A 144,179-nucleotide genomic window follows, 5' to 3' on the forward strand; every position below is an offset into this window, starting at 1 on the left:
TAAACAAACGAATGAAGAGTAGTCTTCATGAATTTCAATTTTGCTTCTCTTAGCAAAGACTCATTGAAATGAGTGGGAGCATTCTCTTAAACCGTTAAGAAAAGGATAAGGTTCTAAGAAGTAAAATTAGAATGGAATTGATACAAGGTAATGTTAAAAGTAAAGTTATTGAGAATAACGATACTAATCCTATCAATCCCGACCGATAAAGTTTCCATTGTCTTAATTGTTGGACGCTAGAAAGGAAACTAATCCATATTATTGAAGAATCAACAAGTTAGTTGTGGGACATCTAATGGGATCTTCTTCTTCTTTAAATGTTTATTTGATTAACATAAATTTTGCTAGTACTACTTCGTCAATATTAGAAACCAGTGGTGGTTTTCATCATTGTATTTGATACATAGGATGATTAGAATATGACGACTAGCAACAATGATGTCAAGAGATAGAGTCATTGTGTACTCAATCTAGTTTTGGGTTTTATATTTATACCTTAATTATGACTATTAAGTGAATAAACTCTAAATAAGAATATAATTTTGTTAAGATACAAAAGAGGTTTCACTTTTGTGACCCTATACACCACGATTTGATGTATGGCTAGCCCATTATCAAGGTGATTATATTCTAAACCAAACTAGAATGATATATCATGTAGATGATGCAAGACTGAAATTGGTAACCCAAGATTAAACTATAAATTCTGGAATGATGAACGCAAAGAGTTATCGAGTACTCTTGGAACCATTAGATTGTTAATCTTATGGTATATGCGTATCTTGTATTCAAAGCAAGATGTCTCGTACCTTTGGTTGAAAAGGAGATCGAGAATGTAAATCATTGATCCAAAATAGGTTGATCATTTTCTTTTATCAACGATTTAAGTTGACACTAACGTGTTCACTTAATAAGGTAAATAGAGAAATCTTTGAAGAAGTTCAAAGAGTTCCAGGAATCACGATTTAGTCGTGATGGGATTATCAAAGTGAAGATTTTGATATAAGCCAAAGGAAATGTGATATAGTATCACAAATTAATCTCTCTTGCACGCATTATGGAGTAATGTGTGGTTGGATAAAGAAATCAAATGCTATTCGATATGGTTTGGACCTTAATCAAGTTACTTTGAGTTACTTGATCCTTTTGGGGATTTTATCATATTGTCTAAATAATTTTTCCACTAAATATAAAACGATTCATATGAGATATGAAATGGTAGGGTACCATGCTTGTAAGTTTTCACAAGAAACAAATGCTCGTTTTTCCTTACAATAATCACGAGTACAACAGGATTGTGGCTCGTAAAGCTGTCTTTCTAGAATACAAGTTTATTTCTAGAAGACAGAGTGGGAGAAAATATTCAAGAGCCACAAAATAATTGTGTCAAAAATTGTATGTCGCAAGAAACCGGTCTTTCTTGGCTACATGACGTTGTTTCTTCGAAACCTAGGAGGTTGAACTCATCACTTGTTTCACTTGTTGAAGATGATGAATTCGTGTTACTTTTAGAAAGTAAAGAGCTTACAACTTACAAAGAAATTGTTTGATTCAAGTTACTTCTGGAAAGTAATGAATATATGACTTACATGAGAGTGTTTAAGTCACAACTCAATACAAGGCTTAGAGCCATGAAAATCCGATATAAATTCCAAGTGAATTATTAGATATCAAAGCTTGAATGGTGGCAAAGGGTTTTGCACTAGTTGAAATGCTTAAGTCGATTTGGATCTTCTTAGGGATTGTGTTTCATTATGAGATATATAGCGAGTGAATCTAAAACCCACGTCTTCAATTAGAAGGAATGTATTCAATACATATCTTGAGTTTTGTAGATTCTTGCAATCCTAAGATAATGTGAAACTTAAGAGAGGGTCTTAAGTAGGACATCAATGAGTTGGAATAAATGTTTTGATCATGTTATAAAACTTTTCTCGATAAGTCGAGAAGTTGTGTTTATACATGGAGTTTAGTGGGAGTTACGGTAATTTTAATTAGTCTTATATGTGGACGACATATTGATCATTGAGAATGATTTAAGAATTTTGGAGTAATATAATACATCTTGAATATCTGGTTTTATGGAGATAAATCCACATGATATTAGCGCCAAATAAGAAGTCTTATGTTGATAAGATTCTTGACTAGTTCAATCATGTTGAACATATTTGATTGATTCCATTTGCTTCCGCTGCCAAATCAATTAAATAGGAAATGATGTATAACACTTCATATACTTTGAGTATGATGAATTGTTTCAAATCGAATTTAAGTAATAGTTACCAAATAGTCATATTGATTATTCTTAAGTGCTTGAAGAAGCATTAAAGATGCAAAGTTAAGTGTTTTTGCAATTCACAAATTTGTGTAAGGACTTGCACTAATGACTGTTGAGATTGCATAAGGTTTCGGACAAAAACCGTATTCAAAACACCTAAAGAAGGTTAAGGAACCATTGTGGCTTTGTTATTTAAGAAATGGATTTGTTAGAATCGTTCTAGGCAATAAAGAACAATGAGAGATACTTACAACGGAAATTGAGTATACTTGCAATCATGAGATGTGCGAGAGGGATGGATCCCGCACACTGTGAAAACAGTGGGAGCTATTCTAAGGCTAGAGAGCTTATGTCTAGATTGGATCTAGACACGTACTCATGAAGTTTTGTAATGCAAATGTATACATTACAAAGGAAAACGAGTATGTAGTAAGGTTGAGTAAGGTACAAGAAGTTGATAAAACCTACTAACCAAAGCCTTCTCATAGGCTTAACATGATGAGTCATGTCATATGTCATTTCAATTGCATTGAGATGAACAACTACATATAAGATGAAAATGGATTACAAAAATATGAAGTAGTAATCAGGTATTGACTGTTCATATGTGATAATCACATTTGTCGTTCGAGTTTTTAAATCTAAAACTCCTTTTATAATTTGTTACATCCAAACAGGTTGTAGAGACAATATTGAACCCCGTTAAAGTGAACCCGGATTAACATAGTATTTGCTGATGTGACCATAATTAGCGCATATTTAGCCCCCGAATTAGCCTTGTTCCCATGCTTTTTAGTGCATATTTGGGTCATTTATTGTCTTTAGTTCTTTGTTTTGCATATTCTTTGAGATTTTGATCCCTTGGTAGGAAAGGAGTAAGAATCTTGCATTTTCATGGCAAAACGAGACTAAATTGATTGAATTCAATGACCAAGCATCAAGGAGAGACAAGATTAGAAGGCCTTTGTACATATTATAGTAGTTGGGCAATGACGAGAAAGGATCCTTGCATCCCCGAGGAAATCCCCAAGGATTTTATGAAGAAAAGGGAAGAAAAGAAGAAGAAACAATGTTGAGCTACAATCCGAACGGATTGTCCACAATCTGCCCGTCCTCCACAAGCACAATCCGTGCGTCTTCCTTCAAAGACGCCCGGACAGCAGCCACAGAATCCGCCTGGATTCCCCTGAAGACGCCCGTCTTCCCCTGCTACAATCCACCCGTCCCGACCCTAATACGCCCGGATTCCAGTACAGCGGAATTTCGTCTTCTCCAAGTTTCAAAGAAAGAAGCCCTTCCTTCGAAAAATACCGGCGTCTCCCTGCTCAATCTAAAAAGTGTAATTACTAGTTTAGCCCTTAGTTAACCCTAATGCATCCACCTAATTTCCACTATAAATACCCCATTAGTCTAATTAGAAGAGCATGTTCTTATTATCAATTCTTAGAGTAGTTAATATCAATCAAATCTCTCTTTAGTTTTGTAATCAACAATTAATCAAGTTTTAATACAAGTTTTATTTCCTTAATCTCTCTTTTGTTCATCCTTTATTTTGGGTAATTGAAGATTATTTGGGTTATTATTGGGAGATTGACAACCTCTCAATCAAGCATCAAGTACTTCTTTTATTCTTGCTTTATTATTGGAATCATTAGTAGGTATAATCCTCTTAATCCCTTTTTAATTATTGTTAATTACTTTCATTTGTTCATCATGTTTCATTTTGTTGGTATGATTGACAACCTTGCTAGCATGATCAACATGATAATGAGTGAGTAGTCACCTAGCTAGGGTTAATGGGTAATTAGGGAAAAACAACATGGGGAATGATTCATGCTTAAATTAATATGCTTTCATAGTTTATTTGCTTGCTTGTTTTGATCTCAACTCATGCACATGTTATGTTTGATGAAATGCGAGCCTATGAATCCTTACATTTTTTACCCATCACCTATGTTTTCAATGAGACTTGTAAGACATAAACCAACTCGAGTCTCATTAGACCATGCATGTTGTTGAGTAGGGAAGATTAAGTCGACTTGTAGGTGTTGTACAATCTAATCGATTCGGCTCCGGGACCCAAACTTTCCTAGGATTGTAAGATATAACCCAACTCAATCCATCACAACAATAATTGCTTGCTTATAATTTGAGAACATGTTTGTATGATCAATTCCCATGATTCCCCTATGACCCCATGACATCCTAGCGCTTTTATTCATTTGTTTACATCCTTCCTTTCATTGTTTACTTTACTTTATTGCTTGCTTTAGTCTAGAACACAACTACAAACCCAAACAAATTGTGACACTAGCATAAATTGATATAGATAGACTTAGAACCCAAAGCACACCGTCCCATGGATCGACCTCGACTTACCGCTAACTAGTAGTTTGTTGAGTATTATAAATGTGTTTGATTGGATGTGACTCGCCGAAACCGCATCAAAAATGGCGCCGCTGCCGGGGACGGTGTTAGCTTGATTTAGATTTTCTTATATTGTTATTAGTTGTGTCTTTCTTTGCCTTGGGGAAGTAAAACTCCTCAAGGTTTGTTCTAATTGTTTTCAAGTTGTTTGATATTTTTCATGTCTAGAAGGTCACAAGGTGATTTGTTACCTTTTGATCGTGAAATTGAAAGAACTTTGACAACCAATAGAAGATTTGCTAGAAGGAATTTGAGAGGTATTGGTGAGGTTGTAGATATTCAACCAACTATTGAGTTCATCAACCTTTTTGCAAGAGAAGGTGAGGAGAACCCAACACAAAATACCACACAAAATCAACCCACAATGCCTAAGTTTTCATCACATTCCGTACCCACCGAGGAGAACCTACCCAATGGTACTCCCACACCACAACATCTAACCGGAAATTTTATTGCCAAATCCGCCTTTATCCAATTAGTCGAAAGGAGCCAATTTGGGGGGATGCCTAGTGAAGACCCTCATTCTCATATGGAAACCTTTTGTGACTATTGTGATGCGATTTCTCAAACCGGTGTAACTCAAGACCAAATTCGATGGGTCTTATTTCCTTTTTCTCTAATTGGCACCGCGAAACAATGGTTGAAGGGCCTTGATAAGGCCACTCTCGGAATTGATTCTTGGAAGAAGTTGGCTCTAGCTTTCTACAAAAAATTCTACCCACCGGAAAAGACTAACATGCTAAGAGCTCAAATTACGGGTTTTAAGCAAAGGGATGAAGAATCTTTGTATGAAGCTTGGGAGCGGTTCAAGGGAATTTGTCGCTCATGTCCTCACCATGGACTTAGCGAATGGTTCTTGGTACAACAATTTTGGAACGGTTTATATGAAGATTCAAGGAACATTCTCAACATGGGATCAAATGGAATGTTCACCGAAGTTGATGACAATCAAACATGGAACAAAATTGAGGAAATGGCGGTCCATAACTCACAATATAGTAGACCTCGCAAGGCTACTAGAGGAGGAAAGCGCGAAGTGGACTCCGTTACTCAATTGGGTGCTCAACTTAGTGCTCACATTGACACAATCAATTTGAAGTTTGAAAAAGCTATGGCTAGACTTGAAGAAGCCTCAAAATCACCAAAGCATCATGTTAATGCCATGACGGCATCTTCATCAATCCTAAGTGGGATATGTGAGAATTGTGGAACTTTGGGACATGACCAAAGTGAATGTAGGGGAACAAATGAACAAGTGAATGCTTTCCAAGCATACAAGAGTGGTACCCCTTATTCCAACTATTACAATGAAAACACCAAATTCCATCCAAATCTCTCATACAAAAGCCAAAATGTTCAAAACCATTAAACAACATACACCCCACCTCCCATGAGAAACCAAAATCAAAGACCCTTTTACAACCAAAACCAAGGTTATCAAAATCAAAATAAATACAATCAACAAAATGACCAAGGTTTTGATGTTCAAAAAGCGGTCCTCCAAATGCAAAAGAATCAACAAGAATTTTTCACTCAAATGCAAAAAGATAGTCAAGCAAAGGAAACCACCATCAACAACATCCTAGCTCACACCAAGATGTTGGAAACCCAATTGACTCAACTAGCATCTTCAAGCTCACAAAGACAAAAGGGGCAATTACCACCTCAAAGTAATCCCCCAAGACATAAAACGGTTAGTGCCATTCACTTGAGAAGTGGTGCAAGGTATGAAGCACCGAAGAAGCAAGTTGAGGATGAAGTTGTGGAAGCTAGTGATAAGCAAGAAATTGTGCAAAACTCCAAAGATGGAGAATCATCAAAAGAAGAAATTTCAAAGAAAAATGAAGACAAGATCAAGGAGAAGGAGCCCATTGTGATTAGACTTCCTTTTCCAAGTCGTCAAGCCAAGCCCAAATTTGATGACCAACTTGGAAAGTTTATGGAAATTGTGAAGAATTTGAAAGTCTCAATTCCTTTCACGGAATTAATCAATCACGTGCCGGCCTATGCGAAATACATGAAAGACATCCTCACAAAGAAGAAGTCGATCCGGAAACTTGAGACTATCGCCTTCACTAAGGTGAGTAGTGCAATACTTCAAGGGAGTTCACCTCCAAAACTAAAGGATCCGGGAAGCTTCTCAATACCGAGTACCATTGGCGACACCACGATCAACAAAGCCTTATGTGATCTAGGGGCTAGTGTGAGTGTTATGCCGTACTCGGTGAGTAAAAGGTTGGGGATGGGAGAGCTTAAATGCACCAATATCACACTCCAAATGGCCGATAGATCGACGAAGACACCATTAGGGATATGGGAAGATGTTCCCGTACGAATTGGGAAGTTTTTCATCCCGGTGGACTTTGTCATTGTTGATATGGAGGAAGACTCCAACATTCCAATCATTCTAGGAAGACCTTTCTTACACACCGCGGGTGCGGTGATTGATGTAAAACATGGTGAGCTCACTCTAGAAGTGGGAGATGAAAGTATAACTTTTAATCTTGACAAGACTATGAGAGCTCCACGTTTGCATGAACCATGTTTCATGATTGATCATTATAGCCGGAAGGATGATAGGAAGAAGTCGGAACTCCAATGGAAGAAGAAAATTGAAGATGCTCCATTCAAAGAGCAAGTGAATTGTGACAAGGAGAGCTTGCAAAGCTCATCAAAATCAAGCAAAGAAGAAGAGGATGGCCTCATTGGCCAAGAAAAGAAATTGGGAGAGTTGTCCCCATCAAATCAAGAGATTTTCAATGATGAACTTAATGAAGTTTGTGGTCTTTGGGACGACGAATTTGAAGGGATTTTTAATCTCTACATTGGTAATGCCATCGATCAAGACCGACAACAAGGGCCAAGGTCTATTGAAGAGCTTTATCACGATAATGAACAAGCTTTTGATTATTTCTTCAAGGTGTTGAGCAACATCAACAACACCTTGGACATGCCCCCTTGACATCTCATCAAGAATGAGAGTTTGGTGGAGTCCTCCCTAAACCACCATTTGTAAATATTTCTAACTCCCTAACTCGCATTTCAATTCTTATATTGCATTTTTGTTATTTTTGGATTTTTATACTTTGATCAAGATAATTATCATGTTTGAGAGAATGAGGGAGGGACTAATGATTTCAATTGATGTGTAGTGCTTTAGCTTAGTGTGGGGATAGCAATTGCCTAGGCTATTCATGCCTTAGTAGTGCCCCCACAATGAAGAACACGAGATTTTGAAGAAGAATGGAAAGAATGACAAGGGATATGCATAGTACACGGATGGAACTGAATCCGGGTACAAAAGGGTAGAATCCGAGCGGATTCAGGAGAATCCGCCCGTCTTCAGACAATCCGGGCATATTGGGTAGAAGACGCCCGTCCAACCTGAGCTGAATTTTTAAAATTTTTGACTGTCAACGAATCCGGGCGTCCTGCATTCGAATCCGCCCGTCTTCAAAAATCCGCCCGTCTTGAAAGGAAGACGCCCGTCTTTTTGGCTGAGGAAAACAAGAAAAATCCCTGTAAAGGAATCCGCCCGTCTTCTGTAAAAGACGCCCGTCCCGTGTTTGCAAATCCGAGCGTCTTCACTGAAAGACGCCCGTCTTTAGGCGAGTTTTTCCTAACCCAGAACAGACCAAATCCGGGCGTCCCGAGCAGAAACCGCCCGTCTTGCCCCTGCAGTTCAAATTTTTCGGGTTTTATAAACCCCCTCCCACATTCATTTCTTCATTCCTTCATTTATAACACTACTCATAAAACCTCAAAACCCTCATCCTCTCCATCACAAAAACAAAATTCCTCAACAACATTCACCAAAATCAAATCAAAACATCCTTTTAACAACAAATCAATCACTCCTTTTTCAATAAAAATCAAAACCAAGCACAAAATCTTCAACCTTTGAGTCGATTTTTGAATTCATAAAGGCAAAGCCTTTCATCTTTAAATCGATTTGGGTACACTAGAAATTGAAGATTTTTCACTCTTTTCTTGGTTTATTCATCAATGGCAAGGACTAAGGGAGCAACAAAGGCAACAAAGGCAAAGGCACCAAAGGCAAAGACACTTTCATTAAGGCAAAAGAGTCTTCAAGCAAAGAAAGCATTGGCTATGGTGGTAGCAAACCCAAACTTGGAAGTGCAACAACAACAACAACCTCCCATGGGAGCAACAACATCTACTACTCCGGAAATTGATCAACTTTCGAGCTATCCGGAGGTAATTTTCATTTCCAAATCCCATAGGGACACTTTTGCCAAGTTTGCTAGGAAATCATTTCTATCCACCAAGTTTATTTGTGAAGATACCTTAGATAAGTTGGGTGTCCTTGAGCAAACTAGAGCCTTCTTCAAAGCCATGGGGTTGAAGAAATTGTTTGAATCAAAAGAATTGACATACCCCTCCCTTACCTTAGAATTTTTGAGTTCTTTGAAAGTCAACAAGGTTGAGACTATGGAGACCATCGAGTTCCATCTAGCTAATGTTAGTAGGCGCATCTCCTTTGAGGAAATGGGTGAAGTTTTGGGTCTTAGTGATGCACCGAGTTATTTTAAGAATGTTGGCAAGTATGACCCCGACCCTCTTTGGGAAGCAATTTCCGGAAGGAAATTTGAGGACTTTCATGCTAGTCGTGCTCTTTTAGTCCACCATCCGGGCATAAAAGTATGGCACAAGGTCATAGGAAACACCATCATTGCAAGAAAAGACACCAACCATTTCACCAAACTCGATTTTGTTCTTCTTGAGTCGGCTTTGAACATTGGAAGGGAACACACCAAGCCTTTCAACTCTCTAAGGCTTTTGGTGGATAGATGGCTAAACATTGATTGTGGGAAGAAAGGCACTACCGTTATTGTGAATGGAGGCCTAGTCACTATCCTAGCTAAATACTTTGATCCAAACTTCAACAAAGATAACAAGTATGAGGCGAAAGAGGGTGGTCATCTCATTGATATTAACACTATGATATACAAGTACAAGTGGGTTACCCATAACCCTCTTGACACCAAGTATGGATGGCTCACTAGTGAGGCTAGATCTTTCACTTTGCCTTCGAAGATTTGTCGATTGAGTGTCCACCGGACCAATTATCTACTTCCCCTTTCAAAAGAGGCCGAGTACATTATCCGACAACAAAAGGGTGAACTTGAAATACCCTCCTCTTCCATTGTCACACCACCCTACCCTTTCGAGTACCAAGAGTTCAAGCCCGATGGCGTTGAAGCAAGAAATGATTATTTGACTCTTCTCATGCAAGAGATGCACAAGCAAGCTTTCGAGGATCGGAAAAATGCTTACTTAGCTCAATATCTACCCCTCCTACACTTAGCTAGGCAAGGACTACTTGATCCTTCATGTCCTTTGCCTAGTTGGGCGGATAGGGAAGTCCTTTTTCCGAGTGCATCTAGGGTTCTTCCGGGTGACAATGAGGTTGTTGGTAATGAAGATGTTGATGATAACATTGATGAGGAAGCTAGTGAAGAAGGAGAAGAGGATGATGAGCAAGGTGATGAGCAAGGTGAAGAAGAAAGTGAAGAGGGAAGTGGCAATGAGACCACTTCTAATGAGGAAGATGATGATAGTGATGATATGATAGAAGATTAGCAAGTTTGGAGGCTCCTACCCTCTTGAGGTTTGCTTACTTCTTTCTTTGTTTTAATTATTTTTCTTGATCATTGTTGGAGTAGTCCTAGCACCATAGAGGACTCACACCTCGGTCCCATTGAGGTGTTCTCATTTTATTGTTCCCACCTTTCAAAATCCAAAATGACAAATTAGTTTCATGCATTGCATAGTGTGTGCATGAACTACACCCATCCTTAGGACATTAGCAATAGTGTCTAACTCGGTTTGGGGAAGTCAATGCATACACAACGGGAGGTAATCTAAATTATCCTCTCCGTCATAAACAAAAACCATGCATCATGTAGTGTAGATTAGTGTAGCTTGCATTTAGTGTAGAAATCATGCATCATGTTTGCATAATTTCCCATCATTTTGGCCATTGAGGACAATGCCCATATTAGTGTGGGGATGGGGAATTCTAACTTAACTTCTATTCAAAAATCCAAAAAAATTGAAAAATTTCGAAAAACCATAAAAATTTGAAAAATTGAAAAGCCAAAAACATGTTTATTTCTTTTGTAGTGTAGTTGATGTGAACATTATTTGCGCACATTTAGTCCCCTTATTGAGCCTATTTTGCATACTATTATAACATTCTATGGCCATTTTATCCGTCAAAACCTTCCTATTTGCTTTTCTATCGCATTTCATATGTTTTGTAGAAAAGAAGATAATAAGGCAGAAATTCCCGTCTTTCGTGCATACTCGGAAGCTACTTGACGATACTAGATGGACTAGTATGAAGAGGAAGCAAGGACTAAAGATCAATCCCACAAGAATAAAACGGAAGTGAACAAAAGGGAAGAAAAGAAGAAGTATCACTGCTGAAGAACAATCCGAGCGGATTGTCTCCAATCCGCCCGTCTCCTCACAACACAATCCGAGCGGATTTTCTTCAAAGACGCTCGGATTCCCCCTCCACAATCCGTCCGGATTCCCCTGAATCCGCTCGGATTCCAACGCCAGAATCCGCCCGTCCCGACCCTTTTCCGCCCGGATTCCAGCACAGCACGGATTGTCTTCTCCATGCTACGAAGAAAAAAGCCCTTCTCTCGGAAAATACCGGCTCCTCCTTGCTCAATCTAAAAAGTGTAATTACTAGTTTAGCCCTTAGTTAACCCTAATGCATCCACCTAACCTCCACTATAAAAACCCCATTTGTAATAATCAAATTAAGGAGTTTTGATGAGGGGATCTCTCTTAGCTAGAAAATCTATCCTTAGATTATATTAGGAGTAGTTTAGAATAGATTACTCTTTAATCTTTCCACAAATTACACATTAATCTTTCCATAATTATTGTTCAAGTTTATTATTCAAGTTTATTATTGGGTAATTGAAGATTATTGGGTTATTATTGGGAGATTGACAACCTTCCATCAATCATCAATTTCTTCTATTATTCTTTGCATTATTATTTTGGAATCTCCATAGGTATAACTCCCTTAATCCTTGTTTTAATTATTGTTAATCTTCCTTACTTGTTCATCATGTTTTACCTTGTTAATATGATTGACAACCTTGTTAGCATGTTAAACTTGATAATGAGTGAGTAGTCTCTTAGCTAGGATTAGTGGGTAATTAAGGGAAACAAACATGGGGATTGATTCATGCTTAATCTAATATGTTCACATGATTAAATTGCTTGCTTGTTGTGATGTCAACTTTATGCACTTGTTATGTTTGATGAAATGCTAAGCCTATGAATCCTTGCATTTTTACCATCTCTTATCTACTCAACTTTACTCGTAAGATATAAACCAACTCGAGTCTTGTTAGACCATGCATAGAAGTTGATTAGGGGGAAAGTAAGTCGACTTGTAGGTGTTGTACAATCTAATCGATTCGGCTCCGGGACCCAACTCTTCCTAAGAACCGTAAGATATAACCCAACTCGGTTCCTCCACAACATTAATTGCTTGCAACTTTGTAAACATGTTTGTATGATCAATACCATGAATCCCCTATGACTCCATGATATCCTAGCACTTTTAATCATTTGTTTACACCTCTTCCTTTTATTGCTTGTTTTACCTTATTGTTTGCATTAGTCTAGACACAACTACAAACCCAAACAAATCGTGACACTTGCATAAATCGAGATAGATAGACTTAGAACCCAAAGCACACCGTCCCATGGATCGACCTCGACTACCACTAACTAGTTGTATGTTGAGTATTATAAATGTGTTTGATGGATGTTTGACGACCAACTCTTGTCCTATCAAAATTGAGGACGAAAGTAGTCTAGTTTAACACCATTTGGAGGTGATTTAGTGCCATCCTCTTAGCCTTAGTAATTTGTTGAAATAGTATTTGTGAAGGATTACATGCTCTTAAATTTGTTCCTCTTTAGTGCCTCCGCCGCTTGATGAGGAAGTGGTTATTCCTTTTGTAGATGCATCCATTATTTGATTTTGTGTGCTTAATGTTTGGATGTGTCGCCATTTTGACAAGACCCACCTTGCCTTGCAAGAAGGCATCCTACCTCATGGTTGTCTTGTTGTGAGTTGAAGGGGCGGAGTGAGACCCGCTAATTGTCTCATATCGGCTATGTTATTAGGTTAGTTTAAATAATGGTCCTAGTCTTTGTCACCTCTTTACTCGAGACGAGCAAAGGTTCGGGTTGGGGATATTTGATGTGACCATAATTAGCGCATATTTAGCCCCCGAATTAGCCTTGTTCCCATGCTTTTTAGTGCATATTTGGGTCATTTATTGTCTTTAGTTCTTTGTTTTGCATATTCTTTGAGATTTTGATCCTTTGGTAGGAAAGGAGTAAGAATCTTGCATTTTCATGGCAAAACGAGACTAAATTGATTGAATTCAATGACCAAGCATCAAGGAGAGACAAGATTAGAAGGCCTTTGTACATACTATAGTAGTTGGGCAATGACGAGAAAGGATCCTTGCATCCCCGAGGAAATCCCCAAGGATTTTATGAAGAAAAGGGAAGAAAAGAAGAAGAAACAATGCTGAGCTACAATCCGAGCGGATTGTCCACAATCCGCCCGTCCTCCACAAGCACAATCTGTGCGTCTTCCTTCAAAGACGCCCGGACAGCAGCCACAGAATCCGCTCGGATTCCCCTGAAGACGCCCGTCTTCCCCTGCTACAATCCGCCCGTCCCGACCCTAATACGCCCGGATTCCAGTACAGCGGAATTTCGTCTTCTCCAAGTTTCAAAGAAAGAAGCCCTTCCTTCGAAAAATACCGGCGTCTCCCTGCTCAATCTAAAAAGTGTAATTACTAGTTTAGCCCTTAGTTAACCCTAATGCATCCAGCTAATTTCCACTATAAATACCCCATTAGTCTAATTAGAAGAGCATGTTCTTCTTATCAATTCTTAGAGTAGTTAATATCAATCAAATCTCTTTTTACTTTTGTAATCAACAATTAATCAAGTTTTAATACAAGTTTTATTTCCTTAATCTCTCTTTTGTTCATCCTTTATTTTGGGTAATTGAAGATTATTTGGGTTATTATTGGGAGATTGACAACCTCTCAATCAAGCATCAAGTACTTCTTTTATTCTTGCTTTATTATTGGAATCATTAGTAGGTATAATCCTCTTAATCCCTTTTTAATTATTGTTAATTACTTTCATTTGTTCATCATGTTTCATTTTGTTGGTATGATTGACAACCTTGCTAGCATGATCAACATGATAATGAGTGAGTAGTCACCTAGCTAGAGTTAATGGGTAATTAGGGGAAACCAACATGGGGAATGATTCATGCTTAAATTAATATGCTTTCATAGTTTATTTGCTTGCTTGTTTTGATCTCAACTCATGCACATGTTATGTTTGATGAAATGCGAGCCTATGAATCCTTGCATTTTTTACCCATCACCTATCTTTTCAATGAGACTTGTAAGAGATAAACCAACTCGAGTCTCATTAGACCATGCATGTTGTTGAGTAGGGAAGATTAAGTCGACTTGTAGGTGTTGTACAATCTAATCGATTCGGCTCCGAGACCCAAACTTTCCTAGGATTGTAAGATATAACCCAACTCAATCCATCACAACAATAATTGCTTACTTATAATTTGAGAACATGTTTGTATGATCAATTCCCATGATTCCCCTATGACCCCATGACACCCTAGTGCTTTTTATCAATTGTTTACAACCCTTTTAATTCATCTTGCTTATTTACTTTTATTGCTATTTAGTTTAGTGACCTTCTACATCAACCCAAATTGTGACACCCCTAAGACACCACTAGTTGCAATAGAAATCTCATCTCAATTCCCGTCCCTTGGGATCCGACCTTTACTTGCCTCTTTACTAATTGTAGAGTTGTTTGTGAAGTTATAAATTGTGTTTTGATAGGACGTGACCTAACGACATCACCGATACCACATCATTTGCCCATAGTCACTTGTACGAGGTGACGTCTCGAAGTGACTAGAGTGTGATGCGATTGATGGCAAGTTCATGTGCCATAGAGTCATGTGAGATGACTAGTCGATCACATAGGCAGACTGTTAGGAACACTTTGTCGGGCCTTATGACCGCTTATAGAGTTCTGGCAAATTTATATAGCCTGGTCGTGGCGAGAGCTACTATAGTATTCTAATGAGTCAATTCTTTGACTAAAGACTGTTCGCCTAAGGTGGCACAGTTTCAGATTAACTTTGATTTATGTTACTACGACCTTCGTAAATGGGGTCAAATGGGCATATTTTGGGTTATGATGGTTGTGGCTAGTCGAAGGAAATAGTGCGATAGGAATTGTCCACCCCTTGTCAGGGTTAAAACAATATCTCAGGGCCACTCGAGGAGTAATGAACTGGAAATGCGTGGCCACGCTCGGAAGGTATCTATGGTAGATAATTCCGGTCAATCAGTTATTCTCCAGATCGAGGAAACCACTCTCGATATGATCAATTGCAAGTACGACCTGAAAGACACCTTGCATTGAGTGGGAGATAGTAATAGGACAAGAGAATTGGTGACGCACACTTGTCGATGAAAAGTGGGAGATTGTTGTAATAAGTGTCCTCCGACAATAATACGATCACAACTGTTGATCATAATGATCACATGTTTAAATCTCATTTTAAGAGTACATGTGGGATGTAATGTTTTACAGTCAACTGGTCCACACATATCGGTAATGATTGGCTGACTAGAGTTCGACATTACTGTCGTGCGACGGTGGTGATCAGTTGATCCCCTTAGGTCATACCTAAAGAGTGACGCTCTTAATTGATTATTTAATTAATCGTATGTCGATACGAGTTAATTAAATTGCTTAAAATTGACGAGTGATTTTGTGAGTAAAGTTAACGTGTCTTATTATAATTTGATTAAATGAGATACGGTCTAAGTAATCGAATTGTTTTATTACTTAGATAAAATTATTGTTTACGAAACAATTGAAATTGAAATTGAATGAATAATTTATTATAAATACAAGACGTTGTAATTTATAATTTGATAAACCATTTTGGTACAAGTGATTACGAATTAGTAGTGAATTTTGTATGTGACATATTTTATTAATATGTTATTTTTAATATGTTAAAAATACATTATGGTGTAACATGTCATGTAACATGTGACACATGACAAAATTGACAAATGACAAAATAAAATGGATCTTCCATTTTATGTATATGTACCGAAAAATTGGAGGGAGTATTAGTGGATAATTTGTGTTGATTATTTTAATAAGTGAAAACACAATGATTAAGCCTAATGACTAGCCATGCATGCCTAGTCTTGTCTTGAGAAGAACACAAGACCATGCATTGGGTTCTCCTTCCCCCTCCAACCGGTTTTCTACATAGAAAAGACAAGGGCTTTTCTTTTATTATTCACTTCTTCAACAAATAATTTTCTAGTGTAAGAAAGTTGATTACTCTCTACATTTTGTGAGACATTTTAGAGAAAGAAAAACCACAAAAACTCTCTTCTCTAAACCGAAATAGAGGAGAATAAAATAAATATTTTGGGTCAATTTTATGCTAGATTAATAATATTACTAGTTCATAATATTATTAATTATTAAGAGTAACACCTTGGGTATATGCTTTTGGGAGAGATTCTAATTTGAACCTTGTTCATCCATTATAAGGAAAGCTCAAGAACTAACAAGAAGGAGATCTTGTTGGTGCCCAAATGGCCGAAAATAAGATGGTGAGAAATAGATTTTTCCATCTCCTTTTATTAAGTTTGCATGCATAAGATCTTGTCTTTATTTTATGACTAAATAAATTAATTCATATATGAATATGGAAATTAAAGAGATTAATGAATTCTAACAAGAAGTCACCCCGGAACAGGCGCAGCAATGCTGCGTCTCTTGGAAGAGGCGCAGTAGTCACTGCGTCTGTTCCTGGGTTGAGTTCTGGCTGTGAAGTCAAAACTGCGGGTTGTTTACGTTCATTGGTAGTTTTAATGATTGATTATCGATATTGGACTCGAGTAAAAGTGATTTAGCATGTTAGTTACATATGAAATTGTCATAAAAGCGATAAAACACGAGTTAAAACGGGTTAGAACGGATTAGGATTAATTATAACTAATTAGGTTAAATTATGAAGACGGAAACGAACTTGAAAGACATAATAAACTGAAAATAAACGGTAAAAAAATATACAAAAGGTGAATTCCAGAAACTTGATATGAACGAATCGAGTCTCTAAAATCCGGGTTTGAATTAATGGCGAAAACCCGCAAAGATCGATTATAAGGGATTTAAACCGTAAACAAAACGTGATATTTGTCAATAGTGAAATATTAGAATTATTATGTACGAAATAAAACAGGAAGAAAACGAGAAAAGACGAAATTAACAACGAACAAAGGAAGAAGAATAAAAGCAGGAATTGCGGCAGCCTCAGGAAGAGGCGCAACAGATGCTGCGTTTCTTCTCGACGTCTGCCCACTATGAATACGTGAAATCAGTTTAATAAAAGGGTTTTAGAAATCGGTTTTAAGCATACTTTTGACGTAAATCTTACATTAATTGGTACAAAAATAAAATACAGTAATAAAGATGGGATTTATACCCTCGGGCTTACAGGTTTGACGAAACGAGATTAACTAAGTTATCGATTTAGTGATTGCTCGATTCGAATGTATGTAGAAAGTGCCCTCGTGAGAGGATTTAGATTAAATTGATTGATGTGTAGTGGTCAAATTGGTCGGTCATGCAACGTGACTGGTACTCAGAATGATCTGAGCTTACGTGGTCGATTGATCAAGCACGTAGACGTCAAAAGCTTAGAGCACGATCTTAGAATGCAAAGGGAGAAGAGAAGGGCTGACACTCGCGTGAAAAATATGTGGGACGGAGGTCCCTATTTATACTAGAAAATATGAAGAGTTATGGAATGACTCAAACTTTGGAAACAAATCACGGAAAAATCTGAAATACGCAGAAAAGGGCTGGGGAAAAGGCGCAGCAGCTGCTGCGATCCTTCGAAGAGGCGCAGCAGGTGCTGCGTCCTTTCCCCAGAGGTTTCCTCCTGCGGAAGAAAGATTTCCGCGTTTCTTTTATGGAATTGCGGTAGATCTCAACTTCCTTATAAGATTTTCGAGATATATTTTGCCAAAAGATATAAAATTAATTTATGGAATAAAAATATCCGGAATATTCTAAGACATTCCGACTCTACATTTTAAACGATTTATTAGAAAATGAAGCGGTTTTTGACCCGGACTCCAAATGAACTCTAATTACTGTCAAAACGACTGTATCAGCGCGTAGATGACAACCAAGGGGTAGACACATGTATTTGAGCTATCACTTGACGATAAACTTACGAACTGTCATAAATCGTTCCGCGTACCAAACATGCGGCCCAATCATCACCGGGTGGCTTGCGGGAGGTTTAGAAATGAGGTATCTACAATTACACCTCTATTTTTTCATAAAACTTTCCGTTCTGTCCTTCCTTTTTCTTTGTGTTTGGATAATGTTGACTTTTGCATATATAATGATAATTGGCAACAACAACAATTAAAATATGAAATTTTTTTATATTTTTTTTACAGTTGTAAAAAAAATTCTTATACGGCATTTGAGTCATTTGGTCAAATGTACTTATTTTAGTAATATCATAAATTAAGACAACAAAGTAACTACATTGGCAGACAACAATGTGTTGATGGCGTGTGGCTGGCTGAACACGGAAATCAACTTCAACATCCCCAAAAATTGACGATTAAGAACAAAAAAAAAATTTGATTCGGCCATAATTTTGTTCTCTTGTGTCTTTTTTCAATGATTTTTTTCTCACATCGCTTGATCATGTGGTTTGCACGCAACAACCATGTGGTTTGTGTAAACCATGTGAATTGGTCGATGTCGGTTCATGTTTTTTACATAAATGGATTGATCGTGTTAAAAAAAATCTATAGCATTCAAATGTTGAGTTAAGCGATTTGAAAAAAAAAATGTTAACCAACACCCGAGCACAAAGTTATGACCATTTAAAGTTTTTTCGTTCGTAATAATCAAATATTTTTTGTTATGAGTATCATTTAATAATATACAAAAAATTCGTATATAAGTGGGTCGTGAAATGTACAAATTTAGATATAACCGATCTATTCCAATCAAATTATACACTCTGATCTAGTCTTCTGTCTTCTTTGATTAGGAGAAGTCATGAACACCGCTTCTTAGAGGTCGCCACTAGTCGGTTTAAGGTCGGTCTGTGCCAGAGTCGGTGGCCTATTCAAACCTGAATCGAGTCACTGACCCTTGAGAGTGGGGCGAGTTGGTCGAGTCAGTTCTAGATATGGGTGGCCCTGAACCATCCTTATGTGGGACAGACCTACGAGTTGGTTAAATTAGCATATCATCATATATTTTTTTAATGGAATAGCCAAAGGTGCTGATGTGGCATATATTTTTTCGTCCAAAGTTGATGTGGTACTTAAATAAAGCACAACTAAATAAGGAAAAAACAAAGACCAATTGAAACCTGCCTTTAATAAAAAATTATTACAAAATATTATATTCAATATTATGTTCAATGATCTTTAATGCGTTAAAAAATTATTACAAATATTATATTCAATCCTTATGTTCAATGATCTTTAATGCGTTATAAACGTCTCAGTTTGAAATACATTTTAGCTGAATTTATAAGACTTATAAATTACGACTACAATTGTAATTAAAAGAGGATTAACATGTGATTTTCAATATATCTTTTACGAAATTATCATTTTCTTTTCTGAAAATTGCCAAAATTATTTTAAAAAATACTATTTTTTTTTTAAATAGACGAAATTTTAGTTAGCCATAGCCTATTTCGAAAAGATTTCAACTACATTAAAATGTTACAGTACGTAAGATACAATTATTTTATGATCCATATACCATTATTCAAAGTATATTAATGGACATATATAAAGGAAAAACCGTAACGCATATAAATTACATGTCACGAAACACTTTATATTAAAAAAGACATATATATCTTATTTGGTTCTTATATATTTAAGACAAATAATGTTAATATAATAGAATATTTATAAATAGTATAAGTGAATAATCAATAAGTTGGGATAAAAGAGATTAATTAGTGAATTTGGTAAGCATTCACAATAAAAGAAAAGTTCTTAGGTGTACCCAGAATATGACGTTATCATACACTTAAACGAATAAGAAGATTATAATTTTAAACATTAACATCTATTTTCTTAATAAATGAGCGGTCTCATTGTTTAGGGCGTTCAAAAACACAGTAGACTTATACACATAAGAAACTTTGTGAGCAAAATATAAAGAATATACATAAATGACAAACTTTCTTGATGCCATGATCACTTCACTTATACCAGATAATTTTTTTATATGTCAATAAGAACAAATAAGAAATCATAATAAATGTGTATAAGATGATCGAGTACATTAAAACCATGAAAAAATAGTTAAAGCCTGACATATTGTGAGGGTCACGAACACGCTGAAAAAATAATTTCAATCTCAAAATATTAGTTTTTATGAATATTAATAATGAAATAACACTCTTTTATACTAAACTAGTTGGTTGCACCGCGCGCTTCGCGCACGGTCCCCCAAGATATTTTTATCGTTAACGTTTCACGTGCATATTAGCACATCTTTATTTGTTCCTCTATCTATACATGTTGAGTGTCGATCACAATGAAACTCTTGTCATATTGTTTGATGGTTGAATCGATTGCAAACTAAATTACAACCATTCGTAAATAATTCGTATTTAACTTTGTTGAAAGAATCAATATCCGAATATAACTACACATTTTGCTTAGATGGTTAATTGTTAGAAAATGACTTATTCCTCTTACCCTTCCCCTACGTGCCCTCTTCCTTTCCTTACCCTTACTCGTCCCTTATGCCTCCTTTTTATTCCAATTACCCGTCCCTTACGCCTAATTCTTCTCTTCTCCTCTCCCCCTTTCCTTCCTTCTTCCTCTTGTTCTTCATCTTCCCCTCCCCCTTCCCTTTCCGTGTTCTTGTCTTACTTCCTCTTACCCTACCTTCCTTCCTTGTTTAAAAACAATTAAATTATAATCAACTCTCCTATGTTAAAAAAAAACATGTAAAAATCGCCTGAAAGTTCTTGAAAAATTATGAAATACCTTAATTTGAATCATGTAAAAGGTTAACAGATTATACGTATTAGCATAGACATTAACAGTAGCATTTGCTTTCGTTTTCTCCTTCTCCTTCCCCTTCTCCTTTCCTTTCCCATTTCTTTCCTAGATGCCTCTGTCCCCCTCCTTCCTCTTCCCCTTTCCCTTCCACCCCTTCTCGTTTACATCTCCTCATTAACATCGGACTATTACTTTTATTCTCGTTCTTTACGTCTTGCCTACTACCACGGTATAGCCATAAAGTTTCTCAATAATTTAAGCCCGATACAAGCTCAGTTTGACTCATAAACACGAGAAATTAAATATCGAAAAACCTTAAGAGCTGAGCTATCCAAGCTTGTGAAATACTCTTACCACATTCTATTGTCGGATCTAGGCTCATTTGAGCCGCTCCATTTATGTTAAAGTGGTTTACAAACTGTCGAGAAGCTCAAAATCATAGCTAAAGTTCGAGGAGAATGACGTTTCCACCGAATTGTAAAATGGCTATTCGTAAACATGTATTAACAAGCTTATATTGCGAACTACAACTGTTTAATAATAGGTTGTCAATTACAACAGTTTAATAATATCTCAAAATCCTAGCTAATAGTAGTGTTGTTTGCGATGCTCATTTCTCTTTCATAAACACATCATGTTATTAAGAAACATATAAAAAATTATTCCGTATTAGTGTATCCTTGTTTGGCTTGAGTGTTTATACATGTTGACCGATTACAATGAAGCTCTTGTTGTTATATTGTTTATGATGGTTGAATCCATTGGATACAAAATTACAAACATTCATAAATAATTTGTATTTAAGTTTGTCGAGAGTGTGAATATCCGAATATACTACGCCTTTTGCTTAGATAGTTAATTGTTAAAGAAAATAATTACATGAAATACATAAGACATTAGAAACACATACACCAAACTTTGTCCAACTACACATAGATATTCTTAAAACCTTTTTTTCATAAAGTTGTTATTTATAGAATAACCTACTTTACTATAGAACTTGTTCTTCATAGAATCTTTCGGATAATACATAGCCCGCTTTACTACAAAACGGAACAATGAGCGATGCAAAAAAACATGGAGTATATTTTAGAAAACTGGAAGAACATAGGAGTATAATTCTAGAACTCGTTCTTCAGATAAGTAGACTAATGATCCTTTTTTTTAGATTTTTTTATAAAGTTTTTATTTTCATCATAATCACTTACCTCCCTATTCCTATTTCTCCTCGTAATACTCGTCCTTCTCCCCTTAATCCTTCCTACTCCTCCTCATCCTCCTTTTTCCCAACCTTCCTCTCGTTCTCCCTTCCCTCTCCTTCGTCCAACTCTTTCTCTCTCTTTTTTTCTCTCCAACATCGCCACATCCTAAACTACCTCCCCATTTTCATCCTCATGGTCCTCCACTTTCCATTTCCCTTTCCCCTTCCTCTCCCCTATAGCTTCCATTTCGCCCATCCCCCTCTTATATATCCTCCATTTTCTCTCACTCTAATTTCTCTCATATTAGTCCTTCCATTTTTCGTCGTAGTACTCCTCAATATCTTCCCCCCTCCCCCCTCCCCTTACTTCCTCTTTCCCTTTCCGCTTATCGTTCACGTTCTTTTATTTGTCTATTTTTACCTCCTCTTCTTTCCTTTAGTCTCTTTTTCGACCTCCATCCCTTTTCTCTTCCCCTCATCCGCGTTCTCCTCCTCCTACTCGTCATCCCCTTCCTGCTTCTCTTCCCCTCGTTTCTCTCCCCATCCCTCTCGTTTTCATCTTTCCATTTTTTTTCTCTTTAACGTTGCCGCCTCCTCCATTGTCACATCCTCCTCCTGTTTTTTATTCTTCCTCCCCTTTTATTTCCTTGTCTCCCCGCCTTCTCCTTGATCTCCTCCATCAGTTCCTCTTGCTTGTTCTAAGAAAGTGACATCGTGTTTAAGATTGTCTCTATTAACAGATACATTAATGAAGAGAAAGTACGAAAAATTTAATAAATTCTACTTTTTTAGCCGAGTTTTCTTATAATCTTAAAAAATTTTCATTATAATCACCTTTGTTCATATTACTGCTCTTGTCCTCCTCCCATTTCTTCTCATACTACTCGCCCTTACCCCTTCCTAGTCCTCTTCCTCTTTCTTTATTCCTCTCCCTTTCTCTATTCCTCATCTTTCTCTCTCCATTTTCTCTCCGACGTTCTCGCGTCCTAAACCACCTCCTCTCCTCTTCCCCTTTTACCTCATACTACTCATCCTTCTCCCCTTACCCCTTCCTACTCCTTCTTTTCCCCCTTCTTATCCCTCCCTCTCGTCTTCCTTTTTTTCTCTCAAATGTCGCCGCATCCTATATCGCCTCTCTCTTTCAATTTCGTGGTCCTCCTTCTTCCCTTTCTCTTTCACCTCCTCTATAACTTCCATGTCTCTCATCCTCCTCTTATATATCCTCCATTTTCTGTTGTCCTCCACTTGCTTTCATATTACTCTTTTCATTTTTCCTCATACTACTTCGATCTTCACCTTCTTTCTCCCCCTCCCTTTCTCTTTCCCTTTCCTCGGATTGTTTGCATCCTTCATTTTCCCTGTCCATATCTCATCTTCTTTCCCCTTATCTCTTTCTTGACCTGCATCCCTTTCCCCTTCTCCTATCCGCAGGCTCCTCTTTCATCTTCTCCTCTTACTACTTGTCCTCCTCGCAGCCCTTCCTCCTTCTCTTCCCCATTCATCTCCCTCTTCCCTCGTTCTCTTTTTTCCTTCTCTCTTTTCTCTTTAACATTGCCTCCTCCTCCTCTTCCCCTCTTCTTATCCCTCTTTCTTTCTTCATTTTCTCTCCAACGTTCTCGCGTTTGTAAATTGTTTTGGAATTTATTTTGTTTTGGAATTTATTTAAATTTGGAGTTTGGAAACTACCTTTTACTTGAGTCTGTGGCAAAGCGTTGAGATCTTCTCTGCTCAGCGAGGTCTCACTTGATGATGTTCTGTATTTTGTATTTTCTTGTGTACCGAGACCTGACTCGCGAGAACAACTCAATGCCACCTATACAGATATATCTCATAACTTGGTTACGAATACAAGACAAATGAGGAAGATAACTTCATAAGCCCAAGAATTAGTGTGTCGGATACAACTATTTTCTGCGAAATTTTCAATTTTGTGGTTAAAAATGAAGTGATTGGTCAGCTAAGCAGTAACTTAAGTGGTATAATGGTCGCAGTAAATACAATTTACTCTTTCCGTCCCAATGAATTGTTGTCATTTAGTTTTGACACAAAGACCAAGGAAAGAGGAAAGGGTCAGTTACTAAATGACAAGTGGACAAAATTGAGTGTGAATGATCAAATTGTTCATCAAGTTTATTCTTAAAATAGAAAGGACAACAATTGACTGAGACAGCCCAAAATAAAATAGGACAACAAATGACCGTGATAAAGGAAGTACTTGGTATTTCATGGATGTGGGTACCCACAACTACTGAGCATTATCAAGTCATCAGTTACCGTGAAATGAACCTGTAAGGGATAAGATACAACCAAAATGGCAATTAACCAAAAACATATGACCATTTAAAACCTAATTGCATGAATAAAGACAAGCCTTTTGTAATTCCTTAGGCACCTTTACTTTTGTCTTTTCTAATAATGTGAGTGTGGTACTTGACCCGTCACAAATTTGTGACAGATATATCCGTCATAAGAGAGACCTATTGTTAATTCTAACATTATTCTACACTAACTAACAAAGAGTTCCATTAGTGAAACCCTATAATAAAACAGATATATGGTATGTCAAAAGATTAGACAAAGCCAACTAACTCCAAACCATTGAACCTCGTATCTTTTACTTTGGCTCTACGAAGAGAAATCATTAGGTTCGGTTCATTCAATCCCATAGTTTCGAAATTGGAATCAATTAACCTGTGTAAAGACTTTGTGAAATTAACAGCCTCAAGCACCATAAATAGAACATTGACGGTCTGATACGCCTTCGTGAGCTGAATACTGCTCACAGAATCCACAGACCATATTCTAAGTCAAACACCAGCATTGACATAATACGCGTCCATAAACAACTCACTGATCAAATGTAGTATGCAAGGCACAAATATATTTCTCATAGCATCATTTGGACTCATGAAGACTTCGCCTCTGTATCCTTTGCTCCCATCTCTATGTACCCTTGTGTCAACACACACCACTTCACAGTACCATCATCATTTCTTGCTACTGTATCGAACCACGACCCTCTGCCAGCCATGGGTCCATGACACACGCCTCAACATTGATTTTGAAAATCCCATCCGCTGGCCCAACCCGCAAGTCAACTCTCTCTGCTTCTGTGGCACAACATCCCGGAGCTTCACCCCACCGTCATTCATATATCAAAAGCTGTGAAATAATTCACATATAAGTTGCATGTCAGTTATTAAAAGTGGGGCTGCAGATTGGTACTGCAGGGGTTATTGTTGTGATGCTAAGACTGCTGACAGAAGAAGGGGGATTTTTGTGTGTGTGTGAGGGTGGATGGGTGGGTGGGGGAGATGTTGCACTGTCATAAGCTACTACTCTATTAAGTTATAACAAATTATTAATTATTAATAGTTAGTCACCGTGCGAACACAAAAGCATGTTTAGACTCAAAACAAATTATTAATTATTAATAGTTAGTCACCGTGCGAACACAAAAGCATGTTTAGACTCAAAGCTCACTTAAGCTTAGCTTCACAATTATGAAGGCATTAAAGAGGCTTTATTACCAGCTTCTTTTGTTTTGTTTTATTACCACCTTGACTACTTCACATTTAATAGTTTCAAAGCAGTGAGATTAGAAAAGACAAACGGCGCATCTACCAAGCTTGAGAAGATGTAGATCAAACAAGATCAAACAACAAACCAAGAAACTAAAAAACTAAAAAACATGGGTGAAAAAAAAGAATTCACCTTTCGATTCAATTGGACGCCTTGCATTGAGTTCCTTGGCGCCACTAAACTTCCATTCGCCTTTTCTGGGTAGCAAGCAAGCACCAGGAATTTCTTCTATAGGCTCTATTAAAACCCTGATGTATACAGAGAGATTGACAAAAATGAAACACTGAAAAAACAAATACTCCCAATAAACATAAACCCAACTTGAATGCTTGATTAAACGGCCAATACATGTTTTACATCAGAACCAAATCAAAGATGCCCAAAATATCCTTTACATCAGAACCAAAGCATGAATAAACCGCCAATACTAAATCAGAATTATTCCTAGCTCAAATATCATAATAATCACACATTAAAAAATAAAGGAGAATACGCAATAAATCCAGAACAATAAAGGAAACCTTGAAAGATACTATTAATAAAATAGAGTACCTGGGTACAAGGTGGCGAGGAGACCGAACCGTTGGAGACGCCGCCACACCCTGGGGGGATGAATGGTGTGTGGAATCTGAAAAGGAGAAAAACAAAGGCACATAAACTTTAATTAAACCAAAAATGAGTCCTTTATGGTCAATATTGGCGTTGAATATGTCCTCCTTTATGGTCAATATTCTTTGCGACGGTTGTACCTCGTGTATTTTTGCAAAATGTGACCACTTTTTGGTCATTATTGGCGTTGAATATGTCTTCACTTGTGACTTGTTTCTTGTTTATCTAACAATCACGTTTCATCTCATTGAGCCTTAATAAAGCCATTTACCCGTGAAAGATAGATTATCAGTAGTATAAGTAAGGGTGAAAAGTGAGAAAACACAAACTTCACCTATATTTACTTCATACCCAGTATAAAAAGGACGAACTAAAAAACTCTTCAAGTTTTAAGGGCGTAAAAAAAAAGATGCATAAGAGCATGTCGGTGTTATACACTCCAAGTGGAAACTCGAGGTATATCTATCTTTTCTAAAATATTTCGAGAGTTAAGCTACTCACCATGGCCTTCAACTCCATTCTCTTCAGTTTTGTTTCCCTCAACGCCCAAGACTAGAGGAAGTTCCTAATCACTCATTTCATAAATTTATTTTGCACTGGCACCACTTCATTTTCCAAAACTTCAATCATGCCAAAAATTGTAATCCGTGCATAATCTGAATGTAAAAACAACATTATACACTTGATACAGAAAAGGAAGCAAGTTGGTAAATTAACATACATATTCTAGGAGAGAAACATGAGCATAAACGGTTAATTGATAAACTAAGATGAGCAGTAAGTAAATCGATCATTATGTGTAATCAGTTTTATGATAATAATACTACGTATCATTAAACGATGTGAAGTTCATTACCATCATTATGTAGCTCATTACCATCATTTCTTACATGCTAATCTAATTAATGATCACCGCTGGCGAGTGCATGAGTTAGAGTGAGCTAGTAATCATTAATAGGTGGTGTGTATAAAAGAGCAGACTCAACTGCAAATCTCACATTAAAACATCTCATTGAGAGTTCTAAATTTGAACAATCTCCTAAACAGGGGAGGGGGAGGAATAATTATAACTTTATCAATAGGATAATCCCTGACTAACACATAGATAAATCCATCAATAATTGTCAAAAGCATAAAACTAAAACCATTGCTGAAGTTAAGCTCTATTTGCATCAGAGTTGTTTCCGCCAACAATTATGATTCAAAATGTGCCTGTATGACTCAAATACAGCAATTCACAATATATATGACAGCAGAAACCAAAGAAGAAATATAACTATTTCTATTTGTGGAGGATTTTAGTTATGATAGGAGGGAATCCAGCCCCTGATTTCTCATATTTAAGTGGAAAATTGTTATCCAGCCTCCCTTAACTCAATAACTAAGTCTTAACTATTCAAACAAACTCAGCGTCCTACTCACTTACACCAAGATCCACCGCTGAGTAAGACCCGCACAAAGCACATACAATTATCTAGGTGAACTATCAATGGGAACATACTCAACAACCATAATTCATACGAAATTTACGGAATTAAATCTTCAAGCAAAGATGTACAAACCTTTTTATACTTTTTAGCATCAAACAGTCCTGCACGGCTTCGAAAAGCAATTGCAAAGATAAAATTTGGCCATCATAGGCCATAATGGGTCTTACTGGGACAGCATAACAAGCCCGTTAATAACTTGAAAAAAAAAATGTGGATGCTTGTCATTAATAAAATAGACATGGATGGAAAGCTATAGCAAAAGCACTACCTGAGACTTTCTCAGCCCGTTACTTCCATAACAGAGCAGTGCGGTCAAGTGAACTTGAAATAAATCACTCACTGTGTACAGACAAGCTAGCAGAAAAGGTAAAGAAATTTCAGTCGCATTAGAAAATTGCCAACGAGCCAAGGATCTTGTACCTATCATACTGACCTTTTATACTGGCTTACCGCCAAGTATTTGTTGTCATTCAAAGAAATAAGCCACACTGACTCTGCAGGCAACAATAACTGAGTAAACTTTATTAAATAGACATGTGCGTGTAATTCAACCAGCTAATTATACCATCCCAGACATTCCTTGACAGTAATTAACTCTTCTATGATGCAAGGTAAAGCAGACCAGACCAGATCATCCCATACTTCTTGCTATTGATGGTTTTCAATATTTGTAAAGAAAAGAATATTTCTCAATTCTTTTACACAGTAAAATGATTATACGAACATGTTGAACACATTATATTACACTAACCTTAATAAGAGCAAATGAAAATAAAAGATTTGAAGATGACAATAAGAATTGCGCTATAAATTGCAACATTTAGTGACTTAGATATTGACATTCAAAGGCATCAACTTTCTCATCTCTATATCGCGAAAAGATTTCCTTTGTATCAACCAAGAACATCCAGATTGTTGACCACATGATTTATGACGAATAAAATTGTGCTCTTAATCTGTTGGACACACATAATCAAAATTCATGTTGCCTGCATCTAATACACTTAATTTCATGAACAAAGTTTGCTTCTTTTTCCAAAATTAATTAAAACCTTCCTGAAGCCAACAAAAAACTGAATTCATAACCCAGAAAAAAGGGCAATAGCACAAAGACTTGAGTACCTCAAAACAACACACAAGATCTCTCCAGGCATTCATGATAAACTATTTTTTCGGAAGAAACATGTACCTTTTCCATAAAATTCCAGACGCCAGGCCGCAATTTCGTCCACATTCCCATACGTGGGAAGCGAAAAAGATGGCGTTGTGGCTTTTCACGATCATGTTCCTCTTTCTTTCTCAAGATCTCGTCATGTCTAGGATCCACCTCCACAAACTGTGATGAGATGATCAGAAGCAATTTATCTAAAACTCAAATTAAGTACTACCTCCATCCCATTATTATTGTCCCCATTTGACATGGTGGTCTAAAGTTGTTGATTTTGATAGATATTTTCTCACAATAGAAATAGTTTCAATCTTTTACAAGATCATGCAAATAAATTGTTTATAAAAACCAAACATATACAAGTATCTTTTCAAGTTTTCAAATATTTGGAGGGATTAATAGTCAAAGTTGCTCACACAATAATATTTTGTATTATTATCCTCCTCCCCAATTGATTTATCCTCGTTCGATTTTAACAGTCGAACTTTTATTATTAATGTCCAACATTTTCGTATAATCACAACAAAATAAAAAAGGGAGAGTCAAGCTTACAGAGTAAACACATAGAAAAGCAGAAAACGATTGTTGAATAAGATCATCCTTTGAAAGAAACCAAGTGTGCAACACTAATTCTTTCAAGCTCTCCAATGAACTCCTTAATCGAGCACACACGATATCAAACAACCTATCATCATCATCATCATCATCATCATCATCATCATCATGACAAAGTTAAAGCCAATCAAAACGCAATGTTAAAACAACTGAAAAGCAGTGTATGTATGACTGCATTCATAGTTGTAACTGACTGAAAATCATTGTAATCGAAGTTAAACCAATCAACTAAACACTAAAATGATCAAAGATTCAAATTTTCTCAATATAATTCATAAAACTAACTCAACAAAACACAAAATTAAGCAAAATAAATAGATGGGTAAGCAAGAAATAATATTAAGACCACCAACAGAAAGCAGACCAGTGAGAATACATTCTTTAAGACCAGTTCCCATTTCCCAACACTATAACATCATACTCTAAATCCATGGCGGATTAACACTGAGTTAACTTGGATCAAATTGAGAAGAGAGATTCAAATTGAATAGACCCACAAAGAGAAACCTTGAAATGAGAAAGAAGGAAATGTGTGATTTAGGGATTGTTTACAATTTATATAATCTAGTTTATTTAGACCAAGTAAATAATAAAAAGGAGGATTAAGACAGACAATTAGATGAACAAAGATAGATGATACAAAGCTCCATATTCAATACAGCTTATTATAATTTGAATATTGGATCGCAAACCAAGTACATGTCGTATAGGTCAAATATAGGCCTAAAATCTAAACACCAAAAATTACACCAAAATTAATGAAATCACACCGAAATGAAGGAAATTAAATTAAAACTTAGAAGAAAAAATAGCAGTAAACCTTCAGATCAAGAGTCTAAACCCTAAACACAAACCCAAAACAAACTCAAGAAAGTGGATGACAATGGATACTCACAAAATAAAAGCAATAGAGTTTTATATAGCGGTGATAACGCGATGATGACGGCGACGTTGATTCCCATGTCAAACTGGAATAATAGCAAGATAAATGTGATTCAAAGTGTGATGTTAAGGGAGAAAGGGGAAAGGGGTTGGTAAGTGAGGGAATGGAGAGGTGGATGAGTGGTGGAACGGGAAGGAGGGAAATGGGGAGATGAAGAGAGGACTGTGATGGAGAATGAATGGCTGAGAGAGTAGGAGACTGGAGAGAGCATACAACAAAGCTCAGTAAGTGGATTATACATCTGATATACTACCACCAGTTTATAAATTTTTTGAGCATTATAATATAGTTTTTGAGCTTTGTTTTAAAAATTATGAGTCTTACTATAAACTTTTCTGAGTTCATTTACTAAAACATTAAGCTCAAGAAAATTAAAATAAAACTCAAAAACATTACGAGTTTTGACGAAAAAAAATAAAATCTAAATTATAAATTTATTAAGCTTAGAAAATCTACACATATGCTCAAAAACAAATAGAGTTTGAGTTAATAAGCTTAGAAAAAATAGAAAAATGCTCAAAAATAAGTAAAATCTGAGGTAATACATCCGATGTATGTTCCTTTTTCTCAACAAAGCTAACAGGCCAACCGAAAGATTGCAAAACAGGCCAGCCCAACCCGATGAATTCGACCAACCCGCATGCAAGAACACACCTTAACCCGCCCGGCAGTGAATAAACAATGCATATATCTCAACTATTCATCCTACTATTCATAAGGAATAGTAACTTGTCTTACCCACTTTTACATAAACTAGTTGTTGCTCCGCGCGCGATGCGCGCGGAGTCCCAAAACCCATATCCGTCTTTAATCAAATTACCAACCTTCGAGCGCAATGCAGAAGTATCTGTTTACGTTGCAGTCATTGGGTCAACACTTCCCGAACATTTAAATCAACCATGAGCAATCTTCGAAACGCAATGTTTAGGCTGGAGTCATTGGGTTGCTAACGATTAGTAAAGAGAAAACGCAAGCAAAATAAGACAAACGATCCACAAATCAGAGTAAAATACTAAAACACAACAAATTAGGAAGTAGTCCCGAACTTCTACAAAGACCTAAAAACACAGCCTCTGACGCAAGCAAGAACTCGGAAATTATAGAGTACCTGACATCAAGTAGTCATATTAGAGATTGAAACTTCATAAAAAATAAATGCGACCCAGGAATACCCATCATCAAATAGTTATTAAAAATCTACGAACTAAACGAAACATGGATACTATAGATACACATCATCACATACACTGAAAACTGAAAAATTTGAGACTTGGCTAGAATAATTTGAGTCTTTGCTACAAACTAAACTGAAACTCGGTTAGATTAGGTTTTTCAAGCTCTGTATACCTCCTAATAACGGAAGACATGCTATCATGGGTAACACCACCAGAGCAGCACTTCCTCAGGCTAAGTTCCCATAATAGGCGTAGTCCCCAATAGCTTGAAGGCTTAAACATGTTTAGCTTAAAGACTGTACTCCGGTCAGCTTTGGCAATCTACAAGCAAGATCAATGATGATCTGAAAACAGTGGCATGATCGGTAAGACTGGCAATTTTGAAACTATTTGAAATTTGACCACCTGCGATGACCTGGTGTCGTAGTTCTCAATAAAGGTAACCGTACGAGAACATCACCAACCAACCACCTCTGTCGGTTTACTCTTTGAATCTGTTGAACGTTGATACTCACTTCTCTCCAGCGCCTAGGAGGAAAAATTTACTATCATAAGCACAAGCTCTACTCATATCGAGCCTAGACCTCCTCAACTGCAATTCTGCAAATGAAAGTGGCAGAGCAGCAAAGATCAGTACTTGTTTTCCAGGATTAAAACAGAAAAGTGATGGTCTCTTCTCCACCGACAACGAGGAGTTTGAAGGTGGTGAGTTTCATTTGCTGCTTATTGGTTTTATTAGAAATGCAAAAAAAAAAGCAACAAATATAGAAGTGAATTTTTTAGTCTTTAGCTTCTCACCATAATAGCTACAAATATATCGTTTGTTGGCCGTGGTCAAATATGTGCTCCTGTAAATAAAAAACAAGTATTCATTAGAATGTGTTTGATAAATGTCAATCTGGCAGTTCTCCGGTGGAGTATTACCCTAGAAGCATAACTATAAGCTTAACATCTAATTTATTAATTGCCAGCAAGAGCAAACAATCTAATAAAAAGATAAGATCATGGGTTTAAAATTGTAATGATAGAGACGTAAAGAGTGAAATTTTGGGACTCAATATTAATCGGACACCATGCATACTAACGACAAATTCATGAAAATGATAGGTTGGCTATAAGTGAAGGAGATGATTGAATCTGAAATATATATACAATGAAATATCTGAAGTAGTCACATAAAATATTCTAAGCTCTTTACCAAGTATTAACAAATATAGCAAGGAGATGAAATTTGGACGTAAAAAGTAATGAACAAGCAATCCTAAGTTGCACAAACTTGGAGCAAAGCTAATTTCTCTTTTTAGATTCTGATCTCCCAAAAAAGGAGACGATTTCAGTAGCAAGAATTACTGCTCAAATATACAACTTGAGCACAAATATAAACGTGAACATACGATTAGGAAAAAAAAGGATTAGTTACTTACAAAGTCACAACTATTACCTCATCTTGGCCTATATGGTTCTTCAAATAAGAAAAAGAAATATATAATGTTGAATATCTTAGGACGACTCAGACTGTCAATAATACTACCACTGCACTAATTAAGGGTTGATTAATATAAATTGCCTCACAATGCAGCCTATGAAAGTAGCATTTCTTAAAATATGTTTTCCTCTCCTTAAATATGTATTTAAGATACCATTATAACACCATTTCTTGTTTAACATCGTCTTAACTACTTATGACGGTTCACACCCAATTAATAGATAGAGGTGGAAATAAAAGAAGGTTGTAAGAGGTCTTGAGTTAAGATGGTTTTAACTAAGACTTGTTACCATTATGACAGTTCACACCCAATTAATAGATACACTACAAGAAAAACTAAAACAGGCGACCGAAATGTGGCGACTGATCTATTTAGTCGCCAAATTGGCGACTGATTTTCAAATTGGCGACTGAAATCAGTCGCCAATTTGGCGACTGTCTTTTTTTAAAAGGGAATAAAGCTTGGCGACCGAGAATTAAAATATGGCGACTGATTTATGTGTAGTCGCCAAATTGGCGACTGAAATTCAGTCGCCAAAATGAATTTCAGTCGCCAATTTTCTTAGTAGAAACCAGGCTGTCACTTTTTAAAAAAGGAATCTATTTGGCGACCGTGTTTTGAAAATTGGCGACTGATGTAGGAGTAGTCGCCAAATTTGGCGATCGAAAGCGATCGCCAAATTGCTTTTCAGTCGCCAAATTTTTTTATAGAAAACAGAAGACCTCTCTCCTGCTTTACTCTTTCGAAACAAAAAAAAAAAAGAAGAAGAGAGGAAAGCAATGGGTAAACAAAGCGACGACAACAACCACACAACCACACCACCACTTCCACCACTTCCACCACCGTGACCACCGTTCTCATTGCCTCCATCACTCTCTTTAATTAGGTTAGTTTTTTTTTGTTTAATTTCAGTTTAATTTGTTTAATTTGTTAGATTAATTTGTAGTTAGTTTGATTAATTTGTGGTTAGTTTGTTAGATTTATTTGTAGTTAGTATGTTAGATTAATTTGTAGTTAGATTTAGTTTAATTTGTGTTTGAATTAAAAGGGAATGATTAAGGGGGTTTGTGTTTAGGTTTAGGGTTATGGGTGGGGGTGGAGGTCGGCCGTGGGTGGTGGCGGTGGGGGAAGGGTGGCCGTGGGTGGTGGCGGTGGGGGAAGGGTGGCGGTGGGTGGTGGCGGTGGGGGAAGGGAATTATTGTTATTATTATTAGTATTATTATTAGTATTTGTATTATTATTATTATTGTTATTATTATTATTATTATTATTATTACTAATTAAACCGCCTTATTATTATTAATGTTAAGCTAAGTGAAACCGTCCTTTGCATTAATGGAATTAGCTAAGTGGAACCGTCTTTTGGATTAAGAGAAATTATCTATTAGCTAAGTAGAACCTTCTTTAGGACTTGATTTTGATAAATTTAGTTTGATAATTCATGTTATTGATGAATTGAGGTAGAATAACCTTGTTATTTTTGTTTTTCTTTTCTCTTTTCGGGGGGTTGTCTGCTTTTGCTAGGCACCACCGTCTGTGTAGTTGTTGCTTCTTGTTTTCTTTTCATTTTTGCTTTTACTTGATTAGGTAACCTCTTCTTACCGATTACTTTTTAAATTTACTAATTTTAGTTCAAATTATGTTACGGACTTTAGGATAGAAGCCTTTACTATGTGGTTGAATTGGGCTATTGATTGACTTAATTAATTTAGTACTTGATTGTGTTGTTGTTTGATTTGATGTTGACTTAGTACCAGTTCAAGAATTACTCATTAGGAGTAATTCTTGAATAGTCCCCATTTTGGGACTGTCTTTGTACGTTTCAAGTCATTTAGGTAGTAAACACGTACTTGTGATTTATTAATGAGGAATGAGTTTGGTGGCGATCCCTTTAATGTTCTCCGAATACATGTATATGTGTATTTGGAGAACTGAAGGGAATTGCTGCCGAATTTTTTCCTCATTAATAAATTACAAGTGTGTTTGCTAGTGACTTGAAACGTACATTGACGGGTTTAGGTTGGAGTGATAAGGACCCCATTCGAAGATGGATTACTTATTGACAATATTTATATATTGTTTTCATATGTTTATTGTATAATGTGGAGTATAATTTTAAAATTTTGTATTTAATATTATTGTTATTTTTTAAAAATGTTTAAATTTCTTTGGGGTCTTCTTTAGATTAAAATGAAGAGATTGGAACGTTCATGGATGTATGAAGGAAGATTAGACCATTCCAATAAGAAAAGACGTCCTACCGCTAGATTTATAAAGGGTGTTAGCGAGTTTATTGAATTTGCTAAACAACAAGATGAATATGACTTGGTAGACAAAAAACTTAGGTGCCCTTGTGCCAAATGCAAAAACCTGAAATACCAGCTTGACATTGTAGTAGAAGAACATCTCATTATAAACGGGTTTAAGCCAAATTATTACAATTGGATTTCACATGGAGAAGCATATTCTCCAATTCATGAACAAACTCACACCCAACAAATACAAAATGATGAGAACCCATATAGAGAGATGGTTGTTGATGCTATGGATTCCACTATTTTTAATAGTGATGACCATACAACTATTTCTGAAGAACAACCGCCACACCCACAAGCAAAAGCCTTTCTTGACATGTTAAAAGCCTCAGAAAAACCCTTGTATGAAGGAAGTAGAATGACATTGTTACAAGCTGCTTCTAGGCTAATTACCTTGAAATGTGAGTTCAATATGCCATTTGTTCTTTGTTGATGGCATTGCCTCGTTCCTTGAGGAATCTTTCCCCGATGATAATATCATGACCCGAAGTTTCTATACTACCAAAAAAGTAGTTAAAGGTCTTCAGTTACCACATGAAAAGATTGATGCATGTCCTGAAGGATGTATGCTATTTTGGAAAGATGATGCTTTGCTTGACAAATGTAAAGATTGTGGGGCGGATAGATATGAGACAAGTGAAGGAGATACAGTTTTGGTGTTGAAAAAAGGCAACGGTAGTAAGAGGGCCAAAAAGAGTAAGAAACCAATAGCATGTAACCAATTGTTTTACTTTCCTCTCGCACCAAGACTTCAAAGAATCTATGCCACCAAAAACATTGCCGAACAAATGAGATGGCACAAAGAAAACCCACGTGCTCCGGGGAAGATGAGTCATCCTAGTGATGGGGAAGAATGGAAACGATTTGATCAGATGTATCCTGATTTTGCCAAGGAACCCCGCAATGTACGACTTGGCTTGTGTACGGATGGATTTGATCCTTTCGGTAATTTTGGGAGGAAGTATTCTTGTTGGCCCGTTATGGTCACACCATACAACTTACCACCTTGGTTATGTATGAAAAGACCATTTATCTTCTTGTCACTTATTGTTCCCGGACCAAAAAGCCCGAAACGTAATTTGGATGTTTATTTACAACCATTGGTGGAGGAGTTGAAATATTTGTGGGAAGTTGGGGTGGAAACTTATGATGTGTCTAAAAAACAAAATTTTCAACTTAAAGCTTCCCTTTTGTGGACAATAAATGATTTTCCCGCCTATGGTATGCTATCTGGGTGGACTACACAAGGACAAAATGAAAGAAATGTAGATCTTTAAACATGTTAACATACTCAAATATGTCGAATTAATTTGTCATAAATTAAAATGGATCTTATGCATGCAAACAATAAAATGAATAGAGGAGAAATCATGTCCTTACTTATTGAATTTGGGTTATTTGGGCACAAAAGAGATCACCTTTCTCTTTTGTTCTTGAGCTTATTCCAATGGAAGAACAAAGATCTAAGAGTAAGATCTCTCCCTAAATATAATACCCAAGGCTCCTCTTAATTAAATTAATATTACAAATACTAGTATAATATTAATCTATGAGAAAATTGAACCAAAAATATTGTTAACACTTTGAATATTTTCGGTTTTGTTGAGAGATAAAGAGAGGATTTTATTTCTCTAGAAAACTTATATTTTGGATGAATTGTTGAATGAATTAATTTCTAACACATTTTAGAGTAATAGGTAAATTAAATTGAAAAACCAATGATGATTTTTCACCTAAAAAACCGGTTGGAAGGGAAGGCTTTTAGGGGAGCCAATGCATGATCACTTTTGTCTTCACAAGGAGTAGTAGGGTTGCATGGCTAAAAAGCAAAACAATCATTATGTTTAGCTACTAATTAAACAATTAATTAGCTTAATCCACTTCCTATATTTCGGTCCATTTGATAATATGGAATCCATATTATTTTTGTCAATTGTCTATATGTTACATGTCACATGTCACATATATTTGTTATGTATTTTTAACATATTAAAAATCAACGTATTAATAAAAATACGTCATATACAAAAAATTGACTTAGTAATTTCATAATTACTAGTACCAAAATATTTTACCATTTATAAATTTCAACTGATTGATTTTATAATAATTCATTCATTTTAATTGTTACATTAAACAATTTATTTCATCCGAGTAATTATACAATTTAATTACTCAGACCGTATCTTATTTAATCACATTTCAATATGATACGTAAATTTTACTTCCAAAATCGTCCGTCAATTTTCAAGTAATTTAATTAACTCGTAACATTATACGATTAATTAAATAATCAATTAAGAGGGTTGCCCTTTAGGTATGACCTAGGGGGTCAACTGATCACCACCGTCACACGACAGTAATGTCAAACTCTAGTAAGCCAATCATTACCGATATATGTTGACCAGTTGACAGTAACAATATTACTTCCCAATTGTATTCATTTTAATGAGACTTAAACATGTGATCATCATGATCAACAGTTGTGATCGCATTATTGTCGGAGGACACATATTCCAACAATCTCCCACTTGTCCTCGACAAGTGTGCGTCACCAATTCTCTTGTCCTATTACTATCTCCCACTCAATGCAAGGTGTCTTTCAGGTCGTACTTGCAAGTGATCATATCGAGAGCGGTTTCCTCGATCCGGAGAATAATCGATTGACCGGATTTATCCACACCGGATACCTTCCGAGCGTGGCCACGCATTTCGATTCATTACTCCTCGAGTGGCCCCGAGATATTGTTATAACCCCGACTAGGGGTGGACAATTCCTATTGCACTCATTCCCTTCGATTAGCCACAACCATCATAACCCAAAATATGCCCATTTGACCCCATTTACGAAGGTCGTAGTAACACAAATCAAAGTTAATCAAACTGTGCCATCTTAGGTGAATAGTCTTTAGTCAAAAGAATCGACTCATTTGAATACTATAGTAGCTCTCGCCACGACCAGGCTATATAAATTTGCCAGAACTCTATAAGCGGTCATAAGGCCCGACAAAATGTTCCTAACAATCTGCCTATGTGATCGACTAGTCATCTCACATGACTCTATGGCATTTGAACTTGCCATCAATCGCCTCACACTCTAGTCACTTCGAGACGTCACCTCATATAAGTAACTATGGGCAAAACAATGTTAATCCATGTTCACTTTAACGGGGTTCAATTGTCTCTACAACCCGTTTGGATATAACAATGTTCAATGTGAGTTAATAATAACTCAAACGACAAATGTCGACATCACACTCGGGTAGTCAATATCATATTACAACCTTGTGATGTATATCATAAGTGTAAACACTCATTGATTGCAATAGAGGTTTAACATCCCATGTGCCCATGTGTTCAAACTTCTTACACTTGCAATTTCCTTCACATTCATGTTCTCATAGCATGAATCTTACCAAGTACACATCAAAGGTTCTCGACCTTGGTTTTGGTTCTTTAACTTGAAAGAACTTTCTTATCGATCATGTCATAACGAACGAATTTGCGATGAATAATACAACTTGTACCGATCAAATATTCCATCCACACGCAATGCACTAGGTACATGTTTTGTAGAATCTTGTAACAATTGACAAGATTATTAGCTTAGCACTTCTCGCAAGTCCTAGCTTAACTAGGAAAGATTGTTTTTGAATAACTTCTTATTCAACCAAGCATCTTTCCAAAACTTCTCATTTCACTTTCTAGGCTTGAAATATTTGGGATTCTCATAAATCCTCATATGTGCTCGGATTTTCTACAATATGTGCAACCTCTTAACACACAATGGAACATTCCGTCAATCATCGAAATCGCTCATCGGATTCTACTCGAGAATTCATGACGTTTTCATTATGGCTCACAAATCATTCATCATGCTCTCATGCATATGATTCATTATTGGACATGTACATGATTATTCTAATGGCGGAAACATTAGTCACTAATAATCATGAGATCAATCGTTCTCAGGTTCAATGAACTACCATGACTGCTAATGGTAATCCCATTTTCATTCATATGAATAACCTATGTATATGTTGATACGATGTGTATCTCTTTAATACTAATCCAACATCCCATGAGGTAATTGGATTCATCTTTGTCCATTTTCATCCAGAATTGAAAACTCAAAAGCTTCTTTATGAAAAGAAGGTATTAGCTCGTCATTCTTTAATGAGTGATGAGTTGTAAATATTTAAGGATGATAGCTCCCACTAAATTCCATGTCTTCACATGAGAATTTCATAACTCCCACTCAATTCTACACATTTCGAAATTGACTTCTCAATCAAAATTTGTCAAGAATATAAATATAAATTGCCTTGCCAAGTTACTAGGATAAAACCATATATGTTCCCATCATATCCTTTCAAAATGCCTATTTTGAAGTGGTCTCATCTCAACCTTACGGAAAGAGATTTTAAATCTCTAACACACTCATGTCATAATGATGTGTAGCAATGTCATTATTCAAATACGAATAATATTTAGAATAGGTCCTTTGGAATACCCTTTCGGAAGGAGGTTTAACCATTTCATAGCGAGGTTAAACAATGACACTTGTATGGTTAATGTGTTGGCTTTTTGAAGATACCAGAATATCAATCTTTGCAACTTAATCTTGATAATGATTAGTATGTTACTTTGATTCATTTAGGCTCTTAAGTAAAACTCATGATTGAAACTATTGGTCAAATGCTTTATAAACTTAGTCAAAACTTGTTAAGACTATACATTAGTTATTTTTCTTCCAAAACTTTCTTTTGGTCTCCTCGTGTAGTTATCTTACGAAAATACTCTATATGATTACCACACTTTGTCTCTTTAGTTGTGTAGAACTAACTTGAGACAATAGATCTCATCTATTCGGCATACTATGTAAATAGATATACCTTTATTCAAATCATTCTCACTTGCGTAGATCTTCATATACGCAAGTACACAATTTGTGTGTTGTGTTCTCATTTTTCTCCCACTCTATCTTTAGAATGAATACACTAAACATTCAAAGATAGCATATGAGACACAAATTAATGATGTTGAAGTATAAGGAGAACTATCTCATAGATAGACTAATAGTTATGAATTTCATATGAATTCTTGGTGATTGACATTCCTTTAAGAGAGTTCATAGACTCAAAATCGCTTCATAAATGATCATACACAAGCCTTAAGCATGTGGACATATAATGAAACCGGTCATTATATTTGTCTATTGGATCACTTTTAGTGAATAATCTTATGTTTCAAAACGCAAGCATTTGAAGATGAAATTTTTAGAACATAAAGGATAAATGATAAAACGGGTGACTTGGGTTGCAAACCAAGTCACTATTATCCAAAATACAAACCATTATCCAAAATACCTTTCCATGTCGAACACGGAAACTTAAAGTTCTAAAAATTCAAAACATTACTTAAAATAAGACAATGAAAAACAAAACTCCATAAAAGCTATCCTTAGCTTCTCCATGGTTTATCATGCTTGTTTTTCTTTTTCCTTGTCTTTGCTTGGTGGAGGCCCTATTTACAATAAAAGGGAGATACATTATCACAACTTTGCATCACATTACCATAGTTGTATTAGAAACATAAAAGAAGGTTAGTCATTTACCTTTGGAGTGATCTTTCCACTTTGATATCACCAAGGTATTTGGAACAATTCCTCTTCCAATGTCCCATGCCATTACAATAATGGCATTTGTCAAGAGGACCCTTCTTGACTTTGGAGGTGCTAGCTTCACAAGACTTAGCTTTGGTGAATGTGGGAGCTTGCTTTTTACCCTTTCTCCCATTCTTCTTGAACTTCCCCTTACTCTTTGTGCTTATGTTAAGCACATCCTTGGGAGGGTTCACATTTAACCCCATGTCCCTCTCGGCTTGCACAAGTAACTTGTGCAACTCCTCAAGAGACACATCCTTGTCTTGCATATTGAAATTCACCCGGAATTGCACATATGCCTTAACCTTAGACAAGGAGTGTAGAATCCTATCTACGATGAGTTCTTTGGGGATTTCAACCTTTTGAATCTTCAAGGTCTCGACAAGCTCCATGAGTTTGAGCACATGAGGGCTAACCTTTTGGCCCTCTTTGAAGTCGAGATCAAAGAATGCCGCGGCCGCCTCATATTGGACGATCCGCGAGTTTGTGAAAACATGGTCACAAGTTTGGAGTAAATCTCATTAGCATTGCCCATTTTGAAGGCTCTCCTTTGGAGTTCCGCCTCCATCGCAAATATTAAGACATTTTTCATTGCGGCGGACTCCTTTTGGTAAGCCTCATAGGCTTCCCTAGTGGCGCGGTGGACCTAGTGGTGGGCTCGGGTGGAGAGGCCTCGGTAAGGTAACGAAGCTTGTCGTCACCTTCGGCGGCTAATTTGAGTTGGGCATCCCACTCGGAGAAATTTGACCCATTCTTTTCAAGTTTACATCGATCCATAAAGGATCGGAGCCATGATGAAGTAGCGAGTGGTGTAGCATTAGGAGTTGGTGTTGCCATTTGTTATGAATAAGAAGTGGTCTACAAAACAAGATATAAGGAGTAAAACAATTGTCGTTTTAATAATACTCGTAAAAATGAATGATTTAAACAAGTTATGTGCATTTTTCTAGTGACCTCTACCCAACTAGGAAAAATGATTCCAAGACCCAAATTCATATCGACTTAGGCACGGGGTAGCCGATGAAACCCTCATCAATATAATTCGGTGGATTAACCTTTTAATCGATTCTACTTTTAGAACTCTTGGTCGATAAAATTACTCTAATATTTATCTATAGCCCAAAACACATCAACAAGGGCACGGGGTAGCCGATGAAACCCTCATTAATTACTTTTGTTGAGTTCAATCCAAATTTCGAATAAATGTGTCCATTATCCAAACCCACATTAACTTAGGCACGGGGTAGCCGATGAAACCCTCATCAACATGAATTCGGTGGATTAGACATTTATCACCCACTTCCCCTACGTAACAAGGTTTGTACCCCGGGGTAGCCGAGTGCACTCCCTCGCGAAATAGGTTTTCATGGTTTCTACTATTTGGTAAGGCTATGTCTCAATTAGTTGTTTTTAGCGAGAGGTCATGTCAATTTATTATCTATCACGTTTTAAGTGAACTAAATCGGTGAACTACGATAATTCTAATTGACACGGTCGATAGACTCGATAAAATAACAATGCATGTTTAGTTATGGCGATTTAGCGATGCATGTGACATAAAATAAAATGCAAGCATAAAATAAATAAATCCTAGTATGGCCTTTCCTAAAATAGAAAAACTATTAATCTATTACATATTCGGAAACCAACTCCATTGGTCCCTTGAACTTCGGTTGTGGCACGCATCTCGAGGTAACACCGTCTTTATGTATCGTCATTCTTGAAGAAATCCGTCTTTTGGAACTCCGGAATGAATAAAATTACATAATAAATTACATAATTACCTATTATACATTTGTGACTAAAATAAAATAAATCTATTAAATTACAAAACGGTGATACGAGATCACAATAAAAATTACAACCGAATCGATATTCCCATACATTTCGGGAAATACCAATTAAAATCTAAGGCCATACTAAGTAAAATTACATAATTCAAAATTACATAAATTAAAATTATGACAATCATAAGAAAATGCAGCATTATATTATGTATGAACATGCTCAATTTTTATGCTAAATCGCCCTTTAATTAGCCAATATCGTATATTACTCGGTTTTTACGGATTTGCGTGATTTCAACATTTTATAATCACAAAAAATGCACAAACTCATATTTATGCATAAGTTAATTACCCTAACCTCTTAGGACTCAAAATATAGTCTCCACTAGTAATTTGACCATAATTAACTTTTATTTACAAAATTGTTCATAAAAGGACCAAAAATTACAAAAATAAGCTATTAAACTTCAAATAAATCCAAAAATTTCAAATAAATTCAAAATTTGAAATTTAAATTCATGAACATTCTGGAAAAATTCCATGACACTCATAATGTTCAAAATCTTAGGTTAAAAATTCCGAAAATTTTCCGGAAAAACAATGTTGCGGTTTATCGATATTTAATAAAATAATCATAAAAACATGGAAAAATTATTTTCATTAACTTTTCAATTTTAGATCTGAAAAAATATAATAAAATGCAACATTAGACGTTTTTCCTAAGTCATAGATTATGTTTTATTAATTTTCACTAATAATGTCACTATTTATGTCATTTTTCTTCAAAAATTCATAAATCATGCTAAAAGACTTCTTTATAGCCAATTATTTTACACACATCTTGTAAAATTGCATGTGACAACATATAAATTTTCTATGACCAGATTCGAAATTTAACTCATATTAACCTATTTTTTTCTTAAATCCGAATTTAATAATGAAAAATTCATTTTTCGAGCATAACAAGTGCAAAAATTATGAAAATTTACAGGTTATCTCAAAATAATATATGTAACAACATATCCAAAAACCAAGTGACAATTCGAAGTATAGCTAATTTTCGACCAAAAATGACATTTTTACTCATAAAATCACATTTAAATGTCATTATTATTAAATATGAACAATAAAAATCCGAAAAATTCACCAAAAAATCCTAAAACATTTTAGGACCAGAAATATTAACATGCATGTAATTATTTCGTGATATATCATAATAACACAAATTTTACAAGTTTTATTTTGTTATTCATATAACTCGGAAAAACTTTTAACCAATTTGCATGCAAACAACCGTGGCTCTCTGATACCAATTGAAAGAAATGTAGATCTTTAAACATGTTAACATACTCAAATATGTCGAATTAATTTGTCATAAATTAAAATGGATCTTATGCATGCAAACAATAAAATGAATAGAGGAGAAATCATGTCCTTACTTATTGAATTTGGGTTATTTGGGCACAAAAGAGATCACCTTTCTCTTTTGTTCTTGAGCTTATTCCAATGGAAGAACAAAGATCTAAGAGTAAGATCTCTCCCTAAATATAATACCCAAGGCTCCTCTTAATTAAATTAATATTACAAATACTAGTATAATATTAATCTATGAGAAAATTGAACCAAAAATATTGTTAACACTTTGAATATTTTCGGTTTTGTTGAGAGATAAAGAGAGGATTTTATTTCTCTAGAAAACTTATATTTTGGATGAATTGTTGAATGAATTAATTTCTAACACATTTTAGAGTAATAGGTAAATTAAATTGAAAAACCAATGATGATTTTTCACCTAAAAAACCGGTTGGAAGGGAAGGCTTTTAGGGGAGCCAATGCATGATCACTTTTGTCTTCACAAGGAGTAGTAGGGTTGCATGGCTAAAAAGCAAAACAATCATTATGTTTAGCTACTAATTAAACAATTAATTAGCTTAATAAATTGAAAAACCAATGATGATTTTTCACCTAAAAAACCGGTTGGAAGGGAAGGCTTTTAGGGGAGCCAATGCATGATCACTTTTGTCTTCACAAGGAGTAGTAGGGTTGCATGGCTAAAAAGCAAAACAATCATTATGTTTAGCTACTAATTAAACAATTAATTAGCTTAATCCACTTCCTATATTTCGGTCCATTTGATAATATGGAATCCATATTATTTTTGTCAATTGTCTATATGTTACATGTCACATGTCACATATATTTGTTATGTATTTTTAACATATTAAAAATCAACGTATTAATAAAAATACGTCATATACAAAAAATTGACTTAGTAATTTCATAATTACTAGTACCAAAATATTTTACCATTTATAAATTTCAACTGATTGATTTTATAATAATTCATTCATTTTAATTGTTACATTAAACAATTTATTTCATCCGAGTAATTATACAATTTAATTACTCAGACCGTATCTTATTTAATCACATTTCAATATGATACGTAAATTTTACTTCCAAAATCGTCCGTCAATTTTCAAGTAATTTAATTAACTCGTAACATTATACGATTAATTAAATAATCAATTAAGAGGGTTGCCCTTTAGGTATGACCTAGGGGGTCAACTGATCACCACCGTCACACGACAGTAATGTCAAACTCTAGTAAGCCAATCATTACCGATATATGTTGACGAGTTGTGATAACAATATTACTTCCCAATTGTATTCATTTTAATGAGACTTAAACATGTGATCATCATGATCAACAGTTGTGATCGCATTATTGTCGGAGGACACATATTCCAACACAAAAAGCATGTCCTTGTTGCATGGAGGAAAGTAAAGCATTTTGGCTTCCCAATAGCAAGAAAATAAGCTGGTTTGATTGTCATAGATGCTTCTTACGAGAGGGAAATCCACATAGGAAGAACAAGAAAGCTTTCACAAAAGGTAAAGAGGTGCTTGATGCCCCTCCGAAACGAGTGCCTGGGGATGAGATATGGAAGACGGTATGTGATTTACCATCCCCTATTGATGGTACCGAGGAAGAATTTAAAGAATTGAAAAAGCAGAAAAACGGTTGGTTTAAAAGAAGCATTCTTTGGGACCTTCCTTATTGGAAGAGAATGTTGATAAGACATAATTTGGATGTAATGCACATAGAAAAGAATTTCTTTGAGCAACTAATTGACATGATCATGGATGTAGAAGGTGAAAAATGTGATAGCATTGCTTCTAGAAAAGATTTGCAGAAATTTTGTCATCGTCCCAAATTACACATTCGCGGCGACGGGTCTAAGCCAACATCCATTTTCACTCTCGACAAAGCTAAGAGAAAAGTATTGTGTGAGTGGTTACAAAATTTGAAGTTTCCTGATGGGTATGCATCAGATTTTAGTCGATGTGTTGATCTTAAGAAGCTGAAGTTGCAAGGCTTGAAAAGTCATGATTGTCATGTATTCATGGAGCGATTATTACCCGTTGCTTTGAAACACCTCGTGCCAACAAACGTTTGGAATGCAGTTGTTGAGATTAGTCAATTCTTCCGAGATTTATGTGCCTCTTCAATATGTGTTGATGACATGATTAAATGCTGGAAGAGCAAATACCACGAGATATTGTGTAAGCTTGAAATGATCTTTCCTCCTGCATTTTTAACTCCATGGAGCATCTACCGGTTCATTTGCCATATGAAGCCAAAGTTGGGGGACCCGTCAAATATAGGTGGATGTATCCATTTGAAAGGTAATTAAGATAATCTAGCTACTTTTAAATTAAAATTAATAATAATAACTAATCTATTTATTATATGTTAACTTTATTATTAATAAAACTCATCATTAACTTTTATAGGTTTCTTAATCATTTGAAGAAAAAAATTGGTAATAAAGCTAGGGTGGAAGGTTCTATATGCAATGCTTATTTAACGGAAGAGATTGCAAACTTTTGTTCTCTTTACTTTGAAAAACATATAGAAACCAAAGCAAAAAACTTGAATGTTGAGAAACCGGATGAAGTAGACGGAAGTTTACCCGAATTTTTTCAAACTCAAGATGATGAAGGGTGTTCATCAAAGGGGCAAACACGATATTTGGATGATAAAGAGTATAATCGTGCCCACCTTTACGTGCTATCTAATTGTGACCTCTTGGAGCCATACGAAACACAGTTTGTTAATGATTTCATTCAGAGGAATCCTAATATAAGTAAGGATGATGTTTGGGACAAACATGAGGACCAATTTCCATCATGGTTTTAGAAACATGTAATTGAGTTGAATATTCAAGATGATTTGATAAGAAGTTTGGCTTTTGGTCCTTTAAAAATGGTAAGAACGTGGAATCGATACTCGGTTAATGGGTTTAATTTTCAAACATTCAACCACGGTAAAGGTAAGGCTAGGTGCAATTGGGGGGTTACTATTTCTTCTCTTGATGACAACGAATACTATGGTATAGTTGAAGATATCTTTGAAATTAGTTATAGTGGACGTGACCGAGCTTATAAAACTGTCTTATTCAAGGTTGACTGGAAGGATAATTCGTGGTGGAATGAGAGTACATGAACAATACAAGCTTGTAGAAGTGAATCGTACTAGAACATACTCTAAGTATGATCCATTTATACTTGCACATCAGGCTCATCAAGTGTATTTTGCTACTTATCCAAGCACAACAAATGATAGAAATCAAAATGCGTGGTGTGCAATCTTTAAGACAAAGGCACGGTCACAAGTTGATACAACTTTTTTCAAGAAGAAAACGTTTCAAATGAAACGCTTTTGTCTCCACCCGATGAAATCAACTATGAACATGAGAATAAAGATGGTGAAGACATGGAAGAGGAAGAATTTTATGATGTGGAAGAGAGACTCAGGGGGGAGGATGAGGCGGAGGAGGAGGAGGAGAGAAGGGAAGAAGAGGAGGAGAGGAGGGGGGAAGATGAGGTGAGGAGGAGAAGGGAGGAGGAGAAAAGGAGGAAGGACGAGGGGTTTGGAGATGAAGATGATTATGATGATGATGATGATGATGATGATGATGACGATGAGGAAGAGGATGAGGTTGAGGACGAGGGGTTTGAAGATGAAGATGATTAAATTGGTATAATTTTGTATTCCTCAAGAGTAAATTATTAAAATTTAGAAGTCTGTATAATTTTCATTTATCATTATTTGTGTTAATTTTTATTTGTATTTCTGCAGATGGTGGAGCGGTCGAGGTAGGAAGCGTGGAGGCGGCTCGGGAGGAGGACAGAGTACGCGTCCGGAGCAGGAGGAGGAGTTTGTGCGGGAGGATCGATGCGAGCATGAGACGGTGACGGTGAGGAGACCGACGCTACCGACGAGACACCACGGGTGCCGATACGGTACACTTCGGATAATAAGATAATTCTTGAGCCGGCGGGATTATGGTAAGTTTTATTCTTTATTAGTCTACTATTTTGTTGTTTTTTTTTTTTTTTTTTTTTTTTAAATAATAATTGTTTGTAATTTTACATGTTCAAAATAAATGCAGGTTTATGGACGATTCCGTGGTACGAGGTGTCACGAAAAGCACGAAGACTAATTTCGTGGGTCCAATTCCTACATCGTGGACACAAGCTTCTCCTGCACAAAGAGATGCGTGGTTCAATAACTTTCGGGTATATATTTTCCGTATTTCTTTGTTTTAATAACCAAGGTTATACTTTTATAAATACTAATATGAAATTTTGTCGCTTTTTTTTGTAGCAAGCATATGCTTGGTCACCGTCTCAAGAACGGAATGTCCGTATCAGGTACGAGGAAGTCGGTACTCGACGATATCGGGACGTGATTTGGAAGGTAGTTAGGCGCCCAAAGGAACCAGAGCACATGAAAGGTATTTAATTAACTTGTTTTGTTATTTGTATTAATTAGTATATACTCTCTTATATTATAAATAATATCAAGAACTTATTAGTTATGATTTCATATGTGTAATTGCGGGTGACAAGTATGAAGGCTTAATAAAGCATACCAAAACTCCCGCTTTTCGAGGAAGAAGTCTAAGCAAGCATCCCTCAACAAAAGAGGAGGAAAGGAAGACGCCGTGAACGAGCCAACTCATTACGCGGGTTCACGATCGTTCTGGAATCGTATGTTGGGGGTAAGTTTGTCTATTATTTCACACTTTTTTTTTGTTTTCAATACAACATGTTTATTTTATGTTAGATTTTTTGTTGATTTTCTAACATGTATGTTTTTTTTTTCATTCGAGAGAGGAAAAAGAAGAAGTCACCGATTAGGTGACGGTACGAAGCTGTTTCTGGACACGCATTCCAGGGTTGACCACAAAGGAGTTAGAACTTGGACTAAGCCAAAAGACAAGCAATTATATGTAAGTTTCCGTAACACTTAATTTTTGTTAATTTACTCTCTTTTAAAATGTCGTATATAAGGTGGTTACCATATTAACTTACAACCATTTGTTTAATATTGTAGGAAGCATTTGAACAAGAAAAAGCCGCCAATCCAGAAACTCAGGATAATGACATATGGTATAAGTTGGTGGATGGCTTCAAGAAAGGGAACGTGTATGGTACCGGAAGTTCAACACCGGCTTTCTATGAGAAAACGCGTAGGAGATCGACTTCAACAATTCCCAGCAACACGTATCAACCGGGAATTATTAGTCAACTTCAAGGTCAAATAAAAGAGCGTGATGAACGTGATGCCAAACGTGATGAAGAAGATGCCAAACGTGATGAAGAATTGCGCCAAATGAAGGAAAGAATGGCAATGTTTGAGACTTGGTGGCAAGGTTGTAACCCCGGACCTAGACCCAACTACGATCCAAATAATCCGCATGGTCCACAAGGGGGAGTGGAGCGGTGTTGGCTTCCAAGTATGATGATTTTAGCATGTAAGCTTGTAAAACTTGAACACTTTAGACTTGAACATTTAGAATAGCTTAGCTTGTAAAACTTTCATTTTCAATATATGAAATGAAGTTTGAGAAATTGGGAGGTGTTGGGTTGAAATGTATGGTGTTGTGTGTTGAAATTTGGGATGTATGGTGTTGTGGAACATCGGTTTGTATGCAGGTTGTAAATATTTGGCTAGCAATGAAAACGAAAAAAACCACCAAAACTTACAAAGAGCTTTGGCGATCGATTTGTGTTTTAGCGTGATCGAAAGCGATCGCCAAATTGGCGATCGATTGACAAGGTAGTCGCCAATTTGGCGATCGATTGACAAGGTAGTCGCCAATTTGGCGACGCTTTCGATCGCAAAACACAAATTAGTCGCCAAATTTGGTCAGCCAAACTGGCTACGTCACCCAAAAAAGGCGACTGAAAAATCATTTGGCGACTGCTAATCAGTCGCCAATTTGGCGACTACTTTTAATCAGTCGCCAAATTGGCGACTACCCTATCAGTCGCCATTATTGACATTTGGCGACTGATTTGTCAGTCGCCAAATTTGGCGACCGACTTTAGTCGCCAAAGCTAGAAAAGGCGACTAAGGTCCGCGACTGACCTTTGGCGACTGATTTCAGTCGCCAAATTGATTTTGGCGACTGATTTCAGTCGCCAATTTCAGTCGCCTGTTTTAATTCTTTTTGTAGTGATAGTGTGAAAAACACTGGCCTACTGTTCATTCCCCAATGTCTCCTCTTTGGCTAAACCCTAAGAAACAAAACTAAGTGAATATTCCCGATAACATCAACATATAAAATGTACTATCACTCTTACTCGAATAATGCTCGATGGTCTGAACTTTACCTCTTCTCTTCTTTCAAAATCATATTCTACTCGAAGTTCTAGCCACCCAAATCAATGTCTTAATTAATCTAACATAATACAATTTTTCTGTCCCTTTCATGTATAAGACCGTTGTATGCTAACATATAGTGATTTGTGGCCCCGCCAACTAAAACATTAGTAACTAAATAAACCCGCTTAACACGTATGGTTTGATTGTGTAATTCTGCCTGGTGTAGGTTCCAGTTAGGAATTCAAAATCATTATATGCAAGCTTAATATTTTTTATGCGTACAAATGCATTCTAACAGCCTCTCACTTTCACCCTTTGCCGGACCACATTGGTAGCCTTTTGAAGATCACGCCGGCTATTGTAAGTTACCATCTAAACATCCTAATACTATAATAGCACAGGCATGTTCACTCCACAGGCGCCAGTTGAAAGTTATTGATAGAAGAGTTACGTGTGCACTGAGTAGACAACACGGTGCACATGGAAGTCATGAACTAAAGTGAACCGTTATAACTGTTAAAACCTGATGATAAGCTGAAAAGAAGCAAAGAATCATACCTGCGTTTTTTCTGCAGATGCAGTGATGCGTAAGATGCAAAAATCCAAACTTGTTATCCATAAATGTCCAAAGAAAGAGCTACACCGGTAAGTATAGTACAAACAATACTCAGTAAAGAGACTCAAGGTGGCATTGTCTATGAGATGCTTCTGCTAAAGACATATATAGACATAAATCGAATCTTAAATTTCAACAGAGATAGAGGCAAGTAAGCAAGAGTGGAAGTCCATAAGTTTAATTTACCATAGGTCTGCTATTAAGGCCGATAAGTAGTAATTTACCACATAAATAGAGGCAATTAATCAAATAATAAAAGTAAAATTACCCCACTATGATATTAAGCTGGATACATGTTAAAGTTACTCCAGCTTTTGGCTGCTTCTAAAGAACTTGTGCTTCCGAGTATCCGACAGACTCTAAAAATACAGGAACCGGCTTCTTAGAAAACAATATACAGAAGGTTAAGAGTTAGACAACAACAACAAAAAAGCAAATAAGCTCTGATCTAAGTTACAAGATGCATCTAAACAAAAAAAAAAGTTTGTGCTGAAAGAGTACGACAAGCCAATTTGATAAGCTTGGGTTTCGTTCCATCTGTCAACAACAACGATTACAAAGCCAATATACTTTCAACAACACCACCCATATATTAAGAGTCGAATAAGGCTCGATGGTCTGAACTTTCACCATCATCATCGTAATAATCATCATCAATCAAACAAAAAGTAGCAATACTAATAAAGGGTAAATAAGCTAAAATCAACGATAGGATCGAAAATCCACCATGCCAGAATGTCGATGCCGATTTGAATCACACAATACCATCTTCGACTGAATCACCCTCTCCCACCCTATCTCATCAAATCGAAGAAGAAAGACATCACAAAAAACCAGCAAAACCTGAAAAAATAAAATCAAAGTCAGAAAAAAGAGAGATTAAAATCAAACCTCACTAATAGATGTCGCTAGAACGACGCCATTGTTGTACAATCAGTCATGCCGCAGTGATGGACATTATTTAACAATAGTGAAAATCCAAAGACAGTGAATGTAAATATGTAATAGCAAGTTGTGTAGACAGTCTCAATGAGTCTAGTGTCTCGAAAGTCCTTCTTCATATAATAGAGGATGGGATGATTAAAATTAGCTTGTGAATATCCTCTAAATAATTAACTCTGAATTATTGAGATTAGATGAATGTCAAGCATTTGATGAAAATGAATATACTACTCCGCATTTGATGAAACACAAATTCTTGTTTGTGACGGCACATATCCGTCACTCTTGAGTGACGGATACCATTTTACCTCACAAAGTACCCATTTTTTCTCTCTCTGCAACACTATTCATGTGGTCCCCTTTCTCCACTAACCCATTTTGTTACCATTTTATCTCACAAAATATCCGCGACAAATGGTAACCCGTCACAAGGGAGACCAATTGTTGATGAAAATGAATACCATGTTAGAAACAGCTGTAGATCAAAATATAGAAAACTTAAAAGGTATATATTCAGGATAGATTCGCTTTAAAAAATATTCAGGGGGTAGATATTGCAAGGTAGATATTATTAGAATCTAATTAACACGAAGGCTGCAACTATTATAGTTGAATCAAGTTCAATGCAAAACGAAAAGAAGTTTATCAATTGGTATTTCTAATTCATTCTCAACAAAATCAAAATAAGTCCTGATAAAAATCAAACAAACTCCAAAAACCACACATAAACCCAGATCAATTAAGCAGTAGTAGAAAATCAAAATCCAAGTGAAAAAATTGCAAAACGAACAGAAATCGGGGAAAAGAATCAACACAACCAATAACCAGGAAATCGAAATTACTTCAGCAAATGAGAAACGCCATACTCTAACATTTCACTATAAATTACAATAGAAAAAAGTAGCAACTGAAAGGAACCAGATCTAGAAAACGAAACACATAAACCTTCTCTTTAGATGCAAAAATATTGTTTCATTACATTATTTTCTTTTCAATGAATATATTCTTATAAATAAACTCTAATTTTTTTAAATAAATTCATAACTATGAGTTTTTCATTAAAATAATATAAAATTGATATTAAATTATAAAGTATAAGTTGCTAAATTTTTCAGTAATGCAATAATTATTATTGTAGAGAATAAGTTGACACATTCTTACTATTAGCTTCGTGACAAAAAAAACATTCACTAAAAAAATTCACAACTTAAATAAATTTTTTTATTAGTTTTCCATTTTAATTTTTTTGTTTCATATCAAAATACAATGGAGTGAACTGATAAATATTAATGATGTGCAAATTTTAAAAGTATAAATCCTCCTATATACTAAGAGAATACAACTTTTCTAAAGTTTTCCCTCCAAAGTGCTCAAACTTATATATGGAAACAAATTAGATTTTCATTTATTAAAACTAATTTTTCATTTAAAATAATCTATACATAAAAACTGTATCTCACTATCTCCTATTATTAACTTCGTGACGAAAAAATTTTTTTTAAAAAAAATTGATGTAGTTAAAATATTTTCATAAAAAACACAATTTATGGAATTATTCAATTCTTTTGATTAATTTTAATAGTAGTTATTTTTTATAAAAATTCGCGAGATATAAATCTAAAATCTATAACTAATACACTAAAAATTAAAAGGCCTATATTTACCGCGCATCTGCGCGGGATCTACACTAGTTTTTAGCAACTGAAAGGAATCAGGTGATTGATTGATGATATGATGCAAAACCAAAGAGCTTACCGATGAGGAGGGAATGAAGAAGCCTCGAAAGAGAAGGAGATAGGCAAGCAAGAAAGGAGAAAAGGAGAATAAAGAGGAAAAGCACAAGAGATAACAAAGAAAATAATACTGTAAAGAATTGTCAAGAAAAGGGGAGAGAAGGAAAAACTGTGCATCACGAGCTAGGCACGAAATACACTGCTCTACTATTCATAAGAGAAAATTTCCAAACTTCTCACATTTAGAAGGGTTTTAGAAGGGGTGGATATTTTAAAACAGGCCCGTGAATTTTCGCGAGTTTAAACCTAGTTATTTCCTCAAAAACTCGACCAGAACGCGGACTGGCCGAACCCATGACCCGGCACGAGTCATCAACTATTCAACAAGCCAACGCGTGTCTATGGGTAGGCTGGCCGGGCCTCGTGAGAAGGACTAAAGAGTAAAGAGTGGGTCGGACCAGATCGGATCGGGCTGACGAGTGCAATTGACGACCGCTACAGCTCTACTTCCACCGGACTAGATTGAGTAGACACAAACCTAAAGTGAAGGATTCGACTAGTTGAAATCCAAGAAAAAGCAAAGGACAGAATTGTGACTTTGTGAGAGCTTGAAAGTTACACATATATTCCTCTCGTTTGTTTGCAAGTTGCGTCAGTATATTTTAGTGTATTCAAATCCAAGTTGTACATTCCAGATTCCTTCATCACTCAATTTCACCCTCCATTAGTCATAAGTTCTTGCCAACAATTTTGCAATGAAATTTGGGAAGGAATTTAGGATTCATTTAGAGGAAACACTCCCAGAATGGAGAGATAAGTTCCTGTGTTACAAGCCATTGAAGAAACTTCTCAAGCATTTTCACAATAATACCAACAACATTCCCTCTACTATTAATATTATTAATAATAATAATAATATTAATAATGCTGAAAACAATGATGGGAGTGGACCCAGCAGCAGCAGCAGTAACAGTGGGAGAAAGATGACAGTGGAAGAGTTCCAAGTTTGGTTTGTAAGGCTGCTTAATGAAGAACTTGACAAGTTCAATGATTTCTATGTTGAGAAAGAAGAAGATTTTGTCATCCGTTTTCAGGTTCCCTTTTTATTTCTTTAAAGATTCTTGATTTGACGTCACTAATTGTTTTTTCTGCTTGTTGGGAGTTGAATTAGTAAGATTGCATCTCATAGATTTAAACTTTTTCTGACCCAATCTTTAAGGGTGATGGCGCATCCATCCTTTCATTGTAACTTACAACGGTTATATGCAAGACTTACTGTTGGGGTATATAAGAGTGTACTACATAGTTTTGTAGAGTGAATTGGACCTTTTCTATATCTTGTGGATACATGTAAGATTCTTCTTGGTAAATAGTAAGGCTTCACTTGTGTTGACCCTTCTGCACCTGCTTCTATAAACCCTCTGCATAGGACTCAACCGACTTGGTATTGCTGATTTGCTGTTATGCTTCTCTGCTGTATCTTCTCCCTTAAGTCTGAACAAGTAAAATGAGTCACCAGATGAAGTGTAAGCACGAGAATTCCTCCGTATCTGATATCATCTGCTCTCGTATGCTCCCACTAGCTATGTTACTCTGACTTGGCTGTAAGTGTTGGCTGTGGCATGCTGTTTTCGGTTGAAAATCAAGTGTGTTGTTTCGTTAGTAAGTTGGAGTGTGAGACATGCAATAGGCTGCCAAAGTGGAGTGTTCAAGTAATATAGCCCACCGGTTAGAGAGTGCGAAAGAGATAGTAAGCGATTTTGTAGACTTGACCGAGGGTTCATGCCTTTACTATGAGCAAAAGAGAGAAAAAGAGGCTATGAAATTGGTTCTTGTAGTGGGTTGCTGGATTTGTTCTAATTAAGTGAGAAAGAGACATAAAAGGAACAATGGACGATGCTGTTAAAAACCCAACACTCTGAGACTCTTGAGTGTTTGAAATTTAGAGCTGTGAATCTTTGATGTTGTCCAAGAAATACTTCACTATGGCATATGAAAAAACTTTACTTACCAATTTGTGTCGTGTTTGCTTGTCCGGGGATGTGTCACTTGGGACAACATCAGATAAAAATATCCACATTTCATTACTCTTCCTGTTAAGGGAGAGGGGGTGTTGATTCCACCGTTGTTGAGGATATTGGTGCCGAAATATCCGCATTGCACTAGTCTGCCTGCTGAGGGAGAGGTTGGTCCAAAGCGCCTCGGATCCTTTGAAGGGACCAAGTATTGAGTTTATGAGACTAATATTATAATTTTAAGGGCCTATTAATGTGTGAGACGACCATTCAGTTATTGTTTTTTTCTTAGTAGGAATGTGGGTGACTTTGTTTTTGCTCAACATGAATGTTATTTTGTTGTTCTCTGTGTTTGCATTTACGAGAGCAAACATAAGTGGAGTCTGGAATGTTTATTTCCTATGTTATCTTTCACCATGCTTATTCCTTCCCTCTCTTCATGTCAGCCTACCCCCAATTTCTCTGCCCCACCCTATCCATCCCCAAACCAAGTCCACTCCTGTCTTAGCTAAAACCACCTGGAGAGGGAGGGGGTATGGATGATATGAAGGCTGGGATGAAGATGGAATGATGGACGGAGTAGGTGGGATGAGGGTATATTAGTCAATGTATCATGCAAAACTTTTCCGACGCAACATAAAGAAGTGGCTGAGATGGCCCAAAATGGAATACATAAAGAACCTAAACATAGGGTATATAAAGAAAACTTCAGCTCATGATAAACAGGACAAAGCGCTGCATAGCCTCCATTGCTTCAGTCCAATGCATGTGATCCATTAGACCATGTGCACACACCACAAGTCACAATCCTAAGAAAGCCCCACAATTCGGATTTAGCAGATGTAAATAGCATACAGATTTTATTAAAGATGAACTGTCATAAAATTTGCAGTAATTCCTAAACCTGCTAGATTTTGGTTCTTGTCAGAGTTTCATATCTTCTCATGCGTGAGGTATGATCCATTGATCCCACAAACAACAATATTTCTTAATTCCTTTAGAAGGGGCCAAGTATTTGAAGTTCTCAGTTGCAGGGCTCTCCTTAACGGAATCTTTTGTGCAATTCAAGTTTGTATCATGAAGGGGCTTAGTCCTCACTTTTGTTAGACTACGAAGTATTGTTATCTAGTTCGCTTTTTATTGGGGGAGCACAGTACATTCTGTTTGGAATCTAATAGAATGACAATAAGTCAATAATGCTAATGCTCTGAATTGCTGGGTTTGCCGTTAGTTCTTTAGAACCTTGGTCGGTAATTGTTCATTAAGAAGATTAAAAGAAATGTACTGATTTGAATGATACTTTCTGAAAATTCTGAGGTATAGCATATGAGCTTTTTGTTGCAGACGATGATTTCTTATATAGTTATATGCCATCGCGATGGTGGACTCGTATGATTTACCAAATACGTGTAACTTCCTCTCTCTGCGTGTTATGTTTTGCCTGTGTGGTTTTGATTAGCTTGTGAAAGTTGTTAATGCAGAGAATCAGGATCATATTACAACTAGTTCTTCTTCAAAGTTCAAACTGAATAATTGATGTTCTGTTTTCAGATGACTTTTAATAAAATCGCATCGAGTATTGTATCGAATAATAGCATTCCACGATTTAATGAATCATTTGGCTTTATTTCATTACGATACATAACCAATGAATTCCAAGTCTTTTTGGCTCCATATGAATTAAAAAATGGACTCAGACAATGCCAGGTTTAAATTTCTTATGCAAGTTATTCATTTGTTTTTAGCTTGTGTAGTCGCAGTCGCGAGCTTGCTAAATTGAATTAATTATACTCCGTAATTCACAAGCATGATTTTAGTTATTTACTGTATATGGTTTATTCGAATTTAAGTGTTTTGGCCTCTTTCATGATTCTAGGAACTAAAAGAAAAAATTGAGAGGGTAAGAGAAAATAGAGAACGAGATGGGGTTCCAGCTTCAGAAAGTGAATTTAGTGATGAAATGATGGAAATTCGCAAGGAGTTTGTCACCATTCATGGCGAGATGGTGCTACTGAAAAACTATAGCTCCCTCAACTTTGCAGGTACATTGCCTTGTACTCCCTTCTATTCTAGATAAGTGTCCCATTGTTGGGATGACACGAGAATTAAGGAAAGGAGTTAAATAATGTAAAGTATTGTGGTGGGGTGAGGTAATTGTAGAGAGGGAAGGTATTGTAGGGTATTATTGTGAGTGAAGTGATTAAAATAAGTATTGTTTTGGATTGAGGTGGGGTATTGTTGTGGGGTTGAAATGATTAAAATAAGTATAAAAGTTTATCAAAAATAGACAATGGGACATTATTGTGAATAGACGGAAATGGACAATGGGACACTTATCTAGAATAGGAGGGAGTATCATTTTGTTTACCTATCAATGGCCTGATTACTGATTAGGTCCATATGGCGCTGCCACTGATCCTAGGGAGACGTGCTTCCCAAATGTAAATCCCCTCTAAGTTTAACAGGTACAACTATGTTGTCTCTCCATTATGCCGCCGATGGTGGTGATTTAACGTTACTAAAAAACTTATATGAGACCGTCTTGCATACGAGACTAACCCATTATTCCATTCACACATGAGTATTACCTCTATCCATTTATATTCTCTCATGTGCCTTTCGTGATCAACTGTTTTCAACTTGACCATTTACTTTCTCTACGTATAAGTGGTGACGTTTGTAAAATTACACATTTGATCTATTGAAACATATGTTACTCCGATACTTCCACTTAGCTGCCATATCACGTAACCCATACTTATCATGTCCGATACAACAAGACACTTTGACACTTCATTCTAGACCAAAAAATTGAAAATTTCGCATAAAATAGCCGTATCTGATACCCCGACACGGTTTCGTGTCTGATACTTGGAGACGAGTTAGAGTAACGTAAGATTGAAGCTATTATTTTCATACAAACACATTTGAAGTTAGTTTTTTATTTTATGTTAGAAATATCAGTCAAAGTTCCAAATTCTAATAGGGGTAGTATAAATGAGATGACGGAAGTAAATAGATACTCCGTACTATATATTTGGTTTGGTCTCACATGTGAGACTGTCTCATACAAGGCTCATTGTGAAACTTAACAGTATATCTGTAACTGTTGCTTGTCATTTGAATTGACAGGACTCGTTAAGATACTGAAAAAATATGATAAAAGAACAGGGGGATTATTGCGACTTCCTTTCACACAACTTGCAGCACACCAGCCCTTCTTTACCACAGAGCCTCTTACCAGATTAGTCCGGGAATGTGAGGCTAATCTCGAACTTCTCTTCCCGCTAGAAGAGGAAGTCACCGAATCAACACCAGTTCCTCGGGACCCGAACACAACAGCTGCTCCTGCAATCAACGATATAACTAATATTCCTGCTGAGCAGCCAGGAGATGGAACTCATGATCTATATAGGAGCACTCTATCTGCAATTAGAACCATACAAGGGCTCAGGACGAGTTCAACCTACAACCCGTTGTCGATTGCCGTGATATTTAGGGACAGGGATGATGAAGGCAGTGGAGCTGTAACTGCTGAAAACTCCCCTTCCAATCCCACACAACCATTAGACAACGAGGATACTGCTGACCCAATAGATGATGATGGTTCTCCTTGAATTCCAGGAGCTAGGTCCTGCACACGGCCGACGGTACTCTTCTTCCATGGCAGTTTGTGACCCAAGTTATTTTTGATAGAAGCTGAGGAAAAACTGGTGAGAAAGCACAGCACTAAAAAAAGTAGCATAAAACAATAGGGGTTAGTTTAACTGTGTAATGCCCGTAAAAAAAAAAAGAAATAAAAATTGAACTTGATCTTAACACTTCAGTTGATATACTGTACTTTTTTGCTGGTTGATAGATGCGGATAATTATTTGTGCAATGTTATGCAGGTTTTCTCGGTGTAACTAAATCAGGTGGTTCAGGATATTTGTTCTCGGTAAAACTTGATGGTGGTGTGAAATAAAGACAAGAGAGAATAATAGAGAAAAGAAAAGAGAGATACGACTGTATATTATTCTATTATGAGGAGTATATATACACATAATGAGGGTAGAGTTTTCATAAGATAATACACTCTAGAATATTCTAAGATATGGACATCCATATAATATTATACTATAATATTTCATAACACTCCCTCTTAGATGTCCATCATTGAAGAAAGATGTCTCGTTAAAAACCTTCCTAGAAAAGCCTCGTGGGAAAAACCTCTCGTTAAAAACCTTCCTAGAAAAGCCTCGTGGGAAAAACACTGGTGAAGGAAAAGAATACACTAATCTTCAAACACGCATAACAAGCTGTCTCGTTAAAACCTTTCCATGGAAAACCCAGTGAGACAAAACCGTGGCTAAGGAAAAAGAGTACAGCGCGTGCTACTCCCCCCTGAGGATTACATAACTTGATAAATCTTGAAATAATCCATGCTTTGACATAACTTCTCGATTGTTGAAGTAGTACCCATTGTGGTTGATAAACTTGAATCTTCGATCAGTAGAAATTCATGACAGCTTCTATCTTCTATATCATATTTCTTTGGATATCACAATCTACATATGGTCATTTAGAATAACTCTTGAATCTTCATTTCAAATCTTATAGTCACACTTGTAACTTCCTCTTATATAGATGACATAATATCATATGTCGAAAATAATTGTCATCTCCATAAATCATAATGATACAAAATAAAGGTTTTCCATAAATTATTAGGACTAGTTTATTTCCTAATTAGATTATTATTAGTTTATATTATTTCCTAGTTAACAGAATAAGGCAAGACGGTTTTAGGTAAGTTTCAGATTGTGTTTTAGGTTAGCTAGGTTGGTTTCTAACTCCTATATAAGGAGGTCTAATGTATTTTTTATCAGATAGATTGAGAATTAATAAAAAAAAAAAAAACAGAACTTTGCTTTGCTGCGTGCAATTGTGAATTTCGGATCGACGCGTTCGTTCCAAGCTTTGTTATTGTTTGACGCGTTTTCAAACTCTAACCCGATTGATAGAAATAGGTCTTGCGATTCAATCACCATTGTTCGATCTATAGGTCTAGATCGCGCAAATATCCCATTGTTTCGATTTCAAGACAGATTTCGAAGCAAATATCCTTTTTAATTATTGTTCATTATTCTATTAAACCGCTTCCGCGCAAATTTCGTATCATAAGTGGTATCAGAGCTTCGGCTCTTGATTTCCTCAAATCTAGACGGTCCTAGGCGTGTCAAAGCCAAGTTATTAGTTGAATTTCTGATTGCGATTGGAATTCAAGGGTTAAACTCAAGCAGGTAGTTTGAGGGTTAATTGGTATTGCATCTCAGGGAAAAAGTTTCTAGTAACTTGCTACTCAAGGCGTGGAGGTTGCAAAAAAAAAAAAAAAAAAAAAAAAAAAAAAAAAAAAAAGTCACTGTTCACGACGCGGTACTGTTCATCCGCGAAAAAAAAAAAAAAAACCCTGAAAAAAACGGGGCAAAAAGAAGAAGACATGTCGGGAGTATTCTCAAGTCAAAGCATCTACTAGGAGAATGTTAAGTTTGATCCGACATCACCTCCAATTTTTGACGATTATAATGATGAAGAGACAATTGAGGTTAATGGTGATGTTATTTTTCAAGAACAAGATCTAATTAATAAGTGCATCAATGGAAAATTATTTGGTAATGCTGATGGGCATAATTATTTTAGGAACCGGATTCCTGTAGTTGACATAGGTGATTCAAAAAGATTAAAGCTTGATGTCGTGCAAGGAGGGTGGTGGGGTGGAAGGCACGAGCTCATATGGGAAAAGATGAATAAGCTTGAAGGCTGCGTTGAAGATGACGAGCTGAAAAGGAGAGCAATGATTTTCAAGAATAACTTCATGTTCTTAGTCAATTTTGCATCTGAATTTGCTAGGATTGTATTCGATCCCGGTGGATTCCATGGTTCTAAGAATCGGGACGATTCTTTTGAAGAAAGGGAGTATGATACAAAATAAAGGTTTTCCATAAATTATTAGGACTAGTTTATTTCCTAATTAGATTATTATTAGTTTATATTATTTCCTAGTTAACAGAATAAGGCAAGACGGTTTTAGGTAAGTTTCAGATTGTGTTTTAGGTTAGCTAGGTTGGTTTCTAACTCCTATATAAGGAGGTCTAATGTATTTTTTATCAGATAGATTGAGAATTAATAAAAAAAAAACAGAACTTTGCTTTGCTGCGTGAAATTGTGAATTTCGGATCGACGCGTTCGTTCCAAGCTTTGTTATTGTTTGACGCGTTTTCAAACTCTAACCCGATTGATATCAATAGGTCTTGCGATTCAATCACCATTGTTCGATCTATAGGTCTAGATCGCGCAAATATCCCATTGTTTCGATTTCAAGACAGATTTCGAAGCAAATATCCTTTTTAATTATTGTTCATTATTCTATTAAACCGCTTCCGCGCAAATTTCGTATCACATAATGATCATGATCATAGCGTAATAATGCGCTTATAGTGCTACCTCATTAAAAACTTTACTAGGAAAAACCCATTGGGACAAAAAAACCTAGTCGAAGGGGGAAAGAGTGTAGCTTTCCTTCCTGAATTCATCGTCTTCAAGAGAAGCAATCCGATCATTATTGAATAATTCTTCCAATACCTTTGAGCGATTTTCTTTGCTAAACCATATATGTATGGATTGACTTTTTCATCGTAGATTTGCACTACATTATTCTAATCGTTATGATAATTCTGGACCATAAACTAATTTCACGTGTTTAGCAAAAACTCATTCAAATCTAAATTCCAATATGCTCAAATTTCAAGTTGAGACACTAACTTTTCAAATAAACTCTATAGGAGTTTCGATGTTCCATTTTGGAACTAATCACGATAATCTTTCAATCGTATCGTAGAGGTTTATATATTTCATCAAGAGTTTTCAATAAATCAATTGATCAACCATTAGCAATTGCTGATCATTTATAAGAGACTCCTACATGGAGTTATCCTCAAAGGAGAAGATCATAATATATTTCTCCTTTCCAACATTATCCATTCAAAATTATATTATGAAATATGTGCATGCATATGATATGAAACTAAGTTCTAAATAACATATCCTAACAAATATGCAATAATAATAATGTAAATATTAAAACTAATATGCAATGATGAACTTAGTCTTTATATGCACATGATGATGACTCAAAATGCAAACTGTACAATTTCTTTTCCAATATTCATAATTTGGATTGATTTCAGGTCCAATAACTGGACTTCTAGTCCATGAGCTCATTTATAATCATTGATTATGTGTCGACAGTAAAATTGGACTTATTTACAAAATCCTCATTATCTAGTCCATTAAATTCCGCGCGCAAATGCATATCGGTTTCTTTAATATATCGATATAATTTCAACATCTCGCGATATTGTCAGTACTGATCAGTAATATCTGAATGTATATGGTACCATTCCTTTTCTATATAGGCCATCTATTATCATTCAGATATCTATGTCACTTTCAGGACATCCAAATTTCTTTACTCCATAGGAGTATCAACTGTCCATACTTGCCATTTTCTTATTACTTGAAATATGTGAACCGATATGAAAATATGTGAACCTATATGACTATCACACTATATTTCACGTGTGGTTATTGTTCAATTTGGCAAGAATCTATTTTTCATTACATATATTTTCTATGACTAATTTATAACTCGCTATACCACATATAGGGCTAATCTGTCTATAATTAAATCATAGATCTGAATGTATGAACATATTTTGATAAGGTGATGAAAGTGGTATCATAATACATCTTCATAACCAAATGAATACCATCATTTCTAATTCCATGAACCTCTATTTGATGTATTTCATATTGAAAACAAACCACTGAACTTCAGGTCCAGTTGGGGATAATATACTTGTTTGTTTTTACCAGCTTTTCCTTATCATATTCTCCTCCTAAGATGGTAAAAACTATCTATACCAGATAGATTTAATGGGCAATAAATCATTATATCCACCTTAATTGTCTTGTGCAGTTGGTTTTTTTAATGTGCTGAATCACAATGCCCAATTTGGAGACTAACGATTCCATATAATAATAATCAAACTGTGATCTCCAATATCAAATATACTCAGTCTTCGTGTAAGGCCTTGCCTTTAATAAATTTACACGAGAGAGTTTCAGCACTTATATTTTCCTTAGGATAAACTTCAGGTTTATCAAAACGGGTACATTAGGAATCCAGATGGCCTCAACTGTCACAGTTTAACCATTTCATGTCAACTTTCTTAATTTGCCTTTCATAAAGACCGCTTTAAACTCATTTGCGGTTCAAAAACGCAGCTATGAATTTCTAGTCACTAGCATTTACACGTGGGCTTCTGGCCACTTATACTTATACAATATGAATATATTGTATTGATGAGACGGTGTTACATTATTACACACCTTTAAAACAAAACTTTGAACTTCTGTCCAAAGTTATAATATGGATGTAAATGCTCATGTTTAATACTCCGTAGATCTTTTGGAACTTTAGGTCGAAAAATTATATGATATATTTATCCAAAAATCGTGTACAGGACACATAAATTGACATAGAGTCCCCAGTAAACTTTAGTGTTCCAATAACAAAGTAATTGTAAACTTCATGAATAAAAAATTGGACTGCAGGAAATAAAATATCGGCTACAATGCATAAAACATACTCAAAAAAAATAAAAAAATGCTACATCATTGCAAATTAGGATAGTTAGAACCTCTGTGTATGTACCAATTAGTGATTACCAAATTTCTTATGTTACTAACCCATACATATTATATGTCTGTTACTCTATTTTTAGCTTGCGTCACTATTCAACATCCATGATAAAATTACACAAAATTTCTTGATTTATAGAATGCCAACATACACGTACCTGAACTAGGTAATTAATGTTGGGGGTGAAACGTTGCGTTGACTGAACCGGTCTTTAGGACCGTTACTTCCTTTGCTTGTTCCTTTATTTTTTCAATCCCCTAGTGCAAATTTCCCCAAACCTTGAATTAACAACAATCTAACAAATAAATAAATAATTGAGTATTACAATTAGGCATATTTAACAACACCAATAGTTGAAATAATGAGGTATTTTAAAGTAATTTAAAGGGTGTCAACAAAATCAATGTGATGCAAACAAAAGGTGGATGGATGGGCTCATAGCAAACCGAACAAATATGACTTGGGATTGACTACTGAATGAATTGAGCAAGGCAAAAGGGATTAGACGCAATTAATTGTTGCACACATAATAAAGATTAACGAACATATCTGATGTACACTAAATATGAGCAATAAAGATTTTCCATCAAAGTATAAACGAAAATAACGTGACCATTACGATTTAAACTCAAGTTGGTAGATTCGTACTGATAACATGTTGTGAAATAAAAACAAGAGAGAATAATAGAGAGAAGGTAGAGAGAAGAAAAGAGAGATAAAACTGTATATTATTCCATTATAAGGGGGTATATATACACACAATGAGGGTAGAGTTTCCATAAGATAATACACTCTAGAATATTCTAAGATATGACATCCATAGAATATTATACTATAATATTTCAGATGGTAGATTTATGGCCTTTATCTCCACTTTGCTATGCAAACAAAGGATTACATCCCTCCAAATCAATCTCGTTCCTTCCCCTTTAAGGCCCTGTTTGGTACACAGCGGATTAATTTCAGCATAAGCAGATTGCAAAAGCAGATTATAAATGACAGATTTTATCAGAAGGTTTGACTAGCATATTATAATTAGCAGAATTGATTTGAGTGTTTGGTAATTGGCAGATTACGATTAGTAGATTGTTAGTTTTCTTTTTAAAATGGAGAAAAATTTCCTATTTTACAATATGTTAACCAATATATCTTTGGGGTAATCAAGATATTGTAAAAAACAAAGATATGACCCCAAATATCTTTGTTTCAATATGCTGTTTACCAAACACTAAAATTAGCATATTGATTGGTCAAACATGCTAAAAGCCTTGAATATGCTAAAATTTGGCCAATATGTTGTTTACCAAACAGCACCTAAATCCATCTATCTAAACCGGGCGTACATATTGCACTATAATGTACCTAAACACTTGTGAAACTTGATTTGATGTACCCAATTGGATGGATATTATGGTATCTTTTTCCGTCTAATGACTTAGACAGTCGATGTATCATGATTAGTGACTGAGGAGTAGCCCCCCTCCCCCGAAGGCAGCTTTGTTATGTTCAAATAAAGTCAAATCTCTTAGAAAATTGTAATTTTGATATTTGAATTCAGTTTATCGTTTGAATAACTATATAGTTAGTGGTTATCCTTACTCAGAAAACTAAACAAACGAAAATATTTTTTGCTCTTCGAAGTCTATAATAATTTTTGTCATGTGATTGACCATTCAGGTAATCAATTTCCAAAGTCAGCTTGGTAATACACTCAACTGAATCACTAAGCATTAATGTGTTGGTGCCCTTCAAAACGAGAACCATGGACATATTTTTCGGCTTTTTCCACCAAAATCCTCGTTAGAAAAAAAAAAGCCATAACCAATTCAATAAAAGAAGACATTGGGAAAACAGATTCAAATCTCCTTCGAGGTACTGAAGACATTTTAATAGGTTGACTCTTTCCAAGTTTGGCTTTTTCGTTCGCAAGAGTCAGGAATCAAACCCCCAACCACTTGTTTAAGATATGAGAGTCCTTACCACTCACATCAGCTAACCTTAGTAGACTCATTATTTGTTTGACACTAGAACAATCTATAAATATTATTAAAAGGGTAAACCTTAAAATCTACGTAGACAATACCACCTCGCATTACTAAATGTCACCTTGCATTACCAAAATTCCACGTCACCAATCCTCTATATAGTATGACGTGTTTAATTAAGAGAGTAATTCATGTTCGTATAATGATCCATTTAAAATGATACACAAATTAAAAAATATTTACATAAAAAATAAATTAGCATAACAAACGTTAAATTTTGGCCTTTTTAATTTCTAGATAAATTAAAAATTAAAATTCATACTAAATTTTAAATTTCTACATTTATTTTTAGAATATTTTAAGTAACAAATAAATATCACATAATTCTAATTTTACGCCGTTTATGAAATAATAAAGAATTTGTAAATATTAAGGGCAAATAATAACATACTTAATATTAAACATTGACATTTTAATTTTTAAAACTACAATGGGTTAAACGAAAAATAAAAATTTACATCACTCTAATTTTAAATTATTTATATGTGCAACTCCTTCTTAAATATTATTGCAATAAAATTGAATACATATGTAAATCTATAAACATGATTTATAAATAAAAGGGAAGACAAAATATCTACCATTTTTTAGTTCGTAAGATAACTCCCTAAACAATTCTCATGAAATGTGGATTTTGTAAAAAAAAAAAAAAAAACTAAACCTTTTATATTTCATTTCTCATTACTATATATTTATGTCTATATTAAATTTGCTGATAATGAAAATAAATGCTCAAAAGTCATAAAACATTTATACATATTTATGTATATATTAAATTTGGTAATAATAAAAAAAAACCAAAAGTCATAAAACGCATCCTCATAAAACATTTATACATATATGTTTGATGGAAGACAACATTTGTGAGCCGAAATTCAAGCGAATATTTTTTTTACCCCCATCGCCAAAAGAATTATATATATATATATATATGTGTGTGTGTGTGTGTGTGTGTGTGTGTGTGTGTGTGTGTGTGTGTGTGTGTGTGTGTGTGTGTGTGTGTGTGTGTGTGTGTGTGTGTGTGTGTGTGTCAATAATCTTTCTTATCATTGTATCAACATCAAGGTAAGTGTACTAAAATTTTAAATTAATAAGTTATTTATTTATTTTTAAGTTCCATTGGTTATGAAGTAATATTCACATTTTTAACCTTCACATATATGTTGTTTTGTTCTCATTTAGGGGCTATCAAGATTTGTGGAGTTGTGCTATATTCATAGTTAAATATACTTACATCTTTATGATTCAATACCCTATTTCTTACATTATTTAAGGGAAAATTAAAATTAATAACGATAAGGTTAATATTACATAAATCAAATTCCATCATTTTGTTTTTTATTAATCACTCGGTGGATTTTTTTTAGGGATAGTTCATTGGAGAAAGAAGAATATTTGAAAAAGAGAAATACTAGAATTGCTTAAACAAATATTCCCTCCATTCCACTCAATACTATGTTATAAACTAACTACAAAACTGACTACATGAATGTGAATGACTAAATTGTTTTTAGGTTCATAAATAAAATTTAGTATTTCGAAAATTTTCAAATGTATGTTTTATTTGGGTATGTGTTTCTTTTTTATTCATCATTTTTCCTTTGAAAAATAGCTCTCATAGAATGAAATTGGAGTTGCAAGGTTCTGATCTCAATCTTATTAACATGTTGGACAAAAAAATTCTATTGACATAAATATTGGCTAAATGTAAATTATTATCTAATATTTATGCGTACATGTCATATTATCTAATGCATATGTCTTATAACACAAAAGAGATTGCAACGAGATTTGTAGTAGGCTATTATTTAAGGCTCACGCCATTCGAGGTGGCCCAGCCCAGCATTCCTACTCGGCTAATTGGGGACTTAAACCCCCCTTTTACCCGCATAAACCACAGCCGAGGGCGCTTCACCCGTTCGTTCGTTCAGGAAAAGTGGATCGAGGGGATAGACCTTCTTCTGTTGGCCACTCGGACGTTCTTCGCTAGCGACTGGTTTTCTCGCCAAAATCCCAGGTTTTGGCAACATTTTCGCGGGTTTACGCCCTTCTAGCCCACTCCTGTCCAAGTTTGGGGGCGTCGGCCTTTGAAAAAAGGAAAACGGGGAAGCCAGGCATAGGAATCCAGGATTTTTCCAATCTATTAGGGCCGAAAACCTCAGACCCATAACAGGGGTCCTCATTTTATCATTTATGCAAAAATATAAAATTTAGAATTTTTGACAAATTGGTATAGAAGATATAGTAAGACTAGCATTTATTAAAGTTCATAACTATGGTCTATGCTACTATATGATTTATGACAATTAAAATATTGAGAAGATAAAAACCTTATAATTCTATATGTTTTAAGCTCCTACATTGTGAGATTTATTATTCTCAAAAAAAGAAGAAAAAAAAGAGAGAAATATTTCAACATTATGCATTAATTTGCCCTTTCGTCTTTACTTACTAACTTTATTTGCCGGAAGACAAAGCGACGTTCAAACTTTTACATAGAAAATTTAGTACAAAATATATACAATCTAATAAAAAAGCAACCTTAAACATTTAATTTTTTTTACATGGTGTCATGAATTACTGGACTCATTGAAAGGTAACTTTTTTTTTTAAAACCACATGTTTTTAGTATATTAATCAAAATAACAACTAAAATACAATATATAGTTTTGAATATAAACTAAAATTATCAAATAAATAAGGCATTAACTAACTAGCTTTTATGTTTTTCAAGACTATATTTTTAAGGATTATTTCACAGGAATAATCCATCCTATTGATGTCCCACCTCTATTAATCCATCCTTCACAATAACTCACAATAATCCTACCTATTACACGAGTGATAAGGCTATTTCAGTCGTTTGCCTTAGTCAAAATAAATCTTAGCTTAGTACTAACAAAATAGCTAGCGGTAAGTCAGGGTCGAATCCACAGGGAGACGGTGATTATCTAGTTTGTTTATATTTAGATCCGTCTTAAAGGTAACAAGTTATGGGGTTTTGATTGTTTGTATGCTAACAACTAATTGCAAGTAAATAAAGATGAATAACAATAATATTAAAGAGTCTAGGGATTCGGGTTCACTAGGCAGTCATACGGGGTGTGATTTAATTCATTGATAGACCTAATTATGTTGCTTAAGGTTATATGATCGATCGATTCAATATTCCTTTAGATCTAATTTAACATGCAATCGCTATCATTAAATTATTTCTATTCAATTATTGTGGCCTATATTGATTCTAACCTAGTCGGTGAAAGTCTCAATTGCTATACTAGTCAATTAACCCTGGCCAGTAATTAATTTACTAGATGAAGAACAATAACATGAACAACAACAAATAAGCAATATTAACTATCAATTCATTAGTTTAATCCCTTCTAACAACCTAGATCCCCTTTCACCCTAGATTAATAAATTAGCTACTCATGAATCGAAATAAACAAATACAAATAATAATTGAATGCATAATTAAAATAAAGAGAAGGGAAGAAAAACTTAGTCTTGAAATAAAATTGGAAGAAGAAAGTATTTGAGACGGAAGAAATCCGTACCCGAAACCGTACGTAACAACTCTAACCTAAAACTAAAGCTACGTTCCTTTTTATAAATCTAACTCCGTATGTCATCCTTTTATTTGCTAACAATAAAATATTCCCTAAGTGAACATGGACTTTCAAACTCCATTGCTAGTACGCTACGGATCTCATATCAAACAAAGCCCATTAAATCTTCTTGTTTAGGCGTCAGTTGTGGGTAACAGGCCAGCACTATATCGGCCTTCGACAAAAATCACTTGTTTGTTATCTTTGGGTTTCAAACATTTTACGTCCTCTTAATTTGCCAATAACTCCATATGTTCCGCTCGTTGGTAAATTTCTAGCATAAAAGACTCATTTCTGCAAATAAATAAATAAACTCGTAGTAAACCGTAAAGAAGGAAATATAATAATAAAACGTACTTAAAAATGCCAGAAACTAATATAAATTACGGGGAATAGGATATAAAATATAAGTAAAATAATGAGTTATCGAACTCCCCCATGCTAGACCTTTACTCGTCCTCGAGTAAACTCAAGAGGCAAAAACAAGACAATACACAATAAAGGTCTAAGAGTGGCAAAATACAAGAGGATCGAGCAATAATCCAACCAAGGTTTTCGAAAAGAAATCAAACACGAGTTCAAAATCATTTAAATTTCGAAATAGAGTTAAGATCACAAATTAGCAAGTAAGAACAATCACCCTAACAAATCCGTCAAAATATCATGCAATGTGCACAAGTGACCATTCATTCTTACCACAAACCATCTAGACAAGTGACAAACCGGTGACCCTCACTTTCGGGAATGTAAACGCGAAAAATCACTCACTCTCATGTGTCCAAGTGATGAGGACATGGGTCACACATATAAACTAAGCCTAAACTTGCCGACTACTACATGTCAAGAGGGCTTTTAAGGGTTGTAACGGGGCTATGGGTTAAAGGGAAGAAGGTGGATAATTTATGGAAATGTGGTGTTAAAGAGTAAGAGCTAGAAAAGAACGTGTCAAAACTCGGCCTAAGAAATGAACGCAAAAACCTCCAAACAAATACTCCTCGTATGAAATATAGCACAGACACCATTTTATTAACAAAATCTCCATCGTTAGGACATACACCTCTATTTGAAATGAAACTCAAATCCGATTTATTAAACAATACTACTACATATATGACTTTTTTTTTTCTTCTTTTCATTCTTTTTTTATCTGTTTTTTTTATCTGATCTTTTTTTTTTTGTCATTTTCTGTTTTTTCTTCTTTTTGTTTTTTTTCAGATAGATCAATCTTTCTCGTATGACAAATATTCACCAAATTGCCAACAATTACTCCCTCATGCTTCGCTTGTAATATACCTGTAACACCCCAAGTTATTGAGAGTAAGGTTGTCCCACATCGGGGAATTGAGGAGGTTGTGATATGTTTATAAGGGATTCCACCCACCACTTAGTAACAAGGCCTTGTGCTTTTGGGCTTAAGTGAGGACAAGTAATGGGTCTAAAGGTACATATCCCATCTTATTGGGTTGTGTTACGACCGTGGTGGGTCGGGTTGTTATAAATGGTATCAGAGCGACCCTGCGACCGTGTAGTGAGCCCGTGGTCGGGAGTACCCGGGTCACACACCTAGCGGAGGAGGATTCTGGGCTTGGCTGCGGTCAAGTTGGAGGCACAACGAGGACGTTGTGTTCTTTAAGTGGGGGAGATTGTAACACCCCAAGTTATTGAGAGTAAGGTTGTCCCACATCGGGGAATTGAGGAGGTTGTGATATGTTTATAAGGGATTCCACCCACCACTTAGTAACAAGGCCTTGTGCTTTTGGGCTTAAGTGAGGACAAGTAATGGGCCTAAAGGTACATATCCCATCTTATTGGGTTGTGTTACGACCGTGGTGGGTCGGGTTGTTATAATACCTCTACTCAAACCGAGAAAAACAAACACTTCACTAGCCCTTACTGGGGTAGGATAATGTGGGAAAACGGGTTAAAATATCGGGTAACAAAGAAACAAGGCTAAGGCTCAAAGGGGTTGCAAATAGAAAACATTAAATTTAGGACGGCTTTTTGGCTAATGTAGTTCATAAACAAATGAATGCCTCTATCATTCATGAAATCCTAATAGCAAGTACTAATCCTATAACCACTCATGAAAGAATTAGATTGGCATGGATGTCCCAATCTTGTTTGGCTCATGTGATCTCACGGCTTTTTTGGTCACACGGTTATATAGTTGTGGACACGGGGGGCCCACAGGGTCGATTGGGAAAACAAGCGTTTGCATTTGTGGAGTCGCCACCAATTTATTGTGGAAAATTGGAAACCGTTCGAATACTTCGCGTCATGTCAAGACACAAAGTAATGACATAGACACCAAGAACTTGTTACCCTTAGCATTCTATGTCTAGAATGACTCTCGTGGATGCCAATGAACACGGATGTTCACAGAGATCTGGAGTAAGGGGTGAGGGTACGTATTAGGAAGCTCTTTTGATCGAACACCTAATCCCGCCCGCCTCGATAGCGGCCTCTACTAATGATTAGGGAAAAATCATCTATACTTGATATGTTGTCGATTATATGCATGCAATTCAACAAACAATAAATTAGTCCTAGCATGTGAAGATTTAGACTAAGTCGGTGAACACGTAATTAGGCATACAATTGGGTCAAAGTAAAGATTTAAGATTGATTACATGTGTAAACATACAAACAAACGATAATATAGAATACAACAAGATACAATAATTAAAATTACAATAATTACATTGGTTTGATTGATCTACGTCGAAAATACATTTAAAACGGATAATATGGGAAAGAAAAGAGAAAACAAATTAACGAACAGATTAACGGTGATAATATAGGTAATAGTAGATTAATACGTAAGCTAATAAACTAGGTCAAAGCAACAACGGAAGTTCAGAGGCAGAACTCAACCCGGAACAGGCGCAGCAGAGCTGCGTCCCTTGGAAGAGGCGCAATGGTCACTGCGTCTGTTCCTGAGGTGAGTTCTGGCTGTGAAGCCGGAACTGCATATTGTTAATGTTCGTTGGTGAATTTATGCTCGATTATTGATATTCGACTCAAGTAGAAGTGATTTAACAGATTATTTACATATGAGAGGGTCATAAAAGCAATAAAGAACGGACTCGAATTAATTAGAACGAATTAAAGACTAATTATAAATTAAGTTTATTAAAACAAACTAATTAGGTTTATTAATGCGATTTAATTAGGTTTATTTACAAATTATTAAGTGATAAAGAACAGATGAAAATATACAAAGGTGAATTTCAAATACTTGATATGGATGAATCGAATCTCTAAAACCCGGATTTGATTTTAGTGACGAAAACCCGCAAATATTAATTATAAGGGATTTAAGTCGGAAATTAAAAGTGATAAATTATTAATGAATTATATATTAAAATTGTCATACTAACGAAATAAGAAGAAAACAAGAAAAGACGAAGTAAAATGGACGAATTGACAGAGGACGAAGGAAGAAGAAGAAAAGCAGGAACTGCGACAGCCTCAGGAAGAGGCGCAACAGATGCTGCGGCCCTTCGAAGAGGCGCAGCAGTTGCTGCGTTTCTTCTCGACATCTGTCTCCCGTTAATCCGTAAAAGGGTTTGAATAAAAGGTTTATAAATCGGTTTTAAATATGCTTTCGACGTAGATCTTACAATAATGAGTACAAAAATAAAATACAAATATAAAAGATGGGATTTACACCCTCAGACTTACATGTTTGACGAAACGAGATTAACTAAGTTAACGATTAGTGATTGCTCGACTCGAATGTACAACGAAAGTGCCCTCGTAAGAGGAATTTAAACTAAATTGATTAAGTTGAATGAGTGGAGTTGGTCAAATTGGTCGGTCATGCAAAACGAGGCTGGTAATCAGAAGGATCCGAGCTTACGTGGTCGAAAGTTCAAGCACGTAGACGCCAATAAGCAAAGAGCACGGTCTTAGAATGCAAAGGGAGAAGAGAAGGGCGGACACTCGTGTGAGAAATATGAGGAACGAAAGTCCCTATTTATACTAATCACACGGAGGAATTAGGGTTTCGGTAAAACTTTGGAAATAAATCTCGAAAAGATCTTAAAATACCCAGAAAGGAGCTGGAGAAGAGGCGCAGCAACCACTGCGGCTCTTGGAAGAGGCACAGCAGGTACTGCGTCCTTTCCCCATGGGTTTCCTCCTGCGGAAGAAAGATTTTCCTCGTTTCTATTATGGAATTGCGGTAGATCTCAATTTCCTTATTATTTAAAATATAATTTCGGGAAATACTTTGCCAAAAGATTAAAAGATTGAAATATGGAATAGAAATATCCGGAACATTCCAGAATATTCTGACTCGGCATTTTAAACGGTTATTAGAAAATGAAGACGGTTTTTGAACCCGGACTCCAAATGAACTCTAATTACTGTCAAAACGACCGTAACGGCGCGTATATGACGACCAAGGGGTAGACACAAGTGTATGAGCTATCACTTGACGATAAACTTACGAATTGTCATAAATCATTCCGCGTACCAAATATGCGGCCCGATCATCACCGGGTGGCCTGCGGGAGGTGCAGAAATGAGGTATCTACAATAGTCACAAGTCTAGTCATACCGTCTTACCACAAACAATGTCGCAAGATAAAGCACAATACAATTATTTCATTGGACTATCAAGGGCAAAAACGTCTCAAAGGCATCATGTGATCAAAATAGAAAACAATTTGCAAGCAATTTGTTTTAAAGTAGTAGAGACTTAATCAAATCATGCTCATTTTCCGACAAGTATTTGCCACTAAATACATATTCTGGTGACAATAAATATTTTAAAATTTTCAGCATATTCACCATATTAGTGGTCATCAAACCAGTCACAAAAATTTTATCCCTCCCCCATGCTTGATTCATGCATTGCCCTCAATGTATGTGAAAAATAACTAGAAAATTAGAGGACACAAAATGTGATGGAGGAAGAAAACGAGCTCACCAAAATAAGTGCGAGTGTGAACCAGAAGCATTGCTCGACCATAGAAAAGTTCTTGGTGGCCTGAGGAACGTACTAAAGTGCGGAATGTCAGTAAATCCGCAAGCACACAGTGGAGCTTCAGAATCCCAGCAGCAACTTGATGGCCAATCCATAGACCACGGACTCAAAATAGCAGAAATTGAGCCGTGAAACTCGCAAACATAGGGCTGAAACCACTCATCGCACCATCATAAAGCCAAAATTACTGCTACTGAAGGTTCAACTCACACACAGACTCGATATATCAGGAATCGAGTCTAACAACCAGCAAATAGCATACCCTCAAGTGATAAAGAGGTCAGCAATGGTGTGGAAAATAAGAGTTTTAACTCATTGGAACTGAAACAATTGAACCGATATTCACCGGAAATCAGCGTTCCGGCGCAGCAGAAATTAAACCAACAAGAACTCGACATAGCAGGAGTCGAGTCAAACGCACCTTGGAATTCACTCACCCAACCAGTATCCGCTAAACAGCTCTCCCACACAGTGAAAAGCAAATCCGAACTCAGTAGCATATGTATCGCAGTTTGAATCTCAATTAAAACAGTAAGTTTGCTGGAAACTCATACATCTATCAGCAGTAAAGACGAAATCGAGCTACCAAATATCCAATTAGCATCAAAATCGACCCAGGTAAAGACTGAAATTTTCTCATCAGCCTAAATTTTCTTCCAAACCGATACGAATTGAGCTCATAAAAGTGCTTGAACTCATCTCAGTCAGCAGAAACAATGGAACCCCCAATATATTAGCAATAATCGACCTAAATTTCAGAGAGAAATTGTTGGAGTGTTGTCTTGAAAAGCAACTTTTCTCTTTGCCTTTTATCCCACATTGGTGGGGAACATCAATGTTTTGATGTTTATAAGGCTCCCTTCACTTGATGGAGTAAGAGATTGGTCCAAGGAGGCTTTTGTGGTGAGTGTTGGGCCTGTGGGTTTGGTCCAAACACACACGCGCGCCCGCCCGACCCGGCTCGGCTCGGGCTCGGGTTTGGGTAGAGCACCTGCAGTGCGGGCCAAAGGCCCTTTTTTACCTTTTTGGTCTTGTGTGATGTGGGCTTGTCCACATTCAGTGTATATAGGAAGTCATAGCAGTCAGTCAAATATAACTGTTAACTGCTGCAATTAAGGGCGATAATTACGCCTTAATTGTGTTTGACTGGAGCGTTTTTTGGCTCCGGTAACTGCTCTATTTTCGACTATAAATAGAGCAGTTCACCTCCTCATTTTACACATAGAAATACACACAATTCCTTTCTCTTCTTCTATTCTCTCTGAAAATGTTCTGGGTATAGTTTATGTTCCGTTCCAAAGTCTTCTTACTTCAGTGGTGCGGTTTGAAGGCTGAAGTGTTAACCTTGGGGAACTACCGGCGTGACACGATAACCACCACGGTCGTGCCGTAATAGTTTTCAAGTCAGTGGCTTTATACCACGGCGCTGCAATTCTGTTCGATAAGTCTTTTTCTGTCTCTTGTTTCGTTAAAGTTTCTGTCTGATTTCCATTGTTACGAATTATCTTTCCATTAATTTGAAAACTATTATTTTTGTCGTAACAATGGCTGTCGTCTCAAACAAAATCCTGTCTGACTTGTCGAAATTGGAACCCTTAGACGGCCTGAACTACAAAAGATGGTTTCAGAAACTGCTTATGTTTTTTTAACAATTAGAAATCGACTATGTCTTATTTTTCTGATCCTCCTGCTGCTGTAACCGCTTCTAGTGTAGAGGTTACCCCACCTTCGTCTACTGCTGTTAACTCGAATGAGGAGTCTATTAAGAAACATGATAAGGATAACAAAACTGCTAAGTATCATCTCCTTACTCATATGTCGAATACCCTCTTTGACTTGTTTTTGGTTCATAAATCTGCTAAAACCATATGGGAGCTGTTAGAGAAAAAATTTGGGGCTGACGATGCGGGTAAGAAAAAATATGTTGTCGGGCAGTGGCTTGGGTTTCAAATGGTAGATGACAAACCAATTATGGAGCAAGTTCATGTTTATGAGAACTTGTGTGCTGATGTCACTAATGAGGGAATGAAACTAGATGAAATTTTCTTCGCTAATGTTTTGCTAGAAAAATTTCTCCCTTCGTGGAATGAGTATAGGAACCATTTGAAACATAAGAAGAAGGATTTGTCCCTCAAGAGCTGGTAGGCCACATGAGGACTGAAGAAGCTAATAGTCTGAAAGATAAGTCAGTCCAATTGTCTCTTACTACTACCAAAGCCAATCTTGTTGAAACTGGTGGGTCTTCAAAAGAAGATAGGTTTAAGGGTAAGGGAAAGGCTAAAGCTGGTCAGGGTCAATCCAAGGGTCAGAATGCTAAGAAAGCTGGTCAAGGGAAATTCACCAAACCTGCCTCAAAGATCCAGAAACCAAATCTGGTATGCTATGTTTGTGGGAAAACGGGTCACAAAGCTTATCAGTGTCCTCAAAAGAAAGTTGCTGCTGAAGCTAATGTTGCTGAAAAAGATGATGTCATTGCTGTTGTGGTGATTGAGGCAAATCTGGTTGTAAATGCTAGTGATTGGATTCTGGATACAGGGGCTTCTAGGCATCTGTGTGCTAACAAGGATCTCTTTGCTGAGTTCGAAGATGTAGCTGATGGTGAATGTGTCTACATGGGTAACTCTTCTTCTGTTGTTATCACCGGCAAAGGCAAGATCTTTCTCAAACTAACCTTAGGGAAAACTCTTGCTTTAAATAGTGTTTTGTATGTTCCTACTTTGCGTCGAAACCTCCTGTCTGGTGCCTTGCTAAACAAAGCTGGTGTGAAACTTGTTTTTGAGGCTGACAAGGTTGTAATGTCGCGCAATGGGAATTTTGTGGGCAAGGGTTATCTCTGTGGGGGTTTATTTGTTTTGAATGTTGATTCTCCTATCATTAATAATAATGCTTCTACTTCTGCTTATATTGCTGAGTCTATTGATGTTTGGCATGGTAGATTAGGTCATGTGAATGTTGATTCAATTAAAAAGCTCAAATCTATGTCGCTTATTCCTTCGTTATCTTCAGAAACTCATGAGAAGTGTCCTAGTTGTGTCGAGGCCAAATTTGCGAAGAAACCTAGTAGACCTGTTACAACTAGACAAACGAGTCTTCTTGAGTTAATTCACACCGACCTAGCTGACTTCAAAAACACCATGAGCAGAGGTGGTAAACATTATTATGTCACTTTTATTGATGATTTTTCTAGATATACCAAAGTATATTTGCTTAGAAATAAAAGTGAAGCTGAGGACATGTTTATAAAGTTCAAAACTGAAGTAGAAAATCAGCTTGATAGGAAGATTAAAAGAGTCAGGTCCGATCGAGGAGGAGAGTATGACTCTACTTATTTAGTAGATTTTTGTGAGAAAAATGGTTTAATACATGAAAAAATCCCACCATACTTACCTCAATCGAATGAAGTAGCTGAACGTAAAAATAGAACTTTGAAAGAAATGATGAATGCTATGCTTTTAAGTTCTGGCCTTTCTGATGATATGTGGGGGGAAGGATGCTTTCAGCTTGTCATATTCTTAACAGGGTACCTCATAATAAACTAGACAAGACACCCTATGAGATGTGGAAAGGTTATGCTCCTAACTTAAGTTACCTTAAAGTGTGGGGGTGTTTGGCTAAATTAGGCTTACCTAGCTTTAGGAGGCCAACCATTAGACCTAAGACTTATGACTACGTTTTCATTGGTTATGCTCAAAACAGTTCTGCTTATAGGTTCATGTCTTTAAGTGACAGGTCTATATCTAAGGCTAGAGATGCTGAGTTTTTTGAGCAGGTATTTCCTTTGAAGAAGGAAACTGTATCTCTACCTGATGATCTTGTTGTTCCTGCTGTGCCTGTTAACCCTCTTGAGAGTTCTATGCATGCGAGTACTAGTACTTCTGTTGATCATGTAGTTGAACCAAGAAGGAGCAAAAGGCCCAGAATTGAAAAGAACTACGAGAGTGATTTCATCAGAACTGATGCTATCCGACTTCACTTATCTGAAATCGCAGGTGATATTTGTGCTTTTGATGAGGTTGTTTCTGCCTTTTTAATAGAAGACGATCCAAAAACATATGATGAGGCAATGATTTCTATAGATGTTGTTTTTTTGGAAAGAAGCTATTAAAAATGAACTAGATTCTATTGTTTCTAATCAGACTTGGGAATTAACTGATTTGCCTAAAGGTAGTAAACCCATTAGTAGCAAATGGATCTTTAAAAAGAAAATGAGACCTGATGGAATAATAGAAAGGTTCAAGGCCAGACTTGTGGTGAGGGGTTTACACAAAAGAAAGATATTGACTACTTTGATACTTACTCACCTGTGACTAAAATTTCCACCATTAGAACTCTTATTGCTTTGGCTGCTATTCATGATCTTGTGGTACATCAGATGGATGTAAAAACTGCTTTTTTGAATGGTGACCTAAATGAAGAGATCTATATTTTGCAACCCGAGGGGTTTGTGGTAAAGGGTCAAGAGAGTAAATTGTGTAAACTGAGAAAATTACTATATGGTCTTAAACAAGCACCTAAACAGTGGTATGAGAAATTTCACAACACTTTGATTGATGATGGCTATATAACTAACAATTCTGATTCGTGTGTTTATTCTAAAATGTTTGGATCAGATTGTGTGATTATATGCTTATATGTTGATGACATGTTAATTCTTGGTAGTAATTTATTTGTTGTAAATAAAACCAAACAATTTTTATCATCACGTTTTGAGATGAAAGACTTAGGAGAAGCTGATGTTATTCTTGGAGTTAGAGTTATGAAAACCCCAAATGGTATATCTCTTAGTCAATCACATTATGTTGAAAAAGTGTTGAAGAAATTTAACAGTTTTGATGTTACACCTGCTAGAACTCCTTATGATGCTAGTGTATCTTTGTGTAAGAACTTGGGTGATAGTGTCTCACAAGAAGAATATGCTAAAATTATAGGAAGTGTGATGTTCCTCATGAACTGTACTCGACCAGACATTGCTTATGCTGTTAGTAGACTGAGTCGATATACACATAACCCCAGTGCTGAGTATTGGAATGCACTTCGTCGTTTACTTAAATACCTGAAAGGGACAATTGATTTGTGTTTGCATTATGGTAAATTTCCAAATATGTTAGAAGGATATTGTGATACGAATTGGGTTGCAGGTAATGATGAAATTCATTCCACTAGTTGTTATGTGTTCACCTTGGGTGGAGGAGCTATATCGTGGAAGTCTGCAAAACAGACTTGTATAGCTAGCTCCACCATGGAATCTGAGTTCATTGCTCTTGAGTTGGCAGGTCAAGAAGCAGATTGTTTGAGGAACTTACTAGCAGACGTGCCTGTGTGTGTGGGGGGGGGGGGGGGTTGCACCAGTCTCCCTACTTTGTGATAGTAAAGCAGCTATCGGTGTTGCTAAGAATAATGTCTACAATGGTAAGAGACGACATATTCAAATCAGGCACGGTGTGGTAAAACAACTCCTGAAAAATGGAGTAATTGCTTTGGACTATGTGAAGTCCGAACGTAATCTTGCTGATCCCCTTACTAAGGGGTTAACAAGGAGAGTAGTCCTTGAAATGTCGAGGGGAATGGGGCTTAAGTCCTAAGTCAAGTTTGAGTGTGATACTTGATGGACTCTATAGCTCATTCCTATGGCATTTGATATCCATAGCCAATTTTGGTGGTGCTTTTGAGACGCACTTGATGGATTGTGTTTTATAGAGGTTGGACTTTGTCCTTAATAGCTCTTATGAGAAGTGCTAATGAGAAGCACTTGAGCTACCTATGGCGTGTGATGGTTCAGCCACCATCTATGTGAGAAATATGAAATTTCTTGCTAGAGCACTCACCTAAACCAGGGTAAACGCATGGCTTTAAAAGCGTTGCACTTTGAATTTGCGGAACGAAAAGTCTTTGAAGGTATGATATATGTTGTGGGGGTCTCAACCGAAGTCCAAACAAGGAATTCAAATCGAAAGATATTCACTTGTTAATAGTAAGTTGTTGCCTTATTTCACTAATACGTCAATTCAAGTCGAAAGACATTGAACGTTTAAGTATCCAATCCTTCCTTACCCAGTTTTTTTTCTTAGTTCTTTTCTTCGCCATCAGTGGGGGATTGTTGGAGTGTTGTCTTGAAAAGCAACTTTTCTCTTTGCCTTTTATCCCACATTGGTGGGGAACATCAATGTTTTGATGTTTATAAGGCTCCCTTCACTTGATGGAGTAAGAGATTGGTCCAAGGAGGCTTTTGTGGTGAGTGTTGGGCCTGTGGGTTTGGTCCAAACACACACGCGCGCCCGCCCGGCCTGGCTCGGCTCGAGCTTGGGCTCGGGTTTGGGTAGAGCACCTGCGGTGCGGGCCAAAGGCCCTTTTTTACCTTTTTGGTCTTGTGTGATGTGGGCTTGTCCACATTCAGTGTATATAGGAAGTCATAGCAGTCAGTCAAATATGACTGTTAACTGCTGCAATTAAGGGCGATAATTACGCCTTAATTGTGTTTGACTGGAGCGTTTTTTGGCTCCGGTAACTGCTCTATTTTCGACTATAAATAGAGCAGTTCACCTCCTCATTTTACACATAGAAATACACACAATTCCTTTCTCTTCTTCTATTCTCTCTGAAAATGTTCTGGGTATAGTTTATGTTCCGTTCCAAAGTCTTCTTACTTCAGTGGTGCGGTTTGAAGGCTGCAGTGTTAACCTTGGGGAACTACCGGCGTGACACGATAACCACCACGGTCGTGCCGTAATAGTTTTCAAGTCAGTGGCTTTATACCACGGCGCTGCAATTCTGTTTGATAAGTCTTTTTCTGTCTCTTGTTTCGTTAAAGTTTCTGTCTGATTTCCATTGTTACGAATTATCTTTCCATCAGAAATTTACGTCCAAATCGTGTTCAACACGTCCCTATTCTAATTTGATTCAAGCCCAGAAATTCGATTCATTTGACAGCAATTAAAAGATATGGAATTAGGGTTTTTAGAATTAGGGATTTGATAATGGTTGGGTGAGGATAGTCGCGTCATTGAGCGACCGATGAGGTGAGACGTTTCATCAGGTGGCGTGGTGGTCGGAGCAGCAACAATAGTGACGGAGGAAGACAGTGGCGCCAGAGTGGTGATTGAGGGACCTGCGTCGCAGTAGGGGACGCAAGAAGAAGCACAACACGAGGTGGTCGTCATCACAGTGGCAAGGTCGCATCAGGGAGCGACGCAATGGATGGTGGCTGATTGCGGTGGACGGGAGTTTGGTTATGGCGTGAAGATGTGGGGAATGGTTGTCTGAGTTGGAGGTAGTGGGAAGTGGAAGAGGAGTTTTTGTTTTTCTATGTATAAAAGAACGTTTTCTAATTTCCTCTTTAATTCCCAAACCCGAATCCTTTGCCCGTTGTATGTATGGTACCCGCCCGTGGTCCGTGGATACCATTCTGCTTATGTTAGAAATTCTCGCTCACTTAATCAATCTTCATTCTCATCTTTTATTCTTGACTCCAATTTTTCAAGAGCTGAAGCAGTCAACAATCTTAGAAGTCGATCAAAAGTCCTGCCATGGAACTCGGATAAATGACAATAGAATACATTAGTAACAAATGAGAAATCATAAACAATTGAGATATAAACATCTATCAAGTGTATCTTCGGATCTCTATGTTTAGTTCTAGCTTCTTCGTCATCTTTAGGCCAATTAAAAAGGAATACGGGGGAATAATGGGTGGAAGGTACAGAAGGTTCTTCTGAAGGAAAAAGCTCAATGTGCTCATAAATTTTCACCGTAGCAGATGCTCCATCTTTTTCATCATCTAGCTCATGGCTTGGAGTGTAATCGTACCCATTACCAAAAAGAGCTGCTTCGATAGCATCCACTTGAGCTTCCCAAGAATCACCTGCAAAAACCTCTAAACATGGTACGCAATCCAAATGGCTTAAAGCAAAGAACTCAGACGAAAACTCCTTTAACAAATCTTCCATTAAATCCTCGTCAGTAAGAACCGGGAACTAGGGTGTCAGAAATAAGCGTGTCCTCTTCGTAGGACGGTTCTCCTGACTCAAATATGTGCTTTGTATCACTGTTAAGTATATTCAAGTCTTCTACTTGACCTATTTCTCTTTGAAATTTTCGTTTGTAGCGAAAAGTCCTCTCTGGCTCGGGATCAAAAGGTACAATCTCCGACCTGTTAGACCTGGGCATACATGAAAACAACAAGAAAAATATCAAACAGTCTCAAGGAATTGACGCTCCCTGAGACAAAAGACAAAAATAAACAAAAACAAACAGAAAAACTGTTGCCTCCCCGGCAACGGCGCCAAATTTGATAAGGCTATTTCAGTCGTTTGCCTTAGTCAAAATAAATCTTAGCTTAGTACTAACAAAATAGCTAGCGGTAAGTCAGGATCGAATCCACAAGGAGGCGGTGATTATCTAGTTTGTTTATATTTAAATCCGTCTTAAAGGTAACAAGTTATGGGGTTTTGATTATTTGTATGCTAACAACTAATTGCAAGTAAATAAAGATGAATAACAATAATATTAAAGAGTCTAGGGATTCTGGTTCACTAGGCAGTCATACGGGGTGTGATTTAATTCATTGATAAAGCTAATTATGTTGCTTAAGGTTATATGATCGATCGATTCAATATTCCTTTAGATCTAATTTAACATGCAGTCGCTATCATTAAATTATCTCTATTCAGTTATTGTGGCCTATATTGATTCTAACACAGTCGATGAAAGTCTCAATTCGCTATACTAGTCAATTAACCCTGGCCAGTAATTAATTTACTAGATGAAGAACAATAACATGAACAACAACAAATAAGCAATATTAACTATCAATTCATTAATTTAATCCCCTTCTAACAACCTAGATCCCCTTTCACCCTAGATTAATAAATTAGCTACTCATGAATCGAAATAAACAAATACAAATAATAATTGAATGCATAATTAAAATAAAGAGAAGGGAAGAAAAACTTAGTCTTGAAATAAAATTGGAAGAAGAAAGTATTTGAGACGGAAGAAATCCGTACCCGAAACCGTACGTAACAACTCTAACCTAAAACTAAAGCTACGTTCCTTTTTATAAATCTAACTCCGTACGTCATCCTTTTATTTGCTAACAATAAAATATTCCCTAAGTGAAAATGGACTTTCAAACTCCATTGCTAGTATGTACGGATCTCATATCAAACAAAGCCCATTAAATCTTCTTGTTTAGGCGTCAGTTGTGGGTAACAGGCCAGCACTATATCGGCCTTCGACAAAAATCACTTGCTTGTTATATTTGGGCTTCAAACATTTTACGTCCTCTTAATTTGCCAATCACTCCATATGTTCCGCTCGTTGGTAAATTTCTAGCATAACAGGCTCAGTTCTGCAAATAAATAAATAAACTCGTAGTAAACTGTAAAGAAAGAAATATAATAATAAAACGTACTTAAAAATGCCAGAAACTAATATAAATTACGGGGAATAGGATATAAAATATAGGTAAAATAATGAGTTATCAACGAGTTTCCCACTATGCACCAAGGTGAAGGGCTACCTGTTAAACAGGTAAACCCAAATATTGTAACACCCCGGCCCAAACTGGGCCGGGAGCGGTTACTTATGATAGCTCACCAGGCTGTGTACATGGCCCACAGATCAACACGGGTCCTTTATAGCGCATTTTTTCCTCACTCATACGCATCCTGGGAACCTTCCCAGGAGGTCACCCATCCTAAGACTACTCCCAGTCAAGCACGCTTAACTTTGGAGTTCTTTCGCATGGATGACCATAAAAGAAAGTGCACTTTGTTGATATGAGTAGTACTTCTAATCCCTTTAAGCACTAGTCATTTAAGCCTATCACTGGACCTCTTCAATTACCATGGGGTGTTACAAATATTAAGTGACTTAAACCAGTCATTTTTTTGTTTAATTTTCAATCTTCCACAATACACTTCACTTCGTCTCTCAAACTTCCTCTCTTCCATGCCATTAATCTCTTTACTGTGAAGCTTCTTCTGAAAGATCATAGATCCATATTAGACTCTCTAATAAAAATTAAATTATCTCATAATTTATTATTTTAGTGATCTATGTAACATGCATGCAAATATAAAAGCATAAAATTAAAGATTAAGGAAAAACAATTTCCTTACATTGATTTTATGGTAATATGGGCACAAACTAGATCACCTATCTAGTTTGTTCTTGAGCTAAAAGGAATGGATGATCCTCCTTGAAAAACATTCAAAAAGAAAGTCTCCTTCAAGTTGCACCCAAGAACAAATCACCCAAGTAATCTTACAAATATTAACTAGATATTTGTAAAACTTAACCCTTGATAATATGTGAATATTACTAACAATCTTAGTAATAATATATTTTGTATACTAACAATCTTAGTAAGAGATGATATTTATTTTAGAGAGATAAACCAACTCAATTTCCTCACATGCAAAATGAACTCAAGTGGAAAAGTTGAGCAAAGGTTGGCATAAAAGGAGGGAGTTGGACGGGTAGAAGAGGGTGGAGTGAGGGAGTGACTTTGCTCAAATTTTATCCAATATTTTATGACAAAAGATAACTCATGGAAGAAAATAAAGTAAGGTGAAATGATTATATTTTTAATCATCCACAACACTCTATGTTACACGGTCCAATTGCCCATTTACGGGTCAAATCAGTTCTTATATTTGTCGCACAAATACGTGTAAATTTTATTTAAACATCATTTCATGTTTAAATGCTTCCAATTAATTTCGTCCACATCACTCCGTAAATATACATGTACCGCTACACATATTATTTATGTACTAATATTAATCACATTAATTAATTAGTACAATTTTAGTAAATTAACAATTAATTAACTAAAACCCGACTCCCAAAATTTATTATTCAATTATCGCATAATTAAATAATAACTGCCGCTCCTCGATTTCGCAACTCGAAATCTCTCTAAAAATAATCGACTAACCTTTTAGTCTATAAATCAAGGGACTAAATAAATTGTATCTCATACAATTAATTAGTTGTCAATTGGGGTTCGTTCCTTTAGGTGTGACCGAAAGGGGTCAGTTGATCACCGTCGTCTCACGACAATAACGTCAAACTCTAGTCAGCCAACCGTTATCGATTTACGTTAATCAACTGACGAGGATCAAATAATTAAATATCTAATGATATTCCTTTAATGAGATTTATTATGTAAACGCACTATTGTGGAGGACACTAACTCCAACATCTTCAAGACGACATTGATCATCCTCATCTGCGACATACGCCATTGATCATCTTCAATGGCTTCCCAAGTAAGTTTTCCATCAAATTTAATAAGTGTTAGGTTAATTTGAAATTAATTCGACAAATTAACTGTAATTTTGATGTTAATTCGACAAGTTTTCTATCAATTAATGTTGCTAATGTTGATGTTACTTTTGAATTGAAATTAATTTTGACAAATCATTTTCTTTGTTTAACACAATCAGAAACCCTAATGTGTATATATTGTTGTTTTCCATGTTTTAATTTAGGAAAATCATTGGCAAAGTGTAACCTTAAAATTGTGGTATGAAAGTTCTTTTGCTAGGAATGATAAGGGTCTGAGTTATAAGGGAAAGTGTTGTAGGACTGTTAGTGTAGATCCGGATGAACTATGTTGGTTTACTATATTAGAGGAGGCTGAGAAATGTGGGAACTTTAGGAGAAATGTTGATGGTATCTTTTATATACACCCGGGTGTTGGCTTGCAAAAAGCTCAAGATGATAAGGATGCTGATGTAATTCGTAAGCTGACAATAGTTAGTAGGATGGTTGAGTGTTGGTTAGTATAGTTGAAAGTGATGTGGAAGAGGTAATGAATTTAATAGTGTCACAGGGGACTTCTGAAAATATAGTCAACCCTCCCCAGAAATTGACTCCTAGAAGGAAAACAGTGGCTCACAAAAAAAATGGAAATGCTTCTCATAAAGGGGGACCACATAAGCCTTCTCCCATTTCTGAAACCCTAAAGGAATCTAATGAAATAGCCTCCAAAAAAGCTACCACCCCTTCTCTCACATCTTTGAATACATTTACTTCTGATATAGTAAATGAACCACCTATAAAAATCACTCACAATACTACCTAAGACACTTCAGTAATCAAAAACAGTGGTTTAGATTTCACTCAACCTTCTCATGATATCACTGAAAACTCTTTTTATTTCAATGACATAAGAATATCAGATCTGTTTGACTCTTATGAAGAAAGTGCAGATAGAGCTGGTTTGTCTTATAACTTTGTTGAGGAGGAGTGGGATGACTTGAGTGAGGGGGAGGATCCTAGTTATGAACCTGATTTTGAGGAAGGTGTAAGTGATGAAGAGGATGATTTGAGTGAGGTGGAGTTAGTTGATGAGGAAGTTCCCATAACTGAACATGAGGATTTATATGAGCCAGTTGAGAACTTTATTGAGAAGGAGGATATTTTGTTGAGTGATAACTCAGATGAAGAGTTGAACCAAGCAAGGGAGAAAGTGAAGGCTTGGAATGCTAAGGCTCTAAAAATAGCAAAAAAACTAGAACTTGAAGCTGGATCCACTGTAACACCCCCTCATACCAAGGTACCTTACCAAGGACTACCCTAGCATGAGAGGCTGTTACCATCTCGATTGCCCGAGGTTAGTATATCAAAAGCAACAATCCAAAACAACTTTATTAAAGTATAAAGAGTTTAACGATTACATAATCTCAAACCAACTCAAAATAAAAGTGTAAGGAACTCAATACAACTTAAATCAAAGGCAGCTAAGCTCGTAACAGTGAAAGCTAGACTCGAAGTGATGACTCCCCATGACTGTCCCATAGTTAAACATCTGCATTACCTGTCATAATCTGCTCACCATCCCCGAATGGATCACCGCAGGTTTTACCAAACAACAACACGGGGTCAGTTACTGCATAATTCAAATAAGACAAGCGCATAAAGCAACCAGCTGATCATCCTCCAATCCCAGTCTCCCGATCTGTTATCACATAGTAACCAACCACACACCAAAGTGTGTAGCCCTGCCAGACTACCCATCACAACAGGTAGCCCTCACCGCCAGTGGGGGACCACAGCCAATCCCCACCTAAATCCCGCTCATCAACGAGCGATAACCCTGTCCCTTAATGTGCACATCCCCTCCCGTGACGGGTTCCACGGAGGGCGAACTAGGGCGTGAAGCCACTCCCGCAAGTGACTCCACCACAACCATCACAACACAATCACAATCACAATCACAATCACAATCACAATCACAATCACAATCACAATCACAATCACCACACCACCACCGCACCAACACTCCGACGATGATCAGCAAACAACCAATATACACAATACAACAAAGCATCTTAAATCAATTAGCCAGAAACTGAGTAGGGAAACCCTACCTTAGCACAACAGTAAGGAATGCGAGCAAGCAATCTAGAACGGCTCCTCTACGAAGTCTCCGCCTAATCAATAATCACATAACACAATCACTATATGCAAAACCCCATTTCCCCCAATTCATAATCAAAGACAAACCCTAGAATATAAACCATTGAATGTGAAGATAAGGACTTACCGATGAAGAATCAAATGAGTGAATGCAATTGCTATGATCACCCACACACACAAAGGAGAGATTCAGAGATGATTAGAGCGTCGTAGAATGTTTTAGGTTTTGTAAAACGTAATTAGAAACTGTTTAGCGTAATATATAATGCCCTAATCATTTCCAAATCAAACCGCAGAAATAACACTCGACGGACCGGATACTCAGTCGAGTATAGAGTATACTCGGCCGAGTACCCTCTACTCGGTCGAGTATTCCGCATACTCGGCCGAGTGCTCCTGGGCAGTAGCCAAACAGGATACACGACACACTTTACTCGACCGATTAGGCCATACTCGGTCGAGTACCAGCCTATAGAAACCGTAGTATTACATCCACACTCTTACCTGGGCAAGAAAAAGAAGTTGTCAAAGAAAAAGTAGTGCAGGGTAAAAGCAGTGGAAGAGTAAGTGACTATGATGATAATGGTGATGAAATCAACACACCTGTAGAAAGTGAAGAAGATCCTGTGTCATGTAAGAGGAGAAGGTCAACTCTCCCTGAAGTTAATGAGAAAACAGACTTTACTAAGTTAAAGTGGTGTGTGGGGATAAAATTTCCAAACAGAGATCAGTTCAGAGACTGTGTTACTAGATATGCAGTAGCACAAGGGAGAAACCTCACATTTGATGTCAGTGACAAAAGAAGAAGCCAAAGACTTGGGGTGAGGTGTTTACCAGGCTGCCCATTCAAGTTATAGGGTAGCTGGGATCACACACTAGCTTGTATTCTGGTCAAATCTGTAGATCCACATCACACTTGTCACAGAAATATGGAAAGTAACAGGCAGTTAAAGTCCACATGGGTAGCTAAGCAATTCTTAGAAGAATTTAAAGCAAGGCCTCACTGGCCAGCTAAAGATATATATGAAACTGTGAGGAGGGCTTACAAGGTTTTCATTAAAAAAATTTTTGCTTACAAGGTCAAGTATCATGCTCATAAAATGTTACATGGTTCAATGAAGGAGCATTATAGCAAACTTGGTATTTATTTGCAAGCTCTGTCAGAAGGAAACCCAGAAAGTGTTTTCAAAATGGAAACAAATCCTAATGTGACAAGTAGCATACCTGTTTTCAAAGAGTGTTTATCTGTTTTGATGCTCTCAAAAAAGGATGGATTGAAGGATGCAGGAAGATCTTATGTATTGATGCTTGTTTTTTGAAAACATTTTTGGGAGGGCAGTTGATTGGAGGTAATTGGTAGAGATGTCAATGAAAAAATGTACCCTCTAGCATGAGCTATAGTTGAAGGAGAAAACAATGACTCCTATGAATGTTTTTTTCAGCAATTTAAGAAAACTCTTGGAGAGAGGGATGTAAATGGGTGGACAATCATTTCAAATCAACACCAGGTATATTTCTATCCTATAAATGTTCTAATTATCCTTAGTATAATTTGCCTCTGCTTTGTATAATGGTGGTGTGTTTATGTTTTTAATGATGTAGAGCATACTCACTGTGGCTGCAAAAGAGCTCCCAAAAGCTGAACATAGACATTGTGCCAGAGACATATTTTCAAACTGGCACAAGTCTTACAAGGGAAATGAAATGAAGTTGTTATTCTGGTCTTGTGCAAAGGCATATAACAAAGCAGATTTTAATGATGCCTTAAATGAAATGAGAGAGGTGGATCATAAAGCTGCTGATGCATTTATGGCCTGTAATCCCAACCTATTCTGCAGAGCATTTATCGGTACTGACACAAAGATTGATGTAATTGTAAATAATATGGCTGAAACTTTCAATGCATACATCATAGAAGCTAGGGCAAAGCACTTGATATACATGCTTGAAGATATAAGGTGTTCATTGATGGAGAGACTAGTATTGAAGAAAGCAGAAATGCAGAAAAAGTCAGGGACTGTGTGCCCTAGAGTTCAAGAGAGGCTTAAGTTAGAAAAGGAGAAATCCGCAATGTATGAAGTCTTGACAGAAAATTCCAAGTGAAACTTGAAATTGATGAGGTTAGTGTTGATATTATTGACAGAACATGTACCTGCAAGAAATGGAACTTAACAGGTATCCCTTGTAGTCATGGGGTTGCTGCCATCTTTTACATACATGGACAAGCAGAGGATTTTGTCCATGATATGTACAAAAAAGATGCATATTTTGCTGCATACAATGGATGTATCAGTCCATGTCCAGGTGAAAGACATTGGACTAAGCACTACAAAAAAAACGCGGAAAACTGACGGTAGATGTGATGGAATTTGAAGTCCGTCAGTTATCTAAATATATTGACGGATTTGTGACGGAAAATCCGTCAGAAGTTCAATAATGACGAAATATCCGTCACAGTACGTCAGATAATACTGGCGCGTTAAAAATCCAAAGGCACCATTTTGTTTTGACGGAAAAGCCGTCGGGAATTATGCACCTACTGACGGATAATCCGTCAATATATTTCCCTCAATTATTGCCCAACCAACAATAATTGAGAGAAAAGTCCTGACGGAAATACCGTCAGGAGCCCGCTTTTTTGGACAGTACTGACGAAATTTCCGTCAGATAAGTCAAACGAAATGTTTGACTTATCTGACGGAAATTCCGTCATTACTGTCCAAAAAGCGGGATCCTGACGGTATTTCCGTCAGGACTCTTTTAAATACGCGACAACATTCTCATCGTCATTTTACTTTCTCCCCCAAATCGATTTTTTACTTAAATCTCCCCAAATCCGCCGACCACCACCACCACACCACCACCACTCTCTCCTGCCGCCGTGTAACACCCACATACTTCAAGTGCCTTACCAGGACCACTTAGGTATAAGGATGCTACCATCTCGGTTACCCGAGGCAATGATAATCATCAGACAATAACGAAACAACATTTAAAATAGTATAACTTTAGTGAAAGGTTACAATCCAAACCAAATACCAAAATACGAATAGAAGTTCTCAAAACCAACTGTCTACTGAGCTAACTGAAATGTTTATTAAACTACTAAAGCTACAGCGGAAGACTTCTATCATCGACGGTGGCACATCCCAGCCTATCCCAAGAACTCGACTCATACCGCTCAATAATCGCTCACCATCCCCGAATGGATCACCACGCTTTTAAAACATTAAACGGGTCGAGTACTAATCACACAATTTATATAACCAATAGTACAAGAAACAACACAGCATTTCAAGCAAATCACACACAATCACACCCACTCCAATCAATCTCCGTCACCGACCGTCCACCTTTGGACCAGACCCGCGCGATGGGGGACCGCACTGCCGTTCCCACCTAAGCCCCGCTCATCATACCGAGCGATAACCCTGTCTCATTAATGTGCACATCCCCTCCCGTGGCGGGTTCCACGGAGGGCGAAACTAGGGCGTGAAGCCACTCCCGCAAGTGACTCCACTCAGCCGAGAACGCATCTCGAGAACCAGAGACAAACAATCACAATCAACAACCGTCACAATACAATTACGATAATATTCAACAACCACAACACATCAACAACACATTATGGGACTAATACTAAGTAGGGAAACCCCTACCGGAAAGCAACACAATCGACGGTCACATGGTGATATCAAAATGCTTCTTCTACAAATCCTCCTCCTAACATACAAACATATAATCACTACCAATCACGAAATACAACAAAACCCCCAAATCCCAATACTAGGGTTTAACCAACTTTAAAGAAATACTATAAAAACGGTACGTAGATCTTGCCCTTGACGCAAGGATCACAAAGGTATAAAGAAAGGTGAAATCCGACCTTCCAAACTCCGGGATTTGCCAACAATGGGATTGAAGCGAAGAACGTAGTTTGATTTCTCTTTTTGACAGTAATTAGGTTTTAAAAGTGTTTAGAGAATAGTGACGGAAGTAATATATACTTAATCGCATTATTAACAAAACCCGAGAAATCATCCCCCGTAAACCGGCTACTCGATCGAGTAGTTGAGGTACTCGATCGAGTGCCCCTGACACGGTTGTCGCAACCCTGTCAAAGATAGAACCAACGGGTCTCAACTGAATGTAGCAGAGGCAGTCGGGTATCGAATCCACAGGGAGATGGGAATTCTATAGTCAACTAGGTCTGTCGAAAGTAACCAAAATGGGGGGGTTTGTTTGTTTGTTTTCTAAGAATTATGAGTAAAGGAGAGAATAAAAGAGACGAGGGAGAAATAAAATAGAGATGAACAAGAAAGAAAGGTACTAGGATTGTCGGTTCACCATGGCTTCTAAGGTCTGGACTAAATAAAAAATGCCCTAAATTCAATCTGTGGGTAATAAACGTCACCTTTCGGTCCTTAGTTCGCCCTAGGCAATACTAGTTTAGCTTTCGCCCTAGCTAGTATAAATCCTAATGAAACGCTGCAGAACTACCCCTTTTTCAATCTTTCGATCTAAGAGAAGAGGATATCGAGACAGTTAATTGAGTGCGTCGACTCAAACAATTAAAAGATATTAAAGCAGCAGATGCATACAAAAAGACTATAGGTATTCTAATTAAAACGCCCTTCCTACGCCATGGCTACCCTAAATCCTAGCAAAACGATTAGCTATTCATGATCGAAATGAGGAACAATAAAAGAGAAGCAAATGACAGTAGATAACATGATAAATGAAACTGAACTGAAATTATACTAATGATAATACCGAATTCAACGAAGGAAGAATTGAGAAATGGCGATGAAAAGTATTTCCGATCCAAAAACTAAAGCAACAGTCTCCGTTTTACGTCTTCAATCTCATGATTAGGTCTCTAGTATTCCTTGACTATTTATAAGAAAAATAGCAAAGAAACAAAGCGTGTAAAATAACAACACAATCGATCCAAAGCCCATCAGCGCATGGCCTCTCGATCGAACTCCACAGTTGTTCGATCGAGAGCTTTCCTTAAGCATATCCCTCGATCAAGAACAGTGGTCTCTCGATCGAGGCCTTCACCTTTGCATTCACTCGATCGAGAACAGGACATCTCGATCGAGGGGTTCTTGACTTCTCGTGTGCTCTCTTATTCCTTTGGATGCCTTCACGCGTCTCAAGACGGTAAGGTTTCACGCCGACTGTCTTAAGCAAGTTTGGAGGACCACAAATAGGCTGATTTCCAGTCATTCCGGTTCGTACCTGAAAATAATGCGAAGCAGACCAAAGTAGACTATTCGGGGCATTTGTAGTGAAATACTACGAAATAAGCATAAAAATGTGTGCTGAAAAGGCCTAAAAAGGTCTATAAGAAATGCACACATCAAACTTTCACAAACCAAACCTTTGCTTGTCCTCAAGCAAACTAATGCAACTAGCTAGGACGAAATGGAAAGGAGTAGAACATAGACAAGCTGAAGATCGTCGTCTTAAACCATTTAATGCATAAGAATCAACTACTAAATGCTCAATATCAAGGCAAACGAATTTATGCATATTTCAAAAAGATGTTGAACTTTTGACCTTGCAAGACTTTTAAAAATGGACTCTCACGGGTCGCTCAATCACACAATTAAGCACAAGGTGATATATAATATAAGATAGAAAGAATAAAGAACACTCACCTGACTGCGACCTATAAGAACATGCATGCAATTTAACATGAATAAAGTCTCTACAACCGTACATATGCATTCCAACCAAACTGATGACCAAGACACATGCCGAGGACTTACATATGGGTAAGTGAGGTAATAGGTAAGAAGGGGCTAAAATGAATTTGGTTATGTGGGGTTAATAGCCAGGCTAGCAACAACGGATCCAAATTATACAACTTCCCTACTTCAAACACCATACAAATCAATACGAAACAGTGCAAATTGGATGCACACAGCTCACTAATCACCATAAAATTATCAACTCCCCATAAGATATAGATTAAACATGGGAGCATAAATCACAACATACAGTCTTTTCATTTTCCGCATATGATTTTTTTTTTTTTCATCTCTCTTTTTGGATTTTTCTTTTCTTTTTTTTTTTTCATTTTTCTTCAATTCTTTTTCAATATTCCTCCTTCATTTCCTTCACCCATCCATCTCATGAAAAAGATATAATAACCAACTGCAAATCAACACATTCCCAACGTTGCTACCATTACTAGCGCGGCTAGGGTAGGAAAAATGTGGATTGTAGCTAAATAGGGACAAAATAGGCAATTTGGCTATGTGGAGCTTATGGGTAAAATGAAATAAAGGGGTTGCCTCTCCAAACATGTGTCACCAACCACAGACCCGAATGCATACAGGTACTAAGTAGACTAAACTCATGCTTATGCAATTTGATGTTACATGCCTTATAAGGAGTAACTACTCACTTCCTACATGAACTGGTCATGGATGACACCAGTTATAAAACTCTAAACCTCAGAAAGATATTGTAGTTTGCCAAAATTTCAAGTCAAGTCTACTTGTTCAACGAATTTTGAAACGAAATTCGAGAAATTGCAAAGACTTTTGCTAAAAGATGTGAAACAATGCAAGGCTTAAGCAAAAAGTGTAGATACCCGTATCCGTCGATATTGGAATTTATAGAGAACCCGACAAACACCCGATGATGATAGGACACATGTATTTATTTAGTTGTCATTGTCATTATTTGGGTTCGTTTTACGATGTAGAATGAGCGTTGTCGACGGAGTATTTTAATTTAAATGATATTTAAATTAAGGTCTTTTTTTAGGTGATTTCAATTTATTTTATTTTATTTTGAATTTATTTTCTTAAATTTATTTTATTGAAAATAAAATAAATATTTGATTTGAAAAATCATTTTATGAGTATATTTGATTTGAAAAATCATTTATTTTAATGTGTTAATTGATTTGAAAAATCGATTTAAAAATCGAGAAAAACTCGTTTCAACCACGCGTTTTGGAGCGCGATTTTAGCTCGGTTTTTGAGCCCGTTTTCTTTACGAGTTGGCACGAATATTGAGTACACTAACCAACCTAGACCACTACCCATCCAACCCCGGTTCGAACCCCATAACCACGGCCCAAATCATGCCCCAAATCACCCCCAACTAGCCCGCATACACAAAGCAGCCCCCCTGTTTTGCAGCTCAATCCCGAGCCCAAAACCCGCTCCAAATACCACCAAAACCCGTGCCCATTAACCCTAACCCATACCCTAATATCCTACCCATATTACCCTTACCTTAACCACCAAGAAAACCCCCCATACGAACCCTAGAGAACCCCCCAAAAGCTGCTGGACAGCAGCTATGCTCAGTCGAGCCCGTCTGCCTCTCCTCCCTTTTACCCTACTTTAACGCCTTATAAATACCCACCCTTCACCATACATTCATTCCTCTAAGTTCTCTATACATACTACCTTCACTTACAAGCTTTAAACTCCAGAAACAAACCCTAATTGCCTCTCAAAAACCTTCCCAAAAACCGACTTACAAACTGAAACAGTTTGTGTGTCCTCTTCGAAAAACAATTCGTTCCTCCATCAAACCTCCATCAAAATTCGAGTTTCTTGTTCCAAAATAACCATATAACATCCATCTACACATTAGACAAAGATTTACGAGCCAAATTGCCCTTGAGAGTACACGAATTCCCTCGAAAAACAGAGTGTTATACACTCTGTTTTCGCGGCTTTTTCCTGTCTGTCCAGTTCTGTTTGTGCTCGTTTTTCGTGCCCAATAACTCAAAACAAGCAGGGATTGTTTTAAGATATCTGTTCTCCTCTCTTTCTAGTTTTCAAAACATCTTTTAAATCGAATTTTCATCGTGAAACGAGAGAGAAGTCGCTGTTTGAAAGTTGCTGTCCAGATTCGATAAAAACGTGTTGTTTGCTTTGTTTCTTCGTCGACGACGGCCTCTCGAGATAAAATCTACCATCGATTACGACCCAAGACGGTGTCAACGATACATGTAGGTTGAGGGTGCATCAAATCCTCCTCTTTCTTCCCTTTTATTTCGTTTTTTATGTTTGTTTTTTTTTATAGTTCGTTTTTGTTTGTTTATCGTTTTGTTTATCGTTTGTTCTTATTAACTATGAAACTAGTTTAGTCCGAGTATGAGTTAAAGTACCACCATGAACACCCGCGTTGACTTGAGATGGGAAAGAAACCGCTACATCAGTCGGTCGTACACCCTCGTCTCATTTACATATCCTCGTGTTCAAGGTAGGGCATTAATAAAACGAATTCTGACTTCGCTCTTCGCTTTTGACCCCTCTCTTCTCTCATGTGATTCGACCTACCCCTGGACCATTTACATGTTAGTATGACCTCTGATTGTTAACATATAACTCGTTTAGATGATATTAGATCAGTTTAATAACCTAATTAGACACTTTAGGGTACATCGACATAGCTTTAAAAATCAACTAACAATTCTGTAAATAATTGAATGCATCTCTCTCTTTCACATAATTTCTCGCTAGTATAAGAGTGCGTGATTAGCACCTTCTTATTAACACTCGATGAGTTAACTTAATTAGCGAACTTGACCTAATTTGACCCCTTAGGCCGTGTAGAACACCCGGTTTTAGGCGAAGCCTTCTGACCTCTTTTTGTCATCGATTTCTAATGTATTTTCCATATCGCTTTGCGAATCCATCTAACCTAATGAATCTAACCTAGGAACTAGGATAGCCGTGTATGAGGTCGTGTTTGGCCGTGTCTTTTGTATCCCTTTTCTCGTTTTTTTATCTTAGTCTCGTCGTTTGTATCTTGTAATCAATTTGTGTTTATCGAGTCGCGTTTTGTAACTTGTTTGTAATTAGTTCTCCTTTATCGAGTCAAACGATTTCTAAAAACCTTAGTTTTGTTTAGTTAGACGGTTGTGCCCCAATGCAAGTGAGAGCGTAGTAAATCGCATGTTGTTTAAAGCAACATGGCCCGATTTATGCTAATGCATGCTTTGGTGTGTGACCCAATGTCTAATTCGATAAGATTAAGTGGAAGCACGCATTACGAGGAGTGACCCAAGGCCGTGAGTCATGTAGGCCGTGAGTCACCCCTTTGTGCACGTTTTCCTAGGCCGAATGGCCATGTGTCGTGTATGGTGTCGTATATAGCAATTGTATTTAGATCGAGTTGTATCTTTAATTTATTGTTGTGTCGGCATGAAATGCCTGGTTTGTAATAGGTAGATCCCACGGCTCCCCCATTCCCCCTTAAGCCTTGTTTGCTTTGTTTTGTATGTTGTTAGATTAATCAACCCACATGCTAAATTACAACTTTGACAAAGTTAGTTTAGTTGCATCTAAAACGACATAGAAATTGTTGTCACATGTTAGGGTTTAAAACAATGTTTGCATATCATATATCGTAGTAGCTATGACCTTGTTTGAAATCCGACACTTGACTTAGTAGAGGCCGTTATTGACGGGGCGGGGTTAGATGTCCTTATGGGCTTCCTAACACGTACCCTCACCCCTTACTCAAGATCTATGGTTTGTGGATCCGTCTAAATACCATTGGATTACGAGAGTCATTCAAATCGAGTGATATAGGGTACAAGTCTTTATCTTTAATCACTCGTAGTCGATTGGCTTTATGCTTTTCGATGAAAGGTGTAAAGTTGACTTGAACGGTTCCAAGTTCCCAAAAAACTTGGTGGCGACTCTAATATGTCTTAATTCGATTCGAAAGAACCTCGAGTCGATTATGCCTAGTGTGGATCCCGCGGACGCAGTTCCCGAGGGCCTTGTCCACGATTTGGCGACTACTGGGGAAAAGAGGACTAGTTACACTTTGTTTCTAGGGTCTTTTCCTCCGAGGTGAAACTTGAAAAGAAAGTGTTGGAAAGTAAAACATTACTCATAGTGCTACGATTCATGCATAAACCCTTAAGGATTTTCCGGGCCGTCCCCAGCGTTTGTTTGTGATGCGTGGGGGCGACGTCCCACTATGCTAGGAAGCTGCACATTGCTCGCTTCCACTTCACCTCGCGTGGTTCTTGATGGTGGGGACGCTCTTCTAGGTACTTTACCTTAAGGCCCTCGCTCTATAAACCGCAAAAGGATGGAGGGCATAGACCTTCTTGTAGAAGACTTGCCGAGACTTAGAGATGTCTATGAGCATACATCCTTATAACATGAGAATGACAATATGCAAGTTGTTTTCCCGAGTCTTTTCAAAATTTTCCATGTCCATTTCAAAACCGAACTTTTGAACAACTTACTTTCAAAATTAGCATGGTTTTAAAAACGCGGAATGCTGCCCAAATAGGACTAGAAATTTCGGCCAAAACAAGCTTTTTATAGCCAGGCATCTTCGCCCATTTCAAATCTCATTTTTCAAATTGATCATTCGTTTTTCAAAATCAATACAAAATGCCTCTCGAACCTCAACCAAGCATGAAATGCGTCAAGTCGTGTCCGGGTCATGGCCGTGTTAGGCCGGGTGTGTTTCGTTCTAAGAGTCTAGAACACGACCTTGTTGGGTCACCCAAGCTCACCTCTTGGGCTTTGAGTCATGTTGGTCGACCATTTGGTCTAGGATAGTCCACAGAAACGTCCAAGCTAGGCCCTTTAGGGCGTTTCACCCGAACCTATGGGCTATGTTAGTCCAATCACGGGTTTAGTCACACCGAGTCCAGTTTAGAATCGTGCTATGGCAGTTTGAGTCATGTCGTTTTGTCGAGTCTAAAATGAACCAAGGTCTAATTCCAACCGTGAGTCGAACCTTTGGTTAGTTAGTCTCAAGTTGGGTCTTTGTTTGAGTCAAGTTGGGGTCGTGTCCTTAAGTGTGCAGGGGCTCTTACTTTAAATATTGACTCGGATCGGAGTTTTCTTGTAGAAAGGCCGCCCAAAACCCGACGTCAAGCAATGGAAGATGCTGTCAACAAGCTCACTGAGGCCGTGAACCTCATGATGACCAGAATGGATGCGATCGAATCCAAGCTGGGTGAAGATTCCTCTTTATCTACCCCACCTCTGACTGATCTGGAGAAACGGTTCAAGTTCATCGAAGACCGTTTGAAACTCTCCCAGGGGAAGAACATGGTACTCACTGACATCCCAAAGTTCAAGGGCACTGAAGATCCAGTCCACCATGTTAAGGCCTATAAAGGGTACTTAGCACTAAAGGGAGTACCTGCTGACATGCTCTCTGAAATCTTTGCCCAATCTCTGGATGAACACCCGAAGGCGTGGTTCTACAATCTGGACCTTAAGAACTTCCCCATTTTCGAAGATATTACGGTGGAGTTCTGTAAGCACTATGCTGACAATGTCGAGATTCAAACCAACATAAGAACATTGGAGGTGATGACACAGAAAGAAAAAGAAGGCTTTTTTGAATTCCTTGCAAGATGGCGCGCGAAAGCGTGAAATTAGCCAAGAAGCCCGATGAAGTTGAAATGGTAGATAAGTTCGTAAAGAATCTACGACTGTTTACCGCAACGCTACGAAATACAGAATTTTGGCTCTTTCAAAGAATTGATAAGAATCGGGATAAAGGTAGAAGATGATGTCATAAGGGCAGAGGCTGAAAGGCCGAAAGGGAACCAAGGGGCCTCATCGTCTAAGGGCAAGGCCCCAGCAACGGCCCATATTGATGAAGCCATCAATCTCTTAGAAGGGCAATCGAAGAAGTCGCAACGCCAAACACCTAGGGCATTCACCGATATCGGATGCACTTATACATACGCTCTCCAAAGGCTCATAGCCCAAGGAAAGCTGAAGCCTATTGGTCCAACTCCGGACCCTCCCGCTGATCAACAAGGTAAATGGTATAAACCAAATGCCTACTGTGCCTTTCATCAAGGGAAAGGCCATGATACTGAAAGGTGCTATCGACTGAAGCACGAAATCCAAGACATGATTGAGAATGGAACACTCCCGATCCCAACTGTTAAACCCAATAACATCACCAATCCATTTGGCGATCACGCCAACTTTGTTTCTGTCGAAGACAATGTCGATTATTCCCATCTTATCCGCCCATGTCACTTAAAAGGGGTGTTTATCGGGAAAATATTTGTGGATTGCTTTGAATTCTTGCCAAACCCGAAGAATGAAATTCAAGTCGGGAGTCTTGCCCTAGAATGTACTCCTCTCATTAACGAAGTTAATAAAAGACAACCTCTATCACTAGCGTAGATCCTCAGAGGACTACTTCGGGATGGAGGCAAACCATTTAGGGATCAAGGACAAGAGCCGAACATCTAAGTTGACAACTGAACAAGGGAAAGCTCAGAACTAGATTTGAAAATTATGAGTCGGATCTGTTTTCTTATCTTAGTCGAGTCGAGTCTAGGACTTTCTTTTCTTGAAGTTGAGTCGTTTGTTCCGCGATAACCTAGGGTGTGTCCTAGGAGTCGTTCTTTCGAGTCTGTTAGGCATTTGTCATTCCAATAAAAGTTGCAGTTTCGTTTCCAAATATGTCTTGTTTCCAATCCTCAATCATTCCGAAAACATGACAAAATGCACAACACACTCAAAGGCATCCCTGGGGTAGAAATATGTCCCGTTTCAAAATGTAAGGTACACTAGGATCCCGTGTTTGATTCCTTTACCTATTCCATGTCTGGCGGTAGAAAACCTCCATCAAAACCAGGTTTATGACAGGCTTTTAGATGATTCTAGGACGAACCCGGACTAGCTCCTTGTTTTCCATATCGATGACGGAAGGCAAGCCTTTTTCCCACAGAATCATCCCCTCTCGAAGAGAGAAGAGACAAACCCATTCTAAGAAGGAATTGTTAGTTCTACCCAAATTAGTTGGCGAAGCCCAGTTTTCAAGGTGTATCCATTTATGACTAAGAGAATGAATAGAAGATCATTTTCAAAGAGAGAAAAAAGATGAAAAAGAATGAAAAGATGAAAAAAAAGGGGGATGAAAGAAAAGAAAAATGAAAAAAAAAGTGATGAAAGAAAAAGAAAAAAAGAAAAGAAGAAAAAAAGAAAAAAAGATGTTGAAGTTATTACAAAAGGTTTTTGGTTGAATGTCGAAGTTACGGAAGCCAGAAGTCAAGTCAAGTACCCATAGTTGAAGTTCAATGGGCGAAGCCCAAAAGCTTAAGTAGTAACCTCTTTACCCCTAAGTCCTTCCTGAGACAGTTACAAAGGGATAGTCGGGAATTTTGAGAATTATTCCGCTTGTGTTGTTACACCCAGACTTTAGGGTCCAGACATGGAAATTTGAACCCACATCATTTTTCAACCCATTTGCACTCGTGGTTCATCAAACCCGAGACACCCATTCCAACCACATCAGGAGCCATAGCCCTTGGCCTTAGCACCACAAAACAAGCCTTCAGAATGATGGTTGACCATTCAAACTTGTTATTACCAAGCTCCACATCCCAAAGAACCACAGCCTTTTGTACCAACCCTAGACACGGGATTTAACAGTACCTTACAGGCTAGAATGGGATACGACATGATACCTTAGGTGAAACCTTCGAGTGTGTACACACAATTAATATGCCATGTTTATGCACCATGATCGAACTACGTCGGATTTGATTTCGCTCCACGCGAATACGTAGGCAGTCCTTCTGAACAAGGGATTCAATCCACTCATCAACCAAATTGTCATCTTGTCAGTTTCTTACGGGTCTTAACCAAGTCCAAATGAAGCCACCTTTGTTTGAGTTGGTCTTAGTACTCGATGTAAGCTAGGATAAGGATATAGGTTCAGACGAATAGTATCAAGTCTCAGAATGAGCTTTATCGAACGGTTTAGGCAAAGATGCTGAGTCATATAGATGTGGGTTTGTATTGGGAACATAAAATATGAAAAACCCGCTGAAAAGAAAGAAGGCGTGGAAGAAAAAATAAAAAGCCCACTGAAAAGAAAGAAGGCGGTGGCAAGAAATGATGAAAACTCGCTGAAAAGAAAGGAGGCAAGGAGAAGAGTGACAGAATGTCCCCAACAAGAGTGATGTGTGATGTCTAAGTGCTTTCATAAGATCAGTCTGTGTTTAGTGTCGGGCGAAGCCAACGTTGTTGCTCTGTGATTTTCATCCACCTTGTCAATGCCAAGTGATCTTGATTCCCGTGTACCCTCGGGAGCACGCCCATGACATACGATATCTACATGCCAAGTTCGACGACCTTGTGATTCCCATTTGCCGTCTTTTGGCGCCGGAATGGCCAATTTACATTTCTACCCCCAGCGAGTCCATAATTGAATTTAAACTCGTGCACACTTGCGGTTTTATTTTCTTCTTTTGTTTTACGGTAGCGGGCTACGCCCACGTGGTTTACGAGTCATACAGAGCGTCTGAGTCGTATTTCATGCTCACCCATCAAGGTTCGATTTCAAAATGCCAAATATTTCAAAATTTCAAAATTTCAAAAACTTTTTGCGCATTATGGATAGATGATCCAAGTCAAGGTTCAAACCTCAGAGTTCAAAATCAAATTTTGGTTCAACGACCCAACACCCAAATGATTCATTTCAAATTCAAATTTCGGGTCGATGGCCCAACATTCCAAGTGATGTCAAAATTAAAATTCGGGTCGATGACCCAATTATTCAAAATTTTCAAATTCAATTTTCGGGTCGATGACCCAATCTTTCAAATGATCCAATTTTAAGATCGATGATCCAAATGTGCTCATGTAATGATTATTGCTCGTACATTTTCTATGTTTCAAATATAGCAGGATATGCTTCAACTGGGGGCTCTAAAGTCTTCGACTTTAGAGCCATCACAAATCGGGGAGCTCGAAGCCGTTGGCTTCAGAGACCATTATCAAGATGTAAAGGATGACATCCACCAAGAATTCAATTCAATACAAGAGTATGAAATGGAAGAATTCCATAGCTGAAAGCAAATGATGAAAGCGGCGGCAACCTCCTTGGAAAGTCCCGTCCCATTCGGACAAGCACCAGCAGATGATAAGTTTTGGGCAAATGTCAACAGATGATGAATTTTGGACAAATGCCAGCAGATGATAAATTTGGGCATGTGTCAGCAGTCGCCGAACTACGACGCGGGTTTGATTCCATCAGAAACGGATACGTAGGCGCCTAAGGATAAGGCTCAATCCACTATATATGCAATTTATGGGTCGATGACCAACGGTGACAACTTGACACAACAGAAGCAAGAGTCAATCCCCAACGAAGTTTCTGGTATGATCTCTTCTTATGGCTGGCGAGCATATATACGCAAGTCTAATGGACTATAAACGACCCGCAGAATCCTCAGGTCGAGAGGGACCTGGGGTATACTTTGACTTTCGCCTTGTCCAAGCCTCAGTCAAAGTGGGGGCTCTGTAGATACCCGTATCCGTCGATATTGGAATTTATAGAGAACCCGACAAACACCCGATGATGATAGGACACATGTATTTATTTAGTTGTCATTGTCATTATTTGGGTTCATTTTACGATGTAGAATGAGCGTTGTCGACGGAGTATTTTAATTTAAATGATATTTAAATTAAGGTCTTTTTTTAGGTGATTTCAATTTATTTTATTTTATTTTGAATTTATTTTCTTAAATTTATTTTATTGAAAATAAAATAAATATTTGATTTGAAAAATCATTTTATGAGTATATTTGATTTGAAAAATCATTTATTTTAATGTGTTAATTGATTTGAAAAATCGATTTAAAAATCGAGAAAAACTCGTTTCAACCACGCGTTTTGGAGCGCGATTTTAGCTCGTTTTCTTTACGAGTTGGCACGAATATCGAGTACACTAACCAATTTAGACCACTACCCATCCAACCCCAGTTCGAACCCCATAACCACGGCCCAAATCATGCCCCAAATCACCCCCAACCAGCCCGCATACACAAAGCAGCCCCCCTGTTTTGCAGCTCAATCCCGAGCCCAAAACCCGCTCCAAATACCACCAAAATCCGTGCCCATTAACCCTAACCCATACCCTAATATCCTACCCATATTACCTTACCTTAACCACCAAGAAAACCCCCCATACGAACCCTAGAGAACCCCCCAAAAGCTGCTGGACAGCAGCTATGCTCAGCCGAGCCCGTCTGCCTCTCCTCCCTTTTACCCTACTTTAACTCCTTATAAATACCCACCCTTCACCATACATTCATTCCTCGAAGTTCTCTATACATACTACCTTCACTTACAAGCTTTAAACTCCAGAAACAAACCCTAATTGCCTCTCAAAAACCTTCCACAAAACCGACTTACAAACTGAAACAGTTTGTGTGTCCTCTTCGAAAAACAATTCGTTCCTCCATCAAACCTCCATCAAAATTCGATTTTATTGTTCCAAATTAACCATATAACATCCATCTACACATTAGACAAAGATTTACGAGCCAAATTGCCCTTGAGAGTACACGAATTCCCTCGAAAAACAGAGTGTTATACACTCTGTTTTCGCGGCTTTTTCCTGTCTGTCCAGTTCTGTTTGTGCTCGTTTTTCGTGCCCAATAACTCAAAACGAGCAGGGATTGTTTTAAGATATCTGTTCTACTCTCTTTCTAGTTTTCAAAACATCTTTTAAATCGAATTTTCATCGTGAAACGAGAGAGAAATCGCTGTTTGAAAGTTGCTGTCCAGATTCGATAAAAACGTGTTGTTTGCTTTGTTTCTTCGTCGACGACGGCCTCTCGAGATAAAATCTACCATCGATTACGACCCAAGACGGTGTCAACGATACATGTAGGTTAAGGGTGCATCAAATCCTCCTCTTTCTTCCCTTTTATTTCGTTTTTTATGTTTGTTTTTTTTATAGTTCGTTTTTGTTTGTTTATTGTTTTGTTTATCGTTTGTTCTTATTAACTATGAAACTAGTTTAGTCCGAGTATGAGTTAAAGTACCACCATGAACACCCGCGTTGACTTGAGATGGGAAAGAAACCGCTACATCAGTCGGTCGTACACCCCCGTCTCATTTACATATCCTCGTGTTCAAGGTAGGGCATTAATAAAACGAATTCTGACTTCGCTCTTCGCTTTTGACCCCTCTCTTCTCTCATGTGATTCGACCTACCCCTGGACCATTTATATGTTAGTATGACCTCTGATTGTTAACATATAACTCGTTTAGATGATATTAGATCAGTTTAATAACCTAATTAGACACTTTAGGGTACATCGACATAGCTTTAAAAATCAACTAACAATTCTGTAAATAATTGAATGCATCTCTCTTTCACATAATTTCTCGCTAGTATAAGAGTGCGTGATTAACACCTTCTTATTAACACTCGATGAGTTAACTTAATTAGCGAACTTGACCTAATTTGACCCCTTAGGCCGTGTAGAACACCCGGTTTTAGGCGAAGCCTTCTGACCTCTTTTTGTCATCGATTTCTAATGTATTTTCCATATCGCTTTGCGAATCCATCTAACCTAATGAATCTAACCTAGGAACTAGGATAGCCGTGTATGAGGTCGTGTTTGGCCGTGTCTTTTGTATCCCTTTTCTCGTTTTTTTATCTTAGTCTCGTCGTTTGTATCTTGTAATCAATTTGTGTTTATCGAGTCGCGTTTTGTAACTTGTTTGTAATTAGTTCTCCTTTATCGAGTCAAACGATTTCTAAAAACCTTAGTTTTGTTTAGTTAGACGGTTGTGCCCCAATGCAAGTGAGAGCGTAGTAAATCGCATGTTGTTTAAAGCAACATGGCCCGATTTATGCTAATGCATGCTTTGGTGTGTGACCCAATGTCTAATTCGATAAGATTAAGTGGAAGCACGCATTACGAGGAGTGACCCAAGGCCGTGAGTCATGTAGGCCGTGAGTCACCCCTTTGTGCACGTTTTCCTAGGCCGAATGGCCATGTGTCGTGTATGGTGTCGTATATAGCAATTGTATTTAGATCGAGTTGTATCTTTAATTTATTGTTGTGTCGGCATGAAATGCCTGGTTTGTAATAGGTAGATCCCACGGCTCCCCCATTCCCCCTTAAGCCTTGTTTGCTTTGTTTTGTATGTTGTTAGATTAATCAACCCACATGCTAAATTACAACTTTGACAAAGTTAGTTTAGTTGCATCTAAAACGACATAGAAATTGTTGTCACATGTTAGGGTTTAAAACAATGTTTGCATATCATATATCGTAGTAGCTATGACCTTGTTTGAAATCCGACACTTGACTTAGTAGAGGCCGTTATTGACGGGCGGGGTTAGGTGTCCTTATGGGCTTCCTAACACGTACCCTCACCCCTTACTCAAGATCTATGGTTTGTGGATCCGTCTAAATACCATTGGATTACGAGAGTCATTCAAATCGAGTAATATAGGGTACAAGTCTTTATCTTTAATCACTCGTAGTCGATTGGCTTTATGCTTTTCGATGAAAGGTGTAAAGTTGACTTGAACGGTTCCAGGTTCCCAAAAAACTTGGTGGCGACTCTAATATGTCTTAATTCGATTCGAAAGAACCTCGAGTCGATTATGCCTAGTGTGGATACCGCGGACGCAGTTCCCGAGGGCCTTGTCCACAAAAAGACAGTTATCAGCAATAAAAAAACTCCAATCAGACTCAACCTAAAATGCATAAATAAACATGATTTTTTGATTTTTTCGAAGTTTTTGATTTTTTGAAGTTTTCAAATTTTTATGGATTTTTATCATAAAAAACAATGCATGCAGAAATGCAATAGATATGAATGCAAAACAAATGCAAATGCAGACTCAAGGATGCATATACCCTCCCCAAACCAAAACAAACAATGTCCTCATTGTCTTCACAGCTAACCAACAGCAGCAAAATGGGGGATGGGGTACGCAAACCTAATACATGTTCCTAAGGGAAATCTATATACAAAACAAGCTAATTACAAGAGATGGAAAATGAACCAGAAAGCTCACATTATAATAGCTTCCCCAAACCAGCATGTCAACTAGGGGAGCGAGTAGCCAGCGCACTATTCAGTAAGCGTGCGCGAGACAGTAGCACAGCAGAAGAGGTGGCTACGGTAACAGCAGGGTCCGTAGTCCTATTTGGTATTTCTGGGCAAAGAGAAACAAATAGAGAATTAAGGGGGAGAGGGTCCACGAAATTAGGAAGTAACAAGAGGAGGAAATAAGTCGAAAGAATTAAGAAAAGTCCAAAAACTCCCCTTTATTGGCGACATCTCCTCGATCGAGTAATAGCTCTCCTCGATCGAGTTGTTTTCCTCCAAAAACCTCTCGATCGAGTAACAAAGTTACTCGATCGAGCCTTGGCTAAGCTCTGCTTCCAGACTGGCCCTTTGATCGAGGCCTCGTCTTTCTAATTTCCCCTCGATCGAGTAGTAAACTACTCGATCAAACCTTTCTTCAGCTACCTGCAAAACGAAACAAAGATACGTCCAAATACCAAATAATTGTTTTACGCAAAACATTGTCTAAAAATGTCTAAAAAAAATAAAGGTTTGAAGTATAAAATTTTATTACAAATTGCACGGGGTTGCAAACCCGGCTTAAAGACTAAGGGAGCAAGGCGCCCCTCTTTGGGGCTTTTGACTGAAAGCAGTTATTTCAGCCATTAAAAGCTTCAATATGGTCCTCCATAGCACAGCAGCGGCAAGACAACGGCTCCTCATAGCATCCATCACGACTCTATCAGCTCTTTGTCGTGCTTTCTTCCTAGGCGGGATAGAATCTTTCGATCCCTTTCCCGGATCCCAGCTCGTTAGACCTGCATAAGAAGAAATATAGCGATTTTCCTCCAAATTGCTCCCGAGTTGGGGCGGAGGTGTCAATTCAAAAGCAGTATATGAATTAACGGAAGGACTAAAATTAGTCATACTAAAGTCAACAAAAGGAATGATACTACCTTCTATTGAAGCGGTATGACCTTCGTTTACCTTCTTATCGCTTACTGGAACAGAATCGGATGATAAATCATTGTTTTCCCCAGCTACTGTAGTCGATCGAGAAAGCTCCTCTATCGATCGAACCACTTCTTCACCAAAGCTACTCGATCGATCAGGTAATTCACTCGATCGAGTAGTTTCCAAGCATAGTTTTCTCGATCGAGCATTTGTAGCAACTCGATTGAGGAACTCCTCCCCACAAGCAGTCGATCGAGAGCTTTGAGGTGCTCGATCGACCATTTTTTCATCAAAATCAGTCGATCGAGCACTATTGTCCACTCGATCGACCCATTTCTCCGCTGGAACTTCCCTGTCGTACATTGAAATAATGAAATCATCCTCGAAGTTCGAGTTGTACACATCAAAATCTGTCTCAATTGCTACTTGAGCGACCTGGTGCGTAAGACTTTCAATTGAGGCATTCCTCGATTGTTCCATTTGTTGCGATTGAAGAGTGAGTGACGCTAATAGCGATTTCAACTCATCAAACTCTTCATTATTGACAGCGGGAGGGGTGTATTGTTGAGGTGGTGAAGAGGTATAGGAGGGCTTTTGAAAGCCACGTTGATAGTACGGATGTGGTGTATAACTGCAAGGTGGGAGCGAAGCAAAATGACTTTGTTTATACTGTCGATAAGTATAAACTTCGTCAAGATCCGCAAGGCAACAGACTGCATCGTGTCCCACGACACCACATCTCTCACAAAATTCCCTGCCGCCCGGAGAACGGAACATGGGTGGACTCTCCCGAAGCATCGTCAATAGAACCTGTAGGACCTATCAAAATAACACTAGCAAGGAGATAAGAACTGCCTCAGGGAATAAAATTCCCTGAGACGGAAGGGAAATAAACGAAACAAGAAAAACAGATAAGACAATCGCCTCCCCGGCAACGGCGCCAAAATTTGACACGGTTGTCGCAACCCTGTCAAAGATAGAACCAACGGGTCTCAACTGAATGTAGCAGAGGCAGTCGGGTATCGAATCCACAGGGAGATGGGAATCCTATAGTCAACTAGGTCTGTCGAAAGTAACCAAAATGGGGGGGTTTGTTTGTTTTCTAAGAACTATGAGTAAAGGAGAGAATAAAAGAGACGAGAGAGAAATAAAATAGAGATGAACAAGAAAGAAAGGTACTAGGTGAAGGAAAAGTAGATCTATATACTTAACATATTCATATAAGTTTTAATTTAATTTGTCATGAAATTAAAGAATGATCTTATGCATGCAAACTTACAAACAAAATAAAGAAGAAACATCCATCTTACATTGGATTTTCGGTTTTAGGGCACAAGAGAGATCTCCTTCTATCTTGTTCTTGAGCTTTCCTTTTGGATGAACAAAGACCCAAGTGTAGAATCTCTCCCAAGGATTTATACCCAAAGCACACACTTAATTAAAATTAATATTATAAATACTAGTATAATATTAATCTTTGTAGAAAAATGACCCAAAATAATTTGGTTTTTAATCTCCCAAAACCGGTTAGGAGAGGAGAAGAGGAAGTGGAATATTTTTATCTCTCTAAAAATATTTAGGTGAATGAATAATGAATGAATAATCAACAATATTGTGATGTATTGTTTTATCAAAATATAAGGCAAAAACCCTTTGCCTTTTCTTGTGGTAAAACCGGGTAAGAGGTGGGGAGGGGAGCCAATGCATGCCTTTGTTTATCTTCACAATGTAAACTAGGGTTGCATGGCTAGTAAGGCAAGTCATCATTATGTTTACCACTCATATTATAAACACAATATTTAGCCTAATCCACCTCTTAATTTCGGTACACTTATAACATGGAATCCATTTTATTTTTGTCAATTTGTCAATATGTTACATGTCACATAAATTTGTTATGTATTTTTAACATATTAAAAATCAACGTATTAATAAAAATACGTCATATACAAAAATCGACTTAGTAATTCATAATTACTTGTACCAAAAATATTTTACCAATTATAAATCACAATAAATTGTATTTATAATAATTTATTCTATTTCAATTGTTTCTTTAAACAATAATTTCATCTGAGTAATAATACAATTCGATTACTCAGACCGTATCTCATTTAATCAATTTCAATGTGATACGTAAATTTTACTTCCAAAATCGTCCGTCAATTTTCAAGTAATTTAATTAACTCGTAACGTTATACGATTAATTAAATGATCAATTAAGAGTGTTGCCCTATAGGTATGACCTAGGGGATCAACTGATCACCACCGTCGCACGACAGTAATGTCAAACTCTAGTCAGCCAATCATTACCGATATATGTTGATCAGTTGACAGTAAAAAATACTTCCCAATTGTATTCTTTATAATGAGACTTAAACATGTGATTATCATGATCAATAGTCGTGATCGCATTATTGTCGGAGGACACATATTCCAACAATAGGATTGTCGGTTCACCATGGCTTCTAAGGTCTGGACTAAATCAAAAATGCCCTAAATTCAATCTGTGGGTAATAAACGTCACCTTTCGGTCTTTAGTTCGCCCTAGGCAATACTAGTTTAGCTTTCGCCCTAACTAGTATAAATCCTAATGAAACGCTGCAGAACTACCCCTTTTTCAATCTTTCGATCTAGGAGAAGAGGATATCGAGACAGTTAATTGAGTGCGTCGACTCAAACAATTAAAAGATATTAAAGCAGCAGATGCATACAAAAAGACTACAGGTATTCTAATTAAAACGCCCTTCCTACGCCATGGCTACCCTAAATCCTAGCAAAACGATTAGCTATTCATGATCGAAATGAGGAACAATAATAGCGAAGCAAATGACAGTAGATAACATGATAAATGAAACTGAACTGAAATTATACTAATGATAATACCGAATTCAACGAAGGAAGAATTGAGAAATGGCGATGAAAAGTATTTCTGATCCAAAAACTAAAGCAACAGTCTCCGTTTTACGTCTTCAATCTCATGATTAGGTCTCTAGTATTCCTTGCCTATTTATAACAAAAATAGCAAAGAAACAAAGCGTGTAAAATAACAACACAATCGATCCAAAGTCCATCAGCGCATGGCCTCTCGATCGAACTCCACAGTTGTTCGATCGAGAGCTTTCCTTAAGCATATCCCTCGATCGAGAACAGTGGTCTCTCGATCGAGGCCTTCATCTTTGCATTCACTCGATCGAGAACAGGACATCTCGATCGAGGGGTTCTTGACTTCTCGTGTGCTCTCCTATTCCTTTGGATGCCTTCACGCGTCTCAAGACGGTAAGGTTTCACGCCGACTCTCTTAATCAAGTTTGGAGGACCACAAATAGGTTGATTTCCAGTCATTCCGGTTCGTACCTGCAAATAATGCAAAGCAGACCAAAGTAGACTATTCGGGGCATTTGTAGTGAAATACTACGAAATAAGCATAGAAATGTGTGCTGAAAAGGCCTAAAAAGGTCTATAAGAAATGCACACATCAGCCTCCTTACTCGATCGAGTATCTACGTTACTCGATCGAGTACCCAACAGGTCAGAAACTCTTTTAAACTGAAACTCACCCTTACTCGACAGAGTAAGGCCTACTCGATAGAGTACCCAGAGACTCATAAAACCGTAATATTACAGTCTTCCCTCCTTAAAAAGAACTTCGTCCCCGAAGTTCAAACCACAACAAAAAAAAGACTCACACTACAACACTCCCGACTCAACACCCAAAAAAAAACTCAACATAAAACATGTTACTAACCCAAGCTCAACCCGACAAACATACCGACACAACATACAAAAGGGTATAAAACTCTTAAAAACTCTTCGCGATCATCTCCTACCCCCCTAAAAGAAACAAGGTTACGTCCCCGTAATCATACATACCTGATCAAAAAGGAAAGGGTAACGCTCTCTCATGGCCTCCTCTGCCTCCCATGTAGCTTCCTCAGTCTCGTGGTTAGACCAAATGATCTTAAGCAAAACTGTCTCACCACTCCTAGTCTTCCTAACCTTGCGGTCAAGAATCTGCTTAGGAACCTCAAGATATGATAAGGACTCATCTAGCTCTAAGCTCTCTGCCTCTAACACATGTGACGGGTCACTCACATACTTCCGCAGCTGAGATACATGAAACACATTATGCACTCTCTCTAACGCAGCTGGTAAAGCCAGACGATATGCAACCTCTCCAACCCGCTCTAAGATCTCATAAGGCCCGATGAACTTATGACTCAGCTTGTCTTTCTTTCCAAATCTCATAACCCCACGCATAGGAGACACTTTCAGAAGAACCTTATCCCCAACCTGAAACTCTATATCCCGGCGATGTAGATCTGCATAACTCTTTTGCCTATCCTGAGCTGCTCTCATCCGTTCCCTGATCATCTTAATCTGTTCAACCATCTCATGTACCATCTCTGGTCCTAGAACCACTGCCTCAACACTGTCGTCCCAACAAATCGGACTCCTACATCTCCTCCCGTATAAAGCCTCAAACGGTGCCATATCAATACTAGTGTGATAGCTGTTGTTGTAAGAAAACTCTATCAAATCCAACCTCTGTTCCCAGCTACCACCAAAGTCCATCACACAAGCTCGTAACATATCCTCAAGAGTCTTGATCGTTCTCTCGATCGACCGTGTCGTCGCAGGATGAAATGCTGTACTCATCTTCAAAGTTGTTCCCAAAGATTCCTGCAACTCTTTCCAAAACCTTGATATAAATCTCGCATCTCTGTCAGACACTATGTCCTTAGGGACTCCATGTAACTTAAGCAAATTCTTCCGATAAGCCATCGCTAATTGTGCTTTAGTCCATGTATCTTTCATTGGCACAAAGTGAGCTGACTTGGTCAGTCGATCCACTATTACCCATATCATGTTGTTACCCTGTTGACTCTTTGGCAAACCCACGATAAAATCCATAGAAATGGATTCCCACTTCCACTCAGGTACCTCTAAAGACTGAATCTTACCTTGTGGCCGTCGTTGTTCCCCTTTAACTCTCTGGCATGTCAAACAACGGGCCACAAACTCAGCTGTTTCTTTCTTCATCCCATGCCACCAAAACGTGTTCTTTAAGTCCTTGTACAGCTTGTCACCACCTGGATGCACTGAATATGGTGTACTATGTGCCTCTGTCATGATAGTATTTTTCAGCTCCTTATCATTAGGGACACACCACCTACCGTCAAACCTCAAACTACCATCTGTATGAATAGAGAATCGAGACACTGTCCCTTTCTCCACTTAACTATCTTAGGATCCAACGCCTGTTTACCTCGAATATCATCATAAAGATCAGGCTGCACTGTCAAATCTCCCATGGCATCTCCTTTCTGCATCATATGTATCCCAAACTTCGCTACCGCATCTCTCAACCTCATCAAAGATAAAGCTGTACACAAAGAATGTGTTGGAATAGTGTCCTCCACAATAAGTGCGTTTACATAATAAATCTCGTAAAAGGAATATCGGGGATTTATTTATTTATTTGTCAGCTGGTCATCGTTAATCGGTAATGATTGGCTGACTAGAGTTTGACATTACTGTCGTGTGACGGCGGTGATCAGCTGATCCCTTTAGGTCACACCTATAGGATGACGCCCAAATAGAATAAATTAATTATTTGTATGAGATACGAGATAATTAATTCCTTGTATTATTTGACTTTTAACAAGTCATGTGAATATATTATTTGATGACGAGTTACGAACTCGGGCCAAGGGGATTTATTATTTAATTATTTGATAATTAATTAATAAATTTATTAATTAATATTTAATTAATACGAGATGTGTATATAAGTTTTGAGGTAAAGGTTATTAGCTATTTGATTTACAAGAGGTTGTAAAATTAGCTAAATGGTATAGTATTGACACATTGTATGTTGATAAAATGGTCTCATGATTACTTAATAGTTAAGTAGTCATTAGTGGTTAATTCGTATTATTTAACCGTTAAATAATTAAATTAATATTTAATTATGTAAGATAATTAAATATAAGACTTATAAGCATTTGTGGGACAAATGTCGAAAATCGAAATGGACTAAATGGGTCCATTTGGACCGAAATATAGAAGGACATGAGAGACCACTTTAGTCAACAATTTAGTGGAAAATCACATGTGATGTTCCTATGAATTGTTTACATATGAGATCACTATATATACCCATCATTACACACATTTGCATGGTGGAATTTTAAGACCAAAAATCCTCTAAAAGCTCTCCTTTGGCCGGTTTTTTTGAAGAAAAAAAATTGTCTATTTTTTCTTCATCATCTTCATCAAAAACTTGATCAATTTGTTGATCATAATATCTAATATAATTCACAATAATAATATACATTATATAATATTATTAGTGTAATAATATTACATATTACAAGGTTGTTACTACAATTATCTAGTTAGTAATTCTAGTAAGCTTTTGGGTTGTTTCTTGGGTGCTACCTTAGGAGGTACTCTTCTTTGAGTACTTGATATATTTGGAGGATCATCCACATTCCTATAGCTCAAGAACTATAAAGGTAGGAGACCTTTGTAGTGCCCATATTTGCCTTATAGCAATGTAAGGAACATTTGTCTTAAGATGGTTTAATACCATCTTTTATACATTTTATTTGCATGCATGTAGATTTAGACCACATTAAATTAATTTGTAATTTTAATATCATAAGATGAGTATTAATTTGGTCTAAATAACTAACAAGTGGTATCAGAGCATTGTTAAATACATGCATGTTGTCTTAAGACGATTTTAGTAATTTATGAGATAAATTGATAAAATTGATATTATGTTACTAAAACTAGTTTTATCACATAATATAGTCTTGTATGTAAATAATCTGGTCTTAGGATGATATGGGACGAAAATTTGATTTTTGTTAAATTTTTCCATTTTTTATAACTTAAAATGGCATAAAATTAAGTAAAAATGCATTAAAATTAATTAAGAGTTAATTAAAATTGATTGCATGTTAATTTTATGCATATTTATTTTGAAATAACCACATGCATGTTCTATTTATGAGAAAAATATAAACTTTAAATTAATGTGATTAATTTAGGTAGTTGATTGATTTTTATTTGATAAAAAGTGGTAAATAATGGTTATTTTGCAAATAAATATTGATTTAATTTTAGGGCTCGAAATTTTTGAATTTTTAGCTCCTGTAAATTGTTCCAAAATGTACAAAATTTTATTTTGAGTCATTTCAATTTTTATGGTTTGATTTAGAATTAAATCGTAAAAATTGTCGCTTTACCAATTAAATTGTGAAATCGTTTTAAATAAATTTTAAAAACAAAAAATTTCACTTGCATGGCATTTTTGGTGTAAGACCAGAATGTTCATAGCTTTGAAATTTATTTTTTCATAACTTTTTAAATTAAATGGAATTTTTGTATGATAATTGTGAATTATTATATCTTTTTTTTTGTCTTAATTGTGTTTTAATTCCCATATAAATTCAAGATAATTGTTGAGAATAATTATTTTGATATTAGACCAGATTAGTATGATGAGTAAGTCTTAAAATTGTTTTAAGAATTGATTATGAATTTTTATTGGTAAAAATTCCGTCAAAGCAAGCTCAAATGATCGTTGTTGGTAAGTTAGACGATTTGGCATGTCATTTTCCATGGTGCATTTTATTATTCATTTAGATGAATGGTTTTTAGAATTATAATTATGTAATTTTTCCTAATATGGCCATAGGTAGAAGTTGGTATTTCCCGAAATGTAAGGAAATATCGACTTGTTTTGTAATTAATTGCGATTTCGTATCGCCTAATTTGTAATTAATTAATAGTTTTTGTTTTAATTTTATTACAAATTGTATAATAGGTTATTGTTATGTAATTTAATTATTAGTAATTAGATGAAGCTTCTAAAGACGGAGTTTTCATGAAGACGGTGTTTTCGGAAAGGCGTTCCGAAATCCTAAAGAAGGAGGCCAATTTATGAAGAATCAAGGGACCAAGGAGTTGGTTTCCGAAGTGTAATAATTTTAGTTAATTAAATTAACTAGGTGGCCATATTAGGACTTGTTTGTTTTAATTCTTTTATGCATTCATGCCAAATCGTCACTACATGTTTTCTTTTTGTTGTTATCGATTTAATCGTCTAGCATTCACTAATTTTGTCCACTTAAAAGTGATAGACAATTAAATTGATAAGATCTCTCACATTTGTTTAAAATTGAGATTAAGCCTTACCAAATAATAGCACCTATGAATCCCTTCTTCATTAGAGGTAGGTTCGGATCACCGAGGTACACTCTTTTTACGTTGGGTAAGTAGGGTAATAAAAGTTATTACGCGTGAAAATTGGTTGGACTCAACGGGATAAATATGGGTTGAATCGGTCCACCGTGCCCATATTTATTCTGGGGCTAAAAGATAGATTTTAAGAAAATCCGTCAACCAAGAGTTCTAGTAGTAGAATCAGTCAAAGTTGTTGACTCACCAAATTTATATAAATGTGGGTTGAATCGGTCCACCGTGCCCGTGTTTATATAAAATTGGATCTTGGAATCATTTATATAATTCAGTGGGAGATCATTATATAAATGGGAACTTGTTAAATAGTTTCACAAGTTAAATATTTCTAGACGATAAATGTTAATTCTTTTCTTTATTTCCTTTGTAGTAATCACGATGACTTCTACTAGTGAAACCGCCACCATAGCTAGAGATTCATGGCTACGTTCTTTTATGGACAAATATGTATTAAAAGCTGACGGTAGTAATTTTAAAGATTGGGAAGAACAACTTCGATTAGCTGCCGCAGGTGATGGCAAATTACGCTACCTTGTCGATCCCTCTCCCCCTTCGCCTAGTACTAGGGCCACTGCCGATGTAAGGGAGGCTTTTTCAAATTATCAAAAAGAGTCCGCTGCAATAAAAAATGTTTTGATTTTTTCAATGGATCCTGCTTTACAAAGGCAATGTGTCAAGTTTCGTGATGCACATGAAGTATTCTCGAGGCTTTCCACTATGTTTTCTCAAGCCCCGAGAATAATTGAAGTATGACATTTGTTCGTTTCTTTGAGGCTAACCTCAAAGATGGTCAACCTGTAAGTCCACACGTACTTAAAATGATTGAGTACGTGGAAACTTTAGAGGGGTTGGGATGTAAGATCCCCGATGAACTAGTGGTGGACCGAGTGCTCCATTCTCTCTCGCACGTCAAGGGATTTACCCAATTTAGGGTAAATTACAATATGACAAACATGAGAAAGAGTTTACATGAGCTCCATTCTCTACTTGTGCAAGCAGAGAAGGACATGGGATTGAGTGGGAGTACAAGGAAAGATGTGCTTGCGATTAATGTGAAGGGGAAGAAGCAGTTTAAGAGGAACGCAGGTAAGAAGCCCGTTCAGGTGGAGGGCAAAGGTAAAGCAATTGCGAATTGCTCTACCAAGCCAAAATCTATAAAGGGTAATCCTCTTAAAGATACTTGTAATTATTGTAATAACAAGGGACATTGGAGACGTAATTGTACAAAGTACCTGGATGACATAAAAGCTGGCATTGTGAAGCCGACATGTAATTTCTCAACTGAATCTTTTATGATAGACATAAATTATGCTTCAAATACAACTTGGGTATTAGATACTGGTTGTGGTTCTCACTTGTGTAATCATTTGCAGGGCCTAAAAAGCATAAGAAAGCTAAACAAGGGTGATGTCGATCTCCGAATGGGAAACGGGTCTAAAGTAGCTGCCGTCTCTGTAGGAACTTATGTACTTAGTTTAGCTTCGGGGTTGGAGTTACATCTTAATAATTGTTATTTTGTACCAACGCTATCTAGAAATATAATATCCGTATCAGTGTTAGACACTGAAGGGTTTTCTTTTGTAATTAAAGACAAGTGTTGTACTTTTTCCCTTAATGGGATTGTATATAGTCAAGCTATTTCAATCAATGGAATTTATATTCTAGATACTTGCAACGATGTTTATCATTTAGATAGTAAAAGACTCAAAACAGGTGATCCCGATCAATCTTATTTATGGCATTGTCGATTAGGACACATCAACGAGAAGCCCATTAAAAGACTAGTGTCGACTGGTGTAATTAAACCTTTTGATTTCGAATCATTTGGTACATGCGAATCTTGTCTACTTGGCAAGATGACTCGTTCACCTTTTCTAGGAAAGGGATCTCGAGCTAGTGAGTTGTTGGGTTTAATACATACCGATGTATGCGGTCCAATGACGATCCTTTGCTAGAGGTAATTATGACTATTTCATTACTTTTACCGATGACATGAGTAGATATGGGTATATCTACTTAATGAGGTATAAAAGTGAAGCTTTTGATAAGTTCAAAGAGTTTCAGAATGAAGTAGAAAACCAATTAAATAAGAAGATTAAAGCATTACGATCAGATCGTGGTGGGGAATATTTAAGCAATGACTTTAAAGATCACCTTATAAACTGCGGTATTGTATCTCAGTTAACTCCTCCTGGCACACCACAATTAAATGGTGTGGCTGAAAGGAGGAATCGAACTTTATTAGATATGGTTCGATCGATGATGAGTCAAACAGAGTTACCTAAGTCATTCTGGGGTTTTGCCATTTTATCTGCTGTACAATCACTTAATAAAAGTCCCACTAAAGCAACTGACAAAACTCCATATGAGATATGGAAAGGGAAAGTCCCGAATCTGCGATACATGAAAATATGGGGTTGTGATGCTTATGTTAAGAGCAAGTCTGACGATAAGCTTGCACCTCGTTCTGAAAAGTGTATTTTTGTAGGCTACCCTAAGGAAACTTGTGGATATTACTTCTACAATAGTAACGAGAACAAAGTGTTTGTGGCTCGTGAAGCTGTCTTTCTAGAAAAAGAATTTATTTCTAGAAGACAGAGTGGGAGAAAATTTGAACTTGACGAAGTTCAAGAGCCACAAACTGATATGACAATACAGGAAGATGTTCCTTCTACGTCTAAATCAGTAATTGTTCCCTCTGAACCTAGGAGGTCAGAAAGGGTTAGTCGCCAGCCTGATAGATACCTTGGTATTATCGAGGAAGATGGTGACTATGAGGTTTTACTTTTAGAAAGTGATGAACCCAAGACCTATAAAGTAGCTATTATGAGTTCTGACTCTAAGCTATGGCTCGAAGCCATGCAATCCGAAATGGATTCCATGTACGATAATCAGGTATGGGACCTGGTTGACTTACCTAAAGATGTTCGGCCTCTTCAGTGTAAGTGGATATTCAAGATTAAAATCGGCATGGATGGACATAAAGGTGTCTACAAAGCTAGATTGGTTGCAAAAGGTTTCACTCAGGTTCATGGTTTACACTATGATGAAACTTTTGCACCAGTTGCTATGCTTAGATCTGTTCGGATAATGTTAGCGATTGCTGCATTTCATGATTATGAGATATGGCAAATGGATGTCAAAACCGCTTTCCTGAACGGGTTTCTGGAAGAGGAAGTGTTCATGACACAACCTGAGGGTTTTGTGGATCCTAAAAATCCTAACAAAGTATGCAAACTTAAGAGATCCATTTATGGTCTTAAGCAAGCGTCAAGGAGTTGGAATCATCGTTTTGATCATGTTATCAAACAGAATGGTTTTTCTCGAAGTGTTGAGGAACCATGTTTATACATGAAGTTTAGTGGGAGTAAAGTTGTTTTCTTACTTCTTTATGTGGACGACATATTACTCATTGGGAATGATGTTGATATGCTTGCTTCTGTTAAGAAGTGGTTGAGAAATCACTTCCAAATGAAAGATTTGGGAGAAGCTCAGCGCATCTTGGGTATCCGGATCTATAGGGATAGACCCAAAAAGATATTAGCATTGAGTCAAGAAGCCTATATCGATAAGATTCTTGACCGATTCAATATGAAAAACTCCAAGAGAGGTTTTCTACCTATGGGCAGTGGGATCACTTTGAGTAAGTCACAGTGTCCTACTAAGCCTAAGGATATTGAACGCATGAAATCGATTCCCTATACTTCCGCTGTTGGATCGATCATGTATGCTATGATGTGTTCTCGTCCTGACGTCTCGTATGCTTTGAGTATGACGAGTCGTTTTCAGAAAACTCCAGGTGAGAGTCACTGGATAGCCGTCAAGAATATTCTAAAGTACTTGAGAAGGACTAAAGATTCATTCTTAGTGTTTGGAGGAGAATCTGAATTACGTATAAGAGGTTATACGGATGCGGTTTCAAACCGATAGGGATGATTTAAAATCCCAGCTGGTTTTGTCTTTTTGTTGAACGAAGGGGCGGTTTCTTTGGAGAAGTTTCAAAGAGTCCGTGACTACCGATTCTACAATGGAAAGCCGAGTACATTGCGGCCTCGAAGCGCAAAAGAAGTCGTTTGGATTAGGCAATTTTAGAGGGACTGAAGGTAGTTCCTACCACCGAGGATCCAATCACTTTGTATTGTGATAACAGTGGGGCTATTTTTCAAGCAAAAGAGCCCAAGTCTAGTAACAAGTCTAGAAATGTACTTAGGAAATTTCATGTAATTAGAGATTTAATCGAAAGGAAAGAAATTACAGTTTGTAAGGTTGGGGGTGTGACAACATCGCCGATCCTTTAACCAAACCTTTGTCTCAAGCTAAACATGATAGTCATGTAGTTTCGATGGGATTGAGACGAATGCCGAATCTGTTGTAAATTATATGATATGTAATAATCAAAATATTGTATTTATTATTTCATATATGATAAGTTGCATTTATCGTCATATTCATTTTATGTCGAATTTTATATACATTGTTTTATCCAAATAGATTGTAGTGACAATGTCGAACTCTATTAAAGTGAACTGGATTAACATTGTATTTTGTCCCTAGTTACTTAATGAGGTGACGTCTCGGAGTGACTAGATTGTAAGGCGATAGATGACAGTTCGATGTCATATGGTCATAGTGATGACTGGTCGATTACATAGGCATATTGTGAGACAATTTGTCGGACAATGACCGTTTATAGAGTCCTTTTGTTGCTAGGTCGTGGCGAGGATTTCTATTTATTCCTTCGAGTCAATTCTTTAGACTGGTGACTATTTGTCCGAGTTGGTACGGTTTTCCGGTGGCTTTGGTTTTTGTTCTAGGTCGCACCGTAAAAGGAGGCCGATGAGCATTTCTCGGGTCATTGTGATCAGATCGAATGAAGAAAATAGGTCAACAGGATTGTCCTTTTAAGTCATATTTTATCTCAAGGCCACTCGAGGAGAGATGATTGTGAATGCGTGGCCACGCTCGGATGTGATCTACAAGAGATTATCCGGTCGACAGTCATTCTCCGATCGAGGAAACCACTTTATGATATGATCACGTGCAAGAACGACCTGAAAGACATCTTGCATTGAGTGGGAGATATTATTGGACAAGAGAATTGGTAACGCACACTTGTGTCGGACAAGTGGGAGATTGTTGGAGTAGTGTCCTCCACAATAAGTGCGTTTACATAATAAATATCGTAAAAGGAATATCGGGGATTTATTTATTTATTTGTCAGCTGGTCATCGTTAATCGGTAATGATTGGCTGACTAGAGTTTGACATTACTGTCGTGTGACGGCGGTGATCAGCTGATCCCTTTAGGTCACACCTATAGGATGACGCCCAAATAGAATAAATTAATTATTTGTATGAGATACGAGATAATTAATTCCTTGTATTATTTGACTTTTAACAAGTCATGTGAATATATTATTTGATGACGAGTTACGAACTCGGGCCAAGGGGATTTATTATTTAATTATTTGATAATTAATTAATAAATTTATTAATTAATAGTTAGTTAATACGAGATGTGTATATAAGTTTTGAGGTGAAGGTTATTAGCTACTTGATTTACAAGAGGTTGTATAATTAGCTAAATGGTATAGTATTGACACATTGTATGTTGATAAAATGGTCTCATGATTACTTAATAGTTAAGTAGTCATTAGTGGTTAATTCGTATTATTTAACCGTTAAATAATTAAATTAATATTTAATTATGTAAGATAATTAAATATAAGACTTATAAGCATGCAACAAAATTTGTTGCATTGTGATTCATTTTTAAGCCAAAAGAACAGTCCAAGGAACGGTTCACAATTGAATGCATTTCATCGCTTTTTGAAGTGTCATTACAGCAAGCCTAACTTCCAAGCTCTATATCTCAAGTTTTACTCATGCAAATACGATGATTCTTATGTCATTGGAAAGCTTGGGATCTTAGGCAAACCATGGATTTTGAATCACGTCCATATCAGGTCTATAGCTTGAGTTATGGCCGATGCAAACAGACTACGCATTATTGGACAGCCCATGACCTATGTGAGCTAAACGTTGAATAACTCAAGATTTACTTCATATTTTAGGGTGATTCTTTTTTGAGGTGAAAGTTAACTTCATTGTCTTTCCAATGAGCTATCATAGGCCTTAGAATTCATCCGGAGCTAAGATATATGGCTTCTAAAAGATGAGTCTAAATTTCTGAGTTGTTCTCCAACCCGGTTTTGGTCCTTCTCCAAAATCGAGGTCTACCATGAAATCCGTCTAAGAAGTAATGTCTCCAACCGCCCTATTTCACATCTTTGGTGAGTTTAGGATGTTTTTGTGTAGGATCTTTTGTCTCCAAGGGTTACCATTCAGAAATTATTTGAAGAACTAAAGCAAAGGTACAAGGGGACCCGGTTTTGAACAATGAGCTAAATGTCGCTATCAATCTTTCTTCTTTTGTTCCAACAAAGCTCAAGAGACTTTTTGGCTGTAGCATCGGAGTCTTACACGGTTTCTCAAGCCCCCAATCAGTCCATATAATCATAAATAAGAAGTTGAGCTACAAACAAGGAAGATTGGACTATTAGTTTACTTTCTTTACTTTATGTCATTTTCATTTCAGCATTGTAAGAGTCCTTGGCTGCCATTTTTTGTGCTCTTTAGCTGCTCATTTTGTGGCCCTTAGATGCAACTTGTAATCAAGGGTCAAGATTGTAAGCCTTGGTCTATATAAACCAAGCTAGGCACTTGAGAACTTCAGATTTGAGTGAATTAAAATATGAGTTTGAAAACTGAGTTTTCTACTTCTTTTCTTCTTGCTTAGTGCGGAAAACCCCTCATTACTTAGTGTTTGAGGAGGAATTTAGTTCATGCTTAGTGATCTTGAACGAGATTCCGAGTCTTGAGCCTGCTTAGTGATCTAGCTCAAGTCATATCCTTGGTTACTTGCATTGTTTTTGTGTCCATTTCAGTCACAAACACAACCTGTTTTCGAGTCCAATTTCTGTCCAAAATCGAGTCCTTAGTAGTTTTACTCCAAATTGGTTATCAGAGCTTTGGTTGAGTGTTCATCTTTCCTAACTACATCTAAAACTACAAAAACAACCCAATGAGTGAAGAGAGGTTATCAAAGCTTTGGCTTGTTTCTTGAAAAATCAGTTTTACTTAAGTTGTTGTCATTCTGATTTTTCACGGGAAAATCAGTAGCTATTGGTGTTGTACCCTATGTTCCATGCTCAAAGATGAAGCCTTGTGATCTTGGTTCCATTTCCAAGTCATTAGAAGCAGCTATGATGAAGTTGCAAGCTCTAACAAAAGGGTATGAAGGTGATGTGCATACAAGGAGTGCAACAAGCACCCATGGGGTTCCAAGGGAACCAAAACCTCCTAATTTGTATCAAGGAGAACACCTCCTGCCCTATGAGTGTTCTAATTCCTCTCCTACCCTTAGAAGCAAAGGTAACACACCATTACTTCCTTCCTTTAATGGTGAAAACAGTAGAGCATTTGTGTCTTGGTTGTTTGATGTTGAATGCTATTTCGAGAACAAGTGTTTTTCTGATAAAGAGAAGTGTAATTTGGTTGTGTCTTCTTTAAAGGGTGTTGCTTTATTGTGGTATAACACTCTTACATTTTCAAGGAGGATGGAAGGGAAGGGTATAATATGTTCTTGGTTTAAACTTGAAAGGAACATGAGATTAAAGTTTCTACCTTCTTCTACCATGGATCAATTGTGGGCTGAACTTAAGACCCTTAAACAAAATTCCTTGAGTGTTCATGAGTATGCTAGATTATTTGAGGAATTACACTTTGTGTGTGACAATGAAGTAAGTTCTTTTCTAAAGGGAATCAGATTTTACAATGGCTTGAAATCTGAAATTGCTAAGAGGATTAAATTAGAAATGATGCATTCATATGGTGAATTGCTTGAGTTCTCTTTGTGTGTGGAGAAGAGCTTAGCAAGGCCTGAAAACCATGAGGTTTTACCTAAAAGGGAATGTTTAGGGGTAACCAAAACAGTTGGGATAGAGGAGAGTTTAGACCAAGGAATTGTCATGCCATGCTTCAACATTGCTTGTCCTAAGTCTAAGTCCCTTGAGCCAAAGGTCATGAGCACTTATGCTAAAATGAATAGCTCATGTAGTGCTATCTTTGAGAACCCATGTCTGGAAACAAAAACCCCCTTCAACTCATTACATGAGCCTACTAGTGAGGAAGAGAGTATCCATACTCTTACCCATGGAGCCATCAATGACCAAACTGCGATTTGAGGCCTAGAGAAGTGATTGTTAACCAAGGACTACTTAGCCTTCAAACCATGGAGTTTGGACAGTCCATGGTCATGTTCAATGGTGGAACTTGTTCGGATTCAAGCAAGGGTAAAGCAAGAGGAGAGTCTTGGGTTGTTCCATACTCGAGTGTACCAAATCCGACCTCCTACATCAGCCATGGTTCTTGCTTCAAAAGCTACATCTTGGGAGCATGCCAACCGAGTAAGGAGCAACCTCAAACGTCCTTAGAGCCTGATTTGTCCAAGAACTTTGGTGACAAGAGAGTAACAACACCTCTCTTGCCATACACAATTCTGGTCTATGATCCGGGAGGAAGTCATGATAATCCATCTCTTGAGGTGTGTGTGGTCTTATTGTGAAGAGGTTGAAGATGACAATGTCGAGAATTTGAGGGCAGATTCTTTTGAAGAAAGGGAGTTTGCAACAAAATTTGTTGCATTGTGATTCATTTTTAAGCCAAAAGAAACAGTCCAAGCAACGGTTCACAATTGAATGCATTTCATCGCTTTTTGAAGTGTTATTACAGCAAGCCTAACTTCCAAGCTCTATATCTCAAGTTTTACTCATGCAAATACGATGATTCTTATGTCATTGGAAAGCTTGGGATCTTAGGCAAACCATGGATTTTGAATCACGTCCATATCAGGTTTATAGCTTGAGTTATGGCCGATGCAAATAGACTACGCATTATTGGACAGCCCATGACCTATGTGAGCTAAACGTTGAATAACTCAAGATTTACTTCATATTTTAGGGTGATTCTTTTTTGAGGTGAAAGTTAACTTCATTGGCTTTCCAATGAGCTATCATAGGCCTAAATTCATCCGGAGCTAAGAGATATGGCTTCTAAAAGATGAGTCTAAATTCCTGAGTTGTTCTCCAACCCGGTTTTGGTCCTTCTCCAAAATCGAGGTCTACCATGAAATCCGTATAAGAAGTAATGTCTCCAACCGCCCTATTTCACATCTTTGGTGAGTTTAGGATGTTTTTGTGTAGGATCTTTTGTCTCCAAGGGTTACCATTCAGAAATTATTTGAAGAACTAAAGCAAAGGTACAAGGGGACCCGGTTTTGAACAATGAGCTAAATGTCGCTATCAATCTTTCTTCTTTTGTTCCAACAAAGCTCAAGAGACTTTTTGGCTGCAGCATGGGAGTCTTACACGGTTTCTCAAGCCCCCAATCAGTCCATATAATCATAAATAAGAAGTTGAGCTACAAACAAGGAAGATTGGACTATTAGTTTACTTTCTTTACTTTATGTCATTTTCATTTCAGCATTGTAAGAGTCCTTGGCTGCCATTTTTTGTGCTCTTTAGCTGCTCATTTTGTAGCCCTTAGATGCAACTTGTAATCAAGGGTCAAGATTATAAGCCTTGGTCTATATAAACCAAGCTAGGCACTTGAGAACTTCAGATTTGAGTGAATTAAAATATGAGTTTGAAAACTGAGTTTTCTACTTCTTTTCTTCTTGCTTAGTGCGGAAAACCCCTCATTACTTAGTGTTTGAGGAGGAATTTAGTTCATGCTTAGTGATCTTGAACGAGATTCCGAGTCTTGAGCCTGCTTAGTGATCTAGCTCAAGTCATATCCTTGGTTACTTGCATTGTTTTTGTGTCCATTTCAGTCACAAACACAACCTGTTTTCGAGTCCAATTTCTGTCCAAAATCGAGTCCTTAGTAGTTTTACTCCAAAGCATTTGTGGGACAAATGTCGAAAATCGAAATGGACTAAATGGGTCCATTTGGACCGAAATATAGAAGGACATGAGAGACCACTTTAGTCAACAATTTAGTGGAAAATCACATGTGATGTTCCTATGAATTGTTTACATATGAGATCAATATATATACCCATCATTACACACATTTGCATGGTGGAATTTTAAGACCAAAAATCCTCTAAAAGCTCTCCTTTGGCCGGTTTTTTTGAAGAAAAAAAATTGTCTATTTTTTCTTCATCATCTTCATCAAAAACTTGATCAATTTGTTGATCATAATATCTAATATAATTCACAATAATAATATACATTATATAATATTATTAGTGTAATAATATTACATATTACAAGGTTGTTACTACAATTATCTAGTTAGTAATTCTAGTAAGCTTTTGGGTTGTTTCTTGGGTGCTACCTTAGGAGGTACTCTTCTTTGAGTACTTGATATATTTGGAGGATCATCCACATTCCTATAGCTCAAGAACTATAAAGGTAGGAGACCTTTGTAGTGCCCATATTTGCCTTATAGCAATGTAAGGAACTTTTGTCTTAAGATGGTTTAATACCATCTTTTATACATTTTATTTGCATGCATGTAGATTTAGACCACATTAAATTAATTTGTAATTTTAATATCATAAGATGAGTATTAATTTGGTCTAAATAACTAACAGAATGTACACTCTTTCTACTCAAAGCATCCGCAACAACATTGGCTTTCCCTTTATGGTAGATAATTTCCATGTCATAATCGCCAATCAGCTCCATCCACCTCCTCTGTCTCATGTTCAACTCCTTTTGAGTGAAGATGTACTTGAGACTCTTGTGATCAGAAAATACCTTAAAGATTGCTCCATAAAGGTAATGTCTCCATATCTTGAGAGCAAACACCACTGCACCCAACTCCAGATCATGTGTAGGGTAGTTCTCCTCATACGGCTTCAATTGCCTAGAAGCATAGGCAATCACCTTACCGTTCTGCATCAACACACATCCCAACCCATTCTTTGAGGCATCTGTATAAACCTCAAAGTTCTCGATCCCTTCAGGCAATGCTAAGATAGGAGCTGTGGTCAAACGCTCCTTTAATGTTTGGAACGCCGTCTCACAACTCTCATCCCAACGAAACCTGTTCTCTTTCCTCATCAAAGCTGTCATAGGTCTAGCTATCTTAGAGAAATCTTTCACGAACCGTCTGTAGTATCCAGCTAAACCCAAGAAACTCCTGATCTCAGCAACATTCTTTGGTGCTTCTCACTTTGTCACTGCCACAATCTTTGCCGGATCCACAGCTACACCCTCCTTAGAGATCACATGCCCCAGAAAAGCAACTTTCGCTAACCAGAACTCACACTTGGATAGCTTAGCATATAACTCATGCTCCCTCAAAGTCTGCAACACAATACTCAGATGCTCCTCATGCTCCTCCTTAGTCTTGGAGTAGACTAAGATGTCATCGATAAAAACACCACAGTAAACTTGTCCAAAAACGTCCAAGATTCTATTCATCAAATCCATAAATACAGCCGGTGCATTAGATAACCCAAACGGCATCACCACATACTCATAATGGCCATACCTCGACGTGAAAGCTGTCTTTGGTATGTCCACCTCTCTAATCTTCACCTGATGGTACCCCGACCTCAAATCAATCTTAGAAAATACTGATGCACCACTCAACTGATCAAACAGGTCATCTATCCTCGGCAAAGGATACTTGTTCTTCACCGTCACTCGGTTCAGCTCCCTGTAGTCTATGCACAACCTCAAACTCCCATCTTTCTTCTTCACAAAAAGAACTGGTGCTCCCCACGGCGATACACTAGGTCTAATGTATCCCTTCTCTATCAGATCATCTAACTGTTTCCTGAGCTCCTCCATCTCTTTAGGACCCATCCGGTACGGTGCCTTAGAGATTGGCCCCGTCCCCGGTTTCAACTCAACTGTGAAATCTATCTCCCTCTTCGGTGGCAACCCCGGAATATCTTCTGGAAAAACATCTGCAAACTCTCCCACCACTGGTATCTGATCAACTGTCGGACTCTCTATCCGGTCATCTCTCACATGGCACAAGATCAAAGGGCATCCCTTCCTCAGATAAGACTTCAAGGTGACAGCTGCAATCAACTTAACTTTGGGTTTGACTAGAAGCCCACGATAAGACACACTAACACCCTTAGGACCTCTCAAAGACGCTTTCTTTTGATGACAGTCTATCTTAGCTTTATACTTTCCCAACCAATCCATCCCGACTTGAAGGAAAAGTAGATCTATATACATAACATATTCATATATGTTTTAAATTAATTTGTCATAAAATTAATAAAGGTCTTATGCATGCAAACTAATTAGCAAAATAAAGAAGAAATCATCCTTACATTGTAATTTCGGTTCTTATGGGCACAAAAGAGATATCCTTCTCTTTTGTTCTTGAGCTTTCCTTTTGGATGAACAAAGACCCAAGTGTAGGATCTCTCCCAAGGAATTATACCCAAAGCTTACTCTTAATTAAAATTAATATTATAAGTACTAGATAATATTAATTCTTGTAGAAAAATGACCCAAAAATATTTGGGTTTTGCTCTCAAAAACCGGTTGAGAGAGAGGAGAATGGAAGGTGATTTTCTCTTTCTAAAATCTTAATTTTTGATAAGTTGGAATGAATGAATAATTTACACACTCATGCATGTAGTGTATATAAAAAACAAGACAAAAATCCTTTTTGCCTTTTCTATGGTGAAACCGGGTAGGAGGGAAGAGGAGGGAAGAAAAAGACCCAATGCATGCTCTTGTTTGCCTTCACAATGCAAACTAGGGTTGCATGGCTAGGCTATAATACAAATGATTGTGTTTTCCACTAATTTAAACAACACAATATTTAGCCTAATTCCCTCTTAATTTCGGTACACTTATAATATGGGATTCATATTATTTTTGTCAATTTTGACTTATGTCACATGTCATATGTTACATAAATTTTTTGTGCATTTTTAACATATTAAAAATCAACGTATTATTAAAAATACGTCACATACAAAAATCGACTTAGTAATTCATAATTACTTGTACCAAAATATTTTACCAATTTATAAATCACAACAAATTGTATTTATAATAATTCATTCAATTTCAATTGTTTCTTTAAACAATAATTTCATCCGAGTAATGATACAATTCGATTACTCAGACCGTATCTCATTTAATCACATTTCAATGTGATACGTAAATTTTACTTCCAAAATCGTCCGTCAATTTTTCAAGTAATTTAATTAACTCGTAACGTTATACGATTAATTAAATGATCAATTAAGAGTGTTGCCCTATAGGTATGACCTAGGGGGTCAACTGATCACCACCGTCGCACGACAGTAATGTCAAACTCTAGTCAGCCAATCATTACCGATATATGTTGACCAGTTGACAGTAAAAATACTTCCCAATTGTATTCTTTTAAAATGAGATTTAAACATGTGATCATTATGATCAATAGTTGTGATCGCATTATTGTCGGAGGACACTTATTCCAACACGACTATCATCTCAAAACCGTCAAAAGGAAACTCTAGCAAGTCTACAGGTAGATCAACTTGCCCAACTATCATAGGTACATCCCTATATAACCTCCCACATGATACAGACTCACCCGAAGGTATAAAAACTTTCTCACTTACAGACTCATATACCCTCAAACCCAACCGTTTAACATGACTCGAAGATACAAACGACTGAGACGCCCCCGAATCAAACAAAACAAAGGTATGAATACCGTTAACAAAAAAAGTACCAGTGATAACATGTGCATCATCCTCAGCTGCTTTCTTGTCCATCATGAACAGCTTTCCACTGGTCTTCTGTCCATCTCCCTGGACAGTACTGGCTAATGTGGTCGGCTTAGCACCCGACCCCTGATTGTTGTTGTTGTTCGTAGCTGGTTTCTGATAAGAATTACCGCCATTGCGGTTACCTCCACCCTGATAGCTCTGACTTCCCCGGTTAGACCATGACCCAGACGGTCTATTACTCGCATAACTCTGTGTAGGTCCCTGAGAATAGCTCCCCCGAGCCGATCCCTGAAAAGCCCCAGGCATACTCGTGCACTCATGTCTCTTGTGGCCTACACCGCCACAGCCAAAGTAAGTCATTCCCCAACTACCACTACTACTCACATGGCCACGCCCAAAGGAAGCCCCAGCACTGAACCCTGACCCAGAAGAAAACCCTCTAGCTTGATTGTGTTCTTGTGACTAGATTGGCCACCACCCTCACTCTCATCCTTTCTTTTCTCAACACCCACTCTCTCCTAAGCCATCTCTACCAACCTCTCATAAGCTTCCTTAACGTCAGTAAGGACTCCCACGGGTAGTTTATCCATGATCTTAGGGGCCAACCCCCTCTCAAACCTCAGCGCCAGGTTCTCCTCACTCAAACCCATATCCTCAGCATACCTAGACTTCTCATTAAACTGCTTGTAGTACTCAAAGAATCGACATATCAGATGTCATCTTAAACCCATCAAACTCCTCCCTCAGCTTACTCCTCACATGCTCTGGTACAAACTCTTTCCTCATAGCCCTACGAAACTCTTCCCAAGGTATAGCAGGTAAGCCCTGGTTCGTATACAACTCTCTAGCACTCACCTTCACCTTGTCCCACCACTCACCAGCTGCTTCCCTCAGGTAGAACGCAGCTTGTTCTACTCTCATCTCATCAGGACAGTGAACCAAGTCTAGTATGTTCTCCATCTCACGTTGCCAGTTGTCAAGAAGGTTTGGTTCCCCGGTTCCCTTGTACTCTTTTGGGTTAAACCTCGCTATATAAAGGCTGATCTTAGAGTGATCAACCCCCTTATCCTTTCCCACTTTCTTTAAGGCCTCGGTAAGAGCATCCTGATGCTCCAACATCTTAACGATATCATCTATGTTCATGGTCTCAGCTCTCGCATACAAAGCGTTTCTCTTGGGCGGCATCTTGAAACTATATAAGAAAGGGTAGATATAAACATACGCACTATAACCCCAAAACACGAAAATAGACTGCCCAGAACACACTCGATCGAGTGCCTAAACCTACTCGAACGAGTAGCGGCTACTCGATCGAGTGCCCACCATACTCGATCGAGTGCCCCGATATCAGACCCCAAAAAGACTTTCTGATCTCTAACATACTCGACCGAGTAGCCCAGCTACTCGATCGAGTGACCCCCTACTCGATCGAGTGCCCGAGGTACTCGATCGAGTGCCCAAAAACACGATTTTGGTTGCAAAATCGTCAAATACCCACTCGATCGAGTCAGACCCACTCGGTCGAGTCATGCTAACTCGAATATGCTACCCGCATGCTATATCATATCCCAACATACTATACAACTTTATAAACCCAACACTATAATATAGTTAAGCATGCAATTCTACCAAGCTTTTCATATGTTCAACAAAACAACTATATCATATTATCAAACGCCACATAGTAAACATCCAACATGCTTCTTGTTCAAACAACAGTTCTATATGTTTCACCAACCTTTCATTCACAAACTCAACCTTCTACTCCAACATCCAACAATTACAACATACATCATCACAACCACATACAAGCTAACAAGCATCACATACTACCTTGACATATACCCCCCCATGTGACCGGTTCAAAATTGTAGGGCGAGTTCGCGACTTTAGGACGTCTCCCAAGCCTTTGCATTAGCTCTTACAACCTTTACCCCGGGTTCATTTTAATTGACTCCCTATGTTCATTAGATTTATTGGTTACAGGTTTCAAGATCATCTCTCTGATACCATTTGTAACACCCCCATACTCCAAGTGCCTTACCAGGACCACTCAGGTATAAGGATGCTGCCATCTCGGTTACCCGAGGCAATGATAATCATCAGACAATAACGAAACAACACTTAAAATAGTATCACTTTAGTGAAAGGTTACAATCCAAACCAAATTCCAAAATACGAATACAAGTTCTCAAAACCAACTGTCTACTGAGCTAACGAAAATGTTTATTAAACTACTAAAGCTACAGCGGAAGACTTCTATCATCAGACGGTGGCACATCCCAGCTATCCCAGTAACTCGACTCATACCTGCTCAATAACTGCTCACCATACCCGAATGGATCACCACAGTTTTTAAAACATTAAACGGGGTCAGTACTAATCACACAATTTATATAACCAACAAAACAGTAAACAACACAGCTCAAGCAGTCACACACAATCACACCCACTCCAATCAATCTCCGTCACCGATCGTCCCTTTGGACCCGACCCGCGAGTGGGGGACCGCAGCCGTTCCCACCTAAGCCCCGCTCATCATACCGAGCGATAACCCTGTCCCATTAATGTGCACATCCCCTCCCGTGGCGGGTTCCACGGAGGGCGAAACTAGGGCGTGAAGCCACTCCCGCAAGTGACTCCACTCAGCCGAGAACGCATCTCGAGAACCAAAGACAAACAATCACAATCAACAACCGTCACAATACAATTACGATAATATTCAACAACCACAACACATCAACAACACATTATGGGACTAATACTGAGTAGGTAAACCCTACCTGGAAAGCAACACAATCAGACGGTCTCACAGCTGATATCAAAATGCTTCTTCTTCAAATCCTCCTCCTAACATACAAACATATAATCACTACCAATCACGAAATATAACAAAACCCCCAAATCCCAATACTAGGGTTTAACCAACTTTAAAGAAATACTATAAAAACGGTACGTAGATCTTACCCTCGACGCAAGGATCACAAAGGTATAAAGAAAGGTGAAATCCGACTTTCCAAACTCCGGGATTTGCCAACAATGCGATTGAAGCGAAGAACGTAGTTTGATTTCTCTTTTTGACAGTAATTAGGTTTTAAAAGTGTTTAGAGAATAGTGACGGAAGTAATATATACTTAATCGCATTATTAACAAAACCCGAGAAATCATCCCCCGTAAACCGGCTACTCGATCGAGTAGTTGAGGTACTCGATCGAGTGCCCCCTTACTCGATCGAGTATCTACGTTACTCGATCGAGTACCCAACAGATCAGAAACTCTTTTAAACTGCAACTCACCCTTACTCGACAGAGTAAGGCCTACTCGATAGAGTACCCAGAGACTCATAAAACCGTAGTATTACACGCCGACCACCACCACCACCACTCCAGGTTTGTCATTTATCTCTTGTTTTTCCTTTTCCTTTTCCTTTTCCTTTTTCCTTTTCTTGTCTTTATTTATATTATTTGTATAGGTTAACGCCACGCCGCCGCCACCGCCGCCGCCACCAGTGCCGGTCACCGCCGCCGCCGGTTCCATCCACCCCTCCACCTTCTTTCTCATCCTTCCTTTTTACTTATTAGTAAAATTAATTAGGTATTTTTAATCTCTTTTTAATTAATTTTTTTTGTTTAATTAGTTTAATTATCTTAATTAGTATTAGTTGGTGTTGATGCATGTTGAATTAGGATAGAAACCATTTTGTTGTAGTTTTTTGTGAATTGTTAAATTTTGTGTAGTAGTTAGTAGTAGCTTAATTAACTTAATTAGTAATAGTTAGTAGTAGTTAGTAGTAGTTTTGTGAAGTGTTAAATTTTGTGTAATGTTAATGTTTTTAAAATGATAATTTGAATTAATGTTAATTAGATTAGATATTTAAAATGAAAAATTAGTCATGTTACTTAGTTTTTGGTAATTGACATTATTAAGAAAGTAGTCATTGTTGTATGTTTTGTTTTTAATATTATTGAAATTAATGTTCACATTGACTTAGTACCCGTTCAAAAATTACTCATTAGGAGTAATTTTTGAATAGTCCCCGTTTTGGGATTGTCTTTATGCGTTCAAGTCACTTAGGTAGTAAACATTTATTTGTGATTTGTTAATGAGGAAAGAGCTCGGTGACAATTCCTTTAATGTTCTCTGAATGCATATGTGGAATAATTATTTATTCTACATTGTGTATTTGGAGAACTAAGGGGAATTGCTGCCGAATTTTTTCCTCATTAATAAATCACAAGTGTGTGTTTGCTAGTGACTTGAAACGTACATTGATGGGTTTAGGTTGGAGTGATAAGGACCCAATTCAAAAAAAAAAGACTACTTGTTGACAATAGTTATTTGTTGGTGATAATGTTTATTGAGTATTATTTTTGGTTGTTATTGTGTTTTTATGACATATATACAAACAAATTGAATTGTAGATATATATAAACATGAAAAGATTAGAACGATAATGGATGTATGAAAGATTAGACGAAAAAAAGAAACCGAAGTGTGAATTTGCAAAGGGGGTGAAAGAGTTTATTTACTTCGTGGAACAAAGTAGTATGTATAAGAATTTTGGTGAAATAAGATGTCCGTGTAAGAAATGCAATAACAGAGCTTTTAAAGGGAAAAAAGTAGTTGAAGATCATCTTTGGTCGAATGGTTTTGCCGATAATTACTATGTATGGACGTATCACGGTGAGGAAATGCCTACCGAAGGAAGTTCAAGTAGTATCGTAGTTAGTGAAAATCCTTACCGTGAGCTCATGGAAAATGCATTACGTGATAATGTTGAACAAATATTGGAGGAGCAACTGAATCCCGACGACCTTAGCGATGAAGAAGTGCGTTACGAAACCCCTGATACCCGTCGTTGTGAGTACCAAAAATAAGATTTATAATTTCCTATTAAGACTAACCTAGGCTAGTGGTAACAGGGTCGAACCACAAGGAGGCAGATGTAAATTCTAGTTGATTTATATTCAGTCTAAGGTAACAATTGTGGGGGTTGATTTGAGTTGGTCTACAGCTAAGAACAAATAAAGATAATAAACTAAAAGATGGTTTAAACAGATAAAGAAAGGGGTACTAGGATGGTCGGTTCATTAAAGCTTCGGCGGCAGCATACTAAACAGGTCTAAATCGAACACAAGTGAGGCGGGAAACAAGAGGTCCTCTCGGTCCACTCTTAACAAATAACATCTTTCGATCTCACTATAGGTCCCTAATATCACTAATACTGACTCTCGTCCTGAAAAGTGACTAACGGTCTAAACTATACCTATCTTTCAATCTTAGCACAGTTTAGTCATTTTAATTGGTGGTCAAATAACTTTCCCTATCTTTCGATCCAATGGGTCAGTCTTAAAATAAGCATCTAACTGGTCGCATGCATTCGATTCGTTAAATACAACATTAAAATCAATTAAAACGAAGGGTAACCTCACGAGGTCAGTCGATCGACCGAGAATGTCAGTCGATCGACTGACATGCGAATCAGGCCGTGTCCAATACTTTGCCGCCTATGCTAAAACTCGCCTACATCCTAGCACAAACTATTTAGCTACTCATGCTAAAGGTAAAAACAATAACTTTAACGATGAAATTAATTAATGGATTCATGCTTGAAACGATAAAGAGAACAATTAACATAAACAATAAATTGGCTGCGGGAATTAACTAGCAATTCTACACTAACGAAGAAATAAAGAAGAACCAAAATTAGGGCAGAGGAATACCGAAAATCGCAGGAGAACAGTAACGGATTGATTAGAAGTACGAGTAAAATCTGATGCAAAACGGTATCCCAAACCCTAACTATTAAAGCTAATGTAAAACTGATGAATTTCTGAAAATAAAAACTGGATCCTAAACTAGGTATTCTCAGTTACGTTATATAGAAAGTATACGTAACAATTATTCCAAAACCTAAACTTAACGGGCTTCAAGTTCCTCGGTCTTTTAATTCTCGTCTGGAATAGCAGTGTGGTCGATCGACTGATGTGAGAGGTCGATCGGCGCTAGCGATGAACGAATAACCAGCTTCGTAACCCGCGGGTTGGTCGATCGACTGAGGGTGGTGGTCGATCGACTGAGGGAGCTGCTGCTTGACTTCTATGAATTCGTGGACTTGTCTTTTTGGCCTTGAATTGCGCACCAAGCTCGTTCCTTAAGCAAATACTTCTCGTCACATGCAATGCAGGATACTCGGGACGGATTTAGCTTGATTTCATTTGGATTCTTCACATTTACGCAATAATGTACAAAAATACGAAGTAGACGGAAATAGGGAGAAATGCAGCATAAACTACATGAATGAGCTCTGAAATGCGTGTAAAATGGGATGTAAAACATCATATAAAAGACACGCATCAAACTTCCCCAAACCGAACCCTTGCTTGTCCTCAAGCAAGAACTAGACTCGATCTAATGACCTAATGGAACGAGTTCAATCTCAGAGCGAAATGCAACATGTAAAGCCTAAACCAAATTTAATGCACAACCAACAATCAACTAGCAAATGAATCATGCAAACGAGTTATGAAGCCGTCAGAAACCACTAAACCGTCAGCTGTAGAGACTTATCAAATTGGACTCTCACGGGTCGCTCAAATCACTCAAAAAGTACAGGTGAATATATGTAAGATAGAAAGAATTAATTTTGTAGTGACTCTCACCTAACTACGACCTATGAAGACATGCCAGCAATAAAATATGAAAATGATCTCAATGACCGTACATATGCATTCCAACCAAACAGATGACCAATGACACATGCCGAGGTATATATGGGATATGTGAGGTATGGGTAAGAAGAGGCAAAGCATTTTATGGTAAAGTGGAGGTACAGGTGATCAAGCTAGTACCAAAACGGAACCAAATGGCAACATCCAACTTCTTGCTCATAATCAACAGAAACGGTGCTATAGCAAGCACAAAACTCACAATCTCCAAAATACTGAATCAATAAACTCCCCATGGGATATGAATGAATCATGGGAGCAAAAATCGCCAAATATTAAAGACTGAATCATGCGAATTGATTTTTCCTTTTTCTTTCTTTCGAACTCCAGTCGATCGACTATAAATGGCAGTCGATCGACTGCTTCTACAGTACAGAACTCTCTTTTTTTTTTTTCTTTTTCGAAATATATTTTTTTTTCATCTTTTCTTTTTCTATTTCTTTCTTTCCTTTATTTCATCTTCCTAAAAAACATCTCAACAGAGCATATGCCACCAAAAATGAGTAACAACCCCAAGAACACAGACTACTAGCTTGACAAAGGACAGACTAAATGTAGGATGTAGTAAATGGGACAAAAAGGGATATTTTTGGCAGTGTGGAGTTTATGGGTAAAACGAGAAAAGGGAAACCTCTACCACATGTGTCGACATACCACAAACCGAATGCATACAGGTATTAAGCAGATTAAGTTCATATTTATGCAAATTAAGGAAACTTGTCTCATAAGGAGTACTACTCACATTACTAGATAAACTGGTCATGAATGTCACCAGTTATATGCTCTAATTCTCAGAATATATGATGTAGTTTGCCAATTTTCTAAGTCAAGTTTCAGGTCCAGCAAATAATTTAACGAAAACTCGTAGATATGCAATTACGATTCCACTAATAACATGATGACAAGCAAGGCTCAGGCAAAACAGGTGCAAATGCAATATCATCCTTGAAATACTACCGTTCCGACTCGACCTATATGCTAAAATAAACATGCATTTTATTTGGATTTTTTGAAATTTTTCAATTTTTTTTTTGAATTTTGTATATATGGATGAAATGAAATAAACAATGCAAGACAAAAATATAAACGTGAAACAGAAATGCAATAAAACTTATGCAAAGGTGACGCAAAACCCTTCCCCAAACCAAATCACACAATGTCCCCATTGTGCAAAATCATGTAATGAAATAAAAGAGAAACGGGAATTTGCGAGAAAATAAGTAAACGATGACATAAAGTGAAGACAAGGAGACTCACAAGACTTTAAGCGCAGCAAGGGAAACCTCCCCAAACTAGCGTGAGCTAGGAGGTTTCAGTAGCCAGCAGTGCTACTAAAAAGTACCTGAAAGACAGAAAATACCACGCATAAGACTGAGAAAAACAATTTTGAAGAGGTAAATATGTGCACATTTGAGAAAATAGGAGAAATAAGGAAATGGAGGGAAAATAAAGTGGAGTAGAAAACTCCCTTAAGTCCGTAAATCGACCAAACACAGCAGGGGAGAGGTCGTGAGTAGGTATAGCAGTGTCTTCGGTCGATCGCCCAAAAGGGGTAGTCGATCGACTAGATGAACAGGAATAGAAGCTCCTGGAAAGCGCAACTCAGTCGATCGACCAATGAAGCCAGTCGATCGACTGAAAGTACTGCTGTACTCCTTATTTCTTCGTATGTGCTCAATAACTTGAGCAAATGAGGTCTAAAAACCTGCAAACGCACAATAATACGCGCCCAAAATTGCGCAAAACCCAGAATAAAGTCTAAAGTACTTAAAAATCCTAAGCAAATAAAATAAAAAAGAAGTTTCGCGCACACAAAAGCGATAAAAAGTGTCTTAACAAAAGCAAATAAAATGAAGTTTACAACGAGCTTGATCAACTAATAGTTGATCAAGAAAGACCACGGTATGGCCCACTTCGTCGGCTTCTGGCTACTAGAGGTAGCCTCAATGGTGCTTATCTTAGCAGCTGCACCCTTCTTAGCTTCCACGTCCGTATGGCTCAACGGATCAACATTCTCATTATCTCCCCAGTCAAGGATCTCTTCGGGCTCATTGGAATCCAAGTCGGACTTCCTGGCCTTGACTGGCTCATCAACTACCTCATCAATGCCATAACTCAAGCAACCAAGACCTCCTCTTTGAATGATCGGCTTCTTCACAGCTGGCACAACTTGCAACACTTCCTTCCCCAAACCAGCTCCTGCATTATCTAAAACAACAGATTCTTCCTCCTTCTTGCTCCCAATCTGGGCCGGAGGGGTTAACACAGAAGTAGTAATAGAGACAGGCAATTCAGGAAGCACAAAGTACGATTTCTTTTCAGAAACCGTGTTGCAGGTCACCGGCCACATGGGGTCCTTTTTCTTAGCTGGTTGGGCAAAGACGATAGAATGCTTGCCTACTTTGAAGGTCAAGGTACCTAGACCGACATCTATGACTGCACCAGCAGTGTGCAGAAATGGCCTACCCAAAATAATGGGAATATGAGCATCCTCAGGCATGTCAAGGACAACAAAGTCTACAGGAAAGAAAAACTTCCCTATTTGGACAGGGATGTCCTCTAGGATTCCTATGGGTTGGACCGCAGATCGGTCAGCCATCTGAACTGTCATGTCCGTCATCGCGAACCTAGTCAATTTAAGCTTCCTAGCTAAACTCAAAGGCATGACGCTTATACTAGCTCCTAGGTCACATAATGCCTTCTCAATAGAGAAGGTACCTATTTTGCAAGGAACAGAAAAGCTACCCGGGTCCTCTAACTTATGGGGCGCAGTGTGAGACAAGTAGGAACAAGACTCTTTAGTTAAAGCAACAGTGTGAACATGTTCGAGCGACTTTTTCTTAGACAATAGCTGTTTCATGAACTTAGTGTATGCTGGCACTTGGTTAACCAACTCAAGGAAGGGTACCTGAACATTCAAGCTACGAATAACTTTCTCAAACTTACTGAAAGATACCTGTTCCTTTGTCGGCACTAGTCTCTCCGGATATGGGACTGTAAGAAGTACCTTAGCCCTCTCCTCTAGGTTACGCATGCCGGCATCCGTGGACTTAGGCTGGAAGTCCACTGCTTTCTCCTTGTTGAAACTTGAACCCTCCTCAGACCGTCTCAAATGTGAGCCATTGACCGTCATTGGGTCGAACTTCGGGGCCGGGACTGACCCATCAGCACTTGGGTCTGGTCCTAACGTCTTCGGGATTGTCGAACCCCGGAACAAATGGTCTCTCAAATTGTCGGGCATTGAAGGACGAAATTCCTCGCTATCAGCAGTAATCTCGGTCGATCGACCACTATCCCCATCGATCGACCGCGTATCTGATTCGAAGCTCTGTAACCCGTGTATCAGTCGATCGACCGGGTACATCACTCGATCGACTGATATACCTGGTAGACGCCTGTTTCTTTGATTTATTCGTTGAAGCTTTCTTTTGACTTGTTTCTCGCTCATCTTTTTCAACAGCGTCCTCGACCATGGCAGGACCATCAAGGGTGGACCCGCTGCTCAAAGTGATGGCATTTAAGGTCTCCTTTTGGTCAGTTTGGGTCGGCAAGTGTCCGGGAGCTCGAGTGTTGCTTTTGCTAGCCAATTGAGCAATTTGGCTCTCTAGTAGCTTCATCCCGGCCTCTCTTGCTTGGGACTCCTTTAGCAACAAGTTCTTAAGCTCAAAAAATTCAGAGTCTGCGATTGTTGCTTTGCGGCACATAGGGAGGTTTACGATATTGTTGTTGCTTTTGATGAGGAGGCACATAAGGTTTTTCTGCGGCGGAGGTTGAGTTGGGTTCGGGACATTTTGACTCCTCCAACTCAAGTTTGGGTGGGCATTCGGCTCATAGTAGGTGTTTGTCTGCTGTAGTGTTGAAAGGCGACACAAGACTCAAAGGGACTAGGGCAATTCTTGAAATGTGCCCCTCGGCTCCACACCTTTCGCGAGACGAAAGGACCGTCGACACTGACATTTACTTGGTACATCCCACCTTTAGAAGCTCCTCCTAGTTCATACTTGTCAAATCTCGAAGAAGAGCCTCAAGCGCGAAGAACAGAGGAAGATTCAACAGCTCTCCTCTACGGTTCCCTCGGAATTCCCATACTCGGCCTTGTGGGTAGCTAGATCGTCAATGATCTTCCACCCCTTGGTTGCTCCCAAATTCTCAACAAATCGGCCATTGGTGCATGACATCCAAAATGGCCCTCGATCGTCGTACAACCCATTATAGAAATGATTGCACAAGCTCCATTTTTCGAAACCATGGTGCGGTATGGTTCGCACCAACTTCTTAAATCGGACCCATGCCTCGTGGAAGTTCTCATCCGGCCCTTGTTTAAAACCCGTGATTTGAGCTCTAATAGCGATCGTCCTTGAAGCAGAAAAGTACTTCTTGTAGAATGCCAATGCTAATGAATTCCAATCGGTGATCCCCTGAACGGTTCGGTCCAGATCTCTATACCACTCCCTTGCAGCATCACGAAGGGAGAAGATGAACATGGTCTCCTTGATCTGGTCTTGGGTCACGCCGGTTGGTGGGGGTATGGAGCAATGATGAGTCAATAAAGGTCTCCATATGCTTAGCCGCATCTTCATTTGCGGCTCCCGAATCGGTTCTTCTCAACCATGCTAATGTATGAAGGCTTTGGTTCGAACTTCCTGGCATCTCCTGGTAATTCGAACCCCTTATATAAGTTTTCAGCTATCGGCTCAGAATGACTAGCTATACTCGCTTCCTCGGCCATAACTGGAATTTCTGGAGAAGTAACTGTCTCAGCTGAAGAAGTGGAAACGGGTGAAGACTGTGGGTCTTCTTGACGGATCGTTCTCGTAATAGCTTGACAGAGTACTCGGCTCTTCCTCTGTCGGTAGTACCCTTTGTGTTCGTCTCAACTCGCGCAAAGATTTCTCTATCTCAGGGTCAAATGGCACTAGTTCACCACCCTGTGACCTGCGCATAAGAGGAAACTACAAAAAGAATATAAGAAAAGTTTAAGGAACAGAAGTCCCTTAAACTAAGAAAGACTTAAAAATGAAAACAACTACAATTAGGACTATTGCCTCCCCGGCAACGGCGCCAAAATTTGATACCCGTCGTTGTGAGTACCAAAAATAAGATTTATAATTTCCTATTAAGACTAACCTAGGCTAGTGGTAACAGGGTCGAACCACAAGGAGGCAGATGTAAATTCTAGTTGATTTATATTCAGTCTAAGGTAACAATTGTGGGGGTTGATTTGAGTTGGTCTACAGCTAAGAACAAATAAAGATAATAAACTAAAAGATGGTTTAAACAGATAAAGAAAGGGGTACTAGGATGGTCGGTTCATTAAAGCTTCGGCGGCAGCATACTAAACAGGTCTAAATCGAATACAAGTGAGGCGGGAAACAAGAGGTCCTCTCGGTCCACTCTTAACAAATAACATCTTTCGATCTCGCTATAGGTCCCTAATATCACTAATACTGACTCTCGTCCTGAAAAGTGACTAACGGTCTAAACTATACCTATCTTTCGATCTTAGCACAGTTTAGTCATTTTAATTGGTGGTCAAATAACTTTCACTATCTTTCGATCCAATGGGTCAGTCTTAAAATAAGCATCTAACTGGTCGCATGCAATCGATTCGTTAAATACAACATTAAAATCAATTAAAACGAAGGGTAACCTCACGAGGTCAGTCGATCGACCGAGAATGTCAGTCGATCGACTGACCTGCGAATCAGGCCGTGTCCAATACTTTGCCGCCTATGCTAAAACTCGCCTATATCCTAGCACAGACTATTTAGCTACTCATGCTAAAGGTAAAAACAATAACTTTAACGATGAAATTAACTAATGGATTCATGCTTGAAACGATAAAGAGAACAATTAACATAAACAATAAATTGGCTGCGGGAATTAACTAGCAATTCTACACTAACGAAGAAATAAAGAAGAACCAAAATTAGGGCAGAGGAATACCGAAAATCGCAGGAGAACAGTAACGGATTGATTAGAAGTACGAGTAAAATCTGATGCAAAACGGTATCCCAAACCCTAACTATTAAAGCTAATGTAAAACTGATGAATTTCTGAAAATAAAAACTGGATCCTAAACTAGGTATTCTCAGTTACGTTATATAGAAAGTATACGTAACAATTATTCCAAAACCTAAACTTAACGGGCTTCAAGTTCCTCGGTCTTTTAATTCTCGTCTGGAATAGCAGTGTGGTCGATCGACTGATGTGAGAGGTCGATCGACTGCTTGGCAGTGAACAGTAGCTTCTGTAACCCGCGGGTTGGTCGTTCGACTGAGGGTGGTGGTCGATCGACTTAGGGAGCTGCTGCTTGACTTCTATGAATTCGTGGACTTGTCTTTTTGGCCTTGAATTGCGCACCAAGCTTGTTCCTTAAGCAAATACTTCTCGTCACATGCAATGCAGGATACTCGGGGACGGATTTAGCTTGATTTCCGCCGGATTCTTCACATTTCTGCAATAATGTACAAAAATACGGAAGTAGACGGAAATAGGGAGAAATGCAGCATAAACTACATGAATGAGCTCTGAAATGCGTGTAAAATGGGATGTAAAACATCATATAAAAGACACGCATCAACCCCAAACCCCCAAGTTTCTTCCTTCTATAAAATGCTAGAAAAAGCCGAACAACCAGTGTATGAGGGAAGTAATATGAGTTTGTTGCAAGCGGCAGCTAGGTTGGTAACACTCAAATGTGAGAATAACATATCTAGAATGGGTTTGTGTCGTTCGTAGGTGACATTATTCCAAAGAATAATGACATGGCGCGCAATTTTAATGAGATTAAGAATGTGCTTAAGGGACTCCAACTACCCCACCAGAAGATTGATGCATGTCCTACTGGATGCAT

At 37.4% G+C, this 144,179-nt stretch overlaps 2 protein-coding genes and 1 non-coding gene across 15 annotated transcripts; 1 reads left to right on the plus strand and 2 right to left on the minus strand.

Moving 5' to 3' along the window:
- Positions 1-5,441: 5,441 nt before the first annotated feature.
- Positions 5,442-5,548, minus strand: LOC141616331 (small nucleolar RNA R71). The gene has a single exon (XR_012530686.1). It is a non-coding gene; the product is annotated as a small nucleolar RNA R71 (small nucleolar RNA).
- Positions 5,549-24,462: 18,914 nt separating this feature from the next.
- LOC141611837 (uncharacterized) lies at positions 24,463-52,430 on the minus strand. 11 transcript variants are annotated; one of them, XR_012528833.1, is made up of 18 exons: positions 52,166-52,408; positions 52,001-52,068; positions 51,543-51,633; positions 51,217-51,295; positions 32,522-32,571; positions 32,133-32,323; positions 31,896-32,044; positions 31,373-31,477; positions 30,501-30,573; positions 29,543-29,675; positions 29,012-29,158; positions 28,256-28,316; positions 28,091-28,176; positions 27,895-27,988; positions 26,834-26,988; positions 26,276-26,351; positions 25,856-25,971; positions 24,463-25,303 (listed from the first exon to the last, which is right to left on the minus strand). XR_012528833.1 is itself a non-coding variant. In XM_074430478.1 (9 exons), exons 5-8 carry the CDS (start codon positions 32,003-32,005, stop codon positions 28,293-28,295), a joined length of 414 nt encoding a protein of 137 aa, XP_074286579.1. In that variant the 5' UTR covers positions 32,006-32,323; positions 32,522-32,571; positions 51,217-51,295; positions 51,543-51,633; positions 52,001-52,427; the 3' UTR covers positions 28,067-28,176; positions 28,256-28,292. The 11 variants fall into 11 exon arrangements, 1 of the variants encoding a protein (XP_074286579.1); XR_012528835.1 differs by lacking the exon at positions 30,501-30,573 and having other exon boundaries at positions 32,139-32,323; positions 52,166-52,305; XR_012528834.1 differs by lacking the exon at positions 30,501-30,573 and having other exon boundaries at positions 52,166-52,273.
- A 1,958-nt stretch (positions 52,431-54,388) lies between these two features.
- LOC141611838 (SPX domain-containing protein 4) lies at positions 54,389-60,097 on the plus strand. Of its 3 annotated transcripts, none has more exons than XM_074430480.1 (4): positions 54,389-55,043; positions 57,841-58,006; positions 59,097-59,614; positions 59,856-60,097. In XM_074430480.1, the coding sequence occupies exons 1-3, from the start codon at positions 54,705-54,707 to the stop codon at positions 59,579-59,581; spliced, it is 990 nt and encodes a 329-aa protein (XP_074286581.1). In that variant the 5' UTR covers positions 54,389-54,704; the 3' UTR covers positions 59,582-59,614; positions 59,856-60,097. The 3 variants fall into 3 exon arrangements, 2 of the variants coding, with proteins under 2 accessions (XP_074286581.1, XP_074286580.1); XR_012528836.1 differs by having other exon boundaries at positions 54,393-55,043; positions 59,097-59,677; XM_074430479.1 differs by lacking the exon at positions 59,856-60,097 and having other exon boundaries at positions 54,393-55,043; positions 59,097-59,850.
- Positions 60,098-144,179: the final 84,082 nt, after the last annotated feature.

Source organism: Silene latifolia, chromosome 11, assembly GCF_048544455.1.
Source record: "Silene latifolia isolate original U9 population chromosome 11, ASM4854445v1, whole genome shotgun sequence".
NCBI lineage: Eukaryota > Viridiplantae > Streptophyta > Magnoliopsida > Caryophyllales > Caryophyllaceae > Silene > Silene latifolia.

Excerpts from the sequence above, each read along its gene's own strand:
- LOC141611838 (XM_074430480.1), top strand. The coding sequence starts at position 54,705 with ATGAAATTTGGGAAGGAATTTAGGATTCATTTAGAGGAAACACTCCCA. Across the intron at positions 55,044-57,840 it reads ATTTTGTCATCCGTTTTCAG|GAACTAAAAGAAAAAATTGA; the intron begins GTTCCCTTTTTA and ends TCATGATTCTAG. Across the intron at positions 58,007-59,096 it reads TAGCTCCCTCAACTTTGCAG|GACTCGTTAAGATACTGAAA; the intron begins GTACATTGCCTT and ends TTGAATTGACAG.
- LOC141611837 (XM_074430478.1), bottom strand. The coding sequence starts at position 32,005 with ATGTTTAAGCCTTCAAGCTATTGGGGACTACGCCTATTATGGGAACTT. Across the intron at positions 29,676-31,895 it reads ATGTCTTCCGTTATTAGGAG|GTTGTTTGATATCGTGTGTG; the intron begins GTATACAGAGCT and ends TGATGATGATAG. Across the intron at positions 29,159-29,542 it reads CTTTTCTATGTGTTTACTCT|TTTGTGGAGGTGGATCCTAG; the intron begins GTAAGCTTGACT and ends ATCTCATCACAG.